We start from the raw sequence: 114,595 nt of genomic DNA, 5'->3' as shown, positions 1-114,595 counted from the left end.
TCTAGTGGATATGGAACGGGAAGCACAGCTGCTCCAGGAACTAGATATTTTCAACAAAATGCATCTCAACATTGCCACAGTATCTTACAAGGTGCATATGTGGGTACCACTTACCAGTAATGCAAACCGACTATGTCCTGTGGCAAATAGTTTCTTATTGTGAAACATATTCAGTATGTTTTATAGATCACCATTTTTTTCATGTTATGGAAAATAGATTTGCCTTGTTCATGTTCTTTGTCAGTGTTACTAGCTCATTGTTTTATTTTTTTAATTATTTATTTCCTAAATAGGAATTCATTTATTGGCATTTAAAGCTGCAGATATAGGGCTTATTGTGAATTAATAAAACATGTATGTCATTGCATGTTATTATTAAAAAAACAAAACAAAATTAATGTCATACAAAATATAGTAGTCTCACAAGTGTGTCATATTTGGTAGAATCACCATCAGTCACAGTTATGAGAGCTTCACAAGTCATTGTTTACTTACATTAAATGCAGAACAGGCATCAACTCAGAGAACTCGGTTGCAAAGACACTACAGCAATGCAATTAAATGCAATTAAAAAGTAAAACCCCAGTTCACAGGTCTGATCATTTGTTTCTGAAAGGCCTGTCAGTCTGATGTACGATGTTTGTTTATCCAATAAGGTGTTTTTCTTGTTCTTGCTAATTCAGCTTCAAACATTATGACATTTGATCCATAGTATTATTTCATACCACAACATTTAAGCATATGCTCGTTCACTGAATACCATCATATCTTTATTGTCATTTTTCTGTCTCCCAAAAACAAAAACAAGTATTATACAACACACACACACACACACACACAAACACTCACCTGCATGACTGCGAGCAGACAAACAAATAGAGGTGACATTTCTCTGAACTTAATTGAGGTGTACTCAGACTCACCCAGCCAGTGAAATGTCATAATGAGCAATAAATCACAAACTTCTCTGTCATGCAGAGCAGTGACATTTCTTCTCCATTAATTTTGCAATTCTACCTCTCGGATCTGCTGAATAAACCCACCACTCATTGTATAGCGAACATAATCTAACATGTAGTTAAATTAAAGAAACATTGTTTCACTTTCTGTCTGTGGTGCTAGATTGTGATGTTGCGAATCATTGATATAAAAAGCAAAGTCTGTTGCAGTGTATGAAGATGTATATAACTGAATATATGTGAGCATATGAGTAATTAACTAACGAGTGGTGCAATTGTGAGTGTTTACCCCAGCAGGTGATACTGTGCGGTTGTGGTTAGGGAGCTTACTTTAGGGATTTTATCTATTTATTCAGTGTGAATTCAAATATCACCACACTGCATTTCTAGATTAGAGCTATGGTAACACTTTATTTGGGCTGTACGTGACAATTCAGCTTAAATATCTTTTGACAATCCACCAAAGGGGTTAGAATCTTATTCTATTTGGGTTTTCCTAGGTTAAAACATGCTACTGAAATCTGCCCTTTTAAATCGAAGAACATAGATTTGTGTCTCTAATACACATGAGCATGTTCTAGTGTCTTGCTTTCCCTTTAAAAGTGGAGATAGTCCAGTTTAATTCTTTAAATTCTCTGGAACTATTGGCACTAAAGTAGAACTGAGACTGGTGGGATCAAATGAGAACGGAAAGGGTCTTGAGCTTAAAATTACCTGCAGCATCAGTGTACTGTACATTCAGCAAACATACAGCAGGGGGTGATACAGTTCTGTGTAGAGACCCACTAAAGATACCACCACTTTGTTTACAGACCCTCTTCATTGTTTTTTAATGCTGTCGCTTAAAAACTTTTATATAGAAACATCAAGCATGCTTTTCCTTTACCTGTGTTAAACATGGCTGTATTTTGTATTATTTATTTATGGCTGTAACAATATATTTTTCATATCTATATTTTTAATGCTCTGTACACTATAGAGTTTTTTTCTAGTATTTGACATTGACACAGTTTTTATGACTTTGGCTCTGCACTCCACAATGGGTTTGAAATGAAACAAGTGTGAAATATCAGCTTGATTTTAAGGGTTTGATCAAAAACATTGTCTAAACCCTGCTGAAATTTAAAATGGCAAATCAGCGGCTCAGCTTTTCCACGACCAGGTGTGTAATATTCCCTCATTTCTTCATTTTACAAGAAGGAATATAAAAGGTCGAGAAATGATTTTGCATGTGGAATGCATGTCGTTAATTGCCAAAATAAAGCGTCATCACTACGGAAGTGAAAAATCAAAACAATTTAAAAAGAGGTCAAATACTGATGAAGTTTCAGGCCGGATTTGGATAGCGAATATATTGATCTCTATTTGGAAATAAAAACAGTAGAATTAGTTCAGAAGCTGCATAAGATTTTGGAAATGCTAAGGCTTAGGGATGTAACTATACAGCAATATGTAATTACCCAGAATATGAATAGCTGGAAATTCCCACCCATGGCATTCAAAAGGGTGCTCACTATCTCATCAGCTTTGCCATTAAGTATAGCTTTTAATACACATCCCTGTAGAGCAAGCAATGTCCAAACACACACACACACACAAACAAGGTAACAAATCCAGCCTCATGCATGCTGACACTGGCACATGCCAACAGAACCATTTTGGCCCGACTGATGGAGCAAAGGAACCAGCTCCCTGAAGTCCGCTGGCCAACACACATTCTCTCTTTCTCTCCATTAGTCAGGGCTGATCATCTTTTTTAAAATTTGTTTTACGTCTTCCTGCCAGAGGACACCGAACTCAATACTAGTTTGAAGGTAGGTCAGTTTCTCTAAAACCTGCTGCAGACATTACTGAACAAATGAGATGAAACAGGGAGTGCATGTGTGCAATACAGGCAGACTGCTAAAACAGAAACAGGAAATTACATCATCACTGGCTATGCTTACTGATGGTCTGTAATGCTCAGGTGGAAATGAGTGCTGAGGCAGAGGCCGTGTGTATGAGTGTGTGTGAGTGTGTATGAGTGTGTATATGTGTAAGGTTGGGGAGGGCAGCGCAGTCACAGGTGACTGTCATGTTTAATAATGATTATCACCACGCACCTGCGCCCCCACGCTAATTAACTGGACGCATATGCAAATGAGTCCGGGGATTAAAAAAAAAAAAAAAAACAGCTCGTGGAGTGGCAGTGAGCGGTTGTTCAGCTGCTGGATTTGATTAGGGTAATGAACGGTCAGTGATGGAGGCACCAGTGGTGGTAAAACGAGGAGAGATAAAGAAAAAGGAGGATATCAGGGTGAGAGGGGAGGAAGGAAAGAGTATTAGAAAGTGAGGGGGAGAGAGCAGAGAGAGAGATATCACCGAGGAAACATAATGGGAACAGGTGGACGAGTGGCCTGTTGACTGAGGGACTAAGAGGAGGGGTGGAGGAGGGAGGTGATGTTGTTTTTGTGTGTTTTAGTGCAACCAATCCAGGGCCACAAAGTGTGACAGTGTGTGACAACGCTCAAGGATTTTACAGTGTAAACACTCAAATTTTTCTGTTTTATCTGTCACTATGTGCAATTATGCAGTAATTGTTTTGTTTTGTTTTTTTTTCTTTAAAGAGGAACAAAATGTGTCACGGGTATTTGCACATACTGCCATGCTGCATTGTAACCTAGTCTGTGCTGCAGCTTCATTGATTCGGTAGCGTATGAAGAAAAAGAGACAGTGAAAGAAGAGTGAGTGCCTCTCAAAACTTGTTCATCTACTCCAATGCATTCAAAACACGCTTTCTATATCTCCATACTGTGATCCGGGCCACGCATGCATATACACCTACCTCTAACAAAGCAAATTGCGGTTCATCCAACTCCATGGCCCCAATCTCAGTCGGGGGAGGCAGGCTCGTCACTCACACAGATAAGGGTGAATTAGGGTCTCGCTCTGGGTTTTACATTTCAATTTAGCCTCCAGCTTCAGAGCCATTAGGGGCCTAATCTAAAGCTTGGTCCGTGGGGTTCTCCTTCCCTACCAATCACAATGTTGTTTTATTAACTTTCCAGTACGCCAGAATGAAACTCCAACGGATTCATTACTTCGCATTAAGTTCATATTAGAGTTATTTCTGTCAGGAAGACCTCTTATTTAAGAATGTGTAAGTAGTCAATGTGTTTGTAATGCAGTGTTTCTGTATCACCAGCTGGTTCATTTGGACGAGTAAAGTAGAGAGTGTGAGTGTAATTGCGAGTTGATAATGTGCCTGGGCATGCAGAATGACCAAGACAGCTCTTGCCAACAAAGCGTGGAGGAGGGAGGGAACATTGTGCAGGTGCAAAGTCAAAAGGGGATTGTAACTCTCTTAAGATAACTCTCAGGCAGTGTTGCTGATTGTGCATAATATCAAGATAAACTCTTACAAGCTTGACTCTCAAAAATCAAGATCATTTTAAGAAATTACAGCGTGAACACGAGAGTGATGCTTATCCAAAGCTGATCCAAAAGCTGAAGAAGTTGAGATAAATAGTTCGACACAGTCAAAATTATAATCAGGGCCTTGTTTCATATTCCTCATTCAGAAAGGTAATTACTCAGGGGGACTTGCATCTCTCATTTTTCCACCTCAAACCCCTGCAAAAAGCTGTCAAATTCAAGAGTTATCATGCCACTGAATGGCGGGTTATCACTCATTATCAGTCCGTCTGCATGTTTTGACAGGTCACCCACTACCTACAATACCAGCCTAGTTATTATGAGTGAGACATCTGGCAACATCTTTACAAAGATGTCTGGATGGTTGGGTAGCAAAACACAGACTTTCCCTTTATTTGTCAAAATATAACCAAAAGTATGTATTTTTTAGGCCAAAATGAATCTAAATTGCAGCACAAACCATTGCATGACAATGACCTACTGAGGCTACCAGCATTTATATCAGGTATGTACTGGACCGTAGATATGGTGCTGATAATAATGGATCCATCGAAGGGCGTGATAACATTTAAAGCCGCTGACCAAACTCGCAATACCAAAACTAGGCTGTTCACTGAATGTAGACAAAATCTCAAAGAAAGAGTGCTTGACTTTCCCACGGTACGTTTTGGAGATACTGAAAAGAAAAGTTGCATAATGCAGCTTTAAGATAACTAAAAGACCTATTTTACTGTCTCAAACACCTCAGCTCCTGTGCCAAGCTAACGCAACTCAGATCACCAAACACACAGTGACCGAAGTGACATCCAATTTCAGTCCCACTCCTCATAAAACAGTAAGCGGAGCAGGCACTTACTTTTATTACTTATTAATTACAAATTCTAACTAGACACCCAATCCCCACAGAATGATACATTGCTATTGCACGTTACTGTGTTTTACTAAATTACACTACACTAGTTGTACATTACTGAGGTGAACGCTAGATGGCAGTTCACAGTATCACCTGTGATGCTGCTAATCTACTGTCACTGACAAATGAGTGGAAAGGTAAAACTCCTTCCCTGGGAACTCACAAGGATTCTTTGCTTTCCTAACCTCCCATCGTGCCCTCCTCTCCTCTCTTCTCTCCTCTCTCCAGTCTGAAGCTGTTACTGTTTATCTGAACTACTATAACTACACAAACTTACACCCCCACTCCCTTGACCCTGCACCAACCCTCCATCCCACCACCACCACCTTTTCCTACACAGGTTGGGTCAGTTTACCCTGCTCTGGGGCTTTGGTGTGGCCTGTGCTCCTGAGCCCAGTTAGCAGTGGCGGTGGTGGGAGATGCTTGCCAACAGAATGTGTACTTGTGTGTGTGTTTGTATGCATGTGTAAGAGGGAGAGAGAGAGAAGGGGGTGGGGGGCGACATGTGGTAGTAATCTGGTTGTTTTACTGTCTGGCTCTGGTGGTGAAAGTGTTGGGCAGGGGCTACGAGCGGTCTGGATCGTGTCAGAAGCTGCTGGAGTCAGGTTACCCTGACAGACCAGACTGGGAGTGAGTACAGTGGGGGAGAGAGGGAGAAAAAGATGAAGAGAGAGGGGTGGGGGGGAAGACGAGGGGTAAACAAGTAAGTGAGGGATGACACTGGAAAGTAAGACAGTGAGGTGGTGGACTTTTGAGAGCCAACCTTTTGACTTATTCTGTCCTCCCCCAGGACATTTATATTAATCTGTGTGTGTGTGTGTGTGCATACGGGTGTGTGTGCATGTGTGTGTGTGTGTGTTTGTGTGTATGTACCAGGGCCAGAGGGCTCTAAAAGACAACCACTTGAACAAGCCCCAGCTGATAAAACAAATGGCTTTGACTCTGTTTCTCCCTTCAATTCTCGTCTTCTCCCCCATCCAATTTTCATCTTTTTTCCTTGACGATGGGCATTTAATCAAGGAAAGGAGCTAATCAAAGCCAGAGAGAGGCTCCTGAACCCTCAACTATCTCTTCCTTAATCCTAAAGCTCTGCTTCTCATTTGCCATTGACCTAGAGGACCAGACTTGTCCACTGAAACCCTGCCACTGGGACATAGGAGGGAGTTGAGTGCTGTGGCAGTTAAAAGTTATACTTTGTGCTCGTGTTGTGCATGTATGTGTGTAAATCCATATTCTAAGGCTAAAATTAAATGTCAACAAACCTCTTAAACTATAGTATAGAAAACATGTAATGGATGAGATGAATAGGGTTCAGGAATGAGGGAGTAGAGGGAATAGTGAGGAAGGGCGAGGAGGAGAGGAGCTGGGAGGATGGAGGAGGCACATGGGGTCACGGGGGTTGAGGTGATAAGTCGCCTGCTGGCGAATTAATAGGGAGCAGATGGCGCTACCTTTACTTAATGTAGGGGTGTGGATACAAGGGAAGAGATTTATCAGTCTGTATGAGAATGGAGTCTACCGGTGGCTGACGGGCTGACTCCCCCACCTGAGGAGGATTTAGCACATTCCTGCTTCACCGTGAACTCGGAGGTGTCTGTTTGCTGTCAGAGACAGGGATTCAAAATAGTAAAATGGGTTGTTTTGGTCGGATAAATTGAGCGTAGTGTTTCTGAAGGTGAGGAGCTTTGCTACAGTCCACTTGAATATCCATGATTCTAATGTTAATGAATACGTTTAGTAGAAGGTTGTTTTTCATAAAATATGCTTATGCGTCAGCCCGGTTTTAAACTCTTGTGTTTTCTCGACTTTCTATTATTTGACTTTTATACAGAGCAAAAGTCAAACTGTATAGGGCTGTATCTCAGTTGGTAAAGGCAGTTGTCTATGGACCACAGAGTCAGTGGTTTGATCCCCAGTCCCGGCTATATGTCGAAGTGTTTCTGGGACCTAAAAGTGTAGCATACACAAATTAAGTAAGTATGCTGCTTTTATAATATCAGGGAAATACTGAACAGTGTTTCACTCCTCGAAAAATAATGTTCGGAGACCAAACCTGAGCAGACAAACGGTTCATCTCATTGCAACTGTTTGATTTAACCTTACAAAACTCGTTTTTTGATATAAAAAGCTTTGTTTTATGACCTGTTTGATTCACTTTGTAATATCTTCCTCAACTTGACCCATTCCCGGTTGTTTCTATGTATACAGTAAAGGAACCAGAGGGAGCTGAGTGGGCCTATCACTCATCACTTTAGTGATAATGGCCATCACATAAAAGATGACCCGGTAAACTCCACAAATGCCAGAGTGGCCCAATTAGCCACTATGCATTTCATACAATTTGCAAAGGGCAAATGTTCCCAAGCTGTAATTATGTACTCACATTGCCCACCTTGGGTGACCTGCCAACTAGTCTTGACGTCCATCCATTGTAGAGGTCGCCATGACAGCACTGGCAAAAACACAGGGAAAAATGAGCCGTGGGTTCTATCATTGTGTCTATAATTGGTCAAGTTGCTCGTTACCTGGTAGCGAATACATAATGGATAGTGCTGATTGTACTCTGAGATGGACAAGGAAATGTCACGGTGGGGGATGGATGTGGTGTTGAGTGGGATGCTGTTGGCTATGCCTACAGTTTAACGGTGCGTACCTCTTTCATCAGCGTTAGGAACTGATGAAATGGAACAAAGGACCTTTCTACCAATGTTGTAAGACCATGGACAACTTTTGCTCTGGTCCTCCTTTCCAGCAGACCTCCAAGATGTTAACCCTACAGTGTTAGAGCTACGCTTAGTTACTTTCAGGGAAGCTGCAGCTTAAACTGGCTCCAGGTACAAAGCCTCATTTTTAGAGTGTAATATTGTCTCTCCAGGGCTCAATAAGACTCATAACAATGTTATTGTAAAACTAATGGCTTTGATACATTTTTGTAAACTAAGATAGAAAATGAAAAAGTAAACTATTCATGGTCACAATAAAAACAAAATAAAAAACAAAAAACTATTTGCCCTTTTAGTTCTGTATATATTTTGATTCAAGATGTCCAGATGCATCTTCTCCTTCCTGGACTTTGGGTTTCTATTTAGCTCTTACTGCTTAAGAGCTGTGCTAGAGGCTAGATGTTGAAACATTGCTCCAGGACTCTACACATCTCGGGTAACAGCATCTGTGGCAAAAAAGATGCAGAAAGACCAGCCAGGTAAAAGTAAGCATCCAGCAGCAGCGGACAAGATCAGCAGCACAATAGATGAGAAGCTTCATTCGATACGGTAAAACACACTCATTAATCTGTTCATTGAGCTTGTAGCTAAAGTCAACAAGGTTATGTGACAAACAAGCCTTCAAAGAATTGATCGCCGCTCCTCATCTGAAATGCAAAACTTAACATCAGTCTGTTATTATTATTTTTAGTTAAAGACATATGTCATATTAATGATGCTGGTTCATAACACAGTGGTTCAAATTTTAAATCGTGCCTTTGTTTTTACGGTTAAATTTGCTAGTCTAAAACCAAGGTTTTGCAGCCTACGGCCTAATGGAGTTTAGTGTTCGTCATCTTTATGATTACGGGAATTATGATTAGTTCATGAAGTAAATTAAAACTAATAAAACTACTACTAAAAATAATAATAAAAAAACAAATATGAAACTGTAAAGCTGCAATAACCTTGACTTAGAAATCACACCTGCTTTGATCTCTAAACCACTATTTGTCAGCCAAAACATTTGTCAATACATGATCAAAGATAGTATTACTGAACTGTACACTCGCAAAGTGCAATGGAATTTGAAATGGTCCAGCTACATATTCAAAACTAACCTCCCACCAGAATTTTAGTTGGTTTAAAGCTGCAGTATGCAGCCTAATCTTATTCTAAAAGAGGCCCTTTATGAATCCTTTATAAATGACAGTCCCACATTATAAACAGCGCCTTTAACAACTCTGTGAGATGACCTGTCTCTTAGCCTATTGCAGGCTCTCCTGGTGCTGAGGTCCAGCAGTGTTCAGGAGATGCTGCTGTGAGGCAGGCCCTCCCTAATGTCTCCATTGCCTGCACCTGACCCTTCTAGCCAGCAGTGGCCAAATTTAGTTTGGAAACGTGCCACCATGGGAGAGCCGACAGGCCCATTAATCAGCAGGAGTCTCCCCCCTACTCATCCTGCAGGTCAGAGAGGGAGCAACACACACACACACACACACACATGCACGCACACACACACACACACTCACTGAGATCCACATGGACTACCTTCGGGTGCAAACACAATGCACAATAGAGCCCAAGACACACTGACTAAACAAATGATTGCTGAAACTTTAAAAGTACTCTGACAGCACCTCCTCTCCTCTCCCCTTCACTACCTATCCTAAATCCTCCATCACCTCCGTTACACACACACACACACACCTGGCCAAAGCCCCCATCACTCCCAGTCAGATCCAGTCTGATATCCCAGCTCTATTCTCTCTGTCTGAGCCAGGTTTTCTGGCAGCCTGGGGCCCCGGTTGTGGGGGTTATCCACACACCGCTATCCTTGGCTCACACTCTATGTGAGGGATGGGGGAAACACACACAGGATCAGCGCACACAAACATCGGAACAAACGCTCAGTGACCCTTAGGAACACCAAAATAAAAAACACTCAGGCCATGTGCAAAGTATGATAGATCGATGGGTTGGATCCGTGCTGGAGTTTAGGCTCGATGTAAACTAGAAAAAAAGTCTTTGAACATACGGAGTTCAAGACAAGCTTGAATGCGATGTTTATTATCATGTCTAAGATGAACTCAAAGTGTTCTCACCTTTGGGAATATGTGCAGGAATCAATGGAGATGTCCACGTGTGTCAGTAGAATTCCTTATATCATCTGTTTTTTGTATGTTTGAAACAGCAGCTAATTGACTTGTAATCAGTGTTTACTATCTCGCAATTAACACTCAGAGACAATGAGATCAGAGGATGCGGCACCAGCAGAAGGCATTTTTTGGGCAATATCCCTGAGGTGTGGCAAGATACCAGAAAGTAACTGCAGGAAATATGTCTGATAACTGGTAAGCATTTACATGCAGTGTCACTGCTGCACTTATCCTTTCTAATGTGAAACTCTGGAGGGAGATGAATGGTGGGATTGGGTTAGATTAATGAAGGTTACCAAAGTCCCCAGATGTTTCTGTGGTAATTAGAGGCCTTTGTTTATCAGGAAAACAAGTCACACCAAGAGCAAAGCATTCATTATAATTTTTCATAATCTTAATAATTCAAGTGTAGCTGCTTCATTTTGTTCCCAATTTATCATGTTAATGTTATGAATAAATCTACATATTTTTCCAACAGCCCCTGTTGGATCAGCTAGCAACAGCTTTGGTAAAGCAAAAGATTGAATTTGTGTTTTATATCTTTTGATGCAGAACTCATGCAACAAATCAATAGGTCAGAGGTCCCAGTGTGGTCATTTTTATTGGATTATTGCATTGGAGTTGTTTCATGAGAGCACTAAATACAAAGACAGCAGGTCACTCTACTGAATTCAGTTTCGGGAGGAAATTAATGCTTGAACCAAAGAGGTTGAGATATTTCACTCAAAACCAAAAAGGTAAATGATGGAGTGGCACTGGAAAAAAAAAAGGGTTTGCAAATCATCAGCCAAAGTCCATGAGCTAACATCACTTTCTGTACAAAGTTATGTCTTTTTATTTAGGTTTTATTTGTTACATTTGATGCTAGGTGTTGAGTTTTGCATCAAGTTGAATTTACTATAGAATTCGTCCTCCAGGGATGAAGATATCGTGTAACTATAAAACATTGTTGTATAGCTCTCTCGACTTGCAGAGGTATTAATAATTAACCCTGCTCATCATTCAGCCATGAAAAGTTGACAATTTAAGGACCTTCTTCACACTAATTAATCTGCCTCTATAGCAGGCAGGATGCTCAAAGCAGCATTTAAATGTCCACTTGAGTGATATTATCATATTACTGAATAGTTCATATCAAAATTGCTTCGTCCACACGAAACACTTGAAACCACTGAGAGATCAGAAGCAGCTGTTTAATTTGGGCTAAAATAAGTCACAGTTAAAGCTCGACGTTCATCCTGATTTCCACAAGGTCACTTGCGTACAGTGTGTTGTCTCTGCGGGGACTCACGAGTTCAGCTGGACGGTGGTGGTTGCATTTTGTCTCGCCCCAGTTGTCTTGTCAGAAATCAATTGGAGATCATGACGTGGTTTTGCACAGAGAGGTCAGTCCTCACTACAGTGTAAATATTTCATCCAGGACTCACGTCAAAGGGGCTTTTAAAGATGTGTGCTGGACCATGCTCTCCTCTTGCTGCCCTCTGAAAGTGACAGGGCTTGTGTTTTAGCCCACTTCAGGACCAGGTTAAATCAATTAAAATCTATTATTCATATGGCAGTGCACTGACCTCACTGAAAGCCACCATAATTTCAGAATAGAAAGGAGAACAGGAACTGGCAGTGAACTTTGGCTTTAGGTTTTGAAGCGGGAAAAACTAGAAATAAAATTGCTTCTTGAAACACGCTGTGCCAGGACAAGACCTGAGTCATGAGCCTAGGAGAGTTTTTTTTCTCAATATGCTATTAGCCTTAATATGTTATGAATACAGAATTGTATTGCAGGGGCTTTCGTGATCTGGACCTTATGTGCATGTGCAGCAGTCCCCCCCATGCTTATTTGGAAGAAAATTGACTCCACATTGTGGATTTCAAATAAATACAGTCTCAGACTGGAACACATCATCTTTACCAACAATCCTGAAACCCGCCCATTCAAGGTCACCCCCAACAGCTAAAGCTATGCTGCCAAGGCAAACATTCGCCCATTGTTCCGCAACATGCAACTCTCTTCTCTGTGGAAGGAAGATTTTCAGTGGCATAGCCTCCATAGACAACTGCAGGCTGCTTGGTCCCTATTAAGCAGAGAGAAATGAGAAGGAAAGTAGTCACCTGGACACATATAATCAGCCCAACACCATCAGCACATCCCTGTTTTTTTCTCAACTGTGTCTCCCTTTCTATCTCCCTTATCCTTTCGGATGAAAGGGCCTTCTCAGGCTGCATGCTGAATAAAAATGATAGACAAGCTGATAAAAAGGAAAGAAGGGAAAAGATGAAAAGTGGTTTTGAAGTGGTTCACCACATTAGTTGGCTTCCCCCTACTGACCTTCCAATTTAAGCAAACAATACGTTGACTCGAAGACATGCCAAGCTTGGGTATTCATGGAGACGAGAGTGCTGTTTGCAGAACGTAGCTGAAAATTAAATGGGTGGACAGTAGGAGCAGTACATGGGCAGATAGATAGAGGCTGTAGCACTTTACAGAAGAAATTATGTTTGTACATGCATCTACATTCTTTTGTTCTCCTTATTTCTAAAAACTGGGGGACACCTAGTTGTGTCACATTCAATCACAAAGCACAAAAGAGAAGATCAGAATGCTTGGTCCAACAAAACCGAAAGTTTACAGCCATGCTAATAATTCATACTTTATTGATTCCCATGGGCAACTTGTTGTTGGACAGCAACAGTTAAATGATGGTGCTACAATCGAGGTTTTGATTTCTTGTCTGAGGACATTTTCAACATGGAAGTGAACCATCAATCCTGGGGTTCATAGACAGCTGCTGTAGTAACTGAGCCACATGAGCCACTGTGCTGCGAGCAGCGGTGCTTTCCATGACGTACGTGGAGATTTTTCATGAGCCCGACCTATGATAACTGCTGTCTCCTCATCCAGCTCTTTTCTGTTAAATTTGTTTTCCTTCTCTGCTCTGATGAGGCTACTTAACTTTTGCACATATTGCACAGCACTCTAGCCAATAGCTCTCCAAATATTCAGTAAAAGAAATCTGAGGGAAAATAAATGGTTTCACAATGTCCAGTTGGACTGTGCAGTTCATTTCCTGAGGACCATAAATGTCTGCACAAAATTGACATTAAGCTGTGTGAGATGTCTGTACTGAATCTTTAAAACATGGCTTGTTTACATTCAGGTGTCTCCATGTCTTGTACGCCTGCGGGGCAGCATCAGTAGGCGACTTCTGTAAATGGACTCTGTCTACCATTTAAGATGGCGTTACACATCAGCCAATCACATGATCCTCTTCCCCCTCATACCCTCTGGCCGCAGCCAGTACCGCAGTGTTATCAGCGGAGCAAAGCGGCCATTTATACAAAGATACACACAGCCTACTGTACATAAACACACAGGCACCAACTCCCTCATATATGGCTTCAGGGCCATTCCAGGAATGTCAAAGATGGTTTCACCCTTTGTGTCGCTCCGCTTTCACCATAACTGAATGATGTTGGCCTGCGTGGTTTGAGATTAGCGTGGCCCAGAAACCCATTCTGAGTGACTGAAATGTAATAAGGCCATCGAGCCTCTGAGGGTAGAATGTGATGCCAGCACAAAATGGTGGTAAAATCCTATGTTGGTGGCTGTCACTGCCAGAGTGTGATTTTTAAATTGGTACAAACATGCAGTTGAAAGATGTGGTTAGAATCCAAAACATGAGAGAAACAGACAATAAGTGTCAGATTCGTGGGCTCATTTAATTTTACTTTAAACCTTTGCATTGCAAGGCTTGCTCTACTTAAAAGGTACTATCCACTTACTCCAGTAGAGTAAGCATATTGTTTCTATCTAATTGACACTAAGCTCATGGCTATTACCATGTCAACACTGGATTACTGCTGCCTTTGAGCCTGTGGAGTGGTTGACTTGGCCCACATTCAGCCCCTGTTTTCCTTTCCACTCTGTCGACTGCCGCTCACACACATATAGGCGGACAAGCTCGCATGCTCACAGTGCCACATGTGCTCACACACGCAGATACACGGAAGCACTCTCTCACACAGGCTCCCTCACACAGCATGTCTTTCTTTCCATCCCAGTGTCTCTCCCTTTTCTCCCTTCCACACACACAGAGCATGTTCCAGCATTGGACGACTGTTCCAAGGCCAATTTCACCACCGCTGAAAGTCTCTCCCTCCCAGAAGCCCTTTTGGTTCAGAGGCTAGACCGACTAGCGATTGGCCGGTCAGAGGCTAGTCTAGTTGGTGATTGGCCAGCAAAAGCCCCTGGTGCACGGTGACAGTAATTAGCACACACCAGCCATTAACAAACACAGATTAGGCATGAACCCTCATGGCATGCTGCCATCACCCTAGCGTGTGGATGTATGTGTGTGAATAGTGGTATTCCCCTGTGTGTGTCTGAGTCTCATTTTTGAGGTTTGTGTTTGTCTATTCAAGACTTGGCATGTGTGAATGTATTTGTTGCTGGTGCTTGCATATGTGTGTACATCTCCTTTTTCCCGGCTTGTGCATTTATCCAACTTGCCTTTAAGTGTATGTGCAGAGCATGTTAGTGCACGTGTGTGTTTGTGTTCAGCCTCATTTCCTCTGTGCCTGCTGGTCAATTTTGGCATTTAGAGAGAAAGATGCTGTGCATTCCCCACGGCTTCTTCGCTTCCAGCACTGAATTAGAGATGGGCCTATGATATGTGGAAATGATTTTATAAACGCCACCAATCTCTGTTGTCCTCTCTCTCTTCTTTTCCCTCTCTGTCCCCTCTCTCTCTCGCTCTCTCTCTCTTTTTCTCAGTCCACCACACCCACCCCCTCCTGGGCTGGTGAATCTGCCCTGCTGTGTGCGCTTAATGAAAGATAAGAAGGGTCCTCCACCACTGACACTGAGCCATGGACCCTCAGAGGACTGCACTAATCTGCTTGGCTTCTAATGGGGGCCACTTTGTGTCTGCCGAGGATCATTTCATATCAAACAAATTGTGTCCTGTGAAACCCATTACATTATGGGCCCTTTGGAGATGCTTCGCCCTTAGCTGACACATAGAGGACATCTCCGGCCTAACTTTTGATGCTGTAAATATTTCTTAAGATGGTATTACACGAGCATTGCTTTTGTTGCCAAAAATAGACTTTGGGCAACTTTAAAAACCTTTCCACTCTGTCATTAAACAGAGATAGGGAGTGTGGGCATTTACACAATGAGTGAGAGCCAGAAGAAAAAGAAAGGAATAAGATATTGTATATAGGAATGAGGGATAACAGAGGGAGCGAAGAAGAGATAATGAATTCAGATTTTCATCTTACATGCATTCCGCTTCGTAATTGTCTCTCTACATGTAGTTTTGCAGCAAATGCCATTGAGATCAAGAAATGCAAATAAAGTTTGGCATGTTTAAATATATCTTTATTTACATGTGACGATGGCCTTGTGATCATGGTATGAAACAGTGCTGATGAGGTAGAGTTTCTTTATTCAAAGTGGTTTATTTTAAGTAGAAAACATGGTTAAAGGTGGTAGAAAACAGCCAGCACGAGGAGGTGTGAAAACACCATCGCAGACAACATGCTCCTAATACATCTCCACTCACCCTGCAAAGTGCAACCACCACGGTAAGCAGCAGCAGCTGCGACACATGTATAGTAAATTTCTATTTGTATTGACAATAGTGTAATCTGCTGGGACAGTGTTGCCCCCTTGTGCAGGTCATCACTCTTAATGTTTATGTTATGTGTCCGTCTGTATGCATGTGTCTGTGTGTGTGTTTCTGTGCACAATTGTCTTGTGTGTGTTTTTACGTGTGCTTGTGTCTCTACGTTTGTGCCATCAGTTCTGCGACGGGGGAAATGGGGGGGGGGGCTGTGATAGAAAATGATCCGGGGCCGATACATATGAAACAGGAGGGCTCATACATAAACATAGCTCCAAGGCCCCGGGGCCAGGCAATCTACGAGGCAAATTGCTCACCAGTCAGCCATGGAGGCCGCACTGTTTACTATGCATGAGGTCTTGTGACATGCTTTAAAGCCACCCCTAAAACAGGATGACTGGTCCAGTGGTAGTGAAGTGTTGGCTTTTTCTATTGCTATGGTATTCTTTCCTGTGAAAAATATATAGTAGGTGGGGAACAGATCATCGTTTTATTCTGTAGAGCTGCTGTGTGGAGTACAGTAGATGCTGCATGAATGGCAAAATATAGGCGTATGAGTATGAGTGTGCCTGCATGTCTGTGTGTCTGTGACAGTGTGTGTTCATTCGTGTTGAAGAGTGGAAAAACAGCTTTTGTGAGGCATTTTAGTCTTTGGATAGTAAGGCCAGGACACGTGGAGTGAGAGAGAGAAATGATAGTACAACAAAGGCCCCTGGACCGAGATGAGCTGGGGATGTAGCTATTACATGGTAGGCATCTTAACCATTAGGATAGCAGGACAGTCCATTCAGGGCAGTTTTTGTGATAGACAGCTTGAAATAAATTGCTGTATGTACATGCACTGAAACAAAACATACTAAGCTACACTAGCTGCTAAATAGTGTAGTTGCAGAAACATTTGATACATAAACTCTTCAGTTTGGCGTCATGAAGGCATTGAAGAACGAGGCAAAATGTCGAACCCCAAACAGTGGAAATCATTTAGAAAGCAGTTATGTTTGTTCCAAAATAAAGATTGGATGGAGTTTGCAGTCTCTTTTTCGGTCAACACAATTCAGATGTTTTTCCCTGACACTGTTTTTAGTCCCTTCAGTGGAGCGGAAGCTTGAGTGACAAAGAAGTCACATGCTTCATGTACATCATGATTTATTCATTAAATCTGTTTCCATTGCATCACATTTTGCTGTTATTGATACACCAAGTTTTCCACTTCAACCGCGCATATAAACCTTTTTTTTCAATGTTTCTTTAGTTATGTGCAAATAGAAAATGCAATGTTTAAACAGATGGACACACACCAGAAGTGGCATTTTTGTTCTGTTGGGATTATTCTTTCATTTTTTTTAAAATTTACTTGAGATAACAAAAACCTGTTGGATGACATATTTTCTTTCTATTCTGGGGGACAAACAAAGTCAAAGTTAGTAACCCTGGTAGGCGTCATTTTCATCCGAGTGGTATTATTGTAGATACGATAGATATTTGAGAATTAAGCTCTTCAAACACTTAAGGGACAAAGTCTTTGAGGTTTTACTTAATACCCCGTCATGAATATATAGAGCTAAGCCGGACAAAAAACTTAACCAAATGGGAAAAGAAGTTAACATGTAAGCAGGATGCCAGGACCACAGCTGCTCCAGCCTGCATTTACCAGCCCAGTATTCCAGGGGGAGCCCTCCTCAATTCAGTTTCAATCTGCTCGACCCCCAGGGTCCAAGTTCAAGTTCAAAGTCAGGCAACCATGGAACCAATAGGAGATTTGCCCACCCACGAGTCCCAGGACAGAGTGAATTATTACAACTATAGATGAGGTCCAGACAAATCCAATACCAGATCTATTCAAATGTCCTTTGCAAGAATGTGTGTGTGTGTGTGTGTGTGTGTGTGTAAGGTGGTGGGGGGAGACTACTGTCACATTACAAACACCTTTGCTGCCTCTCTCTCTCTTTTTCCCTCTATCCGTCTTTCTCGCTCTCTCTCTCTCTCAGGCTATAATTATGCTAATTGTATGTATATAGCTGTGGCCCCGGAGGCTTGGGGCGTATTGAAGGCTCTCAGGTCTTTCTCTCCTGTAACAGTATTAGGGTGCTATTGAAAAGCGGACGGTGGGTGTGAAGGGGGGCAGGATAGAGAGATAGCGCGGGGTGGCAAATGGGACATGACCACCGTGCTCTCTGTCATGACGCCGCCCATTGTCTGGCCAAAGAAAAGGGCCTCCGTCGCCAGTGGGACAATAATAAAGGAGCAAGAATGGGCTCTGCATATTAACACAACGGACTGTGTGGATCGACCTGCATGGTTACGATGAAGGGGGAAGAGGAGGAAAACAGTGCAAGAGAGTGTGAGGGAGAGGCGGGCGCTGAAGGAGTGGGAGGGAGTGAAAGAGAGAAAATGGGTGGATGTTGTGAAATAGGCACAAACAGAGGCCGAAGCACATAGATAATTGTAAAAACCAAGATGGTGTGTTGTTTCTTCAAAGAGATGACACCTGCTAATGTCATAGGTCAACTTACAAAAGATAGTTACAGCCCTACTGGCTTTTCTGGACGAGCTGCTTTCAGACTGGTTTTCTAACTCAGTGCAGTTTCTCATTGTGAAGTTTCTTTATTAGGTTTGAAATTTCACATAAACCTTTAACCCTAATGACCTCCTACATTCTGGAGACCCTGGGCCCTCCTCAGCTAAGTCAACTAGATATTTAAGTACCATATCATATTTTTTATATGACACTATCCCCCAAATCTAAAATAAGTCTATTTGGATTTTTGTTGTAGAAGTTTTGTAAACATTTGTTCATGGGAATAATTTACAGAAATAAAGCATAAATTGTCACTTACATTTTGGTGATTTTTGTTTATTTTGCATCTTCATCAAACGTGCAAAGCCAGTTGGACGCTAAGACAAGTGAAATAGGATCAAAACAAAATTAGATTGGTTCTATATTTTATATTTTGATTGATTTATTATTGGTATTTTCACACACTACTGGGGTCTGTCAGACCCTATACACAAAGGGGGAAGTAAAGCCAATATCTACAAAATACAATGATTAAATGAACCTTGACACGGATGTGGTTCAAGTCAACATGTCATACTGTAACATCTTCTCAATCTAGAATCAATATTTTATATGAATCTTTTTAAAAAGATTAACAAAGATATTGTGTTAGCATTTAAGGAACAATTGTTACAGAAAACTTTCCATTCACTTTTTCATATTGTGTCCTTGTCTCCTTTGTCTTAGTAATGTTGGGGCTTTTAATGCCTTAGGGATGTGGGTTAGGAAAATGAGGGTGCTGAATGACATGTAGCAAAAGAAGCCTGGCCAGACACCAGCTGGAGATGTTGTGGTTCATGGTCGGTGCCTTAAACCCCCAGGGCACCAAAGTCACCCCCAGCAGTCATTTAGGGGCATTCTGACTTTTGGCTGTGATGTCATTGCTGTGTAGCTGTTCCTGCTGCACATTACAACAACAGAATAACTAGCGGTGTTTAACCTGCAAGTTCAGTGCTAAGCTTGTGGCAAATCAAGTAAACTAAAGGTCCTAAAAAAAGTGTTACATTAATATTTCATCACTTCCTGCCCGGACACCGTTGAGTAAAGCTAAGTTCCAGTCTGATTTAGTTCCCATCTACTCACCTGTTCTTCTTCTACAAACAGAGATGCCACACATCAAATAGGCAAACACCTCTGTCTCTCAGTACAAAACCAGTGTCCTGCCTGTGTGTCCTCCCCCTCCCTCGCCCCTACCCTCCTCTCTCCCTGCCTGAATACGTTTAGAGGTGTCATCAGTAGAGGCGTGAGTGTGGGAAGCTCCAGCATGGTTCACGGCTATCGCATGAGCCTCGGCGGCTATGCAGTGTGGCTGCCATCTGTCCGCATGTCACACAGTGCACTGCTCTCTCACTTCCTCTGTCAATCTCTCTTTTTCTCTCTCTCTTTCATTCTGCACATCATTTGACCTTGTCTCACTCTCCCATCCCTTCACTCTTTATCTCACTTCCTGTCCTCTTTTCATTCTTCCTCATCTTACGCAGAAACGGCAACTATCGAAGTGAGGTTATCAGTTCAATAAAGAGGGACAGAATGGCGAAGAGGAAAATCTGGACAGTTTTACATACAGTTGAAGGTCTAAAAACACTTTGCAGGGTTTCTGTCCTTGTTAACTGAAGCACTTTCTTCAAAGTTGCTCTTAACACAAAAATGTTACTACATCTGTTGTTATGTGGTTTTGAATTTTAAATGGTGGACAGTGTATGAATTAAGATGTGAGAAAGATGATAGGGTGATGGGAAGACACAGCAGCACCTCTCACAAACCAGTGAGTGGCAGTGTGCCACAGTGAGACTAAACCTTTAAGTACATGTATGAGTATGGTAAAATAGTGAGTTAGCATATGTCTCATCTGTAAAGCTGCTGCTTGTATGTCTTTTAAACATACTGATTTGTGTGTGTGTGTGTGTTTGTAAGTGTGTATCCCTGAACAACCAGTTGTCAGGCAGACAGAATGAAAGCAGTAGCCAACTAACCATAATATTTTCATTGAGGAATTCAGCAGATTAACATCTTCAAATACCTGGAAATGTCCTAAGATCCAGTATCTTAGTATCCAGTAGCTTGTAATTTCCCCTCGTTGTCCTAAGCACCAAACCTGCTGTGTTGTTCTTGGCATTCTTCAGTTGGACCAGAGAACATCGCACGACCAGTGATACTTTCCTCTGGGATCCATTCTCCCCTCCATTTGACGGAAACCAAAAAAGTGCCTTTGGCCAGGCAGGTCCCATTATGTCTCAATGACAGTGCCCAGGGGTGAAAAATACTCTGTTCTTTTTTGGGGGTTTCAATGAGAAATGACATACGCCCTGATGAACTGAAACGCAGCTAATTTGCCTGCCAAATTCAAACCAGGTTGTATGTTACCAGTCTAGATTTTGATTTTTTTTTTTCTTCCTAGTTGTGAATTATGTCAGCTGTTTTCTTAATTACTACCCACCACCTTTGTTGAAAAGAATGAGCAACCTTTGGACACAATCAACACCTCCTCTAATGTAGCACATAAGCACTCTCTATTTTATTTTTCGTCATTTTCACTAGGTAGATGAATGTTTAGCAAACATCACAGCTGTGGGTGCTAATGCTAATGATCCCAGAGTCCAAAGCTCCTATTTGCTCGCTGTCACATTCCCACCTCATGACCTCATGACTGGATGTATGCATTAAACAGATGTGACTGGCTATGAGGGGCCTGAAACAGGATAGGACAGCCTTTAGCCCCTAGACTGGTCTTCTCTGGCCTTGAAACCAGGGGCCTCTGGGTGCAGAGGACAGCAGAAACAGGATAGATGTGTGTGTGTGCATATGTGTGTGTGGCAGTGGATAAGAAACAGACAGAGAAAAAGAAAACTCTTTTCCCACGTGCAACATCCTAAATATTTCAGTAGGTTCCGAGTATAAAGTTGTGACAATGTTCAGCTAATAGGGAAACAATCACTAACATCACTGCACAACAGGATACAATTTGTTATATACAACAGTTACACTACAGAAAGAAACACTTGATGTTGAACATTTTTATGTAGATGATCTTAATGGACATTTTGTGGCGCTTGGAATATGTGTATCAATGTTAAGCAGCTTCGATGGATTATACTGTGCTACTGCAAAAAAGGCTGATGGTAGACTTGCAGCTGCTGACAAACTTTGATTTAAAAGAGATTTCATCTGGAGCAGATGTGTTCCATGTTGCATGTATGTGAGCCTACCGTACCTCAATAACTTAACACATCTTCTTATTTTGAAAGGTTTAGTGTGCATGATAATGTAAAAACCCCTGAGAAAAAAACTTAAGGTAAAATATGGATACAAGATACAGATGTAATACTTGATAACAGCAGATTGAAGCCACAATGCTAAAAGGCCAACAACGCCTTTAATGACAAAATGATGAATTTTGTTTGAGATGGCTGCTCCTCTGAAGAGAGGGGCCAATGTGGTGCATTGTCCTCAGTGCCTCTTTTAATAGACACATTGTTCCACTGAGCCAAATAAAAGCATCAAACATAATCAGCACAGAAGATTGATAATGTTGCACAATGAGTGCATGTAGATCAGCCACACACACAGACACACAAACACACACACTGCGACCCTGCTGCAGCAAGTTGTGCTGCTTTGCTAGCAAGGAGAGCCGCCATTAGTGAGACTGTCACCAACCCAGGCAGCACACTCTAACTAGCCCACAGCCTCAAACCCATCTATTCTCAATGTGCCATATTTTTATTCATTTTTTTCTCAAAACCTGACATGGCAATCTGATGATGAACCAGCCCCATTATTTTCTGTACGCCAGCAGGAAGACATAGATCCCCGAACGTTGTGCCTTCATAGAACCAACATTATCCCTCTATGTCAGAGGTGGGTAATATCCTGGCGGTCTGGGAGTCCAGAGGTGCATACTGAATGATGTCATTAATCCTCCAGGGCAATCGCTCTCTCTCTCTCTCTCTCTCTTTCTACAACTGGCAGTGCTGAAAACAGAGCCACATTTGCATGCTGCATATGTTGCCAGGTGGCTCTGTGGGCTGCGGGTACAAATTAGATTTCCTGACAACAAGGTGTAAAAGAGGGAAGAATAGTGGGAGCCAGCAGTTTGCTTATTTTCTTTCTTTCTTTTCTTCTTTCTTCCTTTTTTCATGCTTTCAACAAACAATCTTGTTGTTATGCATGCCTGTCATTGTAGTAATCATAAATTACACATTATGTTCTCACCGGAAAAAATAACAAGAATGGTCATTTGTTAAAACAGAAATGTACCCATTTTTCTTTTGGTACAAAGAGAAGGAAAAAAAGAAAATATACTGCAGCAAAAACTACAGTACCAAGATGAGATCCTGGTGGGTGGATGGACGTACAAAGAGGTTGACTTTGACACAAAAAACCGGGTGCTTGGATCGCTTCACGTTCCTTTTCTCCTAATGAGCTGTTTTTTTTAAAGTATGAAGACTTAATGTCTGAATTACTCATTGTCCCAATAGGGAGAAACACATAGGTCACATTTTCATTAAAAGGTGACCTATTGATTAGATGTGGGCAAATGCAGCATGTGGGCAAATGCCACATCTAAAGTGTGGGGCCACAAACAAACACATCTGGGTCTTAAACATTTCAGTCTGGGAGCTATGTACCTAATAATAACAGTGTCAGTATTAGACACCCTGGATCTATCCTGAATGCTCCAAAATGGCTTTACCTATCTTTGTTTGGCACGGCCTCCTGAACAGACGACAGAAAGGAGTGTCTCGGTTGAGGATGGCATTAGCATTCCTTATATTCTTCATGCGACCAAGGCCTTGATCTTCTGGGACACAATGAGAATGGGAATCAAAGCACAGACAGTGTTCATTTGAGTGTATCGGCACACTCATGCATGTGTGCTTCATCTTATGCTGTCTGCCAGCATAAGGAAAGCAGAGCTTCTTGCCTCTTTTACCCCAAATTCAACTTTCCACCATCATTGATCCGTCCCTTCAATTAACGGCCAGGTTTGTCCCCAATCAATTCCTATCTGCCTCCTCTGTTCCCCCAGCTGTCTATCTCCATTCCTCTGCATTCCCCTTTCGTCATTTTTCACATTACCCCCTTGTGTCCCCATTGCACCTCCTCACACCCTCCTACCTCACACCCTAAGGTCTCAGGGGGTCATTCCCTCCAAGGTGATTCGTAAACAGCCGCTTGCAGAGAAATCAATACTTTATCAACAAGCCACAAGGGGCTTTTGCACTTATCCTATATGATCTTAGTGGTAAAGGCCTCCGAGCATCCATCTCCTCCGCTGGTCTGCTCCCCAAGCTCTGTTGCTAAGACAATCGCAAGAAAAAAGAGAAAGATGAAGAGAGGAGGGGCCAAAAGAGTGGAGGGAGAGTGGCACAGGGAGAGGGGATTGTGTGGGGTCTAGAGGCTCACTGTTAGAGGAGGGATTTGCTGCTCTGCTGCTTTTTAGCTTGATCTGCATCTGATTAAGGAGAGAGGGCAGAGTGTTGTCCTTCACCCCCATGCTCCCCTGTCCCACCATTATGTACCCTGGCACTAAGATCCATCATCCACCTACCACAGGCCTGGCTACCATAGCCTGGGGACTTATTAGACTGGCCCTGTGCTGTTCAACACAGCCCCACTCTGCATACCACGAAGGGTAAAAAGCCTCTGCTGCTGTAATATACTGTATATTTACCACACACCCCAATGACTCAGATAAGGGTGGAAAAAGACACATGCTCTATGTAACAAAATGTATGTGGATGTGCTAATTGGATGTTTAACCCTAATGTTCGGTTTGGTGTCCTTAAGACCTTGGGCACACGTTAACAGAATATTTAGCATTATTTTATTACTTTGATGATTTACTTTGTGTGTAGACTGATGAACACAATGACACCTTTTGATAATGTGCCGTGATGTTGGATATTTGTCATTAAGGCTTGTGTCTTTCCACTCTTACCGTACTTATTTTTTTAAGGGTTTTTATTTAAATTAAATGTTTTATATGTCTATTACATAATCTGGCTCCAGCTGGAAAAAATGGTTACTAAGAGTGCTAAGCTAATTACCAAAGCCACCTCTTCATATAATGCTTTGCATTATACATTCAACATTAGCACAAACCACACTTGAATCAACACCTTTCTGAACAACATAATAACAACCTGATGACAACAACTAACAAAATGATTATTTATTTATTTTAAAATGTAATAAATTGCCACCTGAGTGGAAGCACTACTGAGGGTTGTGCAGCTGTGTTGCAATGAATTCAAATGTGAATTGTGTAAACACAGCCGACAGCGAGCTCTGCTGCTTTACCTTTAAGCTGTTTTTGTCTTTTCTTGCATATTTACAAAATAATATTAATATCATGGCTCGAGCTCTGTGATTATTATAAAAACCTTCTTCTGAAACAATTCAGACACTAGGACACGAGAAAAGATTACGACCAAGAAAGGGGTCAGATAAAGTTGCACAGCTAATGTTGCTCTGCTTGTTTTTCTAATCTCTCTGCTGCCTCACTGTGTGGGGCAAACTTGCAGGTGAGATTTGTTGCAGCAGATTCCAGGAACAACATCTGAGATCTCTGTCGAGAAACGTGCAGTCCTAGGAACAGCTAAGATACTGCACAGGACCCTCCAGCTCCCAGGCCCCTGGTAGAGGACCAGAGCTTGAAGGTAGGAATAAAACCGCCCCAAAAAGAAGGAGCAAGTGTGGGAATTTTTATTATTTATACACAAAGTGTATAAATACAGAAAGTGCAAAACAATGGGTTTTTTACACATTACTTTCTAGTATATCTATTTTATGTATTTTAGGGGTAAAAATATTTCAGAAATATTAGAATGTTTTTTGCACCCACAGCTGTCAGACCTCAAACAACAAGAAAGTAAAGTTGATAGTTCAGAAATGCAGCAGTCATCATAAAAGTTGAAAAGACGGAATGAGTGATCCGAAAACATAATAGCAGAATGAAGTAATTATATAGGATGGGAGCATGTTAGTGCCAAATTTCCAAACCAACCCTCTTCTGTAATGTTACTTTTGTGTGAAGGGACTATGTCCTTCACCAACATCTTTGTTAAAGGTTCAATCATTAATTCAAACTTTAAAAAAAACATTTGTGGCAACAAAGCATGTAAACGTTTTCTCTCCCAAATGTAGCCACACATCTACTACAACACTCTTTATAAGGACCAATTGATGATAAGTTAGGGTTTAATTCAGCTCTAAATCACAAGGTTGTGGAGGATTGTCTCTGTTCTCTGAGCTGTCTCGCTCCCCGTGGGTCTCGTCCAATAAGCCTGCATCAAGCCCGTCACACTGCGAGTGAAAAGTGAAGGAGCCCGGCATGTGCAAACATCAATCCTAAATTTCTAGCCTCAATACCATCATGACCTTGGTTCAGAATGACATCTATTTGCTGGCTGGCTGCACACATCTCTTTGCAAATTGTATGGGCCAGGCTAATTTGTTTTTATGCACGTTTAGTCAAGAATGTGATGCCACGTTAGCTTTTGGGAGCACTGCCAATGTGGTGTGGGGTTTGGAGTGACAGACAGAAAAAGGGTGATTGAGGATGATTGTTCTGCTGGTTGTTTTGATATATGAAAAGAAAGACCCAGTGAACGCATCCTGGAATGGGTTCACGGCAGATAGGAGTCCTTCTGGGACCAGCTAAATCTGAACATCATCATCTGTGCATGGAAATAAACAATGACCTTTAAAGCTCAAATCCTAGAGTGAAGCTAGGTGCAGGGTGGTAACTTAACAAATCACAAGTACACTCTGCCGTGTCATGAAAAGCTTTGTGGAAATTTTTAAACAGTGTTCATTGTGAGTAGAAAAAATTTATGGACTGAAATGTGCCTGAAAAAACTTCAAACCTATCTGCAGAACACTCCCCTGACCTGTCAGCAAAACAAACACTGTTCATGCAGGAAAATATTTGCCTTCCTCATAGATGAATTGACCTCTCAGCTCTACAGTCGACCACAAGCTGTTGTTTCATTATCTCTCCAGCACAAAATTGAGTCTCAGGTTCTGCTACCTTCATAGACGCTGCCTCATTACCCTCATCAGTTTTTCAAAGGGAGGCCTGTATAGCGTAATCAACACGATGAGTTTTCATTCACAGGAAAACATAATGAACCTCTGCACATGACCTGGCTTACAACAAACTGATAATGTACAGTACACGGAGAGCACACAACACACACACACACACACACACACACACACACACACACACACACACACACACACACACACACACACGGGTAAAGCATAATCACACACATACACACTGTAAACACCGTCTTCATGTCCTGCTATTACCAGAGCCTACAGCTGACAGGAAGCTGTCTTCATATTACATGACAGAAATAGTCCCTGTGGCTGTCACCTATACTGTACATGCTACAGGCTGCATACATTCAAGTAAATACTATCCATAACCTGAGGTGTGTTTTTTTGTACACGCCCTGCCTGTGTGCACATTGGGCAACGCAGACAGTTTTAGGTGAAAAGGGTGGCAACACATAGATGCAACACGTATTTCTCTACCAAACTCTGAAGATCGTGTTAAGGTGTCTGCAAAGGTTACATTCCTCAGACATGCACGGCTTAATGACGGGCTGTTCATGACCAGCGTGTTCACTGCTCAACATGCTTCACACTGTTCCAGAGCGGTTAGAAAATAGTGAGCAAAGGGCAATGTGCTTATTCAGCTACAAAAAAATAAATAAAAAAGAAAAAATCACGTCCGTCTGTTCAAAAAAAAATGCATAAATAAAATAAAATGATTTGAAAAGGCAAAGCACAAAAACACTTTTTCAGTGCGCGACAGTACTTCACTTTCATGGTTGACTCCTTTTGCCTTTTCACCAACAATGAGTGGCAGCTCGCCTATAACCCACAGGGGCATCAAGTGGTTACTACACAAAGGACATGTTGAGCAAATCGCCAAAAGACCATGGTTGCGATCAATTTATTTACTGCTTCCCTTTAAAGAGTGGAGGTAAGAAGTCCTCTACAGCACCGTATTTCTGATTTATGCTCACTCTTTTTTAGCCATCCAAACAAATTTCTGAACAAATTGATCTAAGTTCTCCTAAAATTATATCTTATCCACAGCTAAACTTTTTCATCGTCTGACTGGCTGGAGGTGTGGCCTCCATGTTCAACTCAAGCCAATGAGACCACAACTTACTGGAAAACTGAATTATATTGGCATTTCACATTTGGCTTTTCATTGTTGAACTTGCGGGCACAGCTGGGATCGTAGCCAATCAGCACTGACCAAAGCAGTCTCTGAAACGTAGCGCTCCACAGCCAACGAAATTAACATCGTAGCTGAAATGGTAGTGTTTAGCAAACTGCCCCCAGGAGTTGCGGGGGGTAAACAGTCCAGCGACCAACAGGGATTGTACAGAGCCAGAGACCTGCTAATACAGTTCTGCTGCATACTTTTTATCTAAATTGTAGAAATAAGACAAATTCTAAAATGCAGTGAAATGTGGTGATTATTAGAGAATCAAACACTCCACATGAAATGGAGCTTGTATCCTTTTGTCCTTGTGTATGAACTCAACACGCTCTCAGGTTCCACAGATAATAAATGTCCTTTTATGCACAGGAGGCCTGATAGCCACACACTGGCCTCATACCCTTTGGCTCCCCAAGGCTTCTCCTCACCCATATCAAGTGAAAACGTTTGACCAACATTTGATTGAATCTGGAATGAAGAGATACAAGAGCATGTGATATGGCTTAAGGGATGCAGTGCAGTTTTAACGCAATCTCACAGATGGAGTGGTATCAGAAATATCAGGTATGCTTGTTTTGCCGCAGGTCCTTCCATAGGATTAGAAACCAACATTATCTCTGTGCAGTTTGAATGTGAAAATAGACCATTTTGAGTTTAAGTGTGTGTCAGTCAAAGCGCACTCACACATGCCATCAAATGCATCATTTATTATTCCTGGAGTCTGGGGTAAAATACACACAGATATCCACTGTGATTTACTGCCTCAATCTTACTGATGAATTTGTTTATCCATATTGTATTTTTCACAGGTTTAAGAGATGATGCAGCGTCTTTGTGAAGGAGGGGAAAATCCATTTGCTGTGGTAAACAGCAGGAGACCTACGCCGGAGTGCTGATTTATCACCACGTTTCCTCACTGTGGATTAGGAACATGAACACCTACAGACCTACCTGCATCTGTGCACTGTGTACACATGGAGAGGATAAACCAAGTCCATATGTTTACCTAATGACTTTGGCCTGCTTCTTCCTCACCTGCGGCCTTAGAGGGTCAAAGCTTATTTCTGCATCCAAAATCAGCAGCTCTATAATCACTCCTCTCACTCATTTTCTTCTCTCCTTTCCTCTGACACACACCTCCCTCTCATCTTCATTTTTTTTTTTTTTGTTTTTCCTTCCTTCTGACTCTCTGTCCCCTAATTTTACCTTCCATCTTGACATCTCTCTCAGCCTGCCACTGATTCATGCTCACCTCCTCCCCCGACCCTCTGCTCCTCCATCCCTCCATCCATCACTCTGCTGTCCTGAGGCAAGCGGGCAAGAGCTGGGCTGACTGTACAAGAGGTCTTGGAGAGGTGACCACTCCCTGCTGTCTCCTCAGTTTGCATTTATTTGAGGACATGACTGTCCATTTAAAAGGCAAATTGGTTTTGTGTGTGCAGTGGATGATAACATATTGTTTATGCAGAGCCTTTGTTCTAATCATTAGAATTCATAAGGACACATGAGTGAGCATTTGGTATATGGTCTCAACATTTTATATAACGGTTATATTGCACTGACTTGCCCGACTTTTCCACTGGTTCCTTACTTTTTCCTAATGGCTCACAAGCTGGCCAGATAAAACAGGAAAAATATTTCACACCCGTACTTTTTTATTATTTTTTTTCTTCTTTTCTGCGTATAAAGGCTTTCTGTTGACAGTATCCAAAGAGGTCAGTCACATGTAAAACTTAGCAGCACAGTGCCTGTGTGGCACTGCAAGAAATCTAATAAAGACACATCGCAGGAGCATGGCTGGAAATGAATACCTCCAGCTTAGATCAATTGTTAAACCCCTTGTACAGTAAATGCAGGAAACTATTGCACCATGTAAATGTTTTTTTTTCCATGCTTGGTATTAATTGTTCATTTGGCTCTCGTATAGTATCTTCAGCTGTTTGGAAACTAAAGTAAGAACAAGATGCATTGCATTCATCTTCATTAACCCAGATGGTTTTGATTATCAGCCAAACTTCAGTAGAGTAGGAAACTATAGTAACACATACAATTCCAAGGATCACAAAAGAAGTATCAGGACAAACAACAAAAGTGGATTGAGATGAATTAAACATCAAACAACAGATTTCGGTGCCTTTGTACAGTAACTGTGTTATCATTTATATTGTGAACTTTGCTGTTAGGCTCCTACAGTAGCATGTTATCTGCCAAAGTCTTGTCTTTATTAAATTGTTATTTGAAGCTAAATCTATTTTTTTGCTTGTTTTATTTGCATTTTGTTTTGTTGCAACCTGCAGTGATGGATTTTTGGCTTCTCGTGGAAACAGATACAAGCTCTAAACATTTGTAACATCGATATATCACCATCTCATTTTGTAAACCTAAACAACAGCTGGTTGCATACTTATCCAGCAGTTATAGGGCAAAGTTAATATTGATTAATATAAATTGGATGTCTTTCATCCATGTTTTTGACTATTTTCTGGCATTTTAACGTCTATTCCACTATGTTGACAAAGTAGTCAATAAATGCATCAGTCATTTGGTGCTGAGTTGTGGGTTCAGAGCTTTTTTATTGTTAGACGCCTAAACAATAAGCTCAAACGCAGTCTAACACATTATTATTATGCAGATAATGTTTATTGATATGTTACTGATATGTTCCTTGCTGCATTTGTTGATAGAGAATGTAATCATACAGGATTTTTTCAAAATCCTTCTTCCAAGCTTAACACCCATACATGGGGTTGTTTGGTCCTACCCTCTCATATGACAAACAGAAGTATTTATTAAAATAACACCATCATATAGGAAGGCAGGTGTCCAGTGTTATTGGATCCCTTTTTGGTGCCGGGCAACAAAATGCCCGATATTGTCACTTGCAATGGCACCTAAATGTCAACCAGGTTCAGAGTATATTTGTCTCTAATCAATGCTCCATAATTATTAACTGCCACTATAATGAACAGATTAATGTGCGAATATTAAAATTCCAATATCGTATTCATTGACATGGGATGAGCCATTCCATATGTACTTCAGTATCTTAAGTCTTTTTAATTTGATACTTCTAAACTTTACTTAATGATTATTTTGAAAGAAGAACTTTTACTTGTAACAGAATTTTCTACCTTGTGTTAATAGTATTATTATTCGGGGAATCATTCCTCCACTAAAAAGAGAATTGTGAGTATTGTAAGTCTAAAGCCTATACATGTACAAACTAAAAACTATTCACATTAATGAGTGGATTTTTAGCTGGCTGGTCCAGCAAGATGGTTTTATGTTTCATTGCCCTCTCTGCATGTGTGTGCATGCTGCTTCATGCATATGTTGCCTCATCTGTGTTGCCATTCGTATCTTTGCCACAACCGGACACAGCCATGCATGGACTTATAGTTATAGCTCTATTCTCCATCAACCACAATCATGTATTCTTTCTCTCGCGCTCTCTGTCACACACACACACACACACACACACATATCTAGGTCAAGGCAGCCAGGGGTAATGGAAAAGCCTGAGGCGTATCTGCCAGGCAAATGATCTTATGAAATGATTAAAGAGTGGGTTCTCTCACTGAAGGCGCAGATAAAACGAGACTAGTGGTGCATATGCTGGTTTATGTATATGTGTACGTCCTGCATGCATTTGTGTGCTCAGGGCTAATCCAGGCCCAACAGTATAAAACCCAGAGGTTCCATCAGAAGATGCAGTAAAGCAGCGGTTTGCTTTACATTACACCTATATAAGCCGTATGAGATGAGCTTTCTCAACGCTACATGCCAAAACACCTCTCTATAGCTCAAATTTCCAAGACAATACACTGTAACTTTACTATGGAAGGTAGCATTCATGCAGTGACATGTTTAATACGGATTTTGATGCACATAATATAGGCCAGTCTTAGCCTAGGGGGGAGACAGTGTCTGTGTGTTTTTGAACTGACTTGCAAAGTGAAAAGACTGGTTTATAAGTTTCTTTTAAGAAGCATGTAATAAAAGATGCTGAGGTGTGAGGACTTTAAGTGAAAGTGGTGCTGACATTTTAACTTACAGCATGACCAAGAAGACGAAGGAAAAGATATGAACTTTTTTTTTTTTTATGAGAAAGACCTAAAATCCAATTTGATTTAAAGTTTTAATCTCAAGCACCTTCACTGACGTGTTTACTTTGAAAAGACTGAAGACATTTGATGTCCTTCAGATGATTCACTCGCAGCAATGATGTTTTGAAGATATTGTGTTTTAAATGTATCTAACCACGGTATGTTTTGTCTTTAAAGGTAAGTCCTTCACTTTGTTCGTTTAAACTTTGTCAATTCATGACATACATGAACACAAACTGTGCAAAATCACAATCACCAAATTTTACAGGAAGGTGAGATAGTAAGCCTGTGCATTGTTTCCCTTAATGTGAATGCATTTCAATGCAGCTGAGGAATACTCAGTCCCACACTGCCATTGATAAGGCAAAAAAAAAAAAGATTTAAAAATGTATAGATTTAAAAACAAATAAAATGTGAGCTTGATATGATAAAAAATTATAGGTTCTTAACTTAAAATTTTATATTTTCCAGATCAGCTTTCAGATCTATCTGACAACTGCCAATACAGATATTTTTACATGTAGCAAAGTGATAAACAGTATCAGCCCATCAAGTTTTTTTTTGCTTAAGTACAACTTTATTCCAAAGTGCTGACAGATATGCAAACAAGCAGAATAAGTGTTAATGACTGCTAGCTTAGTGTGTGAATTGCAAGGTGTTGATTAGTGCTGTTGCAAGCTGCTGTAGCCAAGACAAGCCTGGCCCACTGAGGTGAGTTATAGCTTATACCCCTCAGCCAACAATAACTAACTTCTGTCTGCAGCCACAGCTCTCACCATCACTTCTGCTCTCGCCCTGACAGAGGCGATGCTGCCTTAGTTCAAAGCTAAAGTTTGCCCTCTGGCAACATGGGGAAAGGGGGGGGGGGGATAAATGAGACCCTTTTGGACAGCGGTGAAGTGACCCACATGTTTTTCTCTGGTCATCTCTCCATCTCTACTCTTGTCTTCTCTCATTTTGTTCTATTTCCCTACTGGCCATCGCTCTTTCTCTTTCCTCCCCCCTCTCCTCCCTTGCCTCTCACTAATGCCAGCATCCTGCACTGTTATTGTTGCCACAGTGACAGCAGACAGATGTTTGCTGCCACTTTTGTAATGAAGAAACACAAGACAGAAAGTAGAGTCCACATGTGCAAGTTTATATAGTAACATGCTGCACTCTGACAGCTGCACAACACTGGGGTATGAACATCTCTCTGTTAAGTAAACTCTTGCCACAAACACATATACACGTTTTTGCTGGTGCCCACATCAGAAAAGAGAGGCTGTGTAGTTGTTCCTGGTGTCACAGGATCACCTTCACCACAGATGACAAACAGATATAATCAGCTCTCCAGAGACCCATCCTGCTGCTGCCACACTCATTACAGCTGGACTAATACATACATCAAACAATCAGGGGCCACTGGCCACTGCGCTATTCCGTCACACGCTCACATCCGCATACATAACTGCTGCATATTTAACACACACATATGCACATAATTGCACGCGCTGTCAACAGACATTGTCCTCAAATCAACACATATCTCATATCAAAGGAATTGTTCCCTTGCCCCTCCATGGCACACAGACCAGAATAATCGCATAATCTCCAAACTAAGGAGTGATGTACATATCTGAATGACTGGCTGGCCCGTCCTGTCATTCCATCAGTAAGGATTTGCATGTGTGTGATGTTTTTAATACGTTCTCATGCCTTGTCCACCACACTATAATAACACAGCATGTGAATCAAGACCTGGAGCTGATTTGTAGTCTTACCCTGGCTGGAGACTGCGTCTGAGGTCTTTGAAGTGAGTGTGTCAGCGGGTATGAATGGATGCACATAGATAAAGATATAGGTGTTTATGCATGTGTCCATGTGGGTGTGTTAGGGCTTGTGTGTGTGAGTGTGTGTGTGTGTGTGTCTGGGGGATCACCCGTCTTATGCATGTCGTCTAGACAGCATTTGTGCCCTGAGTCCGAAAAGGGTGATTGTCTTATGCAAATGAGGCCACGCTGAATGTGACATGTCGACCAGCATGTGGGTCATGTGATGAGAGAGAGCAAGGCGAAGCAGTGACGGTTGATAGGCTTTTTTTTATCAGGATGGCCATTGTTCGCCATCACCTCTGTAGGCAGTGATGATACAGGGTGGCATTCAGTCCAAAAGAAAGAAAACAATCTTTGATTTGTCACGATTTCTAAGACCACCATGCAAAACCTTTCACATTTCTAGATGAAGGAATGAAAATGACTCATGACATGTGAAGAAGTGTGGTTTTTGTGAAGAATGTATAAACAAAAATTACAATAGAAAAAAAAATTATGCTGGAGAGAAATGTTTATACATAATTACCAATGTCATATTTTACTGCTGTTAGTGCCACAAACATTCACACTCATATATTTTGATACACTACATGTTTGTAACAAAACTAATGTGTTATTCATTTATGAAAATGATGTGTGAAAACACCAATTCAAATGCATCAAAAAAAAATCTCTATTGAGCCAATAAATATGCCTGGCACCTTTGTGTTTTGATGGAAGACTAGAACATGAGACGCTTAAGGGGCAACTTCACCAATATTTTACTTGCTCCCAGTGGCTTTAGTTTAGGGTACAAACATGCAATGATGCTTCTAAACTTCTCTCTGATTACCCTGTATTAAAATATCTCACTTCTTCTGGCTGAAAAATGCTTCCAGATAACATCACTTAGAGGAACCTTCCGTTCAGATAATATGATTTCATTGCTCACACTATAGACATTGTGAGCACGGTCAACCTGCTTTTCCAGAGCTCCCCCAGATGATATTATCTGAACTCCTAATGATGGAAAACTCCTCCGGGTGATGTCGTGCAAGTGCAAGCAAAATCGTCAAAAGGGCTTAAGTTGCTTGTCAATATTGTCCTCCTTTTCCTCATAGACCAACTTGCATCTGCACCTCCCCTCTTTTTTTGACAGCATAATACTTTTATTTTTCTCCTTAAGCTTATCCTGTAAGCTCATGGTCACCGCATTGTAACATGTGGCCAGGGGGACTTGGGACAGCATGTTACTGCCACAATAAAAAAAAAATGATTTGATCATTTTGTCATGGACTTGACGTTTGCACATATACCTCATGTTAAAGGTTTAGAAATGCTCTAGGCTACATTGTCTCAGTTATGTGTGTATTATATTTATACTTATGCTGTTGTAATGATGGGACCACTGCATGCACTTTCACCCCTTTAGGCAAAAAACAATAATGTTGCCCCTCTATTTGTAACCTAACATCTACCAGCAACAACACAAAAAAGACAATATGCCACACACTTTTCTAGTGCACTGCTAGTGTACTCAAAGTGTCAATAACATTAAAATATGCAAGACGCAAAACACATCTGCATGATATCTCCTATAAGCTGGGTCTCCATTCTTCACAGCCGAGTCATGACAGTGCGGATATTTTCCAAATAAACCAATTTCAGCTCCCCAGACTTAGAAAAACGCCAGTGCAAATCTCTCCCATATGCCACTTTCTCAAGTGCATAAAACACTTAATGTAATGTGTCAGCAACTTTAGCAATAACTAGAGACCAAATTTTTTTTATTTAAATTTCAGTAGTGTATACCGTGGGCAGGAGGCACTGGTCCCTCAACAGAATGTTTATGGGAAAATGCTGTAAGTCATAAAGGAAAGTTTCTTGTTATAACTAGAAACTGAACAAATCTTATTTTTCTAGGGTGGCAGCAACACATTGCCATAATCCTTCACATGTATGCACCTTATACCTTTTTGAATATGATCCAGTTTGCTCCAGTGACCCTTTTGGTGGTGGCTTTCTAATATTTTTACATATATTTCACATTTATTTCGGCACACATTTTTTGAACAGCCTTCCCTCTGCTCCTATTATATACCAACCAGTTGTCAAGTGCAAGAGGCTCAGTGCTATTGTGCAATTATATACCAATGTCCAGTGTTGATGCTGTTATGCATTCATGTCAATAAAGTTATAAAAAAGACATTTTGTGACATAAACAGATAAAGATAGTAGCTTTGTGTTACACCCCTACTATCTGAATGAGTCTGCAATAATATTTAATCTTGTTTTTCAATGAGCAGTTTTAAAGCACATATTCATAGCTGACATTAACATTTACTGTTGTGTTCATGACAAGGCGTGAGCAGCATTTTTTATGATAATGATGAGGTCGCACATTCTGCACTGCAGGATAAAACTCCTCTTCCACCCATCATCCTCCCCTTGTCCTTTCCACCAAATGTGGCAGCCATTTTCTTCTTGCTCCCAGTCAAAATGCCCTCTTTAATTATGGAAAACAGACTGGGTTGTGGTGAAGTAAAACACTGTAAGGCTTGGGATATAAAAAGGGGGGGGGGTTCTGGGATGGCAGAGAGCAGTATAGATTTCAGAACAGATGACCTGCATGCTGATCTTATGATCTGTGCCTTCCAGTCCATCCTAAATGTGAGCTTTTTACTTCTCATCTCCTGCTCGTCATTCAGTGTGTTTTTCTCTCTCTTTTTTGTATAGAAATCAAACACAAACACCCTCCCTCACATGACACAGCCTGTGGTATTATCATAGGATATGTCCAGAGGTCCATGCCGACCTTTACCCCGCGTCTCTGGGATAGAAGGGGGCCCCGTTCTCTGCCTGAGCATAAAGAGTGACGGCGTTAGCGGCGGTATTGTTGGAGGGGGGGGGTGCTGACTGGCAGGTCATTTTTCACCCATTGTTTTTTTTTTTTTTTAAACAGCAATCCTTTCGTGCAAAGTAATGCCTTGGCAACCATTAAAAGTGAAGCTTCAATGTGCTTGTTATTGTTAAGTGATGATGCCAATGCCATTTAGAGCATAAAGGTAGCTGAGGTTTCCTCCAGGGTGAGTTTCCAAAAGGTTTATTCTGCTTAACATGAGCAGCAATTTCCTAATTTATTACGGTCTGCTCTTGTATTGGTAATGATTAGTGGTTAGAGGAAGAAAGAAATACAAACAGCTGTGAAGTATTTACAGACCTCGCTGTGATACCATACAACCAAAACAGAAAACAAACCAACCAGCCAACGCTCCACATATTTTTCATGTGTCTGTTTACTCGAGGTACTTGTGTGTTTATGACCACTAACACATGAAGACATGTTTGTTTCAGTAGCTGTAGCTCTCTGTCTTCTGCTGGTATCTGGCGCTATATCAAAGCAGGGGAAAGAGACACGTTTCAAGTTTTAAATTGAATTTCATGCTGGATTAGTGGCACTCCTCTGAAATGCATGTGAGCCTCCCCTAATGATGCGCTCATCTTCGAACTCCAGAGACATTCGGTGTGCGTGTGTGTGCCTGTGTTGACAGGGAATGTTTTTTCTTACAAATCCTTGTTATGTTCAACAGACATTTTGCTTGTTGAACAAATCAAATGTTGGTTTTTAACCTGTGCTCATTGTCGGCAGCACTAAAAGTTTCATGAACTTAGATGCTGATCAGTCAGATTGAAATATCAACTCCTGATAGTGTACGATTGCTAAGAAGCTGTTTTCTTGTCTTCCTACCTCTCTCTTTTTTTCTTTCTTTGTGTCTCTGGCCAGGTTTGATTGGGTCCAGGCAGCCTTGGGTCTATCTGTCCTTTGCCTTGTGTCCTCTTTAGCACTGACCCATGCTGAAGGAGCAGGGACTGGAGCCTCCGGGCTGAGGTGGTAAAAGAGGGAAGGAGGTATGGGTTGTGTAAGGAAGTGGTTGGCCTCTCCTAGAGGCAACAGGAGAGCAGAGGGCAACAGCGTGGGGGATGAATGTAAGCCACGCAAGCTTCTCCTTTCCTTCCATTCGCAAGTCCACCCCTCCCTCGTGGCTTTGGCCTGAATGACATGGATGAATAACAGAGATGTGCAGTGGTACAGGCTGCCCTGCTGCTGACCCTGGCTGCTCTGACCAGGCCAGGGACAGTGTCTGTGTCTACGTGTATGTGTGTTTGTGAGTATATGTGTGCGTGCATGTACGTATGTACAAAGTTCCATATATTTATACATGTGTGGTAAAAGTGTCGATATATATACTTTCAAGCGTCCATATACATATGTGCAAGTCTGTCAATCCCATATCAGAATGTTTGCTCATAATGTTTTGTGTGTGTGTGGGAGAGGGGAAGGCAACAGGGAAAAATAAACAATGTGCTCTCCTTGTCAAAGGCAAGGCCCTGGGGCAGTGGAATATCTCGGACAAAGCTCACACAGGGAACGAATTGAGCAAGATTGAGCAAGGGAAGAAAAAAGTGGCATCATTCCATATGGCATGTCACTGTTATGTGCACATGCATGACGCCCGTGTGCGTGTATGAGTGTGTGTGACAGCAGATATTTTTTTGGCTTTGACAACACAAGTGTATTAATTACTATCTGAAATTGTTAATTTTAGAAGACACGAAACTGATCTGATAGTCACATCACCAGTACATTTATGGAAACAAAGTCACAGTTTTTTTCCCTCAAACAGTGCATTCCACGCACACGCACACACAAAGAGTGTGCAGAAAGATTTTTCAGAAGATAATTCTGTTTGACTGTGTGCGATTGAATGTTGTTCTTTGATGTCCAGATATTCGTGGGTGCAAATGTCTTTCGTAGAGAAATAAAAAAAAGTAAGAAAGAAAGAAAGAAAGAAAGAAACCACTCTAATATATCGTATCCTTGGATAGAGAACCAAAGCCTTGGAGACCAACTGATAAGTGCGAATTAAGGTGCAAATGTTGCACAGATGTGTGAACATGCACAGCAAACTACTTACATCATCAGATTATATTTAAAGATAGACTGTGGTGAAGTAAGGATTCTGAAAAAAAATCAAATCTTCACACTGTGAATATCAAAAGTGAAGGTGTTCATTGCAGAAAGAACATTACATTATTAGTGATTCATATGAGTGTAAGTGGCACATAGCATTAGTCAGCTGAGGTGTTTCTAATTTATTTAAAAGGATATACTGTGGTTTGATCTATAAAAACACATCACACTTTAATACATGTTAACAAGTTCATTCTTTATTTGTGCGTTAATTGTTTTCAGTAAGATATTTGTAAAGTTGTCATATGGTCAAGCATAAAGTACAAAACCCCTATAGTCCAGAGCAGGAGCTAAAAACAGTCCACGCAGATGGTTAATGGCAAACAGGCATCAGCTATTTGAACCATTGTGGCAGGAAGCTTTATGCACTATGAAAGCACTCTTGAAGTGCTCTTTATCACACCAAGGGGGGTTAACTACAGGCTAAAGGTGCTGATTGTAATTTACATTTTCAGTTTTTAAAAATATTTTAGGCCTTCATTTAAATTACAGTATTCATACAGCGACAATTATGAACACATCACTCTTTAATATAAATGTACTTAACATATTAGGAAAAATATGATTTAATACTATTCTAGACGTAAAATAGGCCAAATTGGCTAATGCTTATTAATGTACACTCTGTACCATTGAGCTGTATGGGCAGGTGCTATCACTGTAAACCTTTCTGTGCGGTCTGGTGTTATTGGCACAATAAGGACAGGCATTTCTGACAACTGCAGTGACACGTGCAGCATAAACCATGCCACACAAATTTGCAGCAATCAATTTGGCACAGAAGTGGTTAAGTTTCAGAGTGAGGTGGAACAAAAAGCCAGCCATATTGGCAGTGCCGAGTGCCAAGCGGTAGTCATGGCCCCTGCCCAGCCCTCGTATTACGATGCTGGCAATAAGTTGGCCTGCCCACTAGGGAAAACAGGGAGCTGACACCAGAAACATATGCAGCAACACCTGATTGCTGTGCCTCCGCCACAGACCTGGCTGCCAGAGACTAAAAACATGGCACACGTAGATTTAACACACAATCCCAATTCTAGAGGAGGAAGATGCTGTAGCACGTGTTATAATGATGCATGCATATCTGGCCGAATACTGGCAGGCATGTATAATATATAAAAACACTTCATCACTGACTGAAGTGAGGAACATATGTTTTTAGTCACCATCGCTCATGCTGCACAAATATGACACCCAATGTAGCACACACAAACACACACACACACACCCACACACACTGACTTCCAGAGTAAATCCACTGGGGATTAATTTCCTTATTCAGAGTGTGTATGCCAGGCTTGGCTGGTGAGCCAGTCGCCCGCAGTGCACCACACGCTGCCATGCTGTGCCAGCAAACAGCACTGATGCCCTCCATTTGCAGTGTCACATATATCAAATCCATGCTGCTATCACTTAGCCCTCAGTAGTCTGAACCCTGCCCGTCTGCCCTGCACGCTGTGTAAATGTGTGCGGGTGTTTGTGCTTAGCATCTGGCTTTATCCACCGCTATGTACCCTGATGAATTTGATTGACGACAGTTGAGCATAATGCCATGATTGATTGTGTGAAAATCTGAGTGAATGAAAGTGTTTTCGGGATTATCTGTGACCAGACACTCACCCCGCTCTGCCTCAACACAAACTGACATTTCTTAGGATTTTACTTCCCGCCGATTTATTGAACTTTATACCAATTCGTGAACCTGTGACCTTCTTAACGATCTAACTGCCGCGCTGAAACTGCCACAAACGCAAAAGCACAAAATTGCACGTACACATTTGAAATTGCACGCAGATTTTCTACCTCTGCGGCCAGTCCGGGCAGTCATTATGGAGCCATGTGTGGTAAAAGGAAGAAAGCTTGGGAGAGGACGAGGAGGAGGAGGGTGGGTGAGTTGTTAGAGACTGGGCCTGTATTGTCTGTTTCCTCTCAAAAGGTTTTACTGTTGTTCACGCTCACATTCTGAACTGGATGCAACCCTACAGGTGTCCCTGCTCTCTAAATGTGTTCCCCAGACCCTTCACCACCCCCCCTCAAGCCGCTCATCTGTGACCCTTGACCCTGCAGACCTCGGGCAGGCTTGTCAATAAAGTCCAGGATCACTAATAGACTAGCTTTGTTCTGGGATGTCAGCTACCAAAAAGAGGAAAAGACGAAGGGAAAAAAATCTCCCTCTAACCCACCGTCCTTAAAAAGTATCTGGGTCTATTCAAATTAAAAATGGGTGCTTTTGATTGTAAGCCCACAACCCACCACCTTTCTCTCCCCCTCTCCAGCCTGCCTCTCCTCATCTTCTTCCATCTCCTTGCCCAACTCTTCTCGTCTTTAACTCCAAAGAGGTGCTTGTGCGCTGGGCTAAAAGGTCTTAATGTGTCTGCATTCATGGAGCCAGACCATAGAAGGCTGTTTTTAACCCTGTTTATGGCCTTGCATCCATTTGGCCAGGAGTCCTTCACTCTGCATCCCTCCCCCCTTTCCATATCTTTCTCTATTTTTCACCCTCCTTCAGTCTCTCTTGCTCTCTTTCTCTCTTCCACCCACAACCCAATCCTTTTGTGATAGGATATGAATGCACTTTGCTAGTTGATAATTACACTCTCCTTCTCTGCCCTCCTCTCTCTTTCTGACAGTGGGATCCACAGGCAGTCCTTATTCAGCTAGTAATTTGCCTGTCCTCATTCATTGAGAAGGTACAAATTATCCCTCACATGGGCACTGGCTATTCTCCCTCTCAGCCAGTGTGATGAGGACTGCACTAAAGAGAAAATAGCCAAGAATATGCACTTTGTATCTGCTCTAAGTGTAATCTAAAAGAAGAGATTTGTGTTTCATTCAGAAAGTACAGATTTCTTGTTAATAAGGCAGGCAAATGGAACAAAGTAATAACAAACCCCCCTAGTTGAACGGCATTTTACAGTAACAATTAGATTATGATGATACACGCATCGCCATAGAATGGATTTGTTTTGGATGTTTTGACCATATCCAATAAGAAATGTTTAGCTTGAGCACGGTAATTACAGGCAACACTGCAGTCAGCCATCTTGAGATAATTCACTCACATGATTCCTGGCATTACAGTGTCCAGGCTTGGGCACATTTGGACATTTGCTCCTCGTTGCCGTCTCATCAACACCCATAGCTGAGGTCTAACCGCCGACCCAACTGCGTTTAAGCCTCGTCCAAAATAGTCCAAGTGACAAACAGATAGTTAGCAAATGAAAGGATTCCACGACAAATTACTTACAGGACTCTGGCTTCTTGTGAGCATATGTGTCTGCAGCCATTTATATCGCCTTTATGTGTGTATAGTTTTGTCAGGATTTATGGCTGGATATGAATTGCGTACATTATAAAACCCTTCCAGGCTGAAGTGTTTAGGGTCCTTAGACAGCATGGGTTTATTTCAGCATATCTGTGTGAATTTAATTACAAGGGCTTTGCTCAGTTAAGAAGTATGACAGCACCATGGGCCATTTTGGTAATTTATTTATGGCCTGCGTTGGCAGGGTAGTGGAAGCTCATTGGCTGAGAGCAGGGTTCAAGCAGCCGGTGGCGATTACAGGGCAAACATGACCACTGGACAGACAACAACTGGCCTGGGAAGTCAACAGGAAGAGCTTTTTTTAAAGGCCATAATCATGTTTTGTCACATAATTACAGAACATGGAAGAAAATACAAAAACACGTGGTGATAATGGGACAAAGCATTGATCATGAATGTACAGAGCAACTCCTGATGGTCATGGAGGGACAATAGAGTACAGAGACACCCATTGTTCCTTGACTCGATGAACTATGTTGCTCATTAGGTGGAGCTTCCCAAGATTAAAGAGATGGATATGAGCGGAGGAGTCAAGGCCCGAGGTTAGAACTGGGGGCGACAATCGACACTCTGCCGCAGCAGAGATGATCCAGCTCTGGAGCCCCTGACCCCTCAGCAGGCTGCAGCCTTTGATTTCACTCCTCCTTTTTTCATCCTCACGTCAAGAACACACATTGTTTCATCTTTTTTGCATCTTATCAGACTCCACCCCGCTCTCCTCACCTCTAATAAGGAGCATTCCTCTTTTCTTCCTCTTCCCCTTTCTTTTCTTGCTCTCTTACAACTGCTGTCATCTTCATCTCCGCTATAGATGTCCGTAATTGATGGACTTCAATGAAGGGTGTAGGTGTTGTATGTATATCTGCCAAAAGCAGTATGGCATTGATATTCTCCCCCAGGCAAAGGAAGAGAGAGGGACAGAGACAGAGAGGGAGAGAGAGGTGACCCTGCTGGCTGAGTGGCAGTGGCCGTCATGCATAGCATCTCTAAAATGGAGGGGTGGGGGGTGGAGGGAGGGTGAATGTCACTTTCAAGTGTCTCTTCAGCACTCTCTCTTAATGAGAGATGGGTTCTGCTCCACAGATAGCCAAGGGGACCAAGGAAGGGCCCTCCCCGCCTCCTTCTTATTTCTCCCCTCCACCCCTCAAATCTCCAATCCTCCAAGGAGCTGACAGCTCAAAGATCCGCAAGCCTGCGTCTCCTCCACCTGCACAACCTCATTTCCCCATCATAACAACAACAAAGGTAAGAGGGTTTCTGTTTACTGGTGCTGTTGCTGTCTTCACAACGTGCACATCCTCCATACATCACTCTTAATCAAAATACTGGTGCCTCCATTTTCACTGCACTGACTTGTGCCTTATCTTCCTATCTCACTCCTTCTTAAGTGAGGGACACACAGTGATGCTATTTAGCTAGCCCGGCTAGTGATTCATCCATTCCAGCTGAAGGGAAAGGTGAGAGGAGAGATCTCCCAGGACTCCTTGCAGCCCCCATCTGTCAGACGCGCCCGGCCCACTGATTTACATTTACCGCAAGGATTTATGGGATGCCCGCCACAAAACGAGTCGAAGCAGCAAGAATCATGGGGCGAGAGACAGAGCGGAGAAATTATTCAAAGCAGTGATTATTTTGGGATGGCCATTACGCATGCACACCTGATCAGGGGGTGTCACCCGTGACTCCCCCCATCCACCATGATGGAGAGGGGCCTCATCCATGCGGCGCTCTTGTTTTACCTGGCTTGCATAAAGGAGAATTCTCCTAGGCACCGGGAAAGCCTACTAAGGCTAAATTAGGCCCCCGGACAGGCAGAGGAGAAGGTAGAGAAGAGCAGATGAGGCAGTTATGTATGCACAGGGGATTGAGATGAGGGATACTGGTCAAATTCACGATCAATCTTAAAACCAGTGCATTGTGGCTATATATTCACAAATGCATATTTGCCGCTTTCTGTGTAGTTATTCCTGTGTGAGGTTATTTCAACTTACTGGGCCAGATTCAGAAGCCTCGGACATATTTCAATATTTAAATTTAAACCTCTATAACGTGGCAAATCAGTGGAATCTAAGTACGGCAAATGATTACAAATGTGCAGATTTCTGTATGTTTAATAGATGACATTTGCTAGTCCACCTGCTCTCTGTGTAATTCAGAAGTCTGGAAAAATGTCACTGTGACAGCCCTCCTTTCAGCGTGGCTCTTAAAGCTCTGTTCACATGCCACCTTCAGTGAGGATCATCACTTACAGTCATTACTTACAGCACTTTGCAGTCAGTGGCTGAAAAAGGTTAGCGTAGCCAAGTTTAAGCGCACGCTCCTCTGCTGTAGCATTACAACTGAGGTCAGCTCAACTGCAACTCTCGGCCCTCCTCCCCTCTCCTCTGCGCTTCCAATCCTCTCCCTCTCCTCGCCAAGTTCATTACCAGTGGCCCCCAGGAACGACCTGATTTCAATTCCGACGCACTTTGTTCAATTGCCCTACATGGGAGAACGTGCTGGAATGGGGCCAGTTGATTATACTCCACCACCACTATGCTTACTTTATTTAATGCCCAAAACAGCAGATAATTTTAAAAATCTAGGGCAACTAATCATGAGATTTTTTTCTCCTTTTCATGTGCTTCCTCATGTATCCATTTCTTTTGCATGTTATTTTACACTCTGAGACAACAAGCCCGACACGCTTCGTGGTACATTTAGCATGCGCCTGAGAGCGTTTAGGAATAGGTGTATGGCCATTAGCAATTAGCCGACCTTAGGATGAAAAGAGCAAGGATACGATCTTAGCTGTGGTGATGAGGTCAGACACAGATGACCTCTAGCTTCAGGTTTGACCTCAGAATGACAAAGAGATGATTTCAAATCTACAGTGAAAGATAAGTAGCGTGGCTAAACTGTAAGTGCCAAGTTAGCAGAAGTGATGTTTTAGAGGGTGGTTGTTATTGAGTCTGCCACAGGCATTTTCCTCTTCTTTTCATGTTCTCTCATTGTGAACAATGTGGTCTCATTAAATTTTGTGAGCCTGATGTCTTAAATGGCAACTGCTTGATTCATATTTTTGCACATTCTTTCCATCCCTTTAAAGCACTGTAAATTTTAAATATTTCACACTGGTTTGCTATGAAGAAAAATCCACAGCTAATTATCTAGTTTTATCTGTTTTTTTAAGAAGCAACCTCTGCAAAATCAAAGCAGTTCCAACCTAAAATATCTCATTTACTCTAAATTTACACCAGTACTTCAGTTAGCAGGGGCTTCCTGCTCCACTGAATGCTGGGACGTGTGGTCAGGGATGGGAGATACTGCTTTAATTTGTCCTAAAATCTAAAACTCTATTTAAGACATTTAAGCAAATTATTTGAATCCCATAACATGAAATCCAAAGTTATCGTGTTCATGTGAACTCCATCTTTAACAAAATTGTCTTCATATTTTTATTAAAACATTATTCTGAGCTGTACCTTTAATACGTGGACCCAGAAATATAGCACTTTTCTTTAAAAGGAAGCACAGTCTGCAAAGAGGCTCTGTGTCAGAGGAACCGGTATGTTTTATTGTGCCTCTCTGGGCCGGGCTGTGATCCCTTTACCTATGAGACACATTTACAAGCATTAGAGAACTGGACAAAGTTCAGCACCGAGCAGTGTAATATTTCTGTTTTACTACACACACTTTTCCCTGCTCATCTGCCGTCTGACTGCTATATAAGGTTCTTTATAGAGATGAAAAGCAGACTGAGAGTCACAGTTTGAATCCGATTCAAAGAGTCTTATTCGTTCTATGATAGTCTTTTTCCTGGCAGTGAATGATCAGCTCGCTAAAAATGGCTTGCTCTTTGTGCCAGCTGATTCAGAGATGATGGGCCATTTCAGCAGGTCCAAAGGAAAGTTGATTTGCCCCCAAAACACAGAATCCTTATTTTGTCTGCTTGAAAGTGGAACATAGAGAAAGAACTGACCATAGTCCACTTGTGCCACAGAAAGTCTGACAGATGAAAGAGGCGTGTGCAAAGCCTACTGTGGGGCTTAAAGAGGCAAGAGGGAGAAAAGCAGCTTGGACATGAGAAGCGCTGGACTACTGTAGGTGGGCAGATTAGAATCACAAGGAGTCGTCATAAAGCATGAAGTGATGATGGAAAGTCTGCGCTGCAATACATTCTTTAATGTTACTGCTGATTAAAAAATCATTACTCTGCCAAGTTGAAGAAAGCAGGGTTAAGTTACTGGGGACACAATGCTGGCACCATTCGATGAATGAACAATAATGAATGTAATGGCTATTAATCATAATTAGCATATTTCCCAGCATCCAGACTCCTTGTATAATTGTCTTTGTCATGCAGTCATGCAAACCAGTGGACGTGGTGATGGTGGATATGTGGCATAACATATGTGGGAAATATTCTAAGGCCTTTGTGACCTGACAGAGGAACCACCTAATCTGTGGAGTAGCTTAGCCTTACATAGCAGGTCTGAAAGACTGTTAAACGAAATAGGACAAAGGGACTCTTAATTTCCAAAACGGCCTCATCGGTTGTCAACCCAATTAACATATAAGGAGGGATCAGTCTTTGACAACTGTCAGAGCGCAACCTCAAGACAAAACCACTATTGTGCCTGAAGGAAACCTACATGCTCCGGTCAGATAGACAGGTGGGGAATAGGTGAGGCTCAGCATGTGGGTGTAGGCATATAGGTGCAGGATGTATTCACGCATCATTGTATTTCACAAATATGTCTGCAGTCATAACATATACACACAGACATGCATGTTTCTGTCTGTGCACATGCACTCATTTGTCTCTTTACACTCATTTCATTTATATGTGCAGCAGTACACACACACCCAAAGTAGAGGCCAGACACACTGACGGCATTCGTGGCGTGTTTGCGGCAGTGTTGAGGCTAAGCACTGGTGACAAAGAGAGATGCCTGGAGGACCCTTCAAATGTCCATCCTCAAACTACATGAAGCGGACAAGACCTGCAGCGGCTCTGCGATGGGATTCCCAGTATAAGCATATGTTACACAGAGACAAAGCATGGGGGAAAGACAAGAGGGTGAGAGGGAGACAGAGAAGCAGAGGGTTAATGCCAGGCATGATAAGGGAGACAAACAGACAGGAAGACAGACAGAGGAGTGTGGGTGAGAGAAATAAGAAACAGAGAGATGGAAAGGGGGGGGGGGCATGTTGAAAGGCACAGAGAGGCTGTGCATAAAAGGAAGGAGGGAACGACGGGGGTGAAAGGGGGGAAGAGAGGGAGGGGTGAAGGGAAAGGGAGAAGTTTGAAGTAAAACTGTTGGGACGTGTGTGACATTAGGACACTGGGGCCCGGGCAGGAGTTGTGTCATTGGTCCATATGACTTGTGTGGAGCCCGGGTGAAGTAACACGTTGTAACAGTGGTGGAATGGTCACTGTATGTCACTGCCCTTTCCATCAGATGCCCCCGTAATGACATGTCAAAACATTTAGAGGAGCGGCACGATGAAATGCTGCTGATGACTAAATGTCCCTCGGCTGACAAGAATCGCTGGTCTAATATAGATAATTCTAATAGTAATACTGTTTATCATAAAAAAAGTGTCCAGCTCAGGCTCTCTTTTTCTATATAAAAAAGGACATGTTGTCTCTTGAGGTCCTTGCGAGGAAGCTCTATGTGTTTAGTAGCTGTGGGCTGATGAGACTGACCAGAGTCCCTTGGCCATATAAACAAATCCCCACAGAAGAGAAAATGCCAGTGTACCCCAGACCCCCCTACCAAGAAATCGGACTTGACAAGAAACAGACACAGGTTCAAGCCTTGGCCTTCAGGCCTCACTGCATTTTTCACCATTCCACAAAACATAAAGTGCTGCGGAAATGTTGACATTTTTCTTGTATCACACCTCAAATTAGTTGCACAAATGCACTAAAACTGTTGTCTTGAATTATAATGCTCAAATCACAGTAGGAAATGACACAGATGTGTGGGTGTGTTTTTTTATTTTTTTTATTTAGTTATGTTTTGTTTTGTTTTTTGGGGGGGAGGGGGCGGGGGCGTTGTCAGCAAGGTTATCTCAAGTCAGGTTTAAAAATGTTTAACAGAAAGATTCTGTTATAAACTGGGGAATAAGAGTTTAAATAACATTGAGATTTACCCCACGGGGGAAAACATTACAACAGATGCCACTGATTTAATAACAGCCAGTGTTTTTTAACAAACTCTCACAGCTTCTACTTTGGTTTTAGTTGTCCAACCACACCCACAATTGACTTGCCACTTGTGGATACTTATTTTAACTTTTTTATTGGGGACAATCCACTGCCTTTATTGCAGCTATTAAATGAAGGGAAGAGAATTTAATTCAGACTAGGACACCAATTGTAATTTTTTAAATATGAATATTGATTCTGAAATGTTGACATATCAGCCATAATTATCTGTTCCTCATACACTCGCCATGCTAATTCTACTGTCATTTCTTACATTATTTACAGGTGACTCATATCTGAATGCTCCAGTTAAAATGAGATGACTTGTAGATGTTGGAAGACATTCTGGAAATGTACTACTAAGTGCAACCTGATAATTAATGTTAATACCATACCATTCATCTTTATACCATATTTAAATATCTTTTATTTGTGGTTAACACTGTAAAGAACAAAAAAAGTGAAGTGGGCCACATTGTGTTTTCTGACAAGTGAAAATTAATATGAGTGTATTACATGTTAAACATAATAACTTGGTTTAAATGTCTCAAAATAAATGGATATTCAGAGGAAAATGGATGTATTTCCAATAGAAGCCTCTACACTTCTGCTATTGGTGAATGTAGCAGTTGTTGAAAAAACAGGATTAATTTTTTTGTTGAAAAGATTCTACTTAAAAACTCTCAGCATCAAAGCCTGCTCATCCTTCACTGTGCATTGCTCACAAAGCAACAATCGCTAATAATAGAGGCTGGCCATCCCAATGTCAGATAAACGGAACTCCAGTAGTGAATGGTAATAGGCCTTGGGTCACACAGTAAGCTAAACTCGGTATTCACTCTCCAGGGTCAAATATGAAAACAAAATGAACTGAGAGAGGTGAGGGAAACGCAGATAAAAGGAGACATCTCAAACTTTAATAACTTAAGAGAGCACTCACTGTGGGCCTTCGTGGGGATTAACTCTTTGTTCTCCAAAAACTGGCCGATCAATAAGCAACAGGCCCAGACATCTTTATTCACAGACAGCTCAAACGCTGCTCAAAAAGAGGGGGGAAAAAAAAGAGGAAAAACAGAGCGTTCATTTCTGCTCTCTCTCTCTCTGTCTCCCTCTCTCAGTGTTTCGAGGTGCTGTGAAACATATTCCTGTCTCTCCTCCTTAATCTGGCCTGCATTCAAGTTGGCCTTCTTTGTGTGTGTGTGTGTGTGTGTGTGTGTGTGGTTATGAATATAAGCTGCATCGGCTGAGCAGTGACGATGATATGTTATGTATTAGATGTAATAATTACTCCAATGTGTTAATGCCACACATAAAGCAAAATACACATATATAAACTAAATATACATTCCTAGGAATGACTTTCTTTTAAAGGCATAGGACAAAATTAATTAAAATAACCAGATGGGGTGAAAGTAGCATTTGGAAATTGCAGATAAGGGATGAGACTAACAATAGAGGAGTGTACTGAACATGTGTTTGCCTCCGTAATCCTGGGGCTTCACTCCCACATCCTGGCTTCTTAAAGCTAATCCAGCGGTAAACAAATAACAATCTTAGAAACTCAACATCTAATTATTAGAAATATGAAAGAATAAGAGAATCCACATGAAGAGGGGGAAAAAAAAAACAGTTTTCCTCTTAAAATGTGTCCTCATTCCTCCCTCCCCGATGGTGGACTCCCACAGTTCTTGGGTCTTTGTGTCTGTCTCCTCTTTATGAATAGCGGCTTAACCGTAGCCTGAAGCAATGCGTCTTTTGCGCCCTCATTGATAGCCGATGCATAATTCATTTATTTTCATCATATCATCAGATGTGCATAAGCTTCACCCAGTTATTTTTAAGGAGCAGCATTTGTTGCTTCCATTGCTTCTCAGGGTCTTGCGGAGCATGGTCTCACTATTCAATCATTCATGGCCTCTCAACTTTATCAAGACCCCAGCTGAGATGAAAGCTAGTCTTTATTATTGATTATCGTAGGGATTAGCACCCTCTGAAAGTTGAGTTTAGCCCCCGATGTCGTTGGTCAATAGGAATGGAGGTCGTCCTTTTTTAAGGGCCGTGTCACTGCACGCTACCCTCTCATGAGCAAGTTAGATGCTTTGTGTGTATGCAAACACAGGCGAATTAATGTTCGAATCATACATGCATGTATAATATTCGTATTATTTTTGCAGTTCTTTCAAACTTCAGCCAGGCAGGCAATGAAAACGTTTTTTTCCATCCTCAGCAGACAAAACCATGGCAGGCCAATAGGTAAGATGAGGAACAAAGAGTTTGAAACTCTATATCCTGTGTCCACAGTCCTGTGTGTGAGTCAGCACCCTGGAACAATTATCCATAGCTCTTTCCCCTACCTTTCTTTACTTAGAATGAAAGACAAACAAAAACCCAAAAGCAGCTGGCTTGCTTGGTGCTTCTGTATGAAAGCACTGCTTCTCTCTCGACCCTCTCTTCATCCAGTGCCCACAAGTCTCCAGCCTTGACCATACATTATCTTTCAGGCTCAACGCTCCTCTCCTTTTTCCTCCTCCCTCCTTTTCTCTACCTCTCCAAGAATAAAGCGCTCCTAATGACCATGGGCTCTCAAGGGCCTGCTGGTGCCCGGGCACTCGAAAGTGCAGCGCAGTGGAAAGGGGGGCACCTCCTCCTTCTCTTCCTCCTCTTTTATCACAGGTGAGAATAGAGGGTCAAGAGGGGTTAATGTGCTGCTGTTGCACAGAGGTTTGGGCTATCACCATGGCAGCAAGCATGTTGAATACCAAGGTGCATTTCCTTCCTCCTAAAAGAGAGTTGTGTTTGGGACTTGTTTTTTTGGCCTTGGGTTCAACTTCATTTTCAAATTGTAGGTTGAAAAGGTTTAGCTTTGACACTTTCATTGAGTTGAGGGTGAAAAGATGATGTTTTAGTAAAGGTGAAACTGCTGTTGAACCAGTATTAAGGCATCAAGTCCAAAGCCAGAAAGAAGACTTCCACAATATTCTCCTTAAACACCAGCCCATTTGTTCCTCCCAAAAGTCCTGCAGGGCCTGCAGCGCATGGACAAAAGGTCATGGGGTCAAGGGCTGAGGTCAGCGGGTGGGTTCGAGGGAAGATTAAACCTGACCAGTTCTTGTAAGGTTCGGTGTTGCAGCAGTAATGTACACACATATACAGTACATTAAATACTTCTGGCCTTGACACACATGGCACAGAAATACTTGGCTTTAATTGTGGGAAGCAGAGAAATTGTTTTGCATGGTGCAGACCTGAGAAGATTAATCATTAAAACCCTGCAAGGCTCCATGTGCTAATTTAAATTCCTCTTCTTCAATAAATTAGCTTGCTCCTTTATTCTTTCTCCCTCCAACTTGAAACAAATGCAGACAAATCTAAAACAATTGATTTCAAAGGGTGTGAATTAAAGAGAAATTCCATCTAACCCTTCCAATGCAATTTGCATTTTGATTTCTGCGATTTCTGCACTTTTTTTTTATTATTTTGCTCCCTCGCACATCCAATCTCTCTTAAGGTTTGCTTTAATATCTGTGTGGATCAAAAGCCTTTCATTAAGGTTTTCTGCACTCCTTCCAGCATTGTTTGGCTCGTAGGATAACAACAAAGTGCTTTCCCCTACTCCAGGGCCAGGTTAGCAGAGAAGAAAGGAACGGTTATTCCTGGGCTAAGTTCACATCAAACACAAGGAGCTCCAAGTGAGAGAAGATGAAAGCGCCAGGCCTGACCCGGAAGATTAGACCAACACTGCTGCCAGCTCTGTAGCACCCAGGGGCCATTCTCACTCTGGGATCCTACCCCTCCTCTTCATACAGCTCAATGGACTTTAGCACAAAACAAGCACAGAAGAAGAAGAGAGTAAAATATGAGGAAAGGAAGGGGATGAAGAAGCAGATGCAGGAAGAACAGAGAAACAAAGATACAAAAGAAGAGAGTGAGGCAGACAAAGAAGAGGAGAGGGAAAATAGATGAGCACAAAAGGAAAAAAATGTAATATAATATCGAGAGTGTAAAACTGCAGACTATTCCAACCTACTTTTCTCGCCTCTGCTGCCGCCTCCTCTGACAGATAGTGGTGAGGCTAGGAATAATGCCGATTATCATAATTGCTTAAAGTGTGTGTGAATATTCATGATTTCTCCAGCCTTATTATAGCAACAAATCCACACCACAATGAATGTAAATGCATTGTGATTATTTTACATAGCGCAAATGCCCCCAATCCTTCTCCTCTTCTGTGTGTGTGTGTGTGTGTGTGTGTGTGTGCAGTGCGTGCATGTGTAGATGTGTGCACGTGGACTGCAGCTGCGGGTGTCAAGGTTGGGTGCTATCTCTAACTGGCCCTCATCAGCTGGCCGAGCTGTTGCCATGCACCACGTACGGATGAGAGAAAAAGACTGGTGTGAAAGCAAGAGGTAAATGGGGAGAAGTGGGGAGGAAATAAGGAACGATAAAAAGAGCAACAACAAAGAGAGTGAGGAAAGTAAAGTTGAAGGTAAAAAAGTAAGAATGTGGCTCAAAAGATGTACTTTCCTAGCAAGGTTTGGAGCTTGTAGAAAGGGGAGGGTGGAAGAAAATACAAGTATAGAATGTTGAGGTGTGGAAATCTGGGGTATGGGTGTGAGGGAGGGGCACATGGGACATACAAGGCGCATAGCATCATAATATCAAGATATCACCAACAAACACATGCACACACGCACACACACACACACACACACACACAAGCACCCACACACACACATACACAGACCCCCTCCTGCTTTTGTGCCCATGCTTCTGAGGTGCCAGATGGCACAGGACAAACCCTCCTGAGGGGAAACAGCATGGTGACCCCTCCCTCTGTCACCCATACTTTCTCACACATTGAAGACACATGGAAACAGAGATGGGTTGGGGGGGGGGGGGGGGGGGGGGGGGGGGGGTTATCAGCGATTCCCATCAAAGCACACACACACACACACACACACACACACACACACACACACATACACACACAAGCTATGCACTGTCTAACTCCTGAGATGATATCAGGGCATGCCTTAACATATTCTAAAGCAGGCAAAGAATCTGAATAGCCCTTCAGAAATGTGGCCATCCTGTGGGCCTGCTGCACTGCCTCATGGACACTGCCCCATATCAAACATTAGGCACCTTCACTTTGTCTGCCATTCATGCCCTGTTACCTGATGATGCTATCTCACCTCCGCCTGCATGGCCCACGGTGACCTGCCTCCAGACCTCTACCACCATACCACAACAAGACCTCAGAATCCTGTCCAAAAACTTTCATGAAGAGTGAAGGTGGTGGCTATGGGTGAGCGGTTCAGAGACAGACAGAGACAGAGATAAATGAGAGAAGAAGTTCAGGAATGAATGTGGGTGAAATGAGAAGAGCTGAGGCATACTGTTGTTGCTGCAGGAGGAAATATTAATCAAAGCACCTCTATGGAACATGTCATAGATTGTAAGTGGCGGCTGTACATCAGGCACTGTAATTTGGTGAAATATAGCGTAATTTTGACCTATTTTCAGACTTTTGACCCGGCTAACGGACACTTTGACATGTGATCAGAGGAGCCAGGGATCAAACCAACAACTGTGGGAGCGCTGGACGCACGGGCTACCTTCTGCGCCACAGTCGCTACAAATGGTACAAAGCATTTGCTGAAACCATGGTAACTCTAATGTGAGAAGAAACAAACGATCACACACTGAAAAAGGCCAAAAATGTATTTGAAGTAAATGAATGTAAAATCTCAGTATTTCTCAGTACGAATGCTGGTGTGTTTGTACTCACAGGGAAACTGGGTGCACACCTGAAATACAGTAGGTCAAAGTTCAACCAGTAATTTGGCCTGTGAAATGTTATGGGTGTTTATTTCAGACAGTTTGGGTAATACGTTTTTAATGGTCTCATTCACTTTCTTTTCCAGATAAGTTTAGTCAACCTTGGGGTTTGTTTAAAACTGTCTGATTACATGACTGCTCATGTTTTGTGCCCTGTCTACATTCTCTTCAGTGATGTCATAGTTTATAGTAGCTCAGTGAGAATAATCTCCTCTCGTCTCCTTTAGGTTACATTTTAACAAACAAACCCAAAAATCCTACAAATTTAAACCAACAGCTTATTTTAAGTAAAGAAAGACTAAATTAATGCTATAGTGCCGTGTATTTAACAAATACAGTACATCGTACACGTTGTTTTATGTTTCTGCGCTGACAATTTTAATTTAATTACATCATCAGAGCTTGATCAGTTTTTCCCACGTTCAAGTTTTAAACTTGAACCAAAAAGTGACAGCTTTAAGCTCTTCAGAGCTATTTAGTGACATTTGGCCACCGTTCCATCCAAAATACCTCTGTTTTTGCGTGGTTAAGGAGTGACCTATTTGATTTCGTCTCACTACTCTCTCTGCGTGCCGGCTTGGAAGGAAAAACTGCACCGGGAGGACAAGCCAAGCCATCCCAATGGACTCCACCACTTATCACGAGCCTTCTGAGATTCCACCAAGATTCACCCCCTTATGAATAATCTTACCCATGGGCACAATGGAGCATTGGAAAGGGGAAAAAAGCGACAGATTATTTAGAAAGACACAGGGAGGGCTGGGGATAGTTGGAGGGGGGGAATGAGAAAGAAAAAAGAAAGAGAGGAAAAAGGGGGAGACAAGACAGAGAGAGAGAGGCGTGGAATGGAGAGAAAAAAGGGAGAGGGAAGGAGGAGGGTGGGAGGAGATGAAGAGTAGAGAGAAATTGAGGCGAGAGGAAGTCTTTTGATGTGTTTCCCTCTTCAGAGCGGGCATCAGGGCGGATGGTAAAACCGAAGCTGGCCCCACCGCTTGAAGGGACTGACTGGTTTATTAAACGCTCCCACCGCCCCCATGCCTCCGAGCGTGATGGGATTAATGCTGGCATAACCCTTTACTTAATTCATTACAGGGGGACGCTGGCTAATTTGATTTGATATTATTTTAATAAAGTTCTGTGATTATTTGGAAGATTGTTTCAGGCTATCAGAAATAATTTTCCAGTTATTACCGCCGTTCAGGCAAGTCCTTTGATAGCGGCAGTCAGTCTTGGTGTGTGCAGAATACATTAGCTGTAAGTGCAAGTGCTTTAGCTACAAAGCTACTGAAGAAATACTAATAATGAGACCACTCTGAATTGCTGAGTGTTGTGAAATGATGCTCAGGTTTGCTGTGGGCAGACGCCATAGAAGACAAACACGGCAGAAGAAGAAGAAGAAGACGAAGACCAGAGAAGGAGACAGAGCAGAGGAGAGATATTTTGTATGCACTAAGCGCACACATGTCACCATTGTTAAATCTCCTAGGGATACATGGTTGCCTTTCAGAGGAGCACCAGTGCTTTGTGTTATTCATGTGGTTATCATGTGGGTGTCTCAGAACAAAAAGATGGTCCACTTTCTTTTTTCATGGCTGTGGATTTTGTTTGTCAGTGCACAAATGATCAGATGTAGCACATGAGAAAGCACACATTAGAAACATATTCTTTGCAAATATATATGATAGTTGTGTGTACTTTTGTAGCATATGTTTGCACTTTGTTTAGCACGTTTGTTTGTTTTTTTTTTTCAAAAGTGTTTGGCTTCGTTATTACAGTAGTTTTATGTTACATTTACGTTCTGAATCTGTCTCAGTAATATATTGGCCCCTCTGTGTTGGAATAATCCTGTTTTCCACCAAGCTTTTAGTCCACCTCACGTCATGAGCCGTTGCCAGTTGCATATAAACCCGCCAGTGTCTCTTCACCTATTTACATATTCCTCAAGATAATTGGCGACACTGTAGATGTCTCACATTATTTCCTTAAGCCTGCATCCAGACTTTGCAAATTTTAGAAGAGAAGGGAAAGAAGAGAAGGACTGGGCGCTTGGGGAGGGGGTCAAACTGTATGGTAGTGACAATGTTTTTGTTTTGCTTCTTCCTTAAACCCCAAATGACACACATTTCCCTCTGAAAAGATAAGCCTTCAGTCAAAGGCCGCTGGAGATGTCTGGGACCCTGTGAAAGAAGTGGGGGAATTACCTACCAGGGGTCTGGCATGAAGAAGGGGGGGGTTACCCTTATTCATTAGTCCGTCTGGGGTCCAAGGCGGGGTCACACAATGTGACGGTTGTTCTCCAGACCCCCAGACCCCAGCAGACACGTTTAATGGCCACCGTTTCCTCTCCAGACAGAGAGAGAAAAGGGAGGGAGGCGGGCGATTGAGGTTGGAGTGAAGGTGTCATAGGGGGATGGAGTTTAAGAGACTAAAGAGGAGATGGATGAAAAGAGAGGTAGAGTAAAACACTGTAGAAAGTGGAAAAGGAAAAAAGTTCTTGAGGTTCTTCCTTGAAGCACATTAGTACCTGCCCAAGGAGAGAAACAGTAGAAAGCATTCCACCACTGGACACCTCCGTCTCTGTTTTTTCACAAGCTCAAAGGTTCAATGGTCACAGTTTAGAGCAATTATTGGGGTCAGAGTTCATAGTTGTCATGGGTAAGTGCAATCACACGAACATGGAATTTCACAGCCCACAATAAATGTGTCCAAAAAAACAAAAAACAAAACTCTTAAAAGTGGATGGTTTTCACTTTACATAAATACCTCAACAGCCCTTGACATCGAAAGCCATTAAATCCAATTATAACTTTTATGTAATGACTAAGATCAACACCTGCTCACCAAAAGGGATGATGTGCAACTTCATATTACTTGTGGAAATAGCTTGCAAATCATATGTATATCAGCATGTATTTTTCTTTCTTATATGCATTTTTACCACAGCATTTGATAATGTCAAAATGTCAGAGGTTTCCTTAATAGCTCGCTTTCTTTAAGTTCATTATATCCGCTGAGATATGCTGCTCCAGGTTCAGTATTATGGCCGCAGGCAGAAATCAATGTCCAGAAAAAAGGTTTTTGATACTACAGCAAGTAATCAAGGTTATAGGAAAGGGCACGCATTAACACAATTTCACTGAAATATGCAGAGTTCATGTGCATATGTTCTGAGATTAAATCAAAAACTCAAATGTCAAGTGTAAATGCATGCAGATCCCAGCAAATAGGGCAGAGCTGCTGATATTGATACTATGACTGAAAGGCTCAGGGAGGCATAAGAATCTAGCAGACGATCAGTCAGTAAATGGAATCCAAAACATGCGTAATATTTAACAAGAATCAATCACTGCATTAAACATTTCTTGTCAAGTCATAAATATTATACCAAAACCGTTTAGGTGTTAGAAAGATCACCTGCTTTTATTCTTAGCCTAAACCCGTAGACTGACGCTAGACTACAGGAATATAAATGTATCAAAATGAACACACGCTTGAACACATGTTCTGAGCAAAGCATAATTTTTTTATCTAACAGACGCTTTCTTGCTACCATTTACAATAGGCTCTACGATGGAATTAAAAGATATAACATTAACTACCTAGGTATCCTTTCCTACATCCATCTCTGGAGGTTCCCTCTTAGTCCCTAGTGTGAAAGGTAGTAATTTGTCACTTTACGCCGGCTCCAATTAGATTAATTGCATTAGACAGGCTAGTTTAGTGAAACCTCCTCCTCTGGAGCTGAGAGACATGGGTTTTCTGTCTTCTTTTCTTCTCTTCGTCCTTTATACGCCGTTTCAATCCCCACAGGGTTTAGTCATGATCTTGAAAGATTTTGTGATCCACTGTTCTTTCGTAAATTGTAAATAAAAGTAGCAAGATTTTTTTTTTTTTTTAAGAGAACACACATACTTTTTTTTTATTTGTAATGTTGTTAAACATCCTGGAAGCTATTTATTTTCCTGAATTTATAGGATTTTCTTCGAATTATTTATCAAACCCCAAGTAAAACACAACACAAAATCCATCACTGTACCTGACCCACCCGCCTACATGTCTCATCCAGGCTTAAATTGGTTCCCTTATAAACTCCTCCATGTCTGCACCTTCCTCTTTAAAGTCTTTCGGTCAAAACACATGTTGTTGCTGTCAAAGCCTTAGTTAGCGCAGTTCGCCCAGCTGACTAGACCAAGAAGATTAGGGGTCATGTCAGCTCCAGATTATTGGAGGATTTTACATTTATAAACCTGTGCTGGCTCTAATTTAACTGCACCTTCAGGGACCTTAAAGCACAGCTGGGATGAGAGAAACAGATGTGGGGCCCTGTTAATGGGGAAATAGCAGTGCTGGGATGGCTTGACAGTCATTTGAAAAGAAGAAAAAAAAACAGTTCAGAGTTCTTATTTCTTAGAAGACATTTTCATTCAGGCTCTCATGTTTTTTTTCTGTTTCGTCTTTTCTCTCCACCACATTGCTTCTGTCCCAGTCTCCTCTACTCAGGTGGAGCTTTGCTAGACAGGGCTCAGTTTCATGCCATATACCGTTCGGTGGACTGCCTGCCAAGTGCTCTGAGTCCAGGGATACTGGCCTGGCACGGATGCACTGGCCAGGGCCCAGGCCTCTGTAGCTTGTGCTCTGGTCAGCTGGCAGAGCAGCTGAAAGTTAAACACCTTGGACTGTGAAATCAAAGGCATTGCAGTGATTTGACTTGTACAGTCTTTGCACAATATTATGTCACTGAGTTTTTGGGACAAGACGGTTGAAATGGAAAGAGACCGTTGAAGCCTACGAGTGCTACTGTTTTTGTTTTTTGGCCACAAGATGATTAAATCACTGCAGAACAGTTTATACCGACAGTGAGTGAAGGCACAGCATTTCTTTGAGGTGTGTGTAATAACTCAATGGTTGGCTGCAAAACAGGCCGATGGTGCTTTTGTGCTGTTAGGCCTTATGTAACACCAAATGCTAATATTTCTGTGAATTCTGGTCTCCACTTTTTTCATCTTCTCAACCTCTGTCCCTGTGCATATCTGTCTGCTTCCTTTGAGTTTTCAGCCCGACGTGGGTCAGAGTTTAAAGGGATCTGCTTCCCATTTGAGGGCCCTCAGCTATCACCATGCCTAATGACAGATTTCTCTCAGTCTGAGAAAATCTCACCATGGATGAACCAGCTAGTACAGAGAGGGCTGTACAACTGGAGATTGCTAGGCTGCAGAGCTGCCTCTATAGCCGTATAAAATAATGAGCTGTAAACTCGGTATGTTGTCATATGCTGTTAAAGATACCCTGTGGGGTTTTCATGTAAACAAACCCAGATATGTTTACATTCAGTGTTTCCCCCAAATTTATTCCATAAGCCTAACAAATGTTATAAATGCATTTCCCTCCTCTTAAAGTGTTTGCAAATATTTGATATTTTTAAAGCCTGCATTCTTTACATGTTCTTTAAATGTACTGGCAGACTTTCCTCCTTTAGTGTTCTTCCCTTGCCACCTGATTTTGATGTTAATGTGAGCGTTGTCACTGTAGTAAAAAGAAGCTAATTGTTTTTTTGACAATGAGACCTTAGAGGAGATAGAGTGGGCCCAAATATAGAACCCTGGGGAACCTCAGTGGATGAAGACTCAAGTTAGAAAAGATGAAATATTCAGTTTAATTCAATTCAAACAACTTTAATATTCCCAGTGGAGTCAGTTTGTTTGCAGTATCTGTAACACACACACACACACACACACACACCCACACACACACACAATATTATACAACAAACAACAAAGCTAGAAAAAGTATTGTAGAGATCTAGAGTATTTAAATAGTCAAATTGCAGATAAGTTAACGATTATGATTAGTGGTTAATTTCACAAGCATGTTGGACTTGATGAGCAAATTATTTTGCCAAGAATGAGGCCACAGACTCTGGAGGGTTTGTTGGTTTTTGTAGAAAAAGTAAATTGCAGTTTCAGTCTGTTGATCTTTGAACAAATTTGACAATATTGTTAATGCTATTTCTGTCTTTTACCATGAGACCAGCAAGTAAAACCAAAACACAAGACTTCAAATAAAGAACTGATACGATCAAGAAAGAAAAACAGGACTGACAGAAAAGGAATCAAGTTTATGAAGAAAATTAATTCTCTTTAAGCTGATCATCAAAGCATTATTTCAGAATTATTTTTCCACAGTATATGTATATTGCACATTTTAGGTTCATATTAAAAAATTTACAATTAACCTTAAAAAACTGTTTCAGTTAAACATTCATTCATAACATTTCATTCTATGTTACTGATCACTAGGTTTCTTGTCACATGTGAATGACTGTACAAACTTGATAATTATGAACTCTTCTTTTAGATCAACTTCCTCGTGATGCTTTTGGCAAACTCTCTCCTCCTCAAACTCCAAGACTGAATCATCCTCATCCACATTAAATCACTGCCTTAATTTGCTCCATCACACACACACACACACACACACACACACACACGCACACACACTTGCAGGGACATACACCAGCGCTTGTTACACAGTGACTTGGTGTGAGAGGGGCAAAGCGATGCCTTATCAGCAGCCAGTCAGTGGTTCTGTTCCATATGGCACAGATCGGGAGCCATCACATGCTCGCCGGCTTCCCAGTCCTACTGCCAGACAGGCCTGTTAATTGGGCGACAAGATCAGAGGCAATATTACAAGCCAATTAAAGCGATCGGGACAGATTGCCAAGTGATGAGCTCCACTGCGTAATTGAGAGTGTGAAGTGCTTGTCGCCTCTCTCTCTCTCTCTCTCTCTCTCTCTCTCTCTCTCTCTCTCTCTCTCTCTCTCTCTCTCTTCTCTCTAAAGCTGCCTCTTTCTCTCTGGGTCCATCTGAATAAGTGATGAGACTGCTGAGGACTGAAACTAGTTAGCGCATTAGTGATGTCACTTGAGGCCCCCTCATCATTACTCTTAGAGCAGGGCGCAGTGGATTTGGGTTAGAGGATTTGCTGCACCGCCTCACTTTAGCTGTGACTATAGTGAGAGGGCCCATGGCACTGATGTACCAACATCAGAGCAGATGGCAGACATTATTCAGTGAAACTAAGGCTCTCTCTAGACCCATCTATTCAAGTTTCAGAGATTTGTTGTTTCATTAATCTCTGTTTGTTTGATTTCTGCCATTCTCCTGTGGTTTGAGATCGACTGTCTGATTAGTTTGTTTTGGGTTGGTTCTGTTTTTTTCTCTGGGAGTATGTGTGAGAGAGCGAAAGAGAGAGAGAGAGAAAGACTGATCCATACGACAGCTACTTTAATTTGTTCTGGGAATATTGTTGTACTGGTGCAGTCCACTGGGTAGCACCTGCATGCCAAGTTTGCTTAATCATGCAAAAAGAACAGAAAAATGCATTACAGATGTCAGACTGTGTCCCGATAGAGACAGAGATTTGACAAACACCTTGAACCCTGAAAGTACAGCAGTGCAAAATTCATTTTTGTAATGTTGAGGTAGATCTACTTGTCACCACAAAATGACTTTTGGCTCTGATATTTTGTACTTGAGCCATGCATAAAGTAATTAATCATCATCTTGATCTTCTGAATTTTTTTATGTTGAATGAGGGAGAATAATCATGTAAAAATTACAGAAAAACATCAGTTGTGTAAACTGATTAAATTATTAAATTGTATTTAAATGCATAACATTTGTGTTGCAAAAACTATTAATTCCCCTATAAAATTGGGAATTTGAGACAGATTTTAAAAAAGAAGGCTCCAAACGGACGTACCAGAAACCGAGATGATCTTCCTAATGATCCCATGCTTCCCATAATGCAACTCAGTAGCATCAGTCCTACCTGCCGAGTAAACAGCAACGTTGTTCCTATTGGTCCAAATATTCTAAAGCAATATCTGCAGAACACAAAATACAAAAAGGAATCAAGAGGTTCTATCAAACCCAAGACAAATTACAAACCCCAGCTTGTGTGAACGATTCAACTGAAGAATTTCCAAAACAGTTTCTCAGTGTTAGATGATGTGTCAGATGGCTCCTGAGAATTTGAAAACGGCTAATGAAACACAGCAGTTACAGCAACATGCTTTCATGAACCAATGGCAACGGAGCTCATTTAGCTCCTTGTGATTATGTTATGACAGTTATGACACTGAAGACTTATGTTTGGCGATGGCTCCATGTCATGCGTGGTTGGGAGGTAGCTGGTATTTAACGTAGCTCAAAACCAAAGTCTGTGCCCTTTGCTCTCTCTGTCTCTCTCTCCTTCTGTGTCTCTCTCTTGCTCCACCACCATCAGTGTCTTCTCAGCCTCTCCCACATCTCTCCATAATACCACAGTAGCCCTTTAATATCCAACGGCTGTGATTATCCAGTCAAGTCAAGAGATTTTCTCTGATATTTTCCATCTGATTTTTAAAACTAATGGGGTGTTGGTACATGTTTTGTGTATGATACACTTTTTAAAGGATTGCAGGGGCTGCTTCTGAGGGCTCGGAGCCATTTCAAATAGCAGCTAATGCTAGACTCAACCGGCTTTGTTTGTTTTAAAGAGGGGAGAGTGACATTTAGTGGCTAACCGAGAGGCGAGGGAGAGAACATGAAAGTGAAACTTTCATTTTTAAAAGGAAAATGCCAGCCTAAGGTTTCTGTTACAGGCAGGTTGTCATATCGTACGCACCCTCCAAAACCACACACACATGCATGTGCACACTCCCACGTGCACACACAAACACACAGCGCTGCCGTTCCAAATGTAACGACCATTTTCAGTTTTCCCCATCAATCTTAAATGTCCTGCAAGGTGCATCCTCGTCACATTTAAACACACTTCTCCTTAAATGGGCCATAACTTTTAAGAGAGTTGACACCAACTTCCCATTACAAAACAGTTACAACTTTCACAACCTTTTTTACGAGCTTTATTGACAACTCTCCCTGCAGCAGTTCAATACTTCAATTGTCCCTCTTTCCCCTTTTCCCCATGTTCTTACTGCTGCTGTTGTTCTAGTGCTACTCCGGGAATAAGAGACCTCACACTATGGGGACTTGTAAACCCACTGTCATGTTGATGGGGAGACTCAGCAGTGTGTGTGTGTGTGTGTGTGTGTGTTTGCATGCATGTGCATTTGTGTGTGTGTTCAGAGTGCGTCTTTGGATGTCTGTATGAGCAGACTGCGGAGACCAGTAAAATGCTGTCTGAATGAAGTCCCAGTGCAGCAGTGGTGAGTAGTGTTTGATGGCCATGTGATTTGTTTGTTCAGCCCCAATGGCCTTTTCTCCTGGCTGTGGGAGAGAGAGAGAGAGAGAGAGAGAGAGAGAGGGAGAGAGGGAGGGCTGGTCGCTTCACACCTTCTCCCCTCCTAGCCCCACCAATGAGCCATTTAATCCTCCTTCCTACAGCTAAATCAACACCTCTCACACTCTCCGAGCTGGTTCGGACCACCACTGCCGTCTGCAGCTCTTGTCGGTTGTCAACAGCACGTGGGCACTGTTTAAAAAAAACATATTAATCTTAGTATTGGGAAACCATAATGATTATTGAATACAAAGCAAGTCGTTTCAGTGTACAAGATGCAATGTTTTACTGACAATGACTCGTCAACAGCATTGGTTTCATCGCTTTTACATATTTCACATTATTTGATGCATCATGGTGCAGTAAAAGAAGATGAGTAACAGACAAGTGAGGAAGCAATGTGTGAATGGGATATACTAGTAATGGAGAGGAAAAGACCAAAAGGATCAGAGGCAAAAAAGGGTTGGAGAGAGTACCTTAGGCCTTTGATGGATACTGTAGCTTGTGGGCGGCACATTTAGCCCAGTGTGGTAATTGTGTCTCTGGGGTGAGATCCTTGGACCTGATCCTGGCTGAGATCAGAGAGTGAGGCAGATCACTACAAAGCAGAAGAAAGAGAAAGTATGAGATAGAAAAAGAAAGTGTAAGGGAAAGCTGTGTATGTCCTGATATGCAGGTTGATATCACTGTCAGAGTGACATAATACATGCAAACCTTTATTGCCATTATGTTTTTTTTTTTTAATTCACTAGGTTTTATGAGCAACAGTGGGTTTATTTAAACACCTAGTTACATCAGATTAGATACTATCCCACACCATAAGAAGCAACAGGGGGTGTATATATGAAAGCAAGTGTTGGAGTGAGATGCTCCTGGAATTATCTGTACTTTATCCTTCGAGCCCCCTAGTAGTACAATTTCGGTATTAAGTCTGTGAGCTTGTGTTTGCAGCACGCTGCTCTGTCCCAAAGTGTGAGGAGGATTTAAAGTGAGCAAATGCCCGTGTTAATGACATTTCTATCAATTGACTGCATTGTAGTTGATGGATAGAAATTGTTTTTTTATTATTATTAGATCCATGGCATCTAGGTAATTCTACTGTGGCAACATAATTAAAGCAGAATCAGATTAAACCATCATGTGATTAGACAGGTTTTAAAGAAAGCCCTGCGTTTATCAAACCTATTTGTATGTGAAAACATCATGATGTAATGATGACACATACTGTGAGTTGTAAACATTCTGAATCAGCTTTGAGATTCCAAGAAAGGCAAAGAATAATTAATTCATTAATTAATTGTTGATATGACTGTGAGTGTGCTACACTTCTCATTATTTCCCAGGTCCAATTTGTGGAAATTATGCAGAAATGTGTTTCTAAATATTGCTGCTTAATGGGTAACATTTGTTAAAATCCTGGTAAATAACAGCTAAATTTCAGTAATTATTTTGTAAAGCATATAAAAAATGTTCACAAATGTATCTGAAAAATGACAGAACCTGTAAAAAAAAAAAGGCCTTCTCTGTAATAATGTATTTCTCAGTCCTCACAAAAGAAATCACACAATAAACTAAATTGTTTAAATGGTCAAAATGTGTATGTCACTGAAAGTGAATACAGTTGCTGAGTCTTCATAAACATTAGAAATTATGGTGAAAATTATAAAAAGAGAACCCAATAAGTATTTGTGGACCAAGCTGTACTGTAAGGGGATACCCTTACAGTACAGCTTGGTCCACAAATACGTTAATATGTCACATTAAACACCACACAGGAACTGAGACTGAGATACCTGTGATGGTGGCCTGTAAAGTGAACAGCAGTTAGTTCATTTAGTGCACTTGCACATACTTGCACTGCTCAGCTAATGTGTGAAAAGCTGTTCCTGGCTATTTTGTTGCCATCCACTTGAACGAAGGGGCCACTACTTCGCTCCCTGCTGAAAGACCAACATACTCTCATGCGAAACACCTCCTTATCTCCCTTTCCCAGAATGACCAGGTTTGTTTCCCTGCAGGCCCACCAGCACACACACAAACACACAGACACACACACAGACACCACCCAGGGAGCGAGCACATACTGATGCACACATAAAAAATATGCAGTTGGACAAAAGCAGACACACAAATGTACATATCCGCTCTCCTTTTCTTTCTTTGTGACAGCCAGAGAGCGAAGGGGAAACGTGAGTATTGGCGGTCCAAGTGTCTTGGTGTCGACTGACAGAAATAATTACAGGAGTGATCTCTAACCCCATCGCCATATCTTCCTCCTTACTTCACCCCCCCCCTCCCCTTCTCTTTCCTCATGCTACCCCTGTACACCCCCATCCTCCAACGCCACTCTTACCCCCTCGGCCCTAACCATTATTTATTTTAGCAGCTCTAGCCCGCTTCAGAGGGCTCAGCAGCACTCACAGGGCCCCTGCCAAAAAGTGGCTTTCTGACTGAAAGCTTTCCAAACAAGCTCCACTGGTCCATTTGGCCGAAATCCAGCACTGTGCGGTCCTCTTACTACCGCTCCCTCTCCCTCTCTCTCTAAGAAAAAAAGGAGAGAGGGAGTCTGGTTTGCATTAGGATGAATGTGTGTGTGTGTGTGTGTAAGTGTTTAGCCACATGTGCACCTATGCTTCTCCAAGTTGTGTGTGTGTGTGTGTTTGTGCATGTGTGTGCTTCTGGCGAGCTGACCCACACCCAGAGTGATGGTCCCTGGAACCTGAAGCCACACCACGCTATATAAACAATGAGCAGTATATTTACACAGAGCTAAGAGAGCAGGAGCCTGTGGCTCCTCCAGTGCATCACAGTAAAGCCATGTCTCTGATACTATGCAGACAACCTGTTTATGGCCTCGCATGTGTGTGTGTGCGTCTGTGAAAGAGAGACACTGCCTGGACCTTTCTCTAGAATACCTATGTCCTATCACTGTCGCTGAAGATTGTGAGTATACAGAGAAGTTGCTATAGTGGATTCAGATAAGTCTGTGTACAGGAAAGCGATTTGGCCAGAAACGATTAGATTAAAAGGTGTTCAAGATACTATAGTATAATGTGTTCCATATTCCTGCCAGTCAAAACAAAACTGAATAACAATTTTACAAATAAATTCAGACATTACTGTATTTATGGAAATCCATAAATTTACTCTAATTAACGGTACTGACCTTAACTTTTAAAGCAGTCTTACAAAATGTCAACATAAATAATAGCTCTCTAAAAATAGAAATATTTTGATTTGAATCTGGAACTATGTGATCAAAGAACAGATTGAGGCAATACCAAGAAAACAAGTTTAGCGAAAGCGAGACTGATAGAGAAAAAGATAATGAGAATGCATGAGAGCTCTGTTTGTGTGTTTTAGTGTGTGTGTGTGTGTGTGTGTGTGTGTGTGTGTGTGTGTGTGCGCGCGCATGCAGTTGCACATGCCCATGTGTACGTGCATGCATAGCTGTGTGTGTGTGTGTGTGTGTGTGTGTGTGTGTCTTATGTCATGGCATTTGTGTGACATGTTGCAGCTGTCCACTCTTCCTGGAATCAGGAACCAGACCCAATCTCACCTGACCTGCTGTGAGTGGTGGAGTGTGACCGAAACATATACACATGTATATGTACACATGCGCACACATGCATGCGCAAGCCCCAGAGGAACAGTGCAACAGGACACACACTCTTCCCCAGGCCAGCAGGGAGGAAGGAAGTAAGGGCTGGTGGTCACACAGCACGCCAACGGTAAACCTGTCACACACATTGCAAGTTAGAAGCTCCTTTCACCAGTGTAACCTCCGAAATGAATAGACATGTAGATAAAACACTTGGGAGAAAATTATTCAGTAGACTTCTTTTTTTGTTGTTGTAGAAAATGCACCATGATGACTTCACTTTGCATAACACATTATTCACTCATAAAATCCTGCAGAATTTCTGAGCAAGCTTCTTTGTCCTGAAGACAGTTTAAAAAATTTAGAGTCAACAGTTACAAGGTTTCATTATGCTCCGTTTCTAAAGGAAAAAATATCATCCTGAAAAGCCACACTTAAATCATAGGAACTTAGTATGCCCTAGATCTTCCGACAAGAATTTTATAGTGAATTGTGTTATTCGGCCTCAAATGATGATGCACTTATCAATCATTAAATATTTAAAAACTATATTGGTAGAGATATTGGTACATGTAAATCCAAAGAAAAAGGTTTCTTTGCAACTACTTAATGTTTAGTACCATGATACATCACCACATACATCATCTTTTTCTGGGCCAACAAGTGGCACCTGAGCACAATATAAAAATGACAGCTAACCAAGCAGCATATAGCGCTGCATGTTCTACGCTTCCATGAGAAACTGCATATTCACACGTTAAACAAAGTCGTTTTTGCTCACTGTTTTCACACTACTCTTGATGACCAAAGAGGGTTTGTAACTGATAGAACAGGGGAATTATTAGTACTGTGGTCTCTTCTTGTGCACTTATTTGCAAAGCTGAACAACCAATCAGAGTGGGCCATTTCACCAAGAGAATCAACACAAATTCAAGGTGTTGAATCGGCCAAAAAGCTGCCGACGGGGGCCCGACAAATGCTGGCGGTGCAGAACACACCATGAAAACTAGGCTAGCGGATGCTCACCAAAGGCCCCGCATTGCCTCAAGGCCACCTGTCCTCTTGGTGTGTCGCAACACTAAGTATTAAGATTATTGTGTAATTGTTCCTTCTGTAGAAGAAGCAGCCTGTTTGTGTTATGTTCAAACTTAAATTACATTTTGTATCAGGAAATGTACAGCGTGTAAACCATCGTTAGTTATAGAAACCGGTGGCTTTCTATCTTCAAAGTGAAACACTTTGTTTTTAATGACATTTAAATCAGATTAAACACAAATTTCAATTTTATGTTTAATTGCTCCTTATATGAGTATTAAAGGGTCACACAAAACATAACATAATTCCTTCTTTTCCTCAATTATAAAAGAACTGTGTTTTAAGAAAGAGAGCCATTGTTGTGACAGATTTATTTGTAGAACATGGTGCAGGAGACAGTGAAGCTATTTGTTTACAGTGTAATGTGTGTCAGACGTTTCTGACAAATTTTTCACCACTGCAACAGTTTTTTCCTGTGTTGCCTATATGCTGTGCGCTTCCACGTGCATAAATAAAATGAACGGATTCACTTTTAAAAATAATGTGCTTGAAAAATTGCAGTTTAGCACAGTTTATTGGGTTATTTTTCAGAAACAAACAACCGCACAACCATAATCCTCATTTATCATTTTAACCTGTTTATGCAACGTACAGTTCAACCTATTTAGAATTTTTTTTCTTAACCACGTGGCTGCAGGCGCAGCCAAATAAATTATTGTAAGTGTGACTGTTTACACTGTTGAATGGCAGCTAATCACAACAGCCTTTCGAAACACTTCCCAGTTTTATGGCACCTACAAAAAGTGCACAAAAGTGGAACATCTGGTTTTATGTGTGTGATCACAGTGTCCTTGTTAATGACCAGCGTTTACAGGCGCAAGAGCTGAGAGATGTCACAGAACAGAGGAGTGATTGTTGAGCGAGTTACTTTGCAGTTGCTGTTTACCAGAAGGGTCAAGGCTGGCGGTTATTGTTTGAGTGCAGCCACTGGTCCTTTGCCACAGTGCCTGTTATGAGCAAAAGGTTGGCCTCGCTGATAACTGTCAGCGAACCAAAGTGTCACCGCTTACATCAATCATTTCTCTGCCTGCTCAATTCATTCCTTTGTGTCAGTTCTTTCTTCCTCTTCATCGTTTTCTTTCTGCTTTTTTTTTTTTTCAGTCTTTTTATTACCCTGCAATTACAGCTTATCTGCAGTGGTAAACTTGGCCCCTCCACTTCCTTATCTCTCTGGCTGGGCAGAGCAAGGGTCTCTTGAGTAAGAAGACAGGGAGGACAGAAGGAGGAGGAAGAGAGAGAGAGAGAGAGAGAGAGAGAGAGAGAGAGTAGAAAATAAGAAAAGCAAATGAATGGGTAAGTTGCTGAAAGGAAGCAGACTTTACTTATGGCTCCCTACCCTCCTTCTGCTTCTAAACCAGCCGGCACAAAACATTTTCTTTTTATTTTCACCCTTTCATACTGTCAGGCTGATAAAGAAAATAGTTGGATTATATGGATTAATTCATATTTACTGAATAATGATAGGTCGAGGTTGAAGAACTTTTTCGCTTGCACTAAAATAAGAGAAAAGTTGCAATTTTCTAACAAATCTGCCAAATTAATATGTATTCAAATATTAACCCATGTTTTCCACTCAAAAGCTCATCTTAAAACCTCAGCTTATATTTCCTCAGACCATCCCCCATCATCCCCTGCTCTCACTCCCTCTCACCCCACCTCATTGTCTCTCCCTCCCTGTTGCAATGTTGGTCAGTGGATTTGTGTGTGTGTGTGTGTGTGTGTGTGTGTGTGTGCGCGTGTGTGTGTGTGTGTGTGTATGTGCGTTTGTGTTTGGAGGGCCATTGGGGTTAGGGAGTAGACCTTGGCCTTGTGGTCTGACCCCAGAGAAGAGACTGGTGTCTGGATCTGTATGCCCTGTCTGACCTCACTGTCACAGCCAGTGTGTGTGTATTGTGAGTGTGTGTGTGTGTGTGTGTGTGCCCACTCATCTGATGCTTTATGTGCATTTCTCTGTGCTCTGTACATTTCCACACATGTCTTCCTGTGTATGTTTGCATGCACACAGCATCTTGTGCAAGTAGGTGCGTCTGTGTGGGGCACCTATTTAAATTACGTGTGTACACACACGCAAATGTGTGTTCATGTGTGTGTGCGCGTGTGTGTGTGTGTGTGTGTGTGTGTGTGTGTGTGTGTGTGTGTGTGTGTGTGTGTGTGTGTGTGTGTCAAGCCTTCCCACTGTGTGGTTGGGGGGCAGGGTAGTGGGGCTCTGGACAGACGAGACAAAAGTGACAGGTATTGATCATCGTTGTTCCAGTCAAGCAAAGACCCTCTCAAGCCTGTGTGCTTTGGGGAGAGTCCTGTCTGCATCCTGGGAGAGAAAAGGAAAGAGGGAGAACCACAATCAATGTCCGATCTTTCTCTCAGTGCAGCGGGGTCAGTCTGCATTCACCTACTTTTTTTGTCCCTGACTGACAGCAGCAAAATAAGATATGTCAGTAAACGAAGGAGCAAATAACAAAAACATCAAAACATCAATATTCATGTTTTTGTCGTCATGTCTTCAGTCAAAAATTTATAGAAAGAAGTTAAAACAGAAATGAATGATGACAAAAATACAGATAGTTTAGCAAAAAATAAAAGTTATAATATAATAAGTATTTTGAGTTTAATGACTTAACTAATAGAACATTTCAGCTATTTGGCCTTAATGTTAATCTGCTCATTTGTAACAAATAATGCAAAGGATAAGAAACTATGACATTGTTGTTGGAGGGGGAAGTTGCATACCTCAGTCTTTTGACCAAGTCATCCCTGATGCTCCACAATCCCACATCCCACCTCCTTGCCCTCACCCTTTCCACAGACAAATTGATTTGCAAGGGTCCAGAGCTGGGGAGCCCTCAGAGCACCACCTTTTTTGCATACAGAGCGCTGCAAGTATAGCACAATGACTAGGCCCAACAAAAGGCCCGAAGAGAGAGGGATGAGGAAAGAGGGAGCGAGTGAGAGAGAGGGGTGACCAGAGGGGGAGGCTGGTAGGAGTTGTGGGGTTTGGTTGCACCATGCCAAACTCAGCAGGACAGAGAGAAGTGGCTAGTTCAGAGGTCTGAGATGCACAGCTAACACACATAGATACAGCCATGAGCTCACCCCCTCACATGCAAATAAGCAAACACACACACACACACACACACAAACTCCAGTGCCCTCATGCCCTCAACCCCCCCCCACCCCCCCACCCCTTCTTGTCCCTTTATCCCTGTCTGGTTGGAAAGGTCAGTGTATGTCTGGGAAAGGGGGTCCCAGGATCCCCAAACACCACCACACAACACACGGACATATACACACACCTAGGCACACATGTAAACGTCCAGTCCATTCACTTTTATGTAAATTTGCTAAAATCCACCGATATACAGATGAAATACACACAGAGTTAAGTGTCTCTAGTTGAAGTGCTGAGGGATTCTGAGAGAAATTTATGTGCAGTGGTCAGTGTTATCTGAGCCCCCACCCCAGACAGTGCCCCCCCCCCATTACTGCAACTCACTCTGTCCCCCCGACCCCAGTGAAAGAAGAGAGTGAACACATTCAAATGGAAAACAGAGTCCATTGTGACCAGTGTTTTGTCTCCTCGCGATGTAAATAGCTGCACTGGCCAGCAAACAGAAATTGTAAAATTGCAGCGACGGTAAATAACACAGTCCCTGTCAGTAACGCCATTAATCAAGTGGCATGTGACTTATAATTTTCTTGTTATTATACTTTTTAAATGTTTTCAGCAGAAATGTGTTTGTATTGAGTGTGTGTATGTATGTTGGCTTCCTCTGTACTAGTTTAGATACAGTAACAGAGTGTCAGCAAATAAGATAGTTCTACATACGCACACATAAAACAGGTCTGCATGCATGTGTCTGTGCATGTTTGAGTGTGTAGTGAGATGATCTGCTGTCTGGGTCTTTTCCTTTTCCCTTGTTGGCCCTGAGTGCAAGCACGCGTGCACATACACACACATGCACACCCACGCACACACACACACACAGACCATGATAAAGAGGGAAACCCTCTGTATCCTTCATAACCCTCCTGACCTGGAGCACTACAGCCTACCAGGACAGGGAGGGAAAGAGTGGAAGAAGGGGGAAGGAAGACTGTGAGGATGGGAGAGACCACAAGCCCAGCTGGGTTGGGGGAAGAGAATAAAAAACCTCCCCTCCCTCCCTTTTTCCCTCACCTTACCCTCTGCTCTCTGACCTACTGCAGGAGAAGGACTAGCTGTGTCTGGTCCATTATATGGCTGCAGAGAGACGGTCACACTTTACACTGACATGAGAACGTCTTCTTATGGCCATGATTATGCTCACTTTCCTTTACGTATGCTATTATTTGCTATAATTTGCTGTATCATAGTAGGAGATGGTGACCTAATGTTCCGATGTGCAATAGGGACACAGTGATTTAGTCTACAGATCAGATCCTCTTAAAATGAAAAAAAAAACAATTTAAAGTTGTGCATTTTAACAGTGCAGCTTGGAAACAACCTTAAATGTCATTAACACAGGCTGTAATGTCACTCTGAGGTAGCTTCAGCTGAACACTGCTTCCAGACAGGATGTCAGCCAGTATTTTATACCATTACGCTGTCATGAAAAAGCGTATCATCAGAGGAAAATTTAGATTGAAAAAGTAGACAGTCGAAAAACAGCCTGAAAAAGTTCACTGTCTGTTTACTTATTTAATTTTCTCGCTCATGTTTTTTAATTTAGTGGCTAACAGCAAAATACTGTTTTGTAAAAAAAAAAAAAAGCAAACTCCCAGGAGCGAATGTCATGGCTGTTGATGAAAAACAGCATTTGTGCACAGCAAACCTTCCCTAGGTGAATAAGAGGATACTGTTGAGTATTGTGTGCACTCAGTGAGACAAAGTTACTGGTACTGGCATGGACCCATAGCAAGGACAAATACATAGATAAGTCACAAAGAAAGAAAACAAGAGCGTAAACGAAGGTGAAGGCTACATTGTGTATGAATATGTCGTCCTGTTGTCTGTCATGCTGAGAGATAAAGCGAGGGCATGTATCTGCGTGTTTGTCTAACAGTGCAAGAAGTCATATGCTTGTGTGTGTGTGTGTGTGTGCATGCGTGTGTGTGTGAATGTGTGTTTCTGCCTACATATCACAAGGGGTTATCATTTACTTGGACCTGGGGGTTCACGCACACGAAAGCACACACACCCACACATATAGACACGCACACGCCGTGAAGGCTTCTTCTGGTCCTGCCCCTGATCTGGGTCAGGGGAGACCCCATTCAGGTCCATTCCATCCCCCAGAACCCCCTGCTGCTTCTGTGCTCCATCCCCATTCCAGCAACCTCTCACTCCTCCATGCCAGGGATTGTTTCCAAAGATTAGACTTAATATGAATATCCATAAACAGAATGGGACCCCCAGACTGTGAAAGCTATCAAAGACATATTTGCATCTAATCCTCAAAGAACCCCCGTCCCAGCCCTTACAGAGAGCCTGCTACCCCCTTTCAGCCCCCCAAAAAGATCCTACTAAACCTCCCCTGAAAAACCCCTCAAACCTGCCATCCCCCAGCCCCAAATAGCCCACCCCTCTTGCCCCCCGGACCATCCCATCCATTCCACAACCGTTGGGCCAGACAAGACCAGACCAATTCTGTTGGGGATTATTTGGCTTAGTGATGAATAATGGATGACCATCTCCCCTCTGGCTCTCCACCACAGCAGCACCTCTCAATTGGCCCTGGCATCGAGCCATTCTCTGGCCTGTCTGGATGGCTGCTTTGCTGGCCGACCGGCTACCCAACCCCAGAGATCTGCACAGTGATTGCAATATTGGGAAAGCAAGGGCAGAATATTAGTGATGACTGTAGGAAAGAATGGTGATATTCACATAGTTGCAAAGTGCCAGGTCTGTAATGTGTGGGTTAAGGCAATAATGCCAGCGGTGGAGGCAGCAAACTGAAATTTAGCAAGCAACATTTTTGAGACATTTTGTTAATTTTGTTAAAACATGTCTTACATTACTTTGCTCCCTTCGCACACAGTGGAAAGTATATCCCTCCCCTTGAAATATTTACTAAAACGCTGTTCACTGGACATAAAATTACGCCTTTCAATAAATTTAAATATAGGCTGATGGTCTCGGACATTAAGTAGACCATGGGGGCAGAGAGAGTGTTGTACAGAGCGTGGGAGAAAGGCCGGAACATTGTCCTTGCCCTGAAAAGCAAGGAAGCCACTCTCCTTTTATTCCTCCTCTCATCCTTGTTTTGCACTTTATCTCTTTTCATTTGCTGCGCTCTCCGTCTTATTTTCAATGGAGCACTTGGGGCCAAAGAGATGTCAGTTTTGTGCACGCACAAACACACACACACACAGACAGACTCACACACATACGCATACACAAGGACACACCTGGGCATAAGAGCGCCAGCTGAAAGGAGACAAGTTCATCCAAAGGGCCTGGCTAACAGTAACACAGGAGGGGCCAAGTCTCTTTGTGCCCCTGGTCTGCTCAGAAGCTTCTTAGCCCTCATTCTTCTTGAAGACAGGCTCCCAAGGTGCAATTTGACAAGATGGTTTTTGTACACTCATTATTTGTGACCCTTTTTTGTCTTTCATTTTCTTGTTTCTCAGCTTTGTTTGTTTGTTTCTTTCAGGCGAGGGTAGAGTAGCCTTGGGTCTTTTAACGACAGCTGTGCGGCCGATCGCTGCATGGAAACAACACAAGTTCAGCACAATGACTGACAAGCGCTTTGTAGGACCACAATAAATGTGTCCAGACTAAAGACCACCGGTTGGCCCCATGAAGACCAGAATATTACAGGCTGCCTGCTCCACGACTGTCGATGCACAGTATATTAAATGACTGCAGGCTTTATTCTAAATGTATTTTACAAAGTTAAAGTATTTTCTGGTGAGACTAATTGAAGGTTAAAAAAATCAAGTGTGTGGGTGGGGGTGAAAAGATTGGCATATAATGTGCCTGTAAGTCAAAATTCTACCAGGCAGGAACGTCCAGTTCTGTCTAACAGCCTGTCTAACTCTCCCTTATCAACATAATTCAGATGACAAAAAGTTCAAAAATATACAACGCACACATAAAGACAAAAAAATAGGGACAAGGAAGTGAGCGTAGAGCGTGATAAGTTCAGCCTGGCAGGTCAAGCATGTGACCATAGACTTGCAGCCCCCACCCACGTTCCCCACCCGTCTTGCTCTCTGTGACCCCTGGGCCTCAGGAATGAACCTGGAGTGAACCAGGAGTGCCGCAGCAATTCTCAGAAACTTCCAGAGCCCTCTCACCCCTCAACCTCAGCCGGTCTTAGCCTCTATCACCCCTGCAGCAGCTGGAGCTGCTCAGAGAGCTCCACAGGCCCCCCAAGGGAGGGTCACGACGGCTATATACACCTTTAACACACATAAGGGACACACACATGAGGCTACAGTATATGTTGGATACACATTAAGGAGAAGAGTAGAATGTCAATACTATGTGCAAGTACAGTAATACATTGGAATTAAAGAATGTGTGTGTGCACATTATAGGGACACGTATTATCGCATCCAATTGATCCTACAATTCCCGTATTCCAACACAGTAGTGTCTTTATTCCACACCTCAAGTAAAAGGTTTGCTGCTAATACAGTGACACACCACTCACGGGAGAAAAATATCCACAGAAAACCTATAATTCCCATATATTGTAGTTAAATATGAGCCATCACTCTAAGCGTTTCAACCGTCATGGGCAACATAATTTACAAGCTATAAATGGTGCATTTGCTGAGTTACTGTCCAGCCTTAACTGACACTGAAATACTGCACAGTGGCATAAAGAGGACAGAGGATGAACTTTGTCTCTTTATTCCCAGGACAGTAAACAAGCACTTTACTATCAACATACATAGCATACAGCACACACACACACACACACACACACGTGCTCACTCTCGTGTCTCTCTATACTTATGAGGACACTCATTGACATAATGCAGTCCTTAACTCTTGCCCTAAAGCTAACCTAAACCTAGTTCTGACCCTGACAATAAAGCCCAGTCTTGGCCCTCAAAAAGCCCTTTGAAATTGTATGGACCAGGCAAAATGTCCTCACAACAATGGTATTGAAACAAATTTGTCCATATAAGGCAATAAAAACAGGTACGCACACACACACACACACACACATATATATATATATGCAGGTGCAATGAAAAGCACACACAAGCCAGAGGGCACTGATAATGCAATCCAGTTTCACTGGTCATATAAATTCAACCAGCAGCTGAAGAGCACACACAGCCGAAGAACACACACACAAAAGATGAATGTGACAATGAGCGCACACTAACGCAGTCATACGCAGGTAGACACATGTTACTGCTCTTTTGCTGACATTCGTCCGATGAGCCACCGGTGTGAACATACTGTTTTTGGCTGTGCGACAGAGTGCCAGTGCTCCACACCCCCAAAGTTCACGATCAGATCAGCTGGTCTTTGCCCTGCTCCACCTCCCTCACCTCCTGACACTCCCCTCTCCTTCAACCTCCCGTGCTCAGGAATGAGCCACCCGTGCAGTGCGCCACAGGAAACCCCTTCAGCGGTAGACCAGTCACATTTCCTGATACAGTACACTACAGCTTTCACTCCAATCAAGCTGACCAGTGTGTATTATCACCCAGAAACACACACACACAGCACAAGCACTTGTGGCCCTGAAAATGAGTAATGAGTAATATGCAATAGAGATTTTAGGAATGTCAGATGTTCTGTAATAAAGACGATACCTTAAGGCTCACATCTGATTGTACACCATGAAACCAAAAGAGGCCAATCAACTACAGTCAGCGCTGTGCTCAAGACATTCCTTCCCCTTCACCTCTTGCCCCCTGTCCTTCTTTTTCACTCCAGGGTCAAAGTTTTCACCTTATCTGGAAACCATCAACAGTACCAGTCCTACCTCTGTGACTCATTTATGTGAAACTGTTGCACATTGTTAAAATCCTTCTCACTGGGTCTGAGAAGTAGGGGGAAAAATTGCACACATAGACATTTAAAGCAATACTTCACAGGCGAGGTAATCCGGATCTGTGCCAAGATTTTCACTGCCAGTTACAACACATATTGTCTCGCAGGCAGACTACAACTCAGATGTTGTGAAGGAGAGGGAGGAGGAGGAGGAGGTGGTGGAGGAGGAGTGCACTGCTGTGATCTAGTTTACTATTTTGGCTGGGGCTTTCTTCTCACTGTGTGGTCATGGGGGAGACCGGCACAGCCAGCAGGCACTGAGGACACTGGCTGGCTGCAGCAAGACACAGAAGCCACATGGTACCAGATAGAAAGAGAAGGAAATGGAGTTAAGAGAGGAAGATGTGTAAAGAGCAAGGCCTGCAGATGAGGAATGTGGATGAGGTTATTCTGGTTTTCGCTTTTGTGCTCTCACTTTTTCTCACTCTCTGTCCTCATCTCTTCTTCCTCCCCCTCGTACTTCTCAAATGCTTCGTCCACGCACAGGCACTTTAAATTCAGCCACCTCTGCCTGAGCAAACTTCAACTTAAACCTCGTCCCTGCAACCATCCTTCTGTCCCTCCTGTCTCCCTTCCCCCTTTTCTAGTGCTCTCTCTCCTCAGACAGACACAGCTACCCTCCTGGACGTTTCCTTTCTGCCGGCCTGCCCCAACAAAGGTGCTCAGTCATGTGAAACCTAATCCCCAGCCCCCCAAAACCTAACCCTTGACCCTTTCAGTCTTCACACAGCCAGAGGGGGAGGGTGGTCGGAGCAGGAAAGGGAGGCTTTTGGGAAAAGGTCACATTCCCGAAGACACTTTTGTGTACGCACGTGTGTGTGTGTGTCTATGCGTGTGCATGTGTGTGCATGCACCCAATCCATTATGTGGTTTGTGCTCCACTGTTAGCATGTGTGTTTGATTCCCTGCCTGCATACAAACGTGCATTGCTGAAGAGTGTCTGTGTGGGGAGTTGCCTCCTGTGCTTAACTGTCTTTCAACTTTCATGTGCGTTTGTTCATGCATGCGTGTCTGTGGGACAGAAGGTATGAGCGTGGACATGCACGATACCTGTATATGTGCACATTTCTGAGAAAGCACTTTTAGCCATGAAGAGTCACTGCCATAGACAAAACATAGACTTTGTTTTCTAGCTAAGCCAGACCTGTAAGTCTTGTCTGGGCAGAGCTCCTCTCCTTCCACTCTGAACTTGCAATCCTCAGATCTTTGTGTGTGTGTGTAGTGTGTGTTTGTGTGTAGTGTATGCAGCACAGTGCATATATGTGTGAGGAACTGGGTGTCAGCTGTCCTGGGTGATTAGTGCTTTTATATTGTTCCAAGGAGCCCGGACGAGGCCCCCACTTCACTGCAGCACAGCACAGCTGCAGTCTGCCTCTCCATCTCTGCTCTTCAGCTTTTCCCTGCTCACTGACACTTGTGAGACGGGCTCGGACCCAAGAAAGAATTTGCCTGAAACAGCAGCAAGATTTAAAGAAAGAGGAGTGGACAAAGAAACAGAGCATGAAAGGGTGCGTGTAAGGAATGAAGAAAAGGAGGCATAGGAGAGATAAAAAGGGATGATCCACTGACAGTTGACGCAAGATGGAGACAGAAGTAACAGAGCGAAGGAGGAAGGCAGAGGCATAGAGGGAGAACAAGAGAGTGGGAAAAGTGGCAAATTAGGAGATTAGAGAGTCGAGTCACAGCAGCAACTCACTCCTGGACATGATTTTCCCAGCTATGCCTGGGAGGCCTCTCTTGCTTTAAACACGCAGGCAAGTCAGGACAGAGAGAGGTGAAGTAGGGCAGGAAGAGAAAAGCAAAATAGGGACAGGTGAATCTTTCTCTTTTCAAAAGTGTTGGTGAACACAATTAGCATAATGAACTAATAAATTCTTCCCTTCAACGGAGAACTAGTGTATCCCCCCAAGACCCCCAAGCCAGAAATGAAAGTATCAAAAATAACACTTTTTCATTTCCACTTACAAAGGTAAAACAAGTGTGACCAGGAAAACTATTCAAACAGGACTATTATTCCCTGCATGTCAAACCTTTTGACAACTCTCCTTTCTGTAGAGCTGTAACTGTGGCCTTTACGACTTAAGGACATATGTCTACACAACGTGGAAGAGGAGGGGGCGGAGGGTGGTAGGCAAGGGCCAAGACTCTGCTATGGGAAAAGTATGTCTGCTATGCACGGGTTGTTTGGTGGCGGGATTTGTGGGCCAGAGCATTGTTGCTCTCCTGACATTGAACTTGGGAGAGACAAGGCGTAGGGGAGGGATCCATCCTACTAAACATTGCAAGTGTGTACGTATTTGTGTGAGAACACACACAGGCTATTCCTCACACCTAACACTCATCCAACCACCCCCGCTTCCTTGCAACTCTGCTTTATCTTAACTGTCAACACCTGGCCTAAGCAGGAACCTCTCTCTATCTGTGAACTTTAATCTGGCCCTGCTAGGCAAACAGCGCTGGGCTCGGACAAGGAGAGCGATTAGTCTGTCACGTTGCCCTCCAGTGCTTCAGCAGGGAGGAGCAGGAAACAGGGGAGTGAGAGAGAGGGGGGAGAAAAAAGAGGCGGAGAAAGGGCTAAGGGAATGGGGTGATAAGGAAAGAAAAAGAGATGGCAGGCAGGACAAGGAGACAGACAGGAAGAGATGGGAGGGTTGCTGGAGATATAACACAGATGCTAAGCTGACCTGACAAGGCCACAGACCAAAGATATGACGTTGAACTTCTACCCCCATGATGGGTGACTCAAGCTGAGCCATGCAAACACACCTGGGCTCCACACATCCAAACAAATGTACTAACTTAAGAACATTAAATGATATATTAAAGTGTGTTTATGTGCCCGTACACTCTAGTGGCTCTTTCTATTCAGAATATAAATAGAATAGCCCTATATCAAGTTCTATTTTTATTTGGACTGAGTATGCAGACCAGAATAAAAAGAGAAAAACCCAATTCAGATATGTATGTAATACTTTTTATTTATTTCAAGACAAAATGGCTGAGTGAAGAGAATAATGCAGACAACAGCTGAAAATAGAGTGGCATCTCCATAACTGTAAAATAACACCAACAACAACAACAAAATCTGTAGTTTGAGCAAGAACTCATTAATGTTGGTCCATGACCTTTGGTCATCAAATAGAGAAATTAAGCCATCAGGAGGGAGAAAAATGAACGGATTCGTTTTGCAGCGACTCTGTTCTGAACAGAGCATGTGTGTGTATAGTCATAATAAATAATGTCGACCAATATGCCATAGGTCAACTTCAAGTTCAGTTCAGAACAAATAGCTTGAGAGTAAATACAGAACACAAGATGAAACCAGGCTGGAAACATAAATGTACCTAAATACCATCAGCAATGGTAACATGTACCAGAATTTTTTTTTTTTTTTCGTTTGATTTCAGGTATATTTAGAATACGCCTTGCATATGAGATGTACCATATTTAAATTATAAAAGCACCATGGCTCTTTTGGCAATGAAAAGACAGAAATTCAAAATCAAGAAAACAAGAAAACTGTAGCAAAAAAAAAAAAATCTTTTCAGATTGATGTTGGACTGATTGCATATGACAAAAGGTCTTTTTCAAAAACGGCTGGAATGTTATCAGGTGGTACATGTTCAAGGACAGTAAAAAGTTGGCTACCGAGAAAACCCAACAATAGCTTGTATTACTGCATATAAAATGGCAGGAGAGAAAATATATAAAACAAACTAAAAAGATATGTACAACCACCTGTTTTTACCTCATTGTGGTCACTCCAGCGGGACTGCCTGAAAAGGCCATTATATGACCTTTCACCCTTAGGGAACACCACAACATTTTAGTTTTCAAAAACATACTTATTTTCAAGCATACAAATTATTCACACTATATTATCCTGCCAAATTAAGAAAATATACGGTGGCAGCTTGTTGGGATTTTTTTTCACTACAGAAAAAAAAAAGGGTACATTGAAACCTTTAAAGAGTACAGGCAAAACAGTTAAAAATACAGGCTTCAACATAAATACTATAAGTGCCTACACTAAGTGAACATTAATTTCAAATACCATTCTAAATACAGGAAAAAAGTAGACCATAAATGTGTTTTGAACATAGGAACTTACATGAATGTGCATTTTCCTATATGTTTTAGGTTCTCTCTATATATTTATATATCATAAATCTCTCCCCAATGCAAATTTTTGTTCAACCTGAAGACTTGTGTATAGTAAAGGCAAAAAAGATGCGAGACATGTTCATTACAATTCATTACATAGTGATCAAGTCTTGGAGCTCACCAAGACTCGAAAGGACAAAAAAAAAAGATCATTTAAAAACAAATTCAAATAAAATTTAAATAAGGTTCTCCCCTAAAGATAGTGAAGTGTTACTAAAAACAAAAATGGACAACACAATTTACTAATTTTTATCAAATTTGTAGAAAGTCTGTCTGTAATGAGCAGTATTTCTATAGTTGGTATGATGCAGGATGTTTCTATGGCAGTTCCTGCATTGATACTCCCACAAGCCAAACAGATGTTCAGTTCTCAGGAGCAGACATGGCTGGCAACAGTTTTTAGTTCAATTCATTATTTTTTTTTTCTTTTCGTTTTTTTAATGCAAAGCAATGATACCACACTAACCTGTCAGCATAAGAGCAAGTTTTCCCTTGAGCGTCCGACTGTAAACTGGGAAAATTGAACAGTGCACGTAGGTAGTCCCAGATTGAAATCCAGTCCTCATTTTATACTCAACCGACTGTACCTCCGATTAGAGAGACAGATACAGAATCCAAGGCAGAGTGACAAGTGCTATATCATCAACAATGACAGGGGATGGAGATAAAAATTACAGCTACCAGAATGAGGTCTAGAGCACGTTAACGGGAAGGAAAAAAAAATTACTTTCAAGTTTTAATCTCAAAAACTCGTGTGGACGGGGCAACTCGTTCAACTAAATTCAGATTTTGCTGTGGACTTCAGTTTAGATTGCTTCCAATTGACTTAATCAAAAAAAGGTTTCTGATCACTTAAGGGTTTCTAGGATCTGATGCAGTAAAGAGAATAAGCGCTATAAGGACATACATTTGAATTGTAGAGACACCTGGTCAACCCACTCCCCACCCACCCCCCTGACCCTTCGCACAACATTACCCTTTTATACCCGCCCAACCCTCGCCAGAAATCTGCCCGGCTTTGAACAACTAAATCCCACTGTGTGGTCTTCAAGTGGCTGCTGGCTACACTGCCTGGCTGACACCGAAGAAGCATAATTCCGTGCTACTTACAAAAAAAAAAAACCTGCAAACTTTTAATTTTCAAAGAAAATAAACACTCTGGAAAATTAAGAGCTTTACGCTGGTTAAATCGACTTGTCAGAGTACCCTCTTCAATACGGTACATGTGTACCAGAAAACACAAACACCTAATCACAAACTCTATGCGGCAAACTCCTACTCCTTTTTAGCATGTAACATGCCAGTAAACAGAATCATAATCTGGAGAATAACAATATACATGAGTCAGGCAGATAAATGATTTACCAGAGATACACATAATCTTTTTTTGTTTCGTTTTTGTTTCAGCTGGTTCCTTACGCTCCACTAAGTCACAAAATGACAGGGTCGTACAGGTGCTTGATGCAAGGACCTGCTTATTCCATATGTGCGCAAAAAAATGTCCCGTAACCTTCTACAGCTGAAACTCCAAGCTTATAGCAAAAAGGAGGATGAACTAATGCAAGTAAAGTATCCAAGGCACTCTTTGTTGTCATTTCACACCATATTGTTAATTTCATTGCTGTTTGTAAAAGAAATATTTCATGGCGCTAGTGCCTAGCATTCCATAGGCAGCCCAATTTTTATATATATCTCTCTTATCTCAATCTTGCATGGAAAATCTTTTACAAAGATCAGTTTTAAGCGTGACCCTGCATGTGTTGATGTTTTGATAATATGACACTGCTCACTATGTTTGAACACAAAACTGTACATGATATGTAAAACAGTATGCACTGTATGCAGCATGGGTTCTCATAACTAAGTTTTTTTCATGTTGAAGAAATCAAAAGTATCAACAGCAACATCAAACCCACCAGCCGAGGACAAGTTTCTCTCTAAGTAGCCAAAACACACTGAGCATGCTGTCCAGTTACAAAAAATACAAAACGTGTAAATTATTGCACAATAGAAAGGCTCAAAAATTTTGCGTCTGATGCAATAGTATTGCCCCAATGATGGATCATGCATTCAGCTTTTTCCAGTCGAGGGTGATAACAGGGCTGTACTGTGTATCGGTGTCTAACCCTGTTGTCCTTTCCCCTCACCTATCGGCTACTTAGCCAGGGTCGCTTTCTTAGCCAGTGAAGCTGAGAGAGCGCTGCGAGCATGCTGCTCTAGCCTACTCAGTCTTAATGTCATTTGCCAGAGTGCGATCGCTGTGCCACTTCTTCATGTGTTTCTCCAGAGTGCTGTATACACTGAAAGGCATGTGGCAGATTTCACATTTGTACACGTCCTTGCCCATCTGACCGTGGGTCTTCATGTGCCGTGTGAGCTTTGAGCTCTGGGCGCACGCATAGCTGCACAGCTCACACTTGTAAGGCCGCTCTCCAGTGTGGCTGCGTCGGTGCACTGTCAAGTTACTGCAGTTCTTGAACACCTTGCCGCAAAACTCACAAGTGTCACTGCGGCGACCGTCCTTGGAGCTCGGCCTGCCATTACCGCTGCCGCCGTGGGGAGTGCTTGCCCCACTACCGGTGCCGCTGCGTCCTGAAGCGGCCCGTTCCCCGTCCAGCTCACCAGGTGGAGTGGAGAAGCGCAAACTGCCATTCTCTGACGAATGCTCAGATGACGAGGCGAAGGGCGATTGTCTGGAGTCCCCACCTGTGAAGTTGATGAAGGGGTCCTTGAATTGTCGTGAGGCAGCGTAACCAGCTAGCCACTGGGAATACACGTTCTCCGTGTTTGGGATGGTGGGTGTGGAGGGGTCGAGGTCCTTCTCCACCTTGATGCGCTTGGATAGGGGACTGAGGGAGCCAGGGCTGACCCCTCCACCCAACAGTTTCCTGGAGAGGCTGTCAGTGGATATGTGTCCCATGCCATTCATGGTAGTGGTCGTTCCATCTTCCACGCGTTCCGACTCCATGGCAGAGTCCTCATCACCAGGATTGCGGGATATGCTCCGGCGCCGTGGGTGCAGGGCTTCACTGTTCTGGTGATGGCGGGCCCCTTCTAATCGTAGGCTGAATCGATAGTCGTTCCTTCCCTCTTCTCCTTCAACTCCAGGCTTACTCTCAATTTCCTCCTCCTCACCCTCTTCTTCTTCTTCTTCCTCTTCCTCTTCCTCCTCGTCTTCTTCTTCTTCCTCCTCCTCCTCTTCTTCCTCGTCCTCCTCTCCATTTTCAGGCAACAGACCATTGTTTTCACTCTTGAACTTGGCCACTACTGACTTAAGGGCATCTGTGGCACTGCCCATCAGCTCACTTGTACCAGGTTCAGGGGAGCTGGCCGTCGAGAGGCCGTCATCTGACTTGGCATTAAGCACCGAAGACTTGCTTTGACAGTGTGTCTTCATGTGTCGTTTCAGTTTGCTGGCCTGAGTGCAGGCATGGTTACAGAGGTGACACTTGAATGGCTTTTCCCCTGTGTGGCTTCGCCGGTGAACAATTAGATTGCTCTGGAATTTAAAGGTCTTCCCACAGAACTCGCAAGACTTTGCCTTGAGAGGTGTGCCTGGTTGGACTGCATTGGATATGGCACTGGGGGTAGAGCGTGAGCCAGAGGGGGACTGAGAGGTGGAGAGGGGAGGCGTTGCAGAAAATGGAGGCTTAGAACCTGGCTGGAATGGCTGCAGCAGCCGTTGCATATGATTGGGCCTGTTAGGAGAGAGAGGCGGGGAGGCCCCGGTGGCATTACCAGCCAGTTCACGCAGACGTCTAGAGAAGTCCATGCTTGGAGGAGGTTCTAGTGGCACAGAGTTGAGCCTCATTACTCTGTCAAAGGCGCTGGGGTGGTGGGTTGCCAGGGCCAGATCATCTGGGCTGAGGTGATGCCGTGGTGGTGGGCTGAAAAGTGGAGGGGTTCGTGGGTAACGGCCTTCTCGAGGTGTTGATGCTGAATCCCGGCCAGAACCAGAGCCCGGCATCCTCAGGAGGCTGTAAGGACTGCCGTCAGCTAAGTGGACAGCATGGAGGGGAGGCTGGGAGGAGGCACAGTCACCCCCCATCCCAGGAGCTGCAGCCACGCGGGGGGTGAGTGGGCTGCCAGGCTCGCTCTCCAAATAGATGCGGAACCCATGGGTGTTCTGGGCATGCTGGAGCAGGAACCAGGCACTGGTGAAGGGCTGCTTGCATGTGGTGCAGGTGTAACTGCTGGGCTCATCTTTATCTGAAAAAAGGGAAACACATAGAGAGAAATGAATTTTAATCAACCAGTTAGAATTAAGTATCAAGTTTCAGAATAAAACAAATAGTAAAAAACCTATTATTTCTTGTCAAATTAAATTTGATTTGATAAAAGCTTTAAAAATATATATATTTTTAAATCACTGCCAAAAAGACACAAATAACAATACAAGAAGAATAAGAAATAGAGCTCCATTATCACAGTTGTGATTAATCGTGACGGAACACGTTATGCAATATATGTTTTAGATTATCACAAAATATGTGAATAGCACATGTGAAAGATGCCAAAATATGCATTTTATTATTTTATGAAAGCAGCATTTACTTCCAGTGGGTGTACACTTAACAAAAGAATAAATAAAACAATAATGAGAAATATCTCAGCAGCAAATACACACTTTACACAGTTGAGAAGGCCTACGAATATTTCAAACAATAATTGACTTTCAATAGCACTCGCACAGTGACCTGAGATTTGCCTGACAATGCACGCCTAATCTCGTTAAACACACTCATCTCCCCTCCAATACCTTGTTTACCGAATTAGCAAGGCTAAAGTGGGACATGTATCTGATGCTGCATATTAACGCTGAATACAAATAAGAGGTCACATGTTAATAAATTGTACCAGTGCTACAAAGAAACACACATTCAAAGCAAAAAGAAGCAAAGGGGAAAATTGTGTATGTCTGTTTATGCGTGGGTGGGGAGGCTCCTGTGAAAATGCATTTCATGCATTACTTTTCTATTTCTGATATTTCATGCTTTATGGATTTATTTAAATCCTCTCAGGTGAATAGAAAAGGAGAAGAAGGAGAAAGCAGAAGTGAGAGATATGCAAAATAAGAAGCATCCGCCACTTGCAAATGTGCTCCCTCTTTCATCTTTCGCCTTTCTTATCCTTTCTTTTCTTTTTTTCTTTCTCACTGGAGGGCATTTTTCTGAAGTCATTTGGAGACATTGAACCCAAAACCATGGCCATACCGAGCTGGAGAGAAAGAACAAGGAAGAGGGAAAGATAGTCCGAGTGTGTGTGATTGCAACTATGAACAATTCTTAAGATGGTGGATGGACAGTCTTGCATGTTTTAAGCCTGCTGTGGCTAAGAGACAAAGGGGTGAAGAGGGGGCAGAAAGAGAAGACGGCCGCTGAGAGAAAAGCGGGATGTTGTGGATGAGCAATAGAGGGATCCGATTGGTGTTTTGCGGTTCTCCTTTCTGCCTCGTGTGTCCACGGCCACTGTGGCCCCCTCTGAACAATCTCACTTAAAGACCAGAATGCGGCGTAAAATGTGCACCCAATCAAACCTCCACGCAAACCTTTTTCTCTTGACTGAAAGGAGTTGAAAGGGGGGTATACTGGTAAATTATGGATCATTACAATCTGCAAAAATTACAGTTAATTGCTGCCACCTGCAAGGGGCTTTGACCCACTATGGAATTTTTCCATCATAAAAAAGCCATTTGCCCATACAAGTTTTTGCTCCCTCTCTCATAAGCACAAATAAAATGTGCCCATTACATTGGCTTTGGCTATATGTATGTTTCCTGATTATGTGTGTTTTTATGGCTTTAAATAGAAAGCCCCACATCTCTCGTAAAACGGCTGCAATAACCTGGCCTCTCCTGTTCACTTTGCTTTGATTTGCAGCCTGTAAACACTTCCTCAAACCCTCTCCTAATGTGTGAGCAATGTGTGAGTGTGTATTCACGAAGAGGAAAATAAATGATTTTGTCTGTGTGTGTGTGCGTTGTTGTTGTTGTGAAGGACAAGAGTGGGAGATGGGGGAGTTGGCTCGAATGTCGTCTTCTCCTCTGAGACACAGCCATTTCCGACAGAGGAAAGAAAAACCCCCATGAGGGATCATGGGAGTGAAGTAAGGAGGCAGGGAAAAAGGAAGGGAGCGAAGGAGGGAGAGAAGTGTGGCGTGAAGGGGAGATTCCTAATGACAGCCCACCACATTTCTGAAGGACACGAGAGCCACAACACAGCACTTCGAAGGTGGAAGACAATTCATTTTCTTAGGTATCAAAAGCAGCATGTCTCGTAGTGTGCAATCACAAGCCCATCTATGAGCACGGGAAAAAATGTGCTCATGACACAAGCAGCAATGATAATTGTTATTCTCAACAAGACAGTGGACACATTGATGGGCATCAACAAGCCAGACCAATGCATGCCCAGATTCACAACAATAGCAGAAAGGATATCTAAATAAGCCCTCTATTGTCCTTAATAGCTATCCACAAAGGGATGAAAGGACAGTTATTCAAAGGAAAAAAGACATTCTGTCAAGGCGTTTGATGGCCTTCAAGGTTTTTTTTTTCTTGTACAGAAGAGCAGAGAACTGTGCAAAAAAGAAAGGATGATGTTATAAACGAGTCTGTCCTCTAATGGAATGAAGGAGAGCTCCCTCTCACTCTCTCCATCTGTTTCTCCCCTTCCACTAAACTAAGTCTGTGGTGAGTTAGAGCTGGAGAGCAGGAGAGCTGGGGCTAATGCTGGATCTCCAGGTCCCTTTGAAATAGGATCAGCAGAGAGGAGAAACCACACTGACAACCCCTTAGCTGCCATTTCATGGAAGGGGCTGAAAGAGGAGAAGACAGAAAGCATAGAGAGGTACTGAGAGAAGACAGGGGGGTCGGGAGTAAAAAAGTAGGAGGACGACAATCAGAAAAAAGAGAAATATAAAATACGGAGGCAGAGCACGGACGAGAGATGTGGGCAAAAGAAAGGGGGAGTTAACAATTCCTTCAAAGCCATTTCAGCACATTGCAACACAAAGCAGACAGAGGCTATTATGGTGTTTAACAGACACAGTGCACCGCTATCAGAGCAGCAGAATATAATCCAGGGTTTATGCGAAAAGCACAAGGCCAACTGACGCAAGGGCAGCAGGGAAATTATGGCGCCTTAAACAAGTAGATATGGTGGTGGGTAGCCACTGTCACCATATTGCACCAGTGTCCCTGACAACAGTGTTCCCAGAGGAAGCAATACGCACAAGCAGTATAAGACGCTGGGGCATCGTGTACACTTAGCTCATGCAGATTGCACTATTGTTAGTGACCCAGCCCCCAACACCCCCCGCACACACAAACACACATCCACTCCATCTCTCTCACCATGCACATGTAATGAAAGCAACTATACCACCCCCTCGTCCCTTTCTCCTATCAGCCCAAAAACAAACAAACAAAACAACAGACGCCAAGGCAACCATGACCATGACTCACTGTGTTGGCAGGTTAATGATGCGTTAACGTAAGAAAACTGTCATCAACCACCTCTTCCTCCTTTCATCTCTCAATCACACCCATCATCAATCTGCATACTTGCTCAAACTTTCTAGCCATACATCCAAGAATTAGCAAAGTTAGCCTGACCTCCATATTTGTGTGTTTGTGTGTGTGTGTGTGTGTGTGTGTGTCCTTGACCAACCCTAATGCGGGGCTCTGTCCGGGTGTGACCATGCAGCTCTCACTGATATTGGTCATTTAGCTAATGGAGAAAGGAGCTAACAGGATTAGCTCGAAGGCCTTCCAAAAGGAGAAGGAAGAGGAAGGTACAGAGACAGGAGACACGAGGGGACGCAGCATGTCACTGCAATTTCCCAAAGTTATCAGTCCCCTGTGCTTGGGAGCACTCACACTCACACCTTGAAAGTGATTATGCTAATAGCAGGTCTGTGCCAATATTCATAAGTGTTTATAGGTGTTGGAGTGAGTGTCTCGGGAAGATGGAGGATTGTCGATACAGTGCCTCTTAAAAGCGTCTCAGCCGTAACTGGCGTTAATGTGATTACTACTCTGTTTATGTCATTAGGGTATTCACAGTCAGGGATTGGACGGGGGTGAAGGGTGAAGCAGAAGAGGTGAGGTTGGGAAAGAAGGTGGGGGTGCTCCCATTAGAGCTCTTCTTCAGTGTCTTGCATTTTCTGAATACATTCTTTTGGACATAACTTTCAGTTGACTTAGCGAACAAAGACGTTGGTTGAAAAATATGACAAATGAACAGTAAATATTCATTAGTGGCCTTAGTGAGTGAAAGCGGCCCCTTTTATGTTTGGGTGTTGTTTAAGAGATGCTTTATCTATCTGTGTATCCATTCATGTGAATGCAAATATCTCACAGAGGAGCCAGCTGGACATGACCTTCGTCTTTACTTCACTATCTCCTGTTTGTCTGTGTTTCTCTGCTACAAACACACACACCCGAGCTCACACACTCACTTCTTTGTCCTGGGCCAGAATCGTTGTGGTGCACTGAGCCACTGGCCACAGACAAAAGGCTTGTTTGACCAGCACTTGTTCCTAAGACAAAGCCGGATACAGGAAATACGGTTTACTAAACAGAAAGTCAGCCAGGGAAGAGAACAGGCCTAAATCCCAGTCTGATGTGGACCGGGGCCTGCAACGCTGGCTGGTGCTGGAGTCACACATAACACAGTTGGGAGAAGCTGACCACTAAAGATCACACATGGCAAGAAAGAAAAAAAGGATACAGAGAAAGAGGCAGGGAGAAAAAGAGAGAATGAGGAGCTAAAAGAGCAAAAGACGGGGAACGAGAGTGGTAGACTGGGAGCATAAAAGCCGAGCTGGCATGGACAAGCAGGGGGTGGGAGCAGATCTCCAGATAAAGATGCAGGGTGGTCTTTGAGGGCCTGTGCCCAGTATAAAGTAATCTGCTGGCTGTGGCTTTGTCTCCAATTGGACTTTCACACTTCTTACCTTTCCTTCTCCCTTCTACTTCTACTGAAAGTTGATAAGAGCAACAGTGGAACTGAGGCGTCTCTTTGAGCCACTAAGAAGCCATTATGGACAGATGGCACCCACACAGCGGCCAATGAATGCATGCACCATACACAATAGAGAAATGTATGTATATGTGTGTGTGTCTGTGTGTGTGTGTGTGTGCTGTGGAAGTCAGCATATTTATTTATAATCTTTTGCATTCGTGTGAGTGCGTCTTTAATGGGCATGTATGTTCATTGTTAGTGGGCACGACCACACTGTGTCCACATATGCATGCAGTTATGTGCGCATGTGTGTGTGTCTGTGCGTGCATGTGTATGAGTGAATAGAAATTTGTATGTAATACACTTGCCACAATCATTTTAAAATTAGCACCGCTCCACAATCCCTGTTTCTCTCTGTAACCTCGCTTTCTTTGATCTTTTCTCGGTTGAACTGTGTTTGAACTGACCATCCACCCACCCCTTCGTCCGTCCGTCCATCCATCTCTCTATCCCTCCATCAATCCATCCATTCATCCATTTTGACTAAGCCAAGCTGGGCTGCTTCGTGCTTGGGTGCGGTTTGGTCCGGCAGACCTTATAATAGGCAGGGCAAGCCGTGGCTCTGATGCAGATCATTACTTGCTCTTTGCTTACCAGCAATGGTGGGAGGCCGTACGCCGTTGTTTCTCATCCTAGGGCTAATGGTAAAGTAAAAAGACCTCTAGGCTTCTAAGCTTAACCAGTCTAATTAAACAGACCATCGCTTATGTAAGCATCCGCAGAGATTATTTATTGAATCGGGATCCGCTTCACAGGATCAAACCGCTGTCAACAAAAGCCAACACTCGGTGGAGTAGCTATTAAATAAAGAAGTGGAATCAAAGAAACTGCAAACTGCCAAGTGTCAGTTTAAGCACACATATCCAGGTACATAAGAAGACTTAATCAAGCAGGAGTATTTTTTGACTCGGGCAATATCCCAGATGGGTGAGGAGTCTCTGAGCACTTCAGAGGGGAAATGTGAAAAGTATTCTGTCAAAGAGAAGATATGTCTCAATAAAGTGCAGCTTAGGGGGAGGAGATCATAATAAAATAGGCTAATGAAGAATTGAACAGAATATAATAACTCATAGCATAATACAACACAATGCAATACAACAGAGTACAATAGAATGCAGAGTAGAGGCAGCAACATTCACATGACAGCATCTGCTCTCTTTACTTACATGCAACATCCCTGTTTGAAGTGCACAGACAAGATAGCCTCTGTAAGACATGAGGCCAGCAGCCTGAGCTTCACTATCTCTGCATAGCTCAGCTTATGACAGGCTGGCGTCCCTGCAGAAAGGATGGAGGGGGACCAGGGAGGTCGACTAGCTGCACATTTCTGCATAAATCTCCAGATAGATAGCATCAGGAGAAGAACACCACGGAAAGAAGGCAGGCGAGCAGCGAAGGATGATAAGGCCCCCAGGGCAGGGCATTCGACACTGTCAAAACTGTTTCGTCTCTGGCTATTGGACGAGTGGAGCGCGTTATGAGCCTGCATACCATTTGCCAGGACGTGATTCGGCTTCACCAGAGCATACAGGGCCCTGTATCTGACCTCCTCGATTTTCCCCCCCTTCAGTCTTCACAGACATGCAGGGAAAGGGACAGAGAAGCACATTCGCATGAAAAACAACCATGAAGGTTTGAAATGAACATGTTACAGCCATGCTGCAACTCAAGCAACAACACAAAATGTAAAAAAAAATCAAACATATCAGTGGCACTATTATCGTAAACAAAAACAGCTTTGCAATACTGAAAAAAGAAAATGTCAGGGCTGTCAATGCTCTGCTCACAATGTAAACTGCTGACCTGCTGTTGTAGTCTTGTTTTATCCTTTTATCCTTTTTTTACAATTAATTAACATTTACAAACTACCTAGAACAAGAACTTAATTGATTCCTCAAATTAATTATCTAATTTTTGCCTTCTGGCAGGACCATGGCATCAGCAAGGTTGTAACATCTTGCTTAACAATGTTTATGTGGGAATCTGTTTTTTTTTTTTTGCATCTTGTAATGCATAAAGAGCAAGAGACTTTGTCACTATGCGCATAAAAAAACAATCTGTCTTGGTGTTTATGTTATTTTGTCTATCTTCAGGGTATGCAGTCTCATATTAAGAACCAACTTAACTAGCAGGAAGGTTAAACAGTACACACAGTATGCAATATAATTAAAGTTAAACAGCCATACATAAAACATAAATGAAACAGAGGGGGTGAAACAAAAAGCAATGGTAAAACACACATTAATATGGGAGGCACTATGGAGCCCAAAGTGTTGAACCTATTGTACAGTGCTGAAAGAGAGAAGGGGGGTAGTGTGAGAGTGAGCAATGCAGATAGAGAGACAGCAAGTGAGTGAAGAAAAATAAAGGAGGAAGACTGGGGCACAAGGTTGGAGGCTTTGCCTGATCTACAGGCACAAACCTGCAGTCAGGGTGTCTCTGAGCCGATTGGAGTCTGACACACATGCACGCTCACACATATTATCTGTCCGGAGTCAGTAAACAGTGAGTCCGGAAGACAGAGTAATTCCCTCTTTCTCTTCGTCCCTCATGCAGCCTGCATGCTCCTTAAATACTCCTCCTTCCCCACAACATGCTCTGATGACAGCACTGAGAGAGGTTAAAGTGGATCTGTCTTTAACAATCACACAGACACACTCACACATAAACGTAGTCTCTCCCTCACCTCTCACTTTTACCTCTAAAATACTCTATCCTTGGCCTGTAGCACATATACAAATACAAGTAAAACATTCACAAAATACTTTCTCTAATCTTTCTTCTCTTAAGCTCAAAGGGACACTACCTTTGGCCATTAAACACCTGCGTTCCAGTACACCTCTCATCTTCTCCACCCACTCATGTAGTGCCAGGCAGATCTCAAAATTCATCCACCAGGCCAGGGTGTACAGTGCTTTTTTTTTCCTCCTACCTTTTGCCTGAGGTGCTCCACTGTAAATAATATTCACAAAGCGAAAAAGACACAGAACAGGCAAAGGGAAGAGAAATATGGGAAAACACGGAACGGTCCACATCATTATCTAAACTGCTGTGGGACAAAACAAAGATTGGGGCAATTTGAGGGTCTGTGCATCTCAGGGTTCCTGTTGTACTTGGGTCACCAGTAAAATACTACCTTTGTTTACGAGAAAGTTGAGAACTGTTAGGAAACACAAAGTCTTCACCAATGTTGACCTCCGTTGTTTGTTCCTAAACAGGCTCGCAGTAGCCCTAGAAGCTCTAAAGCATGGGTCAGCCTTTAGATACCAGCAAACAAGGGCTGATTTAAACATGCTGTTATTTTTCACCCTGTCCTACCACCTCAGGGTGAGAGGGCCGGGGCATGTGAGCTTGGGCCAACCATGGCAGCTCGTTATGCATACAAGCCTCAAGGCACTGTGGAGGGACATGGCACTTTAAAACAAGAGGGCCAGTGTGTTGGAGTGTCCCGTGGCCCGAAGCTGTGGAGGCTGAGGGTTTAACACGCGTCCCATCTGGTGTGTGTGACTGTGCACACGGTGGTCGAGTGGTTAAAGAAGCATAATAGCTGGACTTTTTAGATTGAGGAGTATCTCAGGGTCAGAGTGTGGCTCACAAATCCTTTTTCTCTGAAAATGAGGAAACACGAAGTAGAAACAGTTCTGCTTGTACATTAGGTGACCGCAGAACTGTAGTCTAGACTGTGGATGAAATTATGTCGGTGTAATACATCCTCATTTCACCCAGTTAAATGTACTGACACAAAAATTCTCTGATTCTATAATAAAGACACAGTCACTGACAGTAAGATATCAATCCCCAACCCAACACTGTCCAATTATCCATCCCTCCATTCCCTGTTTCATTATTAATTCATCGAGGAGAAAACAGTGCTGGACCACTTCTCAACCAGGACGCTTTCCAATTCCTGATTAAAATTGCAAAATGGCCTCCTGTTCAGCCTTAATTCAACCCCTTCAAGACATTCTGACAGAAGCAGGAAAATACACGGCAGAGCGAGGAATTGGTCAGATATGAAGTGACCTACAAATGTTTCCTTTACTGCTCCTCTGTTGGATGCTAGCACTTGACACTGATACTGCCAGGACTTTTCTTACTAGCTTGACGCCAACCAGTGCCGTACCTTTCTAATATGTTATTTTGGCGAAATTGCTCAAACTAATGGCCACATCAAATTGTGACAAGGCAGGATTGTACTTTACAGGGCAAAATATTCTTTCCCAATGACACAAGATTGCACTGTACATGCCAGAAAAAAGGACTGTAGGCTTACAGTGGGTTGAAGGCAGCCTGCAATTACCTAGATGTAACGTTTACCATCGATATAAGTCTATAAGACAGATGGACCGTAATGCCTGACGATGGCAGGCCACGTTCCACACAATTCTTCATCATGGAGGCTCTTCGTACCAGATTCCAGCCAACTAATTGAACACATGTGGTCTGATCAGCCACTATAGCAATGCAAGAGAAGCGACTAAAATGGTGGACAGAAGGACCCAGTGCAGCTCAGAAAGTTAACACCCAGTGCCCTGTTCCTCTGTCTTCCAAAAGAAGGCAAATTCTGCATTTATATCAGTGATATGTTTAACCAGCAACTTGAGCCTTTTCACTTGCTGCCTCCTGTGCACTGACACCATCACTAGCCTGTAAAAAACACAGAACGTGGACCCTTCCGGTTATTCTCCCTAGAGGGGTGTCAGGAACACGCATAGGTTCAAGCATTTGTAAGTGTGATATTAATTAAGGTACCAGTAGGTTCCTTTGTGCCCAGCTGTAGAGCATAAATCAGGCTTTTAACAAGACTAGGGTCCTAAGATATGAAATTCTGCTGGAATGCTACCTGCACAACCGTGCCAAAAATATGTGTGTGTCTAGGGCTCCTATAGATCACTATGCTTATAAGGAGGGCTATAGTGACCTATCCTCAGTAGAGAAGGAGGGAGGGTGGAGCAGAGGAGCAGAAAAGGAGGGTGGCAAAAGGGGAGCAAGAGCTACTTCTATTGGGTCATCAGGTTTATGTAAACACGTGTGTTTCATATGTATAGAAGCGTGCATACGTGCTACACCTTAATGAGTTCTCCATTTGCAAAGGTAAGGAAAAGATCGTTACAAAAGTTATAAACGTATCCAGTAAATCACTTAAGGTCAAGGAATCTGCAAAAAACAAAATTCCTTCCATATCCACCACATATAGTCAATACATGTATTCTCACTTATAAGAAAGGGAGCTTTTAGACTTTTAGAGAAAAGGCTGATGAATAGGACATGGGAAGAAAGCCTGTGCGCCTTTGTCGACAGAAGGATTTATACACAGACAGCTGCAGAAAAGGACACATGCATGTATGGACTGACTGCTGGCTGCTTGAATGGCAGGCAGAGTCCACCTCCAAGCCATCATTTCAAGCCATCAGAAAGGGTCAGAGAGCTAAGACATTCCACAACAGGCAGTAGCAAGACATACTTAAACACACTTACAACTAATGCACAGCCATGACGCAAGTGAACATATGTACACTCACTAGAACATATAATGTGGCACAAAAGAGTATCAGAAATCTGCTAAAGCAACGTGTTTAACTGTACTGTCATTTATTTTCATAAGTATTAAATAGTACAGAAGTATGTTCCAGTGTAATACCCCCACTTTTGGAAAGCTTACGTATGGTTGGTTAAACCATATGTATAAAGAAGCCAGTGTGAAAGACCGAAAATTTGGATTAATGGCTGATTAGAGGATGAGTAAAGCTGGTTTTTCAGGCGGCAGTCTGCAGCACCACCTGAGATTTATGGACCAGATGTTTGTGCCATTGCTTCTCCAGTGGACTATAAAACTTCATTTGCACAAGGCAACAGTGGAGTGTAATGTTAAGCATTGTCAACACGCTAAACTTTTGCTGTGCTGATGCAAATGTCAACTCCAAATAATTATAGAATGTAATTAACAAACAGCTTTCATTAGTGGGAACACTTGTACACTGCTGCACTGTCTGTCTCTCCCCTGTGTCTTTTTCCTTCTCGCTCACTCACTCTCGTGTCACTTATACAATGACAGCCCTGATAGGAATGTACCTCCACTGCCTGACAACACAAACCTAGGTTCTCAAGATCCACCCTGTCATTTTTAAAAGCGGCTGACAACCTTTGACTGATGCACGGGTCGTGAGGGCAATGACCCCGGCGAACTGCTGGTGTTGCATTCTGAGAAATGAACTGCAGGTTTGCACAAGGTAAACTGTAAAGATCCTGAATGCTCATTCCATAAATGTCCAGCAGATATGGTGAAGGCCTACAGATTTTTTGAGACAACTCTCCTTTACCTTTGGCACTGCCGTGTTAATATGTAAAGGCATAAAAAGATGTTTGCTCTTAAAACACATGGCCTTTATTGCTCTCGTCCAGTTTCATCACCTTTGCGGTACACAGAGGGGCAGCTGATGAAAAAGGGAATTAAGGGCAGAGAACGAACATGGATATTATCTGAAGAGGAAGGGGTGTAGTTGAAGGGTGTCAGGAATGGCATGAAAAGCTGTGTAAAGCAGAAGAAGGGGAAAAACAAAAGAGTGGTGGACAGCTTTACACTGCGGCACCCTATTCTAGATTACATTAGTGGCAGCTGCTTCCTTTGTGCGGTTTTATGGCCTGGCCCCAAGAAAAAGCTGCTAAAATTTCATTTAATCTGCTGCAGAAACTCAAGTGTCTGTCAGCCACTCAAACAGGGGGCCTAAAAGCACCGTGCGCTCAGATAACTAAGGCAAAATAACGCTAATAATAACTCTCTCCGTGGCCATACAGGCAGACATTTTGTGTAACCAAAGAGGGCTCGCCTGAGCTGCTGGTGCATGGGAAACTGGCCCGCTCTCGCAGTCCAGGGGCAGACCCTTAATGGCGAGTGAAGGAGCCAGACAACGTCCCCCTTCTTCCCTCCGTCTCTCCTCCATCTCTACCCCCTTTATCTGCGCCTCCTGTTCATCCTTCCAAGTCATTAGCTTATGTTAATCACTAAAACTACCAAGAGTGACCCCCCAATTAAATTTAGTTTGCCACTATACTTAATAGCAGATGACAACACAGTTGTTATAACTGATTTGTTAAGGTAAACTGATTGTAGGACTGAGCCTATGTTTGTGGTAACTTCCATTAGCTTCTCAGTTTGTGAGAAGAGCAAATTCAAATGCACTTTATTTAAAAATTCATCCAAGGTCCTCAATAAATGGTCAAAATTCATTTCTGCAAATTCGCATTTTTAATGTGCAAAATAACCGTTTAAACAGTTTTAAAGAGCAGTAGTTTACATAGCAAAGTGGACGAAAGCTAAAATGGCCCAAGATTATTAAATAAGCTATAAACAAAATAAGCCAAAAAGAAAAAATTCTTGCCATAATCCTATAAAAACAAATACTATATGTTCAAAAGACCCTGGTACCCAAAGTAAACACAGAAATGGCCCCCAAACATTTTTACTGGGCTGGAGCTTTGACAGCGGTGGTAACTGACAGAAAGCAGCAGTACAGGCAGTTAGGGGCAACTTCCTTCCTGGGCTTTGGGTTCAATAAGCAACATTTCCCGATATGTCCTCATATATTTTGTTCAGATTAACTGAAGTGAGCGTTGTTCACAGTTAATGGAGCCATTTTGAAGGGGCAAAGGAGAACTTTAGAAAATGAGCTGGCATAAGTGAGGAGAAGCAGAGGACAGAGGGAGATGAGAGGAAAAGGAGACACCAAGACGAGAAACAGGGAGCGAAAGCAGCAGTTGTCCACTCCCTCTGTTTGGATGGGAATCGATGGGTCACATCACAGATGACGAACATAAGCTTGTGGCTCTATATCCCGCAGGAGTAGGTCTCACTTGCACACTGCTCATCCTCTCAGCTTTGGCTTAGGCTTAAGAGACTGACACCTCTGTGTGAGGATAATGACAATGTATGACCACCACATAAAGGGACAGAGTTTTCTTCTGCTCTGGTAAAACTCTTCCTTCCCTCTTCACTGTCAAGATTCACACAGTTCCTATAATTGCTGCAATGCCCAAGAACTAGTAACTCTGTGGCTAAAATCTACTGAATGACATCAAACAACTCTGTTCCTCATTTTGGGAAATACACAAGGGGGCTTTCTTAGTTAGAGGACGAGATTGAAACCAATTGTATGTCCATACTATTAACATGACACTATAGTTACCAGCTGATTAGCTTTGCTTAGCATAAACAGAGGAAACTAGGATAAATGGCTGGGAGAACACAAGTAAGTAACTTTCCTAAAGTGCTGAACTCCTGTAATGTTCTGCTTCATTCTGACCCTGGTCAGTTTAGCTGACATTAAACAGGGGGTTGTATGAAAAGCAAGCTCATGGGAAACAATAAAAAGAGCAATTTGGAACTGCCGAGAATAAAATGCTAATGGACATTCAACCCTTATATTTTTCATGCAACATGGTGTTTTAAAAAAAACACAACTGACCGAAGACATAAAGAGAAAAGGAACAAGGAAAAGCAACACAGACGCATAAATGGGTGCTAATGAAGACATAGCAAGCAGCAGAGGAGGGGTAGCGGAAGAGATGGGTGAGGGCAAATTAACCTTTTTAATTGGAGAGTGGTAGCCCTCTTTGGGTCCTGCAGTTGGATCCAGAGTGCTGACAGATGATGAGAGGGAAATGGCAGGCCTATTACAGGCAATCTGGCCCTGCAACCTGGCAGACCACAGCAGTACCAGAGCCTGGGGAGAACAGGGCATGTCCAGCATGAAAAGCACTCCCAGCCAGACCGCTCACTGGCAGAGAAGGGCTTGCCTCAATAAAGGTATAAATGGAGAATAGTCATCTTGGCACTCTGAACTATGGGGTAAAGCGCTGTCATAATGGAGTCTGGTTTCTTGTCTGATAACAAAATACTACCTGGTCAAGAAAAAGGAGAAGGGCTTTGCTTTAAGGAGTGAAAGAGACAGAACCAGTCTGGCAGGTATGAGAGAAGTGTGGTGACCGGGTGAAATGCACACTGAAATATTTCCACACAATTTTGGGTTCACGACTTTGTACTCATGCACACGGATAAACACATTTTCAAACCAATACATCTTTGTCGGTGTTGACCGAGCAGCCAGATGTAAGAGAAACACATCAGAGAAGATAACTTCCTGTCTGTCTGTGTGTGTGGATGCAAGAGACATGTTTATGTCTGGGGATACAAGGAAAACAAACATCAAGGTCAGAGGAGCTGGAGTCTGTCCAACCAATTGATAGCCCCTTCTTAACAGGGCTACAGGCCTGTTTTAACATACAGCCCCAGGGGGACACCAGGATTTAGACCGAACCCTCCGGCAAGATTTTATATTGAACACTGGGACCTTTACATTCTTACAGCTATTTCACATACGGAAGATTTTTTTCTGCCTGACATCTGAAAGACACTAAAGGATAAAAACCCTCCGAAACTGATCTGGAATATAACCTAAACATCAGCAAGACAACAGTCTCTACACTTAATTAGTAACCAAGTGATTGTCTCACTGTCCAGCAGGGAGATGATGTAAACATAATCATCCTGACACCTGGTCTTCAGTGCTGACCCTGTTAGCCAGATGTCCATGGACATCTCTACAGTAGGACAATTGCTAACCATTACCTCTGTTCCTCTTTCCTTTGTTTCTCTCGGTTCATCTTTCAATTGACACCGTTCATTTTTTTGTCTCACTCACTTTGTCCATCTGTCTCATATTATGTGGTTTACTGCACTGAGAACAAGGCAGAGACAAAATGCCAGACCTGACTAAGCAGCTTTTAGTCAAGTCATTAAGTCTCAAACCTTTCACATATATGTCCACAAGCATGCCTACACACACACACACACACACACTTTTTGTCACACCATCAGCATCCTCTGTCTGCATCTCATGCACATAAACTTTCGTTTGCAAATTTCTCCCTCACTCTCTCTGTATTTGTATCCACAAACACACACACACACACACTCACACACACACCCACACCCACACACACACACTCACACCCACAAGACACATGGCCGAAGAGAGCAGACTACCATCTGGGAGTAGTGGCCGGCTTTGTCTGGGGGGGTGAAAGCGCCAACACAACCCCCCTTCAAGAAATACACATAAACCATGCACACAATCCTCGCAACAGCCTCCATCACCCTCCCCATCCAACTGTTCTAAGTGTGAGTGCTCTTCTCATACAATCTGCACATATACATATGCAAATTGGCAGGGGTGCATTATAAAAACAACCATCATCTCGCTGTCTCTCTCACACACACACAATCACACACACACACACACACACTTTGGTGTGCTTTGGCACCAAAGTAGCCGCACAAGATTTTTGGAAAATAAAACATTCTTTCTGAGAAATAGAGCAGGAGCTTTATAAATAACAAATTAAATGTGAGCATGCGTGAAATACATGCAAATGTAATTGCATGCATTTAAACAGAGACACAAACACACACACACACACATGCACAAACATACAGTATCAGTGTTTGCCCTGCAGCACACGTGTGATAAATGTATACAAAGCTCACTTCATCCATTGACACAAGAAGTAACACAACTGTCCTTAGGTTAAACATGACACCTGACGACAAATTCAGTGCCAAGTTTGATTTCTGACACCTGTCTAATTCTAGGTCACAGGAGAAAAGACACACTTTCATCACACATTTAGATTCAGAAACACAAATTATTCATATTAATATCTTTTATAAAACGAAAATTATTAAAATGAAAATGTTTGATGCAAAATAAATCACGTTCTACATGGCTGCACTTGAACTTCTGCTTTCTTCATGTCCATTTGTCATAATCGAAGACCACAAGGCCCTGAGTAAGAACAAAAAAAGACATAACAGAGGAAGTCAGACATACAGGAAGAGACCAACACCTGCTAGAAAGGTGACACCTAATCTGCTCCTTTTCTTCCACAAACCTCATCATGGCTTCACATACAACCTCTTACACAGGTTTTACACTTTTTACCAGATCAGCTTAGCGATCCTTTCTTCACAGTCACATTCTTTCCTTTACAATTTGAGGAATTTTAACCAGTATTTGCTCAAAACTAATCATTAATATTAGGCACAGAAACAATTTAATATAGATGACAGACGCACGGGAGCTGCTGCCTAAAAAGATTAATAAATCTGCCAAATTAATAAATTCTACAGTCACGGAGTGAACAAAACTCAGTTCCATGGATTCCTTAGATGTTTCTAAAAGGGATGGCAGATCAGATCAGCCATCTTGAGGCAGGGTTTTTGGGTGAGTTGAAAGCAAAGGATGCATCAGAGTCGTAATTAGGAAAGGAGCTGTGTTCGTATTGTATTGTGCACACAGACACAAACAAATTTACAGATATGATTACCATTACTGCCACGTGTGTAGATACAACATATGATCCATAGATCCCGGGATATATTCATGCATGTAAACCTGACACTGACAGAAGGTTTTTCGCCCACACAGCACAACAGCCCATTATGTACAGCTTCCATATCAAATTCTCTTCCCCAGTTTACTGCACTCTCATGTTTGCTGTTATGTTTTCAGTACACAAAAGCAGCGGCAGTGTTAAGCTCATGTTTCCCCATCAAGAGAGGAGCACCAACAACGAGCAAACACTTTTCTCTCCTCTTCCCACCCTGTTTACTACTGGATCCATTCGTCTCTCACTTTGTTCCCACGCTCCCTCCTCTTTTTTCTTCCTTCTCTGCATTGTCCTGTGCCCTCAGGTTAGAGGTTCTCTCTGTTTCCTCCTCTAAAGCCTGGAAAGAGAGGAGGACAAGAGGAGGAGAGCTGGAGAGGGAAGAGAAAGAGCGAGAGAAAGAAAGAGAGGAGGGCAGAGGCCTGTCCGTCTGCCTCCTTCAGCCTGGCTGGCTAACCGGTCTGAACCGGTTCTGACATAGGTGAACTAGAGACGTGTCCTCTTTCGCCTCTGGACAAAAAAGAACCATGGTGGCATTCCATCCACTGTCAGCAAGGTACCAGGGAAGTGTGTATCCATGTGTGTATGTGTGTGTCTGTCTGTCTCTCAAGACCTTTGAGGCCTGGACCATTGCCAAGTTCATCTGTTAATGGACAGCTACTAGGAGAGCTGACCCATCCCCCTCTTTTCCCCTCCTTTCTGTCTCTCCAGCAGCCGTGCCTGCTCACGACCCCCCCTTAACCTTCCCAACCCCCAGCCAGGCCTGCCCAGATACAGGCCCTCACTCTCCCTCGCCCTCCTCCTCCTCCATTCCCTTTCTCTCTTCCCCTGAAAGCTATATCATTCCCTTTCTCTCCTTCTCCTCCTCCTCCTTCTCCTCCTCACTGCCCCCCAACACTCTGTGCTTCTCCTATTCAAGATAAACAGAGTGCTTCAAGTTCAGGGGACACCCTGGGACCCTTTAACAAAGCCATCTATCATGCTGTCTGCCTGAGACTCCTTTGGCCATAGCGAGCTCTGCTGCTGCTATGTCTCTCTCAGTCTGCATGTGTGTGAGCGTGAACACACATGGGCCAGACATAGAAAAACTGGCCCGCTAACTTAGACTAGCTACTTGCTCTAGCTGAACCCAAGCTGGACAATTTCTCCATTGTGTTTGTGGCCCCTTCTAGCCTCTGCAAGGCCAGAGCAAAGACAGACCCCCCTCTTACTCTACTTCCATGCACCCCCTGTCTCCTGTTAAAATGAGACAAATTCAAGATGCAAAGACACTGCAGAGCAAAGAACGGCACACACACATACTGTATAGGCCACTTTTTCTCCGCACCTCGGAGACGGACTCTGCTGACCCCTCTCTGTTTCCCCTGAAGTCAAACTGTGGGACGATTAAGCAAACTGTCAACAGCTTAATAGTCTGGGAATAAGAGACTGACAGTAGGCCTGAGAGCTGTGTGTAAACACTATGGAGATTATGAATACTACACAAGAGAGAGGAGGAGAGAGCGAGAAAGAGAACAGAAGGAGAAAAGCTCTGTTCACGCAAAGATCCTACAACATCTATGGATTCGCATGGCTAGCACACTTCAGCAATTTAGCATAGGTCTGCTATATGGAAATACTCTGTAGCAGGTCCTTTCCCACACGGTGGTTTTCAGCGTGTGATTTTCAGCTTATTGTGGGTGGCAGCAATGTTGAAACAGCAGCAAGAAGGAAAATAAGGACACCACGGAGGATTGTGAATTGCCACACGGGCTAAATAAATTATGAATTTCAAAACATACAATAAGTTGATACTAATTTAGAAAGATGTTGATTCCACTTCACGCTCATTGTGGAGGCTACAGTTTGTAGTGCTGTTGAATCGTAATGTGTTATCTTGAGAGGTGTTTTTTTAATATTTAGTTGAGTCCATTAACATGAACATGGGTAGATTAAATGTGTTATTATGCAGTTAAGTGAGTGTTTCTCTCATGGCATTTTAGGCACCAAAATACATCTACTACTATTTGTGGAGAAGGCTTCTTCTTTAGAGCAGTGCTGGAATTTTGAAACTTAGTAACTATGTACATTATATTTGCTGCAACATCATGACTATTCAGTGCAGGGTTAAGTGAAACAACTCTATTTCGTGCCCTCACCAAACACTGACAAAGACTTGTGCAGACATAAGATGCATGTATGTAAGGGGCCAGAGAGAGAGTTTCCAACAAAAGCTGGCTAATCAGCTACTGACACCATAATAGCCAGGGACTATCACTCACATCCCAGTCCTACCAATACAAGACTGTCCACATCTCCCCCTCACTCTCTTTCTCCTTCCGCTTTTCCTCACGCCTTCCCTGACAAATAGCCACAAGAGCAGCCCCAAAAGCCCAGCAGCCGCTGTCCTCTCCAGCCTGCTCGAGAGTGGGACTGGCCTGATGGTTTTAGAGCGCTAAATTATCCATTAGATGTTATCAAGTTGTAGCAGGGTAATGCCATTCTGCTAGCAGCCATCAATATTTCATACATCCAAGGCCAGGCGTGCATTGGGATGCACTACGATGAACTTGCCCACCAATCCCAGCACACCGCCAACATCATCCAACTTGCCGAACTGCACGCAAACTTGGACATGTACACAGTTAGGTGGACATCTATGCAGAGTCAACAAATACACATGTTGATATAAATGCAGACAGGTACATGTTCTTGCACTCAGGCTCTGTAGAAACAACCTGGATGGAGCTTGTTTAGGAAACAGGCCCTTTTACATTTTCTGCCTTGTGTCTTTCATCCCCACCTTGCTTATGAAACAAAACTTCAACATTTTGAGCCAAGCCTTGAAATTTACACTACCTGCACTGTGTCTCACCGTGGCCTCATGCAAGCTTCCATTGCATGCTCTCCTTTTTTTCTCTCCTCCTCATCTCTCCCACCCTCCCTCTGCTTCTTGCCGTGGCCTGGCAGGCAGGCAGGGCAGACATGTTCAGAATGCGCTCCGGTAATGGGCTAATCAAAAATGCAAAACAATTGGCAATTACCGCGCCAGGCCCTAATGGTCATTAGAATTTACAACAAGGTAATGAACTGAGAGTCAGCTCAGTCCATGCATATTCATAAAGCAATCAGGCCTTTGAAGATTAAAGAAGCGCTTCAAATTTAAATGAGGGCGCCAGCATGTTATCAGTGAGATTCAGCCTGCAAAAGTAAAGGGTGCCTGGGACAGGAGTGTGCATTTATGAGTGTATGTATGTGTGCGTGTGTGTGTGTGTGTGCATGATGAGGGCTGGGGGTCAGTTTGGTGTGGGGGATGGAGTGGAGGTGGAGGTAACTCTGTGTGTGTGGGCGTGTGTGTGTGTGTGTGTATGTGTGTGTGTGCATCCATGCATAAGTGATGGCGGTGTGCGTCAGTCTCATTGGCGTGCCAACCCTTGCCTGCATGCTTTTGTGCAAAACAAACTGCAGAGCACCAATATTGCCTAAAGTGATTCTAATAACTAGATTAAAACTCTCTTAAAAATGTATGAAGCATCTATCTTCTGATCATCTTTTAAAAGATCTGGGATTTAAATCCAAGATCAAATGTACAGTTAACTTGAGCTATTAAGAGGCAATGAGCTTCTGAATTCCCCTGAGGAATAGAGCAACCTATTAGTACACATTTGTGAAAAAGTGCTGTGGCAGACATGGTTTGCATGCACATGTACATGCTAAGCACTCTCAGACACACACACACACACACACACACGCACACACAAACAGAAGGCTGTGAGTTTTCACAAGAGTAACGTCAGACACAGGGGCCCTCTCTGTCCTGTATCTCTGTGGCAGAGATAAGGCTGGCGAGCCACAGCTGTGGACGACCACCCACCCACACACAAAAGGGACAAATAGACTCACACACACCCATAGACACACACATTCTGACTGACCAAGCCCAGCAGTGGGACCTGCAGTGGGGCAGATAGTGGAGGAAGAAACAGTAGAGAGACAGATAGTGACCAGGATCACTGGGTTCAGACTAACATGACGCCCTCGTCAGCGTGGCTCTCCCGTGGCCTCAGCATTATCACCATGGGTGTGAGAAAGACAAAGCAATAGTCCAGCAGCAGCACAGCTTTAAACACCATAGTCACAATAGGAACACAAGAGGTTGAGATGACATAGTGAGTGGTGATACGGGATGTGATAATGTGATACAGACTCTTAGACACAAAATGAACTAGAAACTAGATTAGTTTCTTTGACCTCAATGAATGACAAAAAAAAAGACTCTTCGTGAAATGAAAATCTCGTCAAAATTTCATTCTCACCCCAAACAAAGCTGCCTTCCTAAAATACTGCTTCTGTCCTTTTTGCTCACATCCTGCACTTCCTGAGCTACAGCTGTTTCAAAGACACTTTTTTTTCTCTGTTTCTGTTCTGTCTAAAAATAAAGTCATTAACCTGCAGGTGCTGATGCCGGCGGCTGGCATGACAAGCCCTGACGCTGTCAGATGACCCCTGACCTTGTGATGTGACTACCTGCCACACTATTGACAGGACAGCAGTGGGACACGCTTATTTCTGAGGATAGTTTTTCATCCCGTGTGATGCGGCTTTGGACAAACAAGGTTGTTTCTGTCTTATAGGTTATTTGACAATAGATAGAAGGGGTAGGGAGAGGCAGTGTGTGCGTGTGTGTATGTGTGTGTGCGTGCCTTTCTGTCTGTCTGTCTGCTGGCTTCCTGAGCAGCCAAATCTGCAAGAGTGAGAATTAGCTCTAGAGTGGATGTTGTAAGCCTTTAAGAGGTGCAGACACGATAATGTAGCCAAAACTTTGAGTTTCCAGTCCCTTGAGAAAAACTACTGGAGCGAAATTTAGAGAGAGAGCATGAGTGAGAGAGGAAGAGTAAGAGATAGAAGAAAGGAGAGAAAGAGGGGAAAAGAGGCAAAACTAGAGGGGAGGGGACTGATATAAGGATCATATGTTTCTGACAGAGCTCATCAACTCACGACACATCATGGGGCCTCTGCCTCAGCACATTTATTACAGACAAAACACAGGTTCACAGGAGGAGGGTTTGCACTGTGTCAGAGGGGACATTACTGTGTACATAGAACAGGTGTGTGTCTCTACAGTTGTGGTTGGGTGGATACAGTTGTGTGACTCTTTTCTGAGTGTACGTGTGCATGTTTGTGTTTGTGTGAGCGCATACTTCAACTAGCCTCCACCTGAATGGCCCCAGGCTGTGGTACCAGAGCTTTTAGAAGACAGAGACACAGGAAGCTCTAGCCACGAGCCCTGAGGACAACACACACACACACACACCTGCTCTATTGCATACCTACCATCATGTGCAAACACTCCCCACTTCACCGTAGGTTCTGCTTCCTAAACCCACAAAACATGATTTTAACACACATATACACCTCCTCTAACCTCCCTCCTACATACACACACTCATATTTAGGCCCAGCCCATCCCTCAGGCCCAGTGCTCTGTGCCAAGTCTGGGCTGGCATAGTCCACAGAGGGGTGTCCTCAGGCAAGGCTTGCCAAGTCAAAGACCCTTTCATGTTCAGCCTGCACACCCTAGGTAGTAAAGCTTTAACAAACAGCCAATACACACACATACACACACACAGAGAGAGAGAGAGAGAGAGAGAGAGAGAGGGAGAGACCTATAAACAGTTTGAGTGCTAAAAAACCACAGTCATATACACACATATGCACATACATTGGTTCAACACTGCAGCTACGCTGCAGATGTAAACATCCACTAGGCTTCAGCACATCCAACAACAAAGGCTGACAAATCTCCTCCAACAACATTTGTGGGTGTTTAGAGCTTGGCTTCAGAATACAAAAATGTCCTCTATGAAAAATTCATCCTAAAAACCATTCCTGTTCACCTTCATTAAAACTTAGTGGAATCCGCAGCCAAAAATAGGACTGATTTTATCAGAGCCTGGAGCGACTGTAGGATCAAATTAGAGTCAGTTTTTACAGACAATGGTGGCTTATGTTGAAAATATTAGCTGGTGTCCAATAATTGCAATAGAATGCATCTGTGCCTTTTCAGTATCAATTAAAGTGATCGCTGAAACAAAGGCGCACACCACATGTGAGCTTGCACAGTGACCTATATGCATGCACATACACACTAGACACAGAAGAACGATATCACTACTAAGGAGCTTCTCACCCCCACCCCACCACTCACACACACTTTCAATGCAGTGCCCAGCCCCCCTATTCTTCCTGACAGTAATCTAGTTTGTGTATATGTGTGCTTATGATTGGGGTGGGTGGGGGGGAATGGGGTGGGTGGGGGGGAATTGGAGAAAGGTGGCACAGTGCCAATACAGAGCCGACTAAATACCTTTGTCTCCACAACATCCATGGATGAACAGGAAAGGCAAGCTGCAGCAGGAAGACACACTACACAGAGGTGTTGCAAGGAAAACCACTCTGTTGTTAGAATGTTTTTCCTCCTCATAGAGAAAAAGGGGAAAAGGTGGCTGCCATAATTAACTCAGTATTGATTCAAAGTCCATTTTACAATGGAGGCAGTGCGCTGGAAAGAGGCAGAAGTGTGAGATGGTGGTCGATTTGAGCGGCTACACTGGCCTCATTAACACACTTGGCTACACTGGTGAGACTGCAAGAGGTGCTAATGCTGGGATGGATAAATACAGGCCATAGTAATGTCGCAATATAAGCATAAGAATGTGTTACCTTGCTCAGAAAATGTACTGAAGAGAAACAATTTGTTAAAATACTAATTATGACATACAGGACAAGATGAAGCCTAGCTACAGTCATGCAAGTTGTGCATCCGAAATCATAACAATGAAAAGACGCCTCCTCCAATTACTCGGTGTAGGACGATAAAGCTATCATTTATCCCGCTGATAACAATCACAGTTAGTCCATGGAATAATGAACGTGACTGTAAATAAAAACTTTGAATCTACCTCACTAATATGAATCTTTAATAGTAATTATATCCAGTGAAAGATCCAATGCTACACTAGATTGCAATCACATAGTTTGTGTGAGAAACCATCATCTGCTATTTTTCTGGGCCATCTATAATCTGGAGACAAGCTACGTTGTCCCTGTGCATATCTTAAATTGTTTATCATGCAAATGATGGCACGCAGGCTGCTCTGCCCTCCTCTAACGGCCCAGAGCTCCAGACTGCACACCCCAGCCCCAGCTGCAGCCATGAGACACCCAGACGGCCTCAGCTGTCCCATAGACGGAGACCAAGAGGCATCAACAGCTCTGGGTGTATTACGGACAACCGCCCCTATTGCCCCCACCTCCGTGTTGAACCGTCCTGTGTGTCAGCTTCCTTTTAAGTCTAGCGGCTTCTTTCTGCACCATGTCTCTGCTCTTGCCTGTATTGGCTGCTGTTCATATAGAAATCCGTCTCCATCAAATTATATTTCAGGAGGAGGGTGTGGAATGGACGGGTCACATCCATTAATGTGACACAGTAAATCTTTAAGGGTGCAACATATAATACACTTGAATTAACTGAACATGAAGCCAGTATGGCAGTGAGACAGGGTGTAGGGACAGTATTTATTGAGATGCCTTAGCTCCGTGTCAGCCTCTAACTGAGCAGGGTGAGAGAACATGGCAGCTAGCATATGGAAAATGGGGTGGCGCGCTGGCACTGCCAGTCTGGATCCATCAATCTTGGACACAGAAAACAGAGGTGGGGGAGGTCGGTTTTTATGCATGTGACTGAAGTGTGGTCTGTCCAAAACTAAGGCTGCATCACCTGTTCAACCTGAAATGTGTCACTTTTTTCTTATCTTGGAAACTTGACCTGACATGGCCACACGGTCAGCGTGTTTTCTTTAAATCCATGTGAGCCTGGTTTAAAAATAGCAATGTTATAACAAAAAACAGGAAACACCTGTAGTCCATCTACCATCTAACTCATTATTAATCCAATCAAATCTGTGACTGATACATGATGTCCAAAGACATTTGTCCTGTAAATCGCACCACTGGTTTTAACCTTATATTATCCTGTAAACTCCACTGCATGTTGATTTAAATGAGCAAACTAGAACCATGTTCGGGAAGCGAACAACGGCAAGAGCCATGACAGATGTGTACGTGTTTGAGGACCGTGTGTAAGGATGTGTGTGTTATTGTCCATATGTGTGTGTGCGCACGCATATGTTTAAGAAACTGCTCACTAATGAATAGTGGTCATTCTGTATAACAAGCTAACAGCCGATAACAGTAGTGCCTTTAAAATGCCATCTGCAAAGCTGCAGCGTTGACTCATACAGTACAGTAGTGCATATTGTGGGGTGCTGCTCGGTGCATTTAGTCTAAATTAAATCACAACTGCCCAGACAATCAGCCACATCTGGAACGTGATATCAGCTGTGTAAAAGGAAATGGACAAACATTCAAATTCCACTCTGTAAAACCAGTCAGAAGAGACCCACGCATGTTTGCCCAGCAACTCATATTTTCACTAGAGTTTCACTCAGCCCCAGTGGAAAACCAACAAACCCACCCGCCACCTTACAAAGTCCTTAATTGCTCAAATCAAGAAAAACACTGACAATTAGTGGCTGTAGGGTTCCTCAAATAAGCGCTTCTTCCTTGACAGTTCTGCATAATTACATTCTCTTCTATCTCTTTTTAATTTTAGCATCAGAGTGAGCCTTCGCAGGCGCATATTTGCGGGAGTGACAGAATTGGCAGTGTCGTAAGCCAGGGAGGGATAGAGATACATCTCTCACCACCACATGAGAGAGACTGTGGAGGCCACAGGATCTGAGCACATCTGTGATGCAGCAACAAACCAAAAGAAATGCATCTTTTCTCTCTCTCTCTCTTTCATAACTCTTTCTTTGTCTGTCTCTGTGTGTGTCTCTCTCACTGTCTGTGAAGGTTTCCTTTTCTCACAATCATTTTCAGGACGACTGGTCTTCATGTGGGTTCATGGCTCGGCTGAGGGAGATTCATGGCTCCTGAATGCAGTGGCAGATATTTCACCGCCTGCCTATGCAGATTGGATACATCCCTACTGCCAGAAATCTCAGAGAAAAGTCGTTATTATTTGTAATGGACTTTCTATGAAATTGAGCTTGTGTGACATATTCCACATATGTTTAGACCTCAAAGACTCACTTCCTAAATTTTTTTCCTGCTTGTTTGTTTGTTCTTGTACAGCAGCCATTTTAAGATCCCAGTGTGATTACCTGTGATATTCTCCTGCTTGGGGATTATTCCTTGCAAGGGTGCAGATAAACAATCCTCATCCTGCGGAGTCACCTGAACGGCCACCTCCACGGGTTGACACACCCTCCGCAGGTGCTGATGGTGCGTCCGCGAGTGAGAGGAGGACGTGGAGAGGGGTGAGGCGAGTGGGGAAGATGGTGGCCTGTCCAGAGGTTTGTCTGTACAGAGGCTCCCGTGGCACTGCCTCCGTTTGTGTTCAATGAACAGCAAGATGTCAGCAAGGGGGAAGCGGGAGTGGCACTGGCCGCAGGTCAGCAGGTCCTGGTCCCCTTTCAGGGGCTCGCCCTGAGCCACTCCCAGCCTGGGAGAGTCCTGAGAGTCTTCTTCTGGTAAAACACTTGACAGTGGCTCAGCTGAATGGGCAGATAAGAAGGAAAAGTGTGAGATACAGTACAGAGGAAGACTGGGATTCTGCAGCGCTTGTAAACAAATGTGTCGGGAGAGGCACATTTCTGAGTGTCACATTGCTACAATTTATAAATACATCTAAAAGGAAAAAGGTCGGGCTGTAAAATGTGTATACAGTATTTTTAGGAAAGAAAGAAAGGAGCACACAGACTACTTTGATAAGGACTGACATGTTCAGCTTGCAGGCAGCAGCCAAACGATTAAGTTGCTTGACCCTCTTTATTGTGCTGCCAATCTCCTTTTTTTAATGAACCTAACACCTCTGAGAATCAAAAAATAGATTCTAATTTGAGTTCAAGATGATTGGACCCCATTTCGTTAAAAGTGCTGGGATCTTGTGAACCAAGGTTAGACATTGAGGGGTTGGATGTGGAGTAGGTCCCTGAAGTACCAGCAGAGAGAGGGAGAGAGAGAAGAGGGAGAGAGAAAGAGCATTTTAAAAGAAGTAATCTAGCCACGCGGTAAACGACATCGGGCAACCCGACTGGGATGCTGAGATAAGATGTGATGAATTCTTGCCGTCGGTTCAACCTTTAATTCCATGTCGGGTCAGATGAGAAGGTGGTGAGGGACTATGCAAGATAGGCCCTGTTACCTGTATGTTCAACTGCATTAAAGATGAGGGAATTCACCCCTATTTTACTGGAGCTTATCTTAACCAGCTTATGCCATGGACATAGGCAAGATGTGCAAGGCTGGGTTAGGTGGAAAGATTTTCTTCAAACCAAATAATCTCATTTTTATGCCAAGCAAGAGTGACGTGAATAACTTTGAAAACTAAAATATAATCCTTTCTTCAGACATCTGACTGCGCCAGAATTTAAAGTAGTCGATTCCAGTTTTTCCCACTGGGCTACAGGAGAAGGTCTGTGCCACAATCAGGAAAATCATTTGCCATTTTACACAATTATGACTCCCTCTAATAAAAGCGGATCAATAATTTCATTCAACTCGGTTGCTGAAAATGGCAAACGTGAACTTTTTTTTTCATTAAGCAAATACGTTTATTTTCATGCATAGCCCACACAATAGATACACTTTCTGTCTGCTGTATGAAAATGTAATAAAGTGTCAATTTGCTCCATGACAGCTGACTGCTGGGCCTAAAATGAAATTATGGTAAGTGTTATGCAGTCTAAAATACTTTCTTCTACAAATCAATAATATGAATGAATAAAAAAAAATATATATTATGCCAAACTAAATGTAACTCAGAGTATCTGGCTCAGAGCAAATAGAAACTATATTGACCCCAAAGTGCTTTTAAGAAGTATGAGAAGATATATATTTTTGTCGATCGTTCAATGAAAACAAGATGATATCAGATTATTTATAATCGCTTTCTATTTGTATGATGTATAAATAATTTACTGTTTCTCCCCTAGAATAACCCACAGGCATTACAATTCCCATAAATTTTACAATCACTTTGTACCAAAGCGGTCCTCTGATCGCGCTTGGTCAAGCAGCACAGCGATGGAGTGGATCAAGTTCAAGTTCATAAGTAGCCTACGGGATCACAATCGTGTTGCGCCCCCCATTGGCGAACCTTTAGACAATTAGTCGACAAGTGAACGCATACATGTTGCCAGATCAAAATTGGCTTCAACCGAAACGGAAACCGCATGCAGAGACAGATTTATGACAAAAGTAATTATAGACAAACGAAAAAGACAAATCTCCGTCTAAAACTTAATTTACAACAGTGAGAATGTTTGGGGTCGTCTCTCCACGTTCGCTGACGCGTGTAAGAGTCAGTTGATAAACCAGTTCCTGTTGTCATGGGAGGAATAGTGGGTAATATTTGTCCTGTAAACACTAATGTATCTCGACAGCGCAATAAAGCTCTAACATGTGATCGCAATTAATGCCCAACAATTTTTATCACACGCGCGTAAAACGAGTTTCCTGTTTTTCTCCCCCGTGATCCTAAAAGACTATCGCGCAGGGAGATTCTTACGGATTCCAAAAAAAAAAAACAAGAATAAAAAAACCCCAATAAAACAAGAGCTACTAAATGTAATTGACACCAGACTGACCGCCACACATTAAATACCCATATGCTGAAACGCCAGTCGCGCAGGCAAATTGTATTTGTGCAGGGGAACGCACACGAGGTCTCTGCGTTGTGAACAAGTGGGTGTGCGAACACCACTTCTCTGTGTCCGAAGCAGCCCAAAGCTCTGGAAAAGAATTGTGCCTAAAAGGACATGGACTGAAATAGAGAAACAGCACAACAAAGCTACACCTGAAAACTTCTCCGCGAATAGCAGCAGTGCTGAGCTCGGGCTCCCTTCATTTAGGCAAAGGTCTGGCCATAAAGCCCAAGTATGCCCTTTAATGGCGAAAGAAACCTTCAAGGCTGCGCTATCCAACACGTTATCAACACAAGTTGAAGCTTTCTGTGACACTGTGTCAAAACTTCCACCAGAGGATTCAGTAATCATTGTAAATGTATACGCAGTTTGTAGCGTTTGGGGATTTCACGCAGGACGGTGGTGGAGCCGTAGCCGCCTCACACCTATTGAAATCCCCCAACGAAGTTCAAAGGCAGGAACAAGAGCTGACTGAACTAAAGAGCACAATTACGCCAAAATGCGATTTAGCTCCACTTACGCGAAAACTCCCGTTTGCTCAGGTGCTGGGGTTTGCCTTGCTTTCGGCGAGACATGTTGGTTCCGCGGCGGCTTTTCAGCTGAGTTCACATTAGGAAATCCGTTCCTAAAAGGTAGACTCCAAATTAAATATCTTCATTGATGCGTCTGACATCCAACTAGGAGAAAAAAAAACAACCAAAATGAAGTGCAGATCACACAGAGGATGATGCGTTGCGCGCTACGTGATGTGCGGAGCTCTTCATGACTTTTTCGCAAAGGGAGAGTGATGGGGGTACGGCGAAGCCCCCTGATCTGCAAGTTCAAGTGCGGACGTGACGTTCCTGCGAACTTGAACGTCAGGAGATGGACGGACTGAGACATACAAAACATGGGCAGGGCGAAGCCGGCCAGTGGGAGGGGGACAAACCATAATAAAAACCAATGGACACTCCAATAGACTACCTATGGCAGGAGAGAAGAAAAAAAAACAGAGACCCTGCAGACACCAATGGACAGAGGGGATCAGGGGGCTGGGCTTACGGAGGGAGGGTGGAGGAGTTGTCCAAGAAGTAGAGACGCAGCAGAAAGCGCATGGAGCAAGAGAAAAAGAACATCCCTGTTTCATTAAGAGATTTATGATCGAAACGTAGAGCTATCGTGTGGATTTATAATGTGCAATGCAGACTGTATTATTACTAGATGATATACGCACCTCTTATTATTTAGTATTACGGTTTTTTTTGCTTGTAAACAACAGCCTATTTTTCCGGGCGTGAGCACGCGAGTTTATAATAAATGAAGTTTAGGAAAACACTACAGGCCTATTTTAGGCTATAATTTGGATTCGATTTCCCTC

The 114,595-nt window shown here is 42.8% G+C and overlaps 1 protein-coding gene and 1 long non-coding RNA gene across 2 annotated transcripts; both read right to left on the bottom strand.

The window, feature by feature from the left end:
• Nucleotides 1–59,603: 59,603 nt before the first annotated feature.
• LOC137123200 (uncharacterized) lies at nucleotides 59,604–64,820 on the bottom strand. The gene is made up of 3 exons (XR_010913812.1): nucleotides 63,639–64,820; nucleotides 61,639–63,354; nucleotides 59,604–60,528 (listed from the first exon to the last, which is right to left on the bottom strand). It is a non-coding gene; the product is annotated as an uncharacterized lncRNA (long non-coding RNA).
• Nucleotides 64,821–79,816: 14,996 nt separating this feature from the next.
• LOC137124166 (B-cell lymphoma/leukemia 11A-like) lies at nucleotides 79,817–114,216 on the bottom strand. The gene is made up of 3 exons (XM_067498882.1): nucleotides 113,759–114,216; nucleotides 110,695–111,087; nucleotides 79,817–85,229 (listed from the first exon to the last, which is right to left on the bottom strand). Exons 1-3 carry the CDS (start codon nucleotides 113,811–113,813, stop codon nucleotides 83,242–83,244), a joined length of 2,436 nt encoding a protein of 811 aa, XP_067354983.1. The 5' UTR covers nucleotides 113,814–114,216; the 3' UTR covers nucleotides 79,817–83,241.
• Nucleotides 114,217–114,595: the final 379 nt, after the last annotated feature.

The sequence above is a fragment of the Channa argus genome, chromosome 3 (genome assembly GCF_033026475.1).
Source record: "Channa argus isolate prfri chromosome 3, Channa argus male v1.0, whole genome shotgun sequence".
In the NCBI taxonomy this organism is placed as follows: Eukaryota; Metazoa; Chordata; class Actinopteri; order Anabantiformes; family Channidae; genus Channa; species Channa argus.
Note: the sequence above shows the minus strand (reverse complement) of the source record. Positions and strands in the feature narration are given on the sequence as shown.

Bases quoted from the DNA above. Each gene is read 5' to 3' on its own strand.
- LOC137124166 (XM_067498882.1), bottom strand. From the start codon at position 113,813: ATGTCTCGCCGAAAGCAAGGCAAACCCCAGCACCTGAGCAAACGGGAG. The intron at 111,088-113,758 runs GTAAGTGGAGCT...CTGCCCATTCAG, and splicing joins GAGCAAACGGGAGTTTTCGC to CTGAGCCACTGTCAAGTGTT. The intron at 85,230-110,694 runs GTAATCACACTG...CCCTTTTTTCAG, and splicing joins CAAGCAGGAGAATATCACAG to ATAAAGATGAGCCCAGCAGT.